Consider the following 131,831-nt stretch of genomic DNA (forward strand, 5'->3'; position numbering starts at 1 on the left):
TGCTATTTTTCTGAATTGTGTGATGTGTTTGTTTTGAGTTCTTATTCTAGGCAAATACTCAGTTTCTTACCTAGTTGTGTGCTCTTTTTCTTAAAAAGGGCTCTCCAAATTGTATAAACTTCAGTTCCCACAAAATCTGGATCTAACTCTGGCTCTGCCATTTATTTTCTGTGTGATCTTGGGCAAGTTGCTTAACTTTTCTGAACTGTTGCCTCTTCTGTAAAATGTGAATGACAATTTGGACAAGTGAGGACTCAGAAGGCCTCTGGACCTTATTCCATTTCTGAAACCATTACTAGAGGAAGTAGCCCAGCCAAATGAAAATTACACCCGAATATATAGCTAGGGAAAGATGTAATATACAAGAAGTAATGGTGAGCGATGAATCCAGGAAAACTTAAATCTAAATAACTGGAAATAATGTGGTGGTTGCAAACTCTAGTGCAGTGTGTAAGAAAAGACTTTTTTTGTAATAGAAGAGACATTATGCATGAACAAATTTAATAATAAACTGTATCTGTCATTCCAGATTATTCTGCAAAACCTGGGAAACAGGAAGGAAGAAGGAATATGAATATATGAACAGCTTCATCTTGTTGGAGGAGACTTTGAAATACTTGGCATTGATAAATACAGGCTCAGATATTTGTTAAACTTTTAAAGTCATCAATGAGTGGCATAAAAATAGAAATTACAACTTCCGTCCCTCCCTCTCCTTTCACGTGGGATGGCCTCAAAGCCCTGCCCTGAGAGCTGTTTAGAAGCCAGAACCATGCGTACCCTCAGCTTCTCCCTGGCCCCCAGCACAAGGTTGGACGCAGGGGCTTGAGAGATCACTGCTGATGGCTCCCTGTCTCCTGCCGTCCAAGCAGCAAGTCCCAGCCAGGTCAGGTTATCTGGTGGCAATAGAATGGGCTGGGAGCAGATCAGGAAACTCTCTCCCTGTGCCAGGGAGATAACCAGGCCAGACTGGCCCTAAAATAAGACAAGGCCTGACAAAGACAAGGACCAGCTTGTTCAGACTCAAGCATTCCATGGACCCACTCATTCCACAGAGCTGGGCATTTGCTGTTCCCAGCATTATGGGCCTGAGTGTTAGAAAGAACCAGCTGAGGCATCAAAGAGAACCAGATATTACCCCCAAAACTTGGGTGTCACAGAACCAGATATTATCCACAGAGTCCTGGGTGACACAGGTTCAGGCACCCAGGAGGAACTGGTGAAATTAGAATGCTAGTTACATAAGTCACAGTGACTTCTGAGAACCCTGGTCAAATGTGTGACACCTTGGCAGTGCGTAGGTACCGGTGAGTGTGTGCTGTTTGTTTGGTGTTTGAAGTTAGAAAATGCCCCAGTGTGGGGCCTGGTCTCCCCACCAGAGCCTCTAAGGCAGAGACTAGGCTGCACTTAGACTGTGGATGCCTGAAGGCAATGGACGGGACTTCCTGAATCCAGAGGCTCCCCCTCAGCTACCTGCCCCTGGGGCCCTCACACCAGTTCTGAAGGCCCTGCCGGGCTTGGATGTCCTGAGCTAGAGGCCAGCTGTCTCCCCGCGGGTCTCTCCTCAGAGCTAAGGGCTCTGCCTCCAGGGGGCGCCAAATGGACACCACTTGACAGAGTGTCCTGGCCCCCCTCCAGGCTGAGGGGGCCTGGGGAGGAGACCTGAGTCCATCCTGACCACACAGATGGTCACAGCCGGAAGAGGCCCAGAAGCTGGCAAGTCTGTTCCCACCTGACAGAGATGGTGGCTAAGGCTCAGAGAGGGTGCTGCAGGTGAGTTGCAGAGCAGGGCAAGGACTTGGTGTGTGTAGGGCAGTCTGGCCTGCTATTATCCACCTCTCTATCCTAGGGCCTGGGGGAAAGATACCTGGTCCCTGCACCCAGGAAAGCCTGGTTTCAGGTCAGCCTGGCTGGCTTGGGGAGGAAGGGGGAAACCTTGTGCCAAAGGTGGCCAACAAAGAAAACCCCCAAGTAACTCCTTGGTTCAGATGAGTAAGCAAAAGCCCAGAGAGGGTCTGTGACTTGCCTGAAGTCACACAGCAAGTTAGTGGAAGAGTCAGGATTGAAAAACAGGGCTCCTGACAGTCACTCTCAGGCAAAAGGCCTATAGGAGGAACTGATGGTAGCTGCTACTCTTGGCCAGGGTGCGGCTTTGGGACGGCTCACACTCTGGATTCCTCAGGCTTCTTCTCTGTCCCTGACACCAACAGCGGCTGCTGTAGGGCAGGGGTGGGCATGGTCGCCTTGGTGGCCTCCTCTTTGTCTTGCTGCTTTAGGATGGCCAAAATCAAGGCAAAGCAGACCAGGGAGCCAGTCTTGAAGAAGAATTGGAGTCCGATAAACCTGGGAAAGATCAAGGGACTCCTGAATTCAGGACCTCCCCGTCCAGGGCTTGGATGTCCTTGGGCTGGGGCAGAGTGGGGTCAGCAGTTGTTACCCATGTGCAGTGGGAGACACTGAAGCCTTGTGGGGAAGAGAGGCCTCCAGCCCCGGGGCAGTGGACCCTCACCATGGCCTTGGCAGAGGAGCCCCTGGAGTTGACCTCCGTGGGAGCCCTTCCCTGAAAGAGGACTGTGGTTGAGGGCAGAAGGCTGGGCATCTTCCCAGATCACCCTGTGGCCTGGGCCAGCCCTGTCTCTCTCTGGGTCTCTCTGGGCTCAGGTGGCATGACAGGGACAACTTGGGATCATCCCACCTGCCACAGAAAAAGAGGATTTCCTCTGCTTTGTTTGTCTAACTCACCATGGCTCTTGTTTGTTCTTTTCCTCCTCTAGGAAGCCCCCCTGGGCATGCCCAGCCCACAGGAACTGTGTCTTCCTCAGAGCTGGAAGTGACTAGTACCCTGACCTCAGCCTTGCTAGCAAGTCCTCTCCCAACTCCAATCTGTCCCAGGGCTAGCAGCCTCTCTGCCTTCAGAGTCCTTTGGGGTCCCCACTGTACAGATGGAAAGATTGAGTCCCAGAAAAAGCAGGTCTCGTGGTGAGGGAGGCTGGGCTTGGAAACCAAGTTTCCCGTGTCCCAGATGGGGCCTTCTCCCTACCCACCCCAGCTCTCTGTCCCTCCCAGTCTGTGCTGCCTCCCCAAGTCTCTCCACACTCAGCCACTGGATATGGCTAGCAGGTAGATGAAAATGGTCCACCCTCCCCACTGGTGTCCTACCTGGGACCCCGAGAGTATTTCCGGCACCCTTCCCACAGCCCCCTGGCAGCCCCCACCCCAGGTCTCACCGGTATCGGAGCAGGTCATGGTCATAGTAGCGGCAGACAGCCCGGCGTCCACAGCTCTGGGCCCAGTGCAGACAGGTGGTGTCAATGGCACTGCCGTGGATCACAGGGCTGGGAATCCAGGCTGGAGGAGATGGTGCTCAGGGCACAACAGGGCCTGGCATTCCTGCAGGCCTTGCCCTCCCTGTGCACACAACCCCTCAGGGGCTCTGAGCCACTGGGGGCCTCTTAACCTATACGTCTTTGGCCCTCAAGCCCGCCCTTGACTCAGGTATCAGAGGCTACCACCCTGATGGGCTGTCTAGCTGCCTGCCCACCCTCCTCCAGGGTACCTGGGCTGGATCTGTTGCCCCTTGGGCCTGTGAACCCTAAGGTCAGGGACTGTGTCCCTGTGCCCCCTATGCTGGCACACAGTGGGCATTTGGACCAGTGGTCCCAAGCAGGTTCTTTACCCAAAACTCTCAGGAGCATGAACTGGATCCCCACAGCCAAAGACTTGTCTTCTTTCTTCACTCCCCTAACAAGCAAGGACACGGGCCACGTGAGGACTGACAGAGCTCCAGCTCCCAGGATACTCAGCATGCCCTCTCTCCCACCACCCAGCACCAGCCTTCCCCCAGTCTGAAGGCCCTGGGGGTGGGGGTTCAGGTTCATCATTTCCCTTCAACCTGCAGATCCTGAGCCCCCAGGAACCAGGCACTCCCATAACCACAGGGCCCTGCGTGGACTCCCTGTGTTCCTGGGCACAGACACCTCCCCTCTTCCTACCCCTTGGCCTCACCAAATTCTCCCCTTTCTCGTACACTTGGCATGGCCTGGAGCTGGGCAGCCAGACACGCTGCCTAACTTCTCCACCAGCCAGAAATACCGCAGCCAGGGATGCCCTGGCAACCACTGGCTCCTCCTCCTAAGTACTGCCAGCAGCTGGCATTTATGGGGTGCTTACTAGGGTTTAGCCATTTGGTGCTGCAACCCCACATCACCCCCATGAGGAAGGGATGTCATTAGCTCCATTTTACAGATAAGGAGACTGACTGATAGGTACTTAGGTTAAGTGACTTGGCCAAGATCCCATGGCTGGTGGGTGTTAAGAGTGAGAATTTGTGCAGCACAAACTTGTGCCTGTGTTAACTCCTCTTGGGCTGCCTGCTAGGGCAACTGATACCTCTGCTTTCACTCTTGTGGCCAGGCTGTTTTATGGATCTTTGTGTCTTTTAATATTTGTAGGGAGCTTCATCCCCTTCTAATTTTCTGGAAAACATATAGGAAATAAAATAGTCCCAATATAATGAAAAATTGGAATTACCCTGTGTGGAGGACCCCTTATTCCAGCCCCACCCCGGAAGATGCTGACTTGGCTTCAGGTGACAATGTATCAGTCCCAACAGGTGCCTCAGGGCAACGGCCAGAAATATCTTGGACCAAGAGGCAGTGCTTAGCATTGTCTGGGTCCACAGTGGGCACTTAATAAGTATCTGTTGACTTGAAGTGGCATTCATAATCATGAACCAAAGTGACAGGGTTTGGTTTTCTAGTTGCGTCTCCAGCGGCCCACCCACTGAAGAGAGGGTGAGGGTGGAGGGTCAGGTGAAACTCCTCCACCTCCTCCTCAGTGTCACTGGGAGGCTATTGGGGCAGGGGACTTAGGTGTGGCCTCACCTCCCCTGGGGCAAGTAGGGGCCTGGGCTCTGTGCCACGGCACCAGTACTGTTTTACCTAGCACTTGCTACATGACCTGGGGCTAGCTTCTGAATTTCTCCGAGCCTCAGTTTTTTTATCTGTGAGATGGGGAGAAAAATTTCATATCAGCAGGTGGCCACAAGGATGAAGACAAGACCATAAAGCCTGGTCTGTTGTGGGGCCCAGGACACCTGAATGGCCTCCTTCTTCAAACTCCGCCCTCAGGATTTCTTGTCCTGCCTGTGGTTTAGGACCTCTCGGTAGCCACTGACTTGGGCCCACCCTGCTTTCACCTTAGGATGAGCATAAAGGAGGGCGTCTGTATGATGCTGCCCACCGCCATACTCAGGCTAACCAGGAGCATGAAGGGCAGCACCAGGTGGCTGCAGGCTGAGTCACAGGAGCCTGCTGGCACAGGGCTGCCCCCCGCTGCACAGCTGCAGTTGGTGTAGAAAACCTGGGGGAGGGCAGGGGAGAAGAGCCTTCAGAAACCTCCAAGAGCAGGCAGCTGGCCAAGGGCCTGCGGTCCCAGAAGGCTTGTGAGAGACCCATGGGCACAAACCAGCTGGGGTCGAGCGGCTGGATGCTAGGATTTCTGACCCTTGGCTGAGTCAGGATGGCTTGAGCAACCAGGCTGGTACCTGGACACAGGCTATCTGCACACAAATGGGCTGAGGCTGGGCTGAGGTGGTGGGGAGAGAGGGAAGTGGAGAAGAGAAAAGGGAGAGGGGCCAAGAAAAGCATCACCCCCTCAAAACACCACACACACATAGCTCACACACTTAACACCACCACACCTACCTCACACACACCACGCACACATGTACATGCTAACACCACACACACCACATCTACCTCACACACACACACACAATCATTTTTTTCACCTGGTAATGTCAGAATGTTCCAAATTCCTTACCATCTATGCAAGAAATCAGAGGGTTTGGGGAAAGGAATTCAGGTTTTCCAACTCAGCGTGCCCCCCATCCCACTTTACTGAAGTCTTCCAGAGGACTGGATCCTAGAGTGGACTCTCAAGGAGAGATTCAGTCACAGGATGGAGAGATGCAGACAGCATAGGAGCCCTGCTTCAGCAGGTGAGGGGCAATGAAGGCTTTAGCAAAGAAGGGTATTGAGGTTGGGTCTTGAGGAATGAATAGGAGTTTGCCAAGAGGAAAATTGGAAAGAGTAGATGGAGAGTCAAATGTAAAATCACAGTGGCATGAAAGAACCCAGAAAATCTTTTCTTCTGCTTGGGACAGAGAGATCATATGAGAGAGGGCCAGGGCAGGTGCTCAATGGGGTCCTCCGTGACATTGTGAAGAGCCTTGGACTTGAAAGAGGAAATGGACTGCTGTTCCCAGAAGCATAGTGGATCAGCTTGCCTGACAGTCACCCTGCTGAGCATAACTTAAAATGCTAGATGAAGATTTGAAAACATTGTTCTGAATGCATCCATGAGCTGGCAGAAAGTAAAACAATAGCCAGGTTCAGTACTAAGTGTGGCCAGAGCCCAGAGAGGTGAGTGGAGTTCTGAAACAAGCTTTGGCCCCAAGGAGTTTGCAGAGCCTTGTACAATACAGTACACCTTTCTGAGGGGGCTACAGTGCCAGAGGGAGGACAAGTCCTGGCCCTTCTGCCAGGGTGAAAAGTCTAACATGAGACCCCCAGAAAACTGGGATCCCCCAAACACTGGCATATGAATAAAAGCTAAGCCCTTTACAAACTGCAGGGGAATGTCCCCAGGCTGGCCTGGAGGTATGTTTGGTTGCAGCCCACATTCCCACCCACTGGGTGACCTGAAAAACCTCCAGTCTAAGGCTCTTTCAGAAGTGGTCTAGACTGCTAGTGCCCTCAGAAGCTGGATGGGGGTGGAGCCAAGCCAAGAAGCTCAGGCTTTTCTTTCTTCCCTGTAGACCAGAGTTTCCCTGACCAGTGTTCCCCAGGGACCCTCAGCCTGTCCTGCGAGACAAGTGTGCAGGGATCTGTCCCATCAGCCCTCAAGGTAGCCTGGCTGGCCTGGGGCATCAGGAACCCTTTGGGCCCTGGGACCATCCTCCCTTCAAGCCCTGGCAGCCTAACCTTGCTGATGTGAAAAGGGTGGGGAAGACCTGAGGACGCCGGGAGCCTTGGGAAGAGTTTAAGCATGGGAAAGACAGGACCTGATAGTACAAAAGCTGCTCTAGCCACAGCAAGAGGCTGGACAGCATGTGGGAGGCAGATGAAGGGGACGCAGCATGGAGAAAGTGGCTAGGAGGTAGGAGGAAGGGGAATATGGATGGAGAAACGGGTTTTGATTTGAGATATTTAGGAGGTATAATTAGGGCAAGAAGAAAGAGAGAGGACACCTAGGATTCAGGGTTGGGAAACTGGGTGCCCCTTGGCTCTGGGTCCTGAGCCCCCAGCACAAGGCTTGGCACAGAGGAGGGATTCCATGAAGGTTTGTTGACTGGCTGATTGACCAACTGGACTCATTATACCAGCCTCCCTACTGGCCTTTCTGTCTCCTAGCCTGCACACCTGTCACACTATGGCCTCAAATGTGATCAAACACAGATATGACTCAGTCACTCCCCTGATTAAAACCCACCCAGGGCTCCCCACTGCTGTCCAGAAAAAAGTCCCCGTTGGTGGCTTGGCGCTCAAGGCCCTTCCTCGTCTGGGCCTTGCTTTCCCTCCATGGACCCTTTTGCTTCTGCCCCAACAAGTTCTTTGCAGTTTGTTCAAACACTGTTTACCTGAGTGTGCGTGCATGCGTTTGTGTGTGCACGTGTGTGTGTACACCATATGCACCTGTGTCTAGGCTCTGGATCTGCTGTTCTCCTTGCTAGGAAAGCCCCTCCCTAGTTTGCCTACTCACCCGTGCAGATCCAGCACAAAAGTCACACCCTGTGAAGCTTTCTAAGACCCTCCTGGTGGGATGTGTCTCCTTCCATCCTTGCCTGTACTTGTGGGACCACTGCTCTTGCTTATCACCACCCCTGAATTCCTGAGTTATTTCCTTTGCATGTCTTCTGCACAGACAGCTGAGGTCAGACACGTTCACCTCTGTGCTCTGGGCCCCAGTGCACGGCTGGGCCCAGGCTGGTGACGAAAGCTTATTGAGAGAATAATATTCTACATCTCCCAACAGAAGGAGACAGAAAGTCACACAGACAGACAGACAGACAGACCGACAGACAGAAGAGCCCGAGACTGAGAACATTCAGAGGTGGAAAGCATGGCGGGCATAGAGACAGGGAAGGGCAGAGCCCACAAGAGGCAGAAGGGGCAGCCAGTGGCCTGACCCACCTGGCTTTTGTCCAGAGCCTCCTGGGCAACCCAGCTTGTGCAGCCTGCGTGGCAGGGTGTGAGGTACTCCACACTCCTTCTGGGGTCACACACGGGGTTAAAGCCATCAGATGGGCAGGAACAGGGCTCCATGCAGTCTGGAAAAATCTCCAGCTCAGCCTGTGAGCTGGGGGGGAAAGATGCAGCAGGGTTAGCCTGGCTCTCCTTCCCTCAGGCCACAACAGCCCTGCAGCCTGGCTCTCCACCCCTGAGAGCGACAGCCAGAGATTTCTGCTCCACACAGAGGTTTCCACTGTCTGGGCTGCTCCTGGGTGGTGCAGAGGTGAGCTCCTTGCAATGGAGGTATGGAAGCAGGGAGATGGGCTGGAAGCTGTGGGAGGTCTCCCTATGGCAGAAGCAGGGAGTCTGGGAGGCCTCTGAGACCCTTCCAGCCCTGAGGTCCTACAAGTCTTTGAACTTTGCAAAATTGCTGCTCCTCAATGGACCTTCTTTAGGGAACACAAGTTCCTCCCAGAATTTAGTTTCAGATGAAAGGTACCTTTTTCTTGATGAGCTAGATTACTTCCTTTTCTTATAAAATTTGAGCTGTGTGTGAGGGGCCCAGTCAGAAGATCTGACTGGCTGTGGGTTCTCTGACCTGTTCCTGCCTCTCTCTGGGCCTCAGTTCTTCTGTCTGTCAGCCCAGCTGGGGATCCCCCCACTACCCCACCGTTCCTGCCTCTCCTGACCTCTGGGGCTCACTCACTGCACTTGTTCACTCTGTCAAGTTTTACTCCCACCTGGATCCCTCCTGAGGGCCTGCCCCCCGACCCATGCCAGAAGTGCCCCCACTGTGGCCAGCCAGGGCAAGATGGGGTAGGACAGGGCAGGAGGTCAGAAGAGAGGCTGAGTCCAAAGGGGTAGGTCACGCTGGGAGGGGCAGTGGTGGCCGCGGGGACTCAGAGTATAACCTGGTCTCACAGCTCAGGGAGGGAACGCGCCAGGGAGCCAGTGGAGAATAGGCCCGGGGCCAGGGGGGTGGTGGGGAGCTGGAAGTCCTGTGGACTTGGGGTGGATGTGAGCAGAGGTCAGGGCAGAGTGGCAGGCCTGGCCAGCTTAGTGAAATCTCAGTTCCTTGGAAGAGAGGTTTAGCAGGGCCTGGGGAGGTGGGAGGGACAGTTGTTGGAATGGCCTGAAGCCAGAGAAGGGGCACTGGAGCAGAGGTGAGCTCCACTCCCTCCCTAAGGTAGGGGCTCCGTCTGAGGGGGAGGGCGACCACTGGCCAGCACAGGTCTCTCCTCCTGGCTGCCAGGAGCACTGTGTGTCTCACACTGTCTCCCTCCCACAGGAGGGGGAACAGGCTGTCGCCGTCTGAGCTGAAGGCCCATGAGCAAACCACACCTGGGGACTCTGCTCAGGGGGACATGCGTCCCACAGTGCCCCTGCCGGGAGCCAGAAGGCTGAGCAGGTGAGAGCTGAGGCTCTGCCTCAGCCCCTTGCTCCTGTGAGGAGAACCCTGGCTTCAGGTTCTGTCCCTTCCAGCTGAACAACCCTGGGCTAGTGACTTCAGCTCTTCTGAGCCTTGCTATCCTCACCTGTGAAATGGGGGTAGTGGCAGGACCCATCTCTGAGATCCCATGAGGATTCCACAAGTCAGGATAGAGGAGAGACGGGTGGGGTGTTGGCGTGTGGGGCCCCCTCAGTCCCTGGTAGCTGTCAGTACAGTATCACTAGCTGTGCTGGACCATGAGAAATTCTCCTCAGTTTGCTTAGTTGGTCCCCAAAAGACTTCTTCAATGAATTAGAACCCAAATCTCAGTGAGTGAATTGCAAGAATACAGAGAAGAACACGGTGAGATGAGATGTTAGAGTCAAGGCGAGAGAGAAACAGAAGAAAAGGGAAATTGGATGTGTAGGGAAGGCTGACTTTTTTCCCATTTAGTCAAAAAAAATATGGTACAACATCCATTTATTTTTTACTCTGAAAACCATTTAAAGGCCCTGGCTACCTCCTCAGACCAAGGGGCTTCCTGAGGGCTTGGCTGAACCCCACCTACTGTGCCTAGAACAGGTCTCTATAGATAGGAGGCCCCACCCTGGACAGGATGGAGAAAAGGAGAGGAACAGGAAGAGGGGAGAGAGAGGGAGGTGGCGGGGAGGGGGGCGAGGGGGGCCCTGGGACAGAGGACAAGGGCTCAGCATTTTGGGCCCCGAGCCGAGGTGCCCTGCAGTCACACAGAAGGAGCCCCAGGTGCGGAAAGCAGGCACCTGGGTGGAGGCGGGAGGCGCCCAGCGAGAGGCAGGAATGGGGAAAGACGGAGAATTCTGGCTGCGTGTTGGGCCAGCCTGAGCCTGGAGCAGTTCCCAGGAAAAATGAAATCATGCTGGAGAAGAGGCAGCGAGGTAACTTCCAGCATCCAAGGCGGCTCCCGGGGGGGCGGGGTGGGGGGGTGTCCTGGTGGGAGGATGGTGGGAGGCGGGTGGGAGCGAGGCTTCAGGGCTTTCCTTCTGGAAAGTGGAAGCAGCTGTTGCCCTACAGACATGGAAAAAGAATTCTGGAAGTTTAGGGTCACAGAACAGCAGAATTTTAGCCCTCAGGCTCTAAGGACCAAGAAATCTCCCAAGGTCTCCAGGGCATCGCCTTCCCCAGGCAGAAGTCGCCTCCGCAGCATCCCCAGTGGGAACTGGCCAGCCCCCCGCTTGGCCCCTTTACGGCCCTTTCCCCTGGGATGGAGAGCATGCTCCCTCCCGGCAGGCCTTCCTCAGGCTCCGGGATGTGGCCTCCGCCCCACCTCCCCTCGGCCAGCACGGTTTGGCCACTCTGGAGATGCCAGCTCCGCTGGACTTTGTCCTGCCTCAGCTTCCACCCCTCCCGACGCCTGGCTGTCCTGTCCCTGGAGCCCTGCCCCTTCTGGTGGTGCCTGACATCCTCCCAGGGCCTTTGGGAGAGAAGTCCCACTGCTCACAACTGAGCTGAGAGGGGAGGGGAGGAGGGGAGAGATTCGAGGTAGGTGGGCACCCGGTTGGCCTGGTCTGGGCCACCCCCTGCCGCCCCCCTTCCCCATGTTTATGCTCCTGGCTCTCCCACACACTCACCCAGGTTGGTGGATGATGCCTGCAATCTGGTGGGTAGGGCAGCCCAGGAAGAAGAGGGGCAGGCTGAAAATTAGGCAGAACAGCGACACCAGCAGGCAGAGGGTGCCACAGTGAATGGGGCCCAGGTGGAGGCGCTTGACCAAGATGCCCCCCAGCAGGATGCCCACGATGGCCACCGGGATGGACAGGCAGCCTATGAGCAGGTTGGCATAGGATGCTGTGACGGAAAACTGGTGCTCCAGGAACTTGGGCAGGAAGGTGGCTATGCCTGCCACCATGGACGACATGCACACCTGGGACAGGACCACCAGCAGGAAGATGGGGTGTTGCAGGGTCCGCAGCATCACCCTGGGAAAGACTGTTGGGGTGAGTGGGAGAAGGTCAGGGTGGGCAGGCCAGCAGTCATACCATTTGTTTCTGTCCCATCCTGCCCTGTTCAGGATCCCATCTCCTTCCATTTAATTCTATTCCATTCAGTTCTACCCCATGACATCTGACTCCTTTCCATTTAATTCTGTTGCATTTTTGAAATTATGTTTCATTTTATTCTATTTACTCAATTGTGTTTCTTTCTCTTCAAAATTCAGTTCCATATAGTTCCATTCCACACCATTCTATTTGCTTCTATTTCATTTATCCCACCCTATTTCACTTCATTTCTTCTGTTCCACATACATACCTCATTTGTTTTCACTCAGCCCTTTCTATCCTGTCCTGCTATCACTCTTCAGGCCAACCTAGACCTTTGTCTTCCCTTCTGTGTCCCCAGCATGGGACAGCATCCCCTCCCCTGATCTCTCCACCTCTAGTTCAAGTTTCTCCAAAGCACTTTACCTAACATGCCGCACATTTTACTCATTTGGCCATTTTATTGTCACCTCAGCGGAATGTAAGCCTCTCTTAGAGCAGGGATTTTTGTCTGTGATGTTAATTGCTGAATCTCCAGAGCCGTCCTCAATAAATATTTATGGAATGAATGAATGGACACACAGACTAATATGTGATCAAATATCAAAATGTTGGGGTAGAACCTAAGACCTCTAGACAAAGTGAAACCTGGTGCTCTGTGCTGGGCCACCTCCTGGAGGTGGGCCAGAGGTAGGGCCTGAAGAATGGGAGGGTCCGGAGAGGTGCAGTGGGGAGGAAAGGGAATTTTAAGTGGGGCCCAACAGGGACAGAAGAGACTTTCTGACTTTGATGACCTCCCCCATGTCCTGCTAGCTCCTAACTGTGCTTTGCGTACAGAGTCCCCTCACTGCAAGCCTGCTCAACTGAAGGGCACAGAACACTGGGCAAGTCCCTTACTCTGGGCCTCAGGACCTTCATCAGCAGGGGTAGCCACTGTGGGGCCAAGAACGCCTTCTGTTCTGACATGTCTCTCTGCTAACAAGCGAGAAAGACGTGTTTCTGCTTGCAGGAAGCAAGATGGAAATCAGACATCAGGTGTAGGGGAGAGAGGAGGAAAGGTCTTTCTAAGAAGAGGCATCCGTCAGAAGGAAACTGCTCGCCAGGCTGGGCTGTTGGAGAGGGAGGACCATAGGGTGCCTCTGGGTGATCAGGAGTCGCTTCTGTTCCTGCAGCAGCAGGACAAAGGCCTCTGTCATGGGAGATTCTGTCGTTCCTCAGAGCATGGCCAGAGCCAAGGCAGATGGTTCCCCAGCCCCCTGGGCTGGACCAGGAGCTGTTTCCTTGGAAGCCAGGAAATAAAGACAAACAGTCCAGGCAGGGTGGGTGGGAGCTGGGGCTGTGGAATTCCCCCTCCTTCATGCCCCAGGCCTGCCTCCTGTGCCTAGTCCCTTGCCATACACGCAGTGCCTTCAGCCAGATTTGGTATAGGGAGGTGTGATGCCCAGCCTTCACCTCAGGCGGCTGCTCAGCTTCCCTCTCTCTGTGAGCTGGCCTGGCCAGGACTGGCCTGGGGTTGGTGCAAGCTGTATAGGTGACTTCATTGTGCAGGTGGGGCCCAGAGAGGGGCAGGGACTTGCCCCAGTTCATCCAGGGAAACTAGGGCAAAGCCTGGAGTTGCTGGGGGTTTCCTGACTCCTGGTGTAAGGGCCATTCTTGCTTCCATCCCCTAACCCCCACCCCACATCCCTGTGTCTCTCTGTCTGCCTGGCTCCCTCTCGTTTCCATCCCGTTCTCCTGTGCTAATTACTGCAGTGCCCTGGGGGCCATCTGTATCTCCTCAGCATCTGCAGCCTGTCCCTTAGGACAGATGGAAAATTCCTGGACAGCAGGGCTATGCCTTTTGCTTAGGTAGGGACACCTGAAGGGAACTCCAGGGGCCATCTCTAGCTCAGAGGCAGGTCACCGTCAGACGGGTGCTTCCCTTAGCTTAGCACAACACCTTCCCCATCAGACAAGCCAGGGCCTCTCTCCACTCCGAGAAATCTCCCTTAGCAGACCAGGGCCTCCTGCGGATCAGAGGCCAGGCATCTTCCCTCAGATAAGCCAGGATGGCTGACCTGCCACAGGGTCTGTGTCCAGCCCTGCCTCAGTCTCCTTTAGGCTCACGTAGAAGCTCAAACCATCAGAGATAGCCTAGAACACCCGCTTCCAGGATCTAGTTTCAGCAACCTGGGGCATGAAGGAGGGGGAATTCCACAGCCCCAGCTCCCACCCACCCTGCCTGGACTGTTTGTCTTTATTTCCTGGCTTCCAAGGAAACAGCTCCTGGTCCAGCCCAGGGGGCTAGGGAACCATCTGCCTTGTGTAGGGACTATGCTTTTTCCATTTGTTAGGGGCTTCCCTTAACTCAAGGATAACATCTTCCTCATTAGACAGGGCTCCCCGCCAGCACAAAAGCCAGGTCTCCTCCATTAGACAAGGTAGGTTCTCCCTCCATTCAGGGACTATGTCTCCTCCATCAGACAGGGACCACCCAGGCCCCCCCAGCATAGCGACTGTCTCGCCCATCACACAGGGCCACCTCCAGCTCAGGGACTTGTCTCCTCCATGCAACGGGGGCATTCCCAAGCTCAGGAACAGTCTTTCCCCAAGAGTTTAGCCCTCCTCCAGTGGATAGACCATGGTTCCTACTCCCTCTGGCTCCCCTGTGGTCCCAAGTGGTCAAGGCCAAACCTCAGCGTCCCACTGGTCCCACTGGAGCTCAGCAGAAAGGCCCGAAGCCAGGATGGCTGACCAGCCACAGAGTCTGTGTCCAGCCCTGCCCCAGTCTCCTTTAGGCTCACGTAGAAGCTCAAACCACCAGAGATAGCCTAGAACACCCGCTTCCAGGACCCAGTTTCAGCAACTGGCCCCAGCTTCTCTCTGGGCAGGAGCCAAAGCAGTGATTAATAAGTTCTTCCATGCAGCAGCATGCTGGGGCCTTCCAGCAGCTGGGTGACCTGAGGTTAGGCAGGCTAAGCCCCTTTTGCCTCTAGGCTCAGCTCCCTGTGGTCCAAGTCCTCCTTTCCCTGGTGATGCTGGAGAACCAGGGGCTGGGATTATGGAAAGTCTTCAGAAACTCTTCCCAAGAATTGGACCTAATTAACTTTGCGTTGCAAAAGTCCTCAGTGTGGTGCTAGGGGTAAGAGGCTGGGGGTGAAGCAAACCACCTTCCTAAGCCACAGCCAGCTCAATTCACTGTCTTAGGACATGGTCAGAAGAATAACGGTAGGGCAGGGGTGAAATTGGAATGTATTGAAATAATAATTATACCTTATATAAGTACAGTTTTTTAATAGTATACCAAGGGCCTTCCATTCATCATTCCACATGATTCTCCTAATAGTCCCTGAGAGAGGCAGAGCGAGGCCCCGAGGGTTGGAGAGCTCAGAGGAGGGAGAGCCAGGCTCACTGGGGGGAGGAGAGGAGTGGCACTTGAGCTTGACCTAAAGGGACCAGGAAGATTTTGATAGATACCAAAAAAATAAATGATGTTCCAGGCAGAAGGGATTGTATGACTTACAAAGACTTACTGGGGTGTATGGTGCTCATGAGGGGCCTGTAGGTGTGAAAGAGAATCAAGAAAGGTGGGAAGGGGCTCTGGAACCCTGAAGCCTTCTGGCCCCACCTCCCCATAGCCTGGCCTGAGCTCACTTACCTTTGATGAACTGGATGACAGTCAGGTCTGGTGCAATCTGGGCTAATCCATCCTGCTTCCCTGGGGTCTCCCCAGGGCTCTGCTCAGAGGGGGAGTCTTCACCCTGGGAAGACACACAACCAAGGGCAGTCCACTGGGTGCCAGCCATTCTGCCCAGAGATGCTTGTGGGCTGGGGATGGGAGCTCTGCAGAGAAGAGGGTGGGGGGCTGTCCCCTCCTCAGGAGCAATAGGGGCCAGCAATGTTCCATTTGTTCTTGGCCTTACAGGTTCTTAACAAGTGGTTTTGGAAAAATAGATGAAATTCCAATGATCAAACTTTGTCATCACCATCATTAACAATGCAATCATTACCACCACTACCAAGAAAATTACCACCAGTAACCACTGTCATCATCATTATTCTCATCGCCTGAAATGCCCATCGCATCACCCACACCATCATGAATGAATGACCAATATTGTTCTTACTATTACCACTGTCCCTGTCATGGACCCCCACCAGTACGATCGTTACTATTGCCCCTGTCACCTGATCCTTCAGAATCACTAACAGCATCACGACTCTCAGAATCACCAATGTCATTCCCACCGCCTCTAACACCATCATAAACCCAGCCACTTTCTTCGCCTCCCTCAGCATCACCAGCCTCCACGTGAGGTTGTCATCGCACTGCTGCTTCAGGTACAGCACTCGTGGCTGTCACTGCCACGAGAGTCACCACAGCAGGAGCCTCCCCTGAGCTGTGCTTGCCTGGGGGTGGGGCTGCTTCGGGCCTCCGGGTCCATCCTGTCCTGTACCATCCGCTGTGACAGGAAGGGAGCTGGGTCGCGGGAGGCAAGAGGCAACACTCCATCTGCAACTCTTAGATGAGTCAGGCCACACACAGAGAGGATCGCCCCCCTCTGTGACCGCACTACGAGGTGCTCGAGGTGCTCGTGGACACCCTGAGTGTGTCCCTGCACCTGCGTGAGGATGCCTACGTGCAACTCCTGAGGGAGAGGTCTTTTTCTGGGAAAGAAAAGACTTGAGGGGACACAGTCATGGTCTTCTGGTTGTCAGGAAGAAGGAAGGAAATAATGATTAAGTAATAGTTAATGATAAATGCTTACTAAGCCCTTACATGTGCCTAGCACTGGTTTAATAACTAATGCCTTAACTCATTGAAACCTCACAGCAGCCTTATATTTTTTCAAGAGATACAACTGAGGCACAGAGACATGAAGTAACCTGCGTGGTTACACAACTAGTAAGTGGTTGGCTAGGATTTAAACCCAGACAGCTTGGCTCCAGAGCCTGTGTACTTAGCCAGTTGGCCCTGGGGGAAGGGGGAGACCTCAGGTCGTGTATCTCTCTCACACACAGGCTGGCCTGGGTCAAACCTTGTTCAGTGTCTCCCTCACCTGCTGGACTTTGAGCTCTGCAAGAGCAGGGATCATGTTTTTTTTTGTTCTCTGTTGAAGCCCTGGTGTCCTGCACAGGGCCTGGAGTGAAACAGTGGGTGTCTGGTAAATATCTAAGAAAGGGGTGCAAGCAACAGCTCTGACAGGCAGTAGGTACAGCCAATGCCAGGCTCCAGGGAGAAAATGAGAATACCAGTAAGAGATGCTCTCGTGCAGCAAGCATGCCCTCAGACTGCCAATGGCTCAGAGTGGGGGCCAAGGGTCCACCCTGAGTACTGGGAGGGCTTCGTGGAACGTGTTCCAGGCACACCAGGCCACTAGCAAGTGGGCTGGTGGCCCTGCATGCCTCTGCTCCACCCTCAGTGGGACCTGCAAAGGAAGGAGACCTAAACTCCATGAACGAGCAAACAAGCTGCAAGGTTAGGTGACTTGCTCAACATTACGCAACTGAAAAACAGCAGAACTAAGATCTAGGCTCAAGCCTGCCTGAGTAGGAAACGCATGCTTTATCCACTGAGCCCTGTGAGCCAGAGGCCCTGGTGCAAGGCTGGCAGAATTAGGAGGCACCTTGGTGGTGTGATGTGAAGGGACCAGAAACCCCATCGTTGGAATCTTATTTCTCTGCGTGAGGCACTATGGGCCCATTCATGTCCCTTAGAGCTGTGCTGTCTGATGCAACAGCCAGTAGCCAGCAGCTGCAAGTGGCCACTGAGTACTGGAAATGTGGCTAGGCCAAACTGAGATGTGCCATAAAGAAAAAATACATGTTGCATTTCAAAGACTTAGTCTAAAAAAAAAATAGAAATAGCCCATTATTAATTTTTTCATATTTATGATATGCTAAAATGAGACTAGATATAGTAGGTCAAACAAAATATATAATTAAAGTTAATTTCTTTTACTTTGGAATGTGGCTACTAGAACATTCAGAATTACATATGTGGCTCAAGCATTTCTTCTGGACATGCTGCCTTAAAGAGAATTAGAGAATCTCCTTGCGCCTTTCTCAGTCCTAATGGAGCTGTGGGAGAGCAGTGTGGGAAGGTCCTGCTTACCTGAGGAGAGGAGTGCTAGGAAAGGGGTGCTGCCCCAGGAACAGAAGGAGGAGGGCAGAGGCAGGCGGCCAACTTCCCAGCAGTCTTTATTAGGGCAGGGCAGACCCGTCCTTTAGACAGGCAGAATCCTGTGAGTTCCTTGCCTGAGGTTCACTGTCCTCATGTAAACAGTAAAAACAACAGCAATGTCATCTGCTGCCCTATGAACAATCTTACGTGGTCTACACTGCACTTTCACATCCACCACGCCAGTTAGTTCCCACAGGGGGCTGGTGGAGGGGTTATTACTGCACCCATTTCACAGAAGAGGAAACTGAGGCCCCCAAAAGGAGACGTGTCATCCAGAGATAACCGGCAGAGCAGACTCTCGAACCCAGGTCCTCTAGTACCCTGGACTCCCCCCATGTCATGCTGTGAGAAGAGCATGCAGCTTGGAGACAGGAGGGGAGGGACAGACCTTTAGGGGCTGGGGGGTCAGGGAAGCATCTAGAATATGGTTTGGGATTTGGATGTGAGGGGTGATTTGAAGCAAGGGCATAGTACAGCAGAAGGGTGGTAGTGTGGTGGTGGGAAGGGGCCTGTTGTGTGAGGGAGGTAATGGAGAAACTAGCCTGACTCTGGCCAAGAGAATCTGAGCAGGAGACAAGGGGATTAGGCTGCCAGACCTGGGCTTTCCCCTGCAGTGCGGGAGGCACCTGCCTTCCCCTGCTGCTGCCTCTGTGCTTTCCACAGGTTTCTGCCTCTCTCTTTGCATCTGTTTTGAAGACTCCTGACTCATAGGGCCCCAGAAACAGGAACATTGCGCCTCTGCTCAGAGCAGGGCGTGGAGTCCCCCCGCATCTGGGTTGTGGTTTGCCCTGGTCAGCAAGCCTGGTTACCCCTTGGGGCTGTATGCTGACTGCTGCAAGCCTGCAGGACATGGGACACTGTGTGTGGTCTGGCACCCGGAAGGCCCTGCTGTCTGCTGGGCCTCCAGGGACCCAGAAGCTGTCCTCAGAGGAAGTTGCATGTGGGGCTATGACCTCAGCCCCACGGACATGTTGTGGTTATACGCACTTTACAGGTTTCAGAATCAGTATGTGGCAGAGCCAGGGTTCACCGCATGTCTAACTCCTGCTGCTGCCCTCCCTCCCGGCCACTGTGGGATGACTCTGGGCCAGATCAGCTACCGGCCACCTCTCTTCTCTAGCCTCAGTCTCCTCCTCTGTCCAATGGGGATATTGGACTAGATCAGTGTTTTAAAAACTGGTTTTAAGCAACAGAACCCTTTCCTCAATTGAAATCTCACTCAAAAGACCGTATAAAAACCCAAAAAAGTAAGACTGGTCTGGCAGAAGTGTGTGGTCGGGTGGAGGGTTGTATGTGTGTGTGTAGGGTGTAGAAGGTCCTTAGTCTGCAGGGGAGACCTTTCCCCCATCTCCCTGTGGTGATAACCTTGGGGTTCTGTGGGTGCAGAGTAAAAACAACTCAAGCAGACCACCCCAAAGGGCCCTCCAGCCCTGATGTTTTAGGAAGCTCTGATCTGCACTAGGCCACAGAGGGGGGGCCTCTCCGCCCTTTGGGGCCAAGACTGGCTTTGCACTGATTGGTGCAGGGGGAGGTGGTGCTGGCCAAGCTCTGCACAAACTTGATCCTCTCTGGGCCTCAGTCCCTCCATCTGTAAGATGGAGAGGGAACTCGACTGGATGATGACACTAGACCTGGACCTTAGAGAGCCTAGGAGGGGTGAGGGTGGGGTCACCAGCCCTGGGTTGCCAGGGGTAGGGAAGGACACAGAAGGGCTCCCAGGCCAGCTTGGGGAGAGGATGTATGGAGGCACCTCGGACCTCACAGGGGCTGCAAGGGGAACACAAAATCCCCAGAGAACAGGGGCCCTCCATCTGGCAGGCCCTAAGTCCTGGGTTTAAGGGCCATTGACCCTGCCCAGTCCAGTCCCCATACCTGGTCATTCTCCCAGAGAAGCATGTCAAGGTTAATAACTGGGAGACAATGGGGTTCATATACAGGTGGGCCAAAACTGTAGCCATCTAGAAACATGAATTTTGGGATTCACAGAGAAAAATTCTATTTGAGACATAGAATCTTAGAATAATAGAACATAAGTACTTGAGAAGCTTTAACAATGAGAAACACAGAACTTTAAAACTGTATAATCTTAGAATCCCCAAATCTGAGAGATACCCCAGAATAACAGACATAGAGACTCCTGGGAAATATGAGCCAAGGGATAGTGACCCTAAGGGAAGGTAGCAGAGGCCAGTGGTGCCCAGAGGCTGGGCAGAGACAGGGGAGCTCGATGGATGAGGCCCTTCTCAGCCCCTGCCCAACGCAAAGGACTGGTGCTCGGGAACCTGAGGGCATGGAGGGCACAGGAGGGCTGCTGGCAGAGTGGGGTCTTACCACCATGGACAAATGAGGCCAGATGACCTGCTGGGGAGCCCATAAGAGGCCATCTTTACTCCACAGGCTCTGCAGAGCCATCTGCCAGGAGTCCTGCTGATTGTACATAGGGAGACTGAGGCCTAGAGAGAGGTGAGACCTGCCCTGGCCCACTCCTAGAAGGATGTCGGGGTGGCCACCTGAGCCGTAAGGTCACAGATACACGGACAGAGCCACAGGCAGGAAAGCAGAGCTCTGGCCCCCCCAAATGCCATCTCATGGGCATCTCCCTGGGGATTCCTAGTGCTCCCCTTCCAGCTCCACGTAGAGAACTCTAAGCACCAGCCATGGGAGAAACCTGAAATGTCATTCAGTCATTCCTCACCTGTCTGTACCTGGACTTCCTTCACTACCTGAGAGCTCCTTGGGACAGGAGCTATGGAATGTCCCCCTGTCCCCCTGTCAAAATGCTCAGGTACTCCTCCAGAGACAGGGAGCCATTTAGATGAGACATCACTGAACATGTCAGAGTTGGCAGACCTTGGCCAATCTTCTGCCCATTGTATAGAGAGGGGGACTGAGGCCACAGACTTTCTCTGGGTCATACAAACTTTATGTAACATACCACCACCTCCTGGATACCACTAAACATTGTATTAACTTCTAGGAGGATATTTAGGGGGCCCTTGAGCCTGAGAGGGGATGTTGGAAGGGACTGGAGCAAAACCTTCCCTACCTTCTCCACTTCTGCCTCCTGCCTCTTCCTACTCTCTGCAGATGATACACATCACATGTCTGGGGACCTGGACTTTCTGGCAGCAGTTCTGCCTAATGGCGCTCTTCCTCCTGGCCCACCCACCTCCTCATCAGTGGCCTGAGTGGGCTGGACCAGCCTGAGTAACTGCAGACAGACCAAGGCAGCCTTGAGGGGGCGGGGGAACAATTCCTCCCACATCAATATTTATTGCCTGAGAGCGGCTGGAAGCAGATCATCATGTTCTCAGACTTTGGTTCTTTTTAAAGAACCTCTCAGCCCCTTCTTTCCCCACTACCCGTCCCCAGCTGACAGAATGAATCCAGACAGCCAGACGGTTCACTGCTGCGGAGCCAGGGTTTCAAGGCATCACAGAGACACAGCTCTTAAAATCCAAATTGCTGCATCAGAGCCTCTTTGACTCAAGAAATCGTGCCTTCTTAGAATCCAAAGTGCACAGAATATTGCTCCAGGAATCTAACTTTGGCATCTCACACAGCAAATCAGAATGGGGCAGTGACTTGACAATTGGTGTGACCGGGCCCAGCATAGACAAGTCTCATGCTTGCTTCTGCTGCCTCTTCTACCCATGGCCCAAGGGGCTGCTCTGCTCTGTTCAAATTTAGGGCCCAGCTTGGAGATTGCCCTCACCAGCAACCCAGGCTCACTCCCCTGCCCACTCCCAACTTCTAAGAACTCTTCCCCAGTTCCGGGAATTCTATCTCATTCAAATTTTAGCCTGAGCTAGCTGGAACTGGAAAGGCCCATCTGTGGTTCCACAGTGTCTTCTTCCCCTGAAACAGTACCTGCCTCCCCCTGCCTGTGAGCCCAGCACCAGCCCAGCCCTTCGCTGTCTCTGCAATGTCCCAAGGCAGAGCAGTGCCCAGATCTGTAGTCGCCCTCCTGGACAGCTCCTGGACTCATCTCCATGCCCCACCACACTGCCAATGCCCCAGTCCCCACAGCTGTTGGGCCACAGCCATAGCTGCTTCTGCATCAGTCTCCCTGATCCCAGCTGCTCTCCGCGTACTTCCCTTGTCCCCTGCAATCCTTTCTTTGCCTAGCATCTGGTAATAGAACCATGGGACCCTCGGCTTCCCCTCCTTCCAGGGCTACCTGCTGCTGAAGCAGGCAGACAAGGCCTCTCCTATTCTGGCCCCTACTGGCTGTTCCAACATCAATTTCCTTTGGTCCCCCATGTACATACCCTTTGCTCCTGCAGGGTATGGAGGGTGGGAGGTGAGGTTCATAAGGCCTCCAGGTCTGGGGTCAGACAGACTTGGGCTTAAATCCCAGGGTTTTCAAACAGACATTTTCAGCCCTTTCTCCTAGGTCTGAGCTCTCCTGCTCTGAGAAAGAGGCCCAATCTCACATTATGGCAAACATATTCAAATGCACCAACCTGCCACATTAAATAGAATTATTCTTGCTGCAAAATAGTCGACAGGATTTTTATAAATTGTCCCTTTGAAATTAGAATTACTTAGCAACAACTAACTTAATTTATGATTGTCTGTGATTTCTCAACAATTACCTGCCTATAAAATAATAAGAAATATATATTAGACTAAAACATATATTGGCTTTTGTTGTTGGTTCCTGGTAATGAGCTCCTAAAGCTCTTGTAAAGAGGTGGTAGGAGAATCTTCTGTTCTAATATTTACTTTTTGACCCCGGTTCCTGATACAGAGCTCCTGATAATTTCCTCAGTGATGGAAACATCTGACCCCAAGCTCCTAAATCCCTTGGAATTTCCTGGGTGAGAGGAAAACATCTTTTGTTCTAATGAGGTGACTCTTGGTGGCTCCTGGATGGGGGCCAGTCACCAGAGAGACTAAGCCTTCATTAGAAGCTTGGAAATTTCAGCCCCACCATCAGGAGGGTGATGCACCCCAAATCCATGGGGACAGAAGCTCCTGCACTTGGGACCCTCCCAGACCTCGCCCTATGAATCCCTTCATCTGGCTGTTCATTGCTGGCCTTTATCATATCCTTTATTATACAATTAACTGGTAAATGTAAGTAAGTGCTTTCCTGAGTTCTGTGAACTGTTTTAGTAAATAATGGAATCCAAGGTGGAGGTTGTAGGAACCTGAGATTTGTAGCCAAGTCAGGCAGTAGTTGTGGGTAACCTGGGGACCCACTACTTGTGATTGTCCTCTGAAGATGGGGGCCCTCTGGTAGGACTGAGCCCTTACCCTGTGGGATCTGACGCTATCTCCAGGTTGATAGTGTCAGAATGGAATTAATTGGAGCACATGCAGTAGGAGCCGCGGAGAATTGGCTGACTTGGGAAGAACCACACAGATCTGGCCGCAGAAGTGCTGCGTGTGTGTGAGCCAAGGAGAAACACAGGAGCCTCGCTCCTCCACACTCCCATACTTGGGATAAGAGAAACTCTAGTGCACACATTTTCAGAATGTAATGAAATGTGTTTGAACATTAAAGAAAATTAATAAATTTAACATTAATGAGATATTATTGAGCTTCTACAAAACATTACTATTTTGTCATTTTCTCTTATATTTTAGAGCCAGTTTATTGTTTTTTAGGCCTTATGTTCTCGTGAGTCCCTGGAGAAGTTGGAGGCCCTGGGCCCAAAATCATCTCTCCTGCTCAATGGCTCTTGTGGCTCTGCCCTCTCTTACCAGCAAGGTGACCTTGGGCATATCTCTGCACCTGCTGGGCCTCAATGTCCTCCCCTGAGGAAAGACCACCTGCCTCACAAGCCAAGCAAGGGGATTCAGAGAGATTCCCCTGGGAGCAGCCTACCAGTTGTTACTTATCAGTGCATCTTTGTGCTCACTGGGCTGTGCCTGTTTTAAGGGCAGAGACCAGGTACTGAGCTCCAGGGTCTGGCCTGACACCTGACCCAGAGGAGATACTTAGTACACAACTATCCCCTTAATGTCCCTGAAAAGATGAGATTCATTTCTTCAGCCAAATCCCTTGCCCAGGTGATTTCTGCAGCTAGACTGCCCTGCTCTCTCCTTGCCCTGCTTCTACTATCTTTCCAAGTCCAGCTCAAATCCCTCCTTTTCAGAGAAGTCTTTCCAGACCCTCCCCGACCCTGCACCTCCTCCTAGCTCAGCATATTGCCCTGGCACATTTAGAATTTACAAAAAACTTTAAGTGACAAGAGAGGCAGTAAGGGTAGTGGTGAGAGTGAGAGGCATGGGCTCAGACAGGCTGGGGTTCTCATCCCCGTGCTGCCCCCGCTGGCCTGCTCACCTGGGGTGGGTCACTCCCTTCTCTGGCCCCTGACCTCCTGAGCTGTGGAAGGGGCAGGGAATATTCTGAGCAGAGCTGTTGGGGATACAATGGAGCCTGGACAGGAATGGCTCTGTAAGCTGTCAAGTGCAGTGCCCAGGAGGCGTGAAGTTTACTGCTACAAAGACGTGCAAGTGGGTGGGGACGTGGAGGAGGCTTACTTTGCTGACAGGTGAGGCTCCAACTACCGAGACCCTTCGCCGGAAGTGAAACTCGTGCTTCTCTTTGGGCATCTCCCTGGGGAAGAAGAAGTAAGGGGTGGCGGCCAGGGCCACTGCACCGGCAGAGATGAGGAAGCCCAGCCACCAGGCACCCACCCATCGGGGGTCCTTCGAGGTCAGACTGATACCACCTGGAAGAGAAGACCATGGTGATATTAGGGCCAGGAGGCATTGTCATTTCTTGGCCACCACCCTGGGACTGGCCTCTGAGATATGAAGTGGCTGGGCCAGGAGTCAGGAAACCCGGGTTCCAGTTGTGGGGCTCTGTCACTTTTGTCCTGTGTGACCTTGGGCAAGTCCCTGACCCTTTCTGGGCCTCAGCCTTTTCAACTATAAAGGCAGTGCAAGGTTGGGGACCTTGGAAATGGATTGCTGGGTCCAAATTCATTACTAAAATAACCAAGGGTAAATTATTTAACCTCTTTGTGCCTCAGTTTCCTCCTCTGTGACATCCAGGCAGTCATAGAACCTATGCCTCAGGACTGTTGGGAGAGCCATGGAGCCCAGCGCACGTGAAGCACTTGTGCTGGCACATCTGATGTGCTCTGAGTGTTTGCCCTTCCTCTGCTTCCTTCTTCTGTTACTATTGTGACTATTGCTATTAGACTGGTGGTTAGGACGGTTCTTGCGGTTCTCAGACCTGCATGATGATTGAAATCACCAGGGGTGCCTGTCAAACACACCTGGCCTTACCCAAGACCAACTGACAACTACCACAGGGTGGGGTGGGCAAGTGACAGAGGCATCTGCCCTTTTAACACGCTCCCCAGGTCTGTTAGGAGTTGATGTGCTGGGGTGCTTTCTGGCTGGAGTGCCCACAGCTCCCATCAAAGCTCTTGACCCCCAGGCTGAGCCAGGTATTTTCCTCCAATCTCCACAGCATCTGCAAATGCTTTAGGTCAATGCAGGTGCACAAGGACAGCAGCCCTGGTGTGAGGCGGGCTCCCCGGTCCCTGATCCCAAGCTCCTCCTGGACAGGACCAGGTACATAGTCAGCACTAAGCAGTTGTATCCGCCCGGCTGGGGGTGGACTTGGCTTTCGCACTAACTCCCTCCCCCACTTGTTCTTCCCCCTTCTCCTGGGCCAGGCGGGTGAGTGCTCATGCAGACATCGCCCCAACTTCACTGCTTCTCCCATGCCAGGCTGTGCCTAGTGGACATGGCCCGCCCACCCTGCGGAATCCCCCAGAGAGAAAAAGGACCAGGGTGGTGGCATGTCACAGGAACATCCCATTGGCCCCGTGGAGGTGTGGCATCTGCCAGGATGACGTCAACAGAGCTAGAAAGCACACCCCTTCCCTTGAGCCGGGGTATGTCTGGGAAGGCTAGGGAAGCCACGACTCCCAGGACTTTTCCTTCAAGGGAGAGAGGACTTACAAACAGAGCTCACACTTGGCTGCCGGGCCCCACTTTCTAGTAGGAAGGGAGGTGTTTCAGGACTGTCCCTAGTGACTTGTTCAGAGCTGCCCTGACCTGTCCTGGCTGGAGGCAACCTTGGGCAAAAGCTGAAAAACAAGAAGCAGAATCTGCTCATCCATCCATCTATCCATCCATGTGTCACCTGAAGCTTCTAGGACTTGCGGGAAAATCTCCAGGTGAAGAATGGGACTTCTGAGCAGCAGGAAGCAGAGGCATAGGCGGGGGCTCAGATCGGCTTGGGGTGACAAGCAGGCAGCTTAGGTGCCACAGAGCCTTGCTCTAAAAGAAATCCTCTTCCACAAACCCCTGAGCCAGAGCTCAGGGGCCCCACACTCCTCTGTCCTGGCTGCCTTCAGACCAAGCTTCAGTTCCGGTCCTTGTCCCACTGTGACCACACCTGGATCAGAGACTGCTGTTCCCTGAATGGCGCCCACAGCACAGGTTCCCAGATTCTGAGGTCAGAGCTAGAAGGATCCTTAGAGGTCACCCAGTACATTTCCCATCTGAGACAGGCCCAAGGTAAGTGAGACCTGCTCCAAAAGTTCCCCCCAGCCTGCAGTGTCCCTCTGTTCCACCTGAGTCTTGCTCCCCCTAAAGATGGGAGCTCCCCATGGGCCAAGAGAGTATGTGCCCCCACCTGTCTCGCCGTGTACCTGAGCCCGAGGCTGGGGGGCTGGGAGAGCTCAGGGATGGAACAAGGTGAAAAGCCATAATACCAGCAGTGACACCACCACAATTCCCTATCTGACGGCACTTTACAGCTTATCTCTGCCATCTCATTGGGTTCTGATTGCAGCTTTGGGAGGTAGACAGGACACAGAGTATCTCAAAAATGAGAAAGCCGAGGCTCAGAGAGGTTAGGAAGCATGTCCAAGGTCAGTGTGATTGCTGGGATTTGAACCTGTGTCCACAGGTTCAGTATCTCCTGTGAGACCATTAGTCAGTTAGCTAATGTCTGGTTGCCCCCTGGGGACAACTGCATGCTCTTGAGGCTCACCTTCTGGCATTCGGTCAATGTCCACATAAAGGCGCAGCATGAAGCTGCCCAGCCCATAGGCCAGGCCTGGCCCCATCAAGGTCATGGCAAACAGGATCCCTGCAACACAAAGCCTGGGTTAGGCCTCTCAGTCCCAGCTTCCCTCAGTGGTCAGTGCCTGCCAGTCTCCAAGAGCAAGAGCAGCCCATCTCCCCTGGTCAGGCCCAGGAAATTCTCCAGGGCTTCTCCAGAACTTTACTGGCCACATGAGGCAGAGGTCAGGGACTCATGCAGTCCCCTGGGGGCCTCTTGTCCTCCCTAAACCTCTCCATCCCCCAGAGCCCAAGGGGTGGGACGGGTCCTCACCAAGGTAGAGGGGTGAATTGCTGTCGTGGGCAAAGTCATCGATGTAGGAGATGCCGAAGGGCTGAATGGGCACGCAACCCACACCCAGCAGGGTCTGTGCAGCAAACATTATTCCCACCAGGGACAGATGCCGGGCCTCCTCGTAGCTGGAGCAGCTGCCGTTGGAGGGAGCTGGGTTTAGGGACAGGGCCGAGGTTGTGGGTAGGCACAGGGATGCCTTGAAATCCTGTGGCATGTCTGCTGAGAGATGATAAATGAGTTATGACAATAGCTAAGAGTTTTCTATAGGATGTACCCGATACAAGGAGCTGTTCTAGGTGCCATGCATGTAAAGCATTTGACCACTCACAGCAAACCCAGATAGGCATTTCACAGATTACCCCCGTTTCACAGATGAGGAAACTGAAGCCCAGGCAGCAGCCAGAAAGGGTAGAGCCAGGACTGGAACCCAGAGAGCCTGGCTTGGAGCCCGTGCTCTTAAACCCCTCTTATGCTGCCATTCTGAGCAGAGGTATGTGAAAGCGCCATGGCAACCATGGCTTTTGGGTGGGGTGGGGCTGTCAAAGGAGGTAAGGGTTTGCCCTGGGTCAAGAAGAACAAACAAGATTTTCCAGAAACAGAGGGCAGGGAGTGGCGCTCCACGGAGAGATCACAGCATAAGCAAACCCCGGCTTGAGAAGTTCAGCCCTCTGGCTTACCGGGGCTGAAGGCGGGAGGGGTGGGGACGGACACCGGGGCTTGATGGTCGAGTGCTCTTAAGTGTCCATGGCCCTCATTTTGGGGAGGGCTCTGTGTCAGCTTGGGACACAGAGGCAGAGTGCAGTAAACGGGAATTTCTTAATTTAGTACCAGACATTTTCTCCCTGCAGCTCACCAATATTTGGTGAGCAAATTTAAGGAGACCCTCACGCTATTATTATCCCAAATGTGCATGTGAACGTGGCCTTCTTTCTGTGGCCTGCCTCGCCCTTGCTGGGAGCCAGGGCTCTGAGGAAAAGCTCTGTGAGCCAGGGTCAAGCTTCATCCGAGACTGCCTGGGCTGAAGAGTGAGACTTTGTCAGAGGCCCACACCCCTCTGAGCCTCAGTTTCCTCATTTCTCAAAAGAGTCTCCTAGAATGAAAACTCTACAGAAATACAGAATTAAGAAGCAGAATCATTCAATAGTTCAGGGCAGTGGCTCCAGGTCATAGCACGGCTAACTGTGGGCCCCGGGAAGTCCCCCATTCTCAGAGCCAGTTTCCTCACTTGTAAAATAGGATTGTGGTCACACTTGCTCACAGGGTGGTGTACATTTAGAGTATCTGTGCACAGTGCCTACTAGATAGGACAATTATTACAGGGCTCTGTCTACTTATTCCACCTCTGTGTCCCCAGTGTCTAGCAGAGGCCTAGTGCATTAATTTAATGATAAATTCATTAATTAATGCATGAATAATGAGTGGATGAAATAGCCAGGACCGTGGGAAGAGGATGGGTGCTTGGAGGTCACTGGGTCTAGTTTACTCTGTGGACAGATGTGGAGACTGAGGCTCAGACAAGAGAAGGGCTGTGCTTGGGGGCTTATGGGGAGTCTGTGAAGAAGGTGTTGTATGGCAGCGAAGATGAAGGACGTGTGTGACCCTGCAGAAAAAGCTCTGTGAAAGCAAAAATCCTAGACAGAAATGTGAGGACTATTATTTTTCTGGGATTCCAATCAGGCCTCTTGACAGCTCTCCACTCAGGCCTAGGTAACCACTCTGCATTCTTCACACACACACTATACTTTCCCACTTTCCCATCACTGCCATGAGGCTCCCTCCACCTGAAATGCCTGCTTTCTCCCTACATAGAAGTCAAATGCCACCTCCTCCAAGGACCCTAGCCTTGAGTATCCTACCCAGGGCTCTACTGGCTCCCCCTGGCTGTCTCCCAAGGTGCTGGATTTGCCAGATGCACCAGAGCTGTCCATGCTCACTCCAGCCCGCCTTCCCCTGGGCCCTTCTCAGGGCTGCTCATATCTGCCCCATCATTCCACCCCTGGTCCTGACACCCAGTGGGATCTCCAGGGTGTGAGCTGATGGGAGGGTAAAGAAGGGAGGGTGCTCTCTGACAGCCCTCTTCCCCTGGGAAGCCTTCCATGATTCCAGGCTGTGGCATGGGCTCCTTAGGTCCCTGTGCTTCCCTCCTCACACAGCTGACATACTGCCGGGTTTTCGTTTGTCTCTGTCTCCTCTCCCAAGCTGGGAGTTTGCTGGAGACATGACCTGAGCGCCCCTGAGAGGGTCTGCAGAACTGCAGTAGGCAGCACCAAATAGGCAGCACTACATATTTGCTGGTTGGACCACCAGATGGATGGATGGATGGATGGATAGACGGATGGGTGGATGGATGGGTGTCTGGGTGGTTCGATGGATGGATGGATGGGTGGGTGGATGTATGTATGGATGGATGGATAGATGGATGGATGAATGGATGGTTGGAAGGGTGAATGGATGGTTGGATAGAAGGATGGATGAATGGTTGGATGGATGGGAGGAAGGATGGGTGAGTGGGTGGGTGGATGGGTGGATGAACGGATGGATGGGTGAATGGATGGATGGATGGTGAGTGGATGGATGGACAGATAGATAGGTGAGTGGGTAGATGAATGGGTAGATGGGAAAAGGAAGGAATGAACTGAATGCTTAGGCTGCTTGGGTCATTCTCTAAGGGATAGACAGCCATCTATCAAGTAGGCCCTCAGCAAAATGTCACTGGGTTAAACAGAGACTTCACAATTCCTATCTAAAATTCTTTCATTTTTAATTTGTTCATTCACTCACTCATCCTTTCATCAATGTCTTGGCTTCTTGTGAGAATTAAATGCATTAATACATATAAGGTGCTTAGAACAGTGTCTGGTGCATAGTAAGTAGTGTATGATACTGTTATTATTATCCCACAGACATTTCCTGAGGATCTACTACCTATCAGGCCCTTAAGTAGGCTCTGTTGTGTATTCAACCCAACTCCAAAACACAGTGACACATAGCAGGCCCTCACTGGAAGAGGCCCGGAGGGTCTCACAGCTCTGTCCCAAGACTACACCCTTTCCTACCCCCCAGGACTGCCAGAGGGACCCCCCTGGGCTGGGCCTGAGGGGGACGGTGAAGGCGGGATGGGGAGGCCTAGCAAGTGTGCTGGGAAGCTGGGCCTGTCCCGACCAGTGAGGACCTAGAGATGGGCCCTGGTGCACAGTAGTGCAGCTCTTCATGTCTGTGTCCAGGCCAGTCCCTCCGGCTCTTACCAGGGCTGGTGTGGTCGTAGCGGTAAGGCTCTGAGAGGAAGTGTGGGAGAGCCATGAGCAGGCCTGCCAGGGCCACAAGGACAGCCCCACCGCCGATCAGTCGGGGTCGGTGTACCCGGCTGCCAAAATAGCTCACAAACACAATCAGGGCTGTGTTTCCCACCTGCAAAGGGATAAGCGAACCCATTAAAGTGGAGCAGAGATCAGGACCAGAGACCAGCACCACCCTTGCCCCTGTCACCCATCTCAGTGTTCCCATCTGGATAATGGACTAGCTGGTTGATAATATAAGAATCACCTGAGTCCCTCTTAAGTATACAGATTTTGGGTCCTCCTAGGAAGGGCCTCACAGCCCCATTAGAGGAGAGAAATGCAGACAGAATGGACAAGGCTTCAAGTTCATTTCATTCTGGAAAATGGGTTGGACACCATGTTTGAACATGCAGGACAGTGGACAGTCAAGGAAAGAGTTTTCAAGTTCCCAGAACATCGTGAATAACAGAAACAAATAGAGTCTAAAGCCAGAGGACTAAGGCTTAGAATTTCAAGACTTAGAATCAAAATCCTAGGATGTGGGCACTGGAGAGGGCTCAAGAGTTTGCAGGAAAGAGACAGGTCTGCTGTCAGAAGCTGGGGTGGGCACCCCAGTCCACTGCTTACTGGCTGGTCACCATGGGCAAGATATGCACCCCCTGAGCCCCAGGCTCTTTGCTTGTTGAGTAGGGTGGCTTCAGCAGAGGGGTGGTGGGAGGGCTGACCCTGGGAAGGACAGTCCTTCTCCATTTTATAGATGGGACACAGAGGTCCAGAGATGGAGAGTAACTTGCCCAAGGTTCCAGAGCCAGGTAATGACGTTCCCTTCCCACCTCTGAGATCTGGAGGTGGGGTCTGAGGAATACCTAGGGTCACTGTTAGGCCTTGGGTTGGGAGAAATGTGACACATCACCCAAGGGGGAGAGAATGCACAGAATTCTGCTGGAGTTGGGTGGGGAGAGAAAGAGTATTCTCTGGACAACAGCCTTCTCTGAGGGTGGCATAGCTGGTGGGGAGGGGCTGAGCACAGCCTGACTCTGGCCCCCAAATCCACCCAAACCGGCTGTCCTTTCTGCCTTCTTCGTTGCTTGGCTGTTGCCCCAGAGGCAGCAATGCTGGGCAACTCTGAAGATGACACTCTGTGCTGTGATATCATTCCATCCACCAACAGCCCAAGGTCCCAAGGTTCTGCCCTAGATTAATTTAAACCTCTCTCATCACTATTGAAGTGACTTCCTCTGATTCCTTCCTGGACAGGCAAAAGCCAGGAACCTGAGATGGTAAAGGAACCAAAGGGAGAGTGGTGGGCATGGAAACTGTGGCTAGCTCTAAAATACTGCACATCCCCATCAGAGAGCCCCCAAGGGCAGGAACCCAGTGCTCTGACATTACAGGGAGGGGGAGGTCTCTTCTTGGCCTTGTCCTAACACATGGTGGCCAGTTTCTGGGCCAGGACACTGTGGAAGGAGCCGTCTAGGGAGATCATGGGGACAGAGTGGTGACAGGTGCTGCCTGCAGGCCCTGGGAGGGGAAGGGTTATGTTGGGGGTAATAAGAAGTTGGGTGGGAAGGTGGGGGGCCAGTACCTCATTGAAGGCCGCTAGCAGTCCCGAGGTCTGGCTGGAGAGGCCGAAGCGTTTCTCCACTGTGGAGATGGAGCTCTTGAGGTAGCCGGAGATCATGAGCTGCGTCAGCTGCAGCAGGCTGTGGCACAGGACGAAGAACTGCCGGAGGGGCCACAGGGACAGCAGTGGGCCAGGGCCAGGGAGACAGGTGGGAGGCAGTGGGTGGGGGAGACAGGCAGTTGGGGAAGGCAGGGAGGAGTGAGGTCGAGAGAGAGAAGCAAGGAATAGAATGGGGGAACAGAGTCGGAGGAGCCAGACGTCCAGGAGAGAGTAAGGGAGGGAGCGTCACCAACAAGAGGAGAGAGAGGGAGTTATTGGAGCTGCCATGGCTTCTCACACAAGCCTAAAAATGAGAAAAGCTGTGCCCAGTACCCTGGGAGCCCTAAGGACTACCTGGGACCCACATGGCTGAGAGCAGGGTCTACATGGGCTGAGGGTGGTGGGAGCCTACTCTGACCTGCAGAGCTCCCCCGGGGCTGCCCTGGGCCTCCCTCCCCCTCCAGCATGCACTTCCTCCAGAAGGATCCCAGATCCTTCTCGGCACCACCCTCCCCTAGAGCTCCCCCAGGAGACCACCTGCCTCACCAAATCCGCTGCTGCCCCCCCACCCGCCCCACAAACATCAGGGCCTGCCTCCTGCTGAACTGACAGGATTTTTAAGAGAAGAAAACCTTGCTTCAAAGAATTAAAATATAGGGTGTTTATGCCAGAGCTTAATAACATTTATTGTGCTCTTCTGAGTCTTAGTTTCCTGATGTGTGTGATGAGGATGGCACCCCTGCCTCCTGGTGACTATGAGAACTAAATAAGGTCATGTGGGGTGGCACTTGGCACAGGCCTGGCATCTGGTGGATGCGTGGCTTGGTTTGGGGCTGCCCATGGTGGAGCCAGAGCTCCCAGGATTCATACAGATTCAGGATCCTTGGGGTCCTTGTCTTTCCCTTGAGGGAAATGACAGGCAAGGAGGCTGCTCTCGCACTGTGCACAGAGCAGCCCCTCTTTCCTCTCTGGAAGGAGAGAACAGGTGCCTGAAGCCAAGCTAAATGCCTTCATAAACTGTCCCTCTGATCCTCACAGCCACCCATTCTACAGAAGAGAAAACAGGCTCAGAGAAAGGCAGCAACTTGCTTGGCATTACGCTCCAGTAAGTGGCAGAGCCTTCTCTGCTGGGCCCCGAGAGGTACCTTAATGCTGTGGAACACGCTTGGCTGTGAATCCTGAGCATTCGGACAGGTTTTGCCTCTGGGTGTGTCTTCTGTGCCCATTATGGCTTTGGGGTCCTTCTCTGGCATCTGGGGCTCCTCATTCACGGGCCCTGTGGGACAGCCAGCCAGGGTGAGAGTGGAGTTGGCATCCCAGAGAAAGGCACTGACCCAGGTAGCCCCAGGTGACTCAGGGTTGGTGAGAATCTGAGAGTTGAAGCACCTTCACCTTCCGGAGCCGCAGGTGCTGGAAAAGCCCTTCCTAAGGGTGTGTGTTCCATGTGCCCTTGCTGCTGGGTCCTGCCTGGGACAGCTGCTTCACACCTTCATTCCATTCTTCCCATAACCCCTCCTTCCATGGCTCAGCTGCTGACCCCACCACACAGCCTTAGGCAGTGGCCCCAGCAGTAGGGACACACAGGCTTAGCCCCCCTTGGGTCTGTAGCTGCGAGGCATCCAGTGGCCTGGAGGCTGAGAATGGGTCTAGGCGTGGGTCTGTCTGGTTCATTCTAGGATGAGTGGTCTGAGGCCAGTGGAGGGTCGATACTTGGTGCATAGTCAGAGCATAAAGGCTTTTCCTCAGGGTAGTTCAGAACAGATATACCCCCGCCCTCCCCAAAGCCCCCCACCGGCACCACCCTTTATGTAATTGCAGAGCAAACCAGCCCAATCCCCAAATCATACACCAAACCATGTTGCTGGTAGGTGGAGAGAAAGGCCTCAGAGGTCATTCATTGAACCCCCCACTCCATCCTAGACAAACTGAGGACCCCACGTGTGGTGGTGGCTCAGGAGGCAGAGCTGTGGTTAGAACCTGCGTCTTTGGCACCGCTCTGCATATCTGGTTTTTTCCCGTGGTGGCCATGTTGGTGACCCACTCACAGCAGTGACAGGAAAGCTAAGCCCTTTCAGAAGCATCTCCTGGGGTCCCCTGAAGTTTTATCTCAGCAAGGAGCCCGGTGGCCTTGGGAGACTCCACCCCTCCACTTACGTGGAAAGCCATCCTCCTGGGACCTGCTTCCTGCGGAAGCCTCCTTCATTGTTTCATATGCCTCTTAACCTGGCAGGAGTTTCCCCTCATTCAACAAGCTCTTCTTGGAACCTGAAAACTGACCTGAGGACACCTCTGACCCAGGGCTGGGGGCTGGGGATGCCCACTCCACCTCCAGACCTGGGCCAACTCAGGGCGGGCCTACACCGGCCTGGACCTGCCCCAGGCAGAGGGTTCGTGTTCCTTGCACAAGGCACCTGGGAACCTGAGGAACTGTTTTTTAATAGAGATACAATTCACATACCTTATAATCCGTCCTTTTAAAGTATATAATTCAGTGGGTTTTAGCACAGTCAAAAAGTTATACCATATCACCACTATTGAATTCCAGAATGTTTCCATCACCCCAATAAGAAAACCTGTACCCATTAGTACTTACTCCCCATTCTTCCCTGCCCCCAGCTCCTGGCAAACACTAATTTATTTTCTGGCTCTCTTGGCTTGCCTGTTCTGGATATTTCATATAAAATCACATAAATGAAATAACATAATATGTGACTTTTTAATCTGGCTTCCATCACTTAACATAATGTTTTGCAGATTCATCCATGCATCAGTACTTCATTCCTTTTTATGGCTGGATAATATTTCATTGTATGGGCATATAATTACATTTTGTTTATCCATTTATCTGTTGATTGACATTTGTTTCAGGTATTAAGAACATTCACATACAAATTTTTGTGTAGACAGATGTTCTCATTTCTCTTGGGGATATAGCCAGGAGTGGAATTCCTGGGTCACATAGTAGCTCTCCGTTTAACTTTTTAAGGAACTGCCAAACTGTCTCTAAAGTAGCTATGCCATTTTATACTCCCACCAGCAATGTATGATGGTCCCCATCTCTCCACATTCTTGCTAATACTTATTATTGTGTGTTTCTTTGATGATAACCATGTGAGTGGGTATGAAGTGATAGCTTATGTGGTTTTGACTGGCATTTCCCTGAGGACTAATGATCTTGAACATCTTTTCATATGCTTATTGGCCATTTGTATCTCTTCTTTGGAGAAATGTTTATTCAAATAGCCTGAGAAATTTGAGAAGATGGAAGTGTGTGTGGCTGGGGAGGAATCATTTTAGGGGCATAAAGACTCACAGGCAACAAGGAGATGTTGAAACAAAGTGAGACCTGAAAGGGAGGGGACGAAGGGTCGGCCTGGAGAAGGAGAGTGGGGGTGGTGACTTTGAAGGAGGAGAGGAGGTGAGGGGGTTCCAAGCAGACTCCCCCCGAGGAGATGGGTGGGACCATCTCCCAGCCCCAGTTCCCCTCACCAACAGAGATGGTCACTCTGTTCCTGCCCAACCAAACACAGCCAGGCCACCAGGAAGGCAGCAGTGCCTGCCCACCAAGGGGCCAGGCCAACCAGCAGATGAGGCGGGAGCTGAGACTGGGGAGGCAGAAGTCCCAGCTGGAGCCCCAGCTCTGAAAGAAGCTGAGGGTCTGGGTGAGGGAGGGAGACAGAAGGTCAGGGGAGCATTCAGATCCCTCCACCTTCTCACGGCCCAGTCCTCAGCCTGAGCCTCTGGACTGGTGAGGAGAGCCTGGCCCCGGCTCCCCGAGCTCTAAGAACAGCCATCGGTCAGTGCACTGGGTGGCCTGTTGGTCCCTGAACAGGGCTGTCTGGCCAGTCCCTCCAGGCCCTTCCTGTGCACTGAGGCCTTGCCGGGGCTGGCAGCAAACAGTCTGACTTTGAGAATGAGGACAGAATTCCTCTGAGAAGGAGGGTCCTGAGTCCAGGGTGTGTGTCCTCCTCATGTGATGTCTCTGGGTCCCTTTCTGTCCTATGAAGACTTTTTCAGGGGGCTAGCTGTGGGGTGAACCTTGGTTGGGCCAGGGTGGGAATGAAGGGAGAAACAGGGAGCCAGGCCCCAGGAAATAAACCCAGCTCCGTGTCTCCTAGCTGGGAAGTTGGGTTTTAGGGCCCCGAGGGTAGAGCCCACAGCCTCAGAGCTGGCAGGCAAGGGGCACAGGCACACCTCTGTCCATCAGCTGGCACATCATTGGTCCAGCTGTCTTTCAGGAGACTTGTCTGTTTGGGCTGTCAGTTGACCACCTGCCCTGCAGCTGTTCAATCCATTGGTCTGACAGTCCCCCTGAAAGTCTGTCGGCCAGACCCCTTCCGTTCAGACCCTCTGGAGGTCTGCAAGGCAGAGGGCCTGCCCCCAGCTTCCTCCTCCGTGGGCAGAGGACGGCCTTCTTCACAGCAGCCGAATCCAGGGTGATGAGGGCCACGAATCCAGAGAGCAGCCTGACCGGGAGGTGGCCTTTCTCTGCCTGTTCTTTGCTGGAAAGGCTTGGGGGCCTGCCTCGTCCAGCCACCCCCACCCGCCAGCTGCAAACAGCAAGTCCCAGGCAAACATGGGGCTGACTGTAGGTTTAAAAGTCCCCAGACCTGGCTCTGAACCCCAGCCCTGCCACAGCTGCTGTGTGAGCCAGGACACACCCCTTCTCCTCCTGAGCCTGTTTCCTCATTTGTAACATGAGGTCACAGCACTGAGCTCATGGAGGTAAGGCACCTAGGGTCCCTGGCCCAGGCCTGGCACACAGTAGGCCCCTGTGAGGACCACTGTCCTCCCCTCTCCTGATAACCTTCAGGTGCCCCAGAGGACACAAGGCCCAACTAAACCCGTTCCCTTCCAGCACATGTGGTTCCTCCACGTTAACACCTCCCTTTGACAGCACCGTTTCCAACTCTGGATTATGTCTCTCCCTCTAATCCCAACCCTAACCCACCACAAGGCCTGCAGACCCAGACCCCTGTGCTCCATGCACACTTACTAGCTCAGGAGGCAATGGCCCAGGCTTGAATCCTCCCAGCTGGGATCCCATCGTGTGGCCGTACACCAGCAGCCCTTTTGCTCCCCCATCCACACCGAGGGATGGTGACCCCTACTTGCCAGTGCAGAGAGCGCCCACCGAGAACCAGACCCCTCCACCTGACATTCAGCCTGGACACTAAGGGCCTGAAGCCATAGCTTACTGTCTACATTAACTTAACTTCTCTGCAATTCCACTGTCTTCTTTAGCATTTTTTATTCTTACTCTTCCTACACTGAGGAGCCCAAGCAAATGGCTTGATTATTCACTACAGGAACTTCCTAAAAAGCCGATCAACTCTTCAAGGGAAACCATCAACAGAGCATGTGCCTCAGAGTGTTGGAATCTCTCCCCACAAAATCCTCACCTTGCTCTTTCTACCAACAAATCCTGCACTGTCGTATCCTGATTCTTACCCAATCCTGGTCAAACCTCCGCAGCCCACCTCTTGCCCTGCACTGAAGGACTGGCCTTAAAACAAATTCCCAATTCTCAGTAAATATTGACCTTTCCTCCCCACTTGGAGACACTGCCAAAGCTTTGAGAGGTGGTGTTGTACTTCATCTCAGTAAACAATGGAATCTGTCTCATCAGCAGGTTGCATCAGTAATATGTGGGGAGCAGCATGGACACGATACATCGGTGTACACTGAATGTTGTTGTCTGCCCATCAGGCAGCCAGTCTTAGTTGTCAGCTGCCTGTCCTGCCAGAAGCACCCCACCTGACGCTATGCTTTGTAACGTCCTGCAGGACTTTGCCACCTGCTGGCAGTCTGCTGAGAATCGGGGGGATTCCAAACGCCAGGGGGCTGGCGAGGAGGGGGCTTAGAGACACAGCTCTCTGACTCATCCTCACGCCTCCAGGAAGTGGCCCTGATGGAGGAGTTTGTCCTAGGGGGCTACCGTAGACTGAGCGGCACTCTGCTGGGCTGCATAGGCTCACCCATCCCCCCGCGGCCCTTTGAGGTAGCTGCTGTGAGTCCATGATACAGGTGAGGAGACCGAGCACAGAGTGGGAGAAGTGACTTATCTGGGGTCCTTGGGTTGGAAAATGGAAAAGCCTGTACTGGAACCCAATCTGTCTGACTCCTGGGCACACAACAGCAACCACAAAATAGTGTCTCCAGTAATGGCCTTAGAACAAATGAAAAAAAAAAAAATCCCCACATAGCCATTTCCTATTCCAGCCTGGCTCCCCTTCCAGGTGTTTGTATGGGGACAGTCGGCCATTCTACCAGCTGATTCTTTAGCTGTACAGTTCTTTGGTCAGTCAACACTCTCTTTTGATATGGCCTTAGAGAGAGTGCTGTCAGGGCAAGGCTGGGAAGTTAATGTGGCCAGAAGGACATGTGGCCCCCAATCTAGAAGACCCGCATATGCTGGAGTTCAGGACTCAACACCAAGGCCCAGATTTAACTTCTGGAGGGAGATGCTGAGAAATACTGAGAGAGCCTGGGAGAGTTCTCATATCCTGAGGATGGAGGAGGAGGTCTTAGACCAAGGAGGGAGGGGCAATGACTGTCTCTCCAGCACATCCCAGCCTGTTCCACAGCAGAGAGAGCAAGATCTAGGACCCCTTAGACGCAGTGTGGCTTGGGCCAGCAATTAGACCTCTCTGAGCCTATGGTCAGATAAATAGTAATAAAATAACAGTAAAATAGGAGTAATAAGCCTTGCCTCTCACGCTTGCATGAAGGTCACATGGGATGATGTCCTTTGTCAACCCCAAGATCCCTCTCAAGTGTCAGTTTACTCAGCCTTTTCCCCAAACTCAGCTGTGAGTACATTTTCAGGTCTGGCCACCAGGCCTCAGAATAACTTACTTTCCTTCATGGGGGAGATTCAGCCCCAGCATTACTCTCTCACCTCTTCCTGAGGTGGCACAGAACCTTCTGGATGCCTCCCTCTTGTTCTTCCTCCCCACCCTATTCTCGCCAGCTGCATTCCAAGGCCTTCTTGCCTTTTTCTAATAATTTCCCTTTTTCTAATGATTTCTAGTAAGGAAAGGCCTCTCTTCTCCCGCCATCCTCTGGAGCTGTGCAGTGCATGGCAGTCCTGCCTGGGGCACATCTGACTCTAAGACATTTTTGGGGCTTGTGTAATGCTGTCTTGCTGAGTGTTTTTAAGTTAGTTGCCAACACTTAGGTATCAAGAAACTTCACATAAAACTCCAGATTTTTGCTTTTCCTTGAAAGATGAGCAGATCTGGCCACGCTGGGCCTATGTCCCCATATGGTGACACTCGCTGTCTAAGATGCTGGGCCCGCGCTGCTGGAGTCTCTTTGAGGGTGCCCACTTCATGACCCTCTTCACCCGCCTGGGGGGTTCCCTGTCTGCAAGCCCAACAACACCCGGCCTGGAGAATTCACTGGACAGGAGGCCAGGGCTGGGTCAGCCCTCTGAGGGGTGAGGAAACAGGGCCAGAGAGGACCACGATTTGACCAGGTGGGACAGAGCTGGTCTTTGCTGGTTCTAGGAATGAGAATGAAGATTCATGTCACACACACTGACAGCTGCCTGAGGCAAGCTGCTGGGGACCCAGAGACCAGCAAGCCCAGTCCCTGCCCTCAGGGAGCTCCCAGAGAATGTATGTGGAAGGCAGCGGGGAGCAGATATCTAACACAGAATCACAATGACACATGCTTACTAGGAAACAATGTTTCAGGACTATAGAAACACAGCAGAGAGGCCCCTGCCTAGACTGGAAGGTTCTGGAAGGCTTCCTGAAAGAAGAAACATCAGAGAAAAGGGGAGTGGGGATGGAGAGTAATGGGGCAATGTAATGAGTGGGGAGGTGGGATGGTCAAGACTTGGTGGAAAATCAGCTGTGGGAGTGCAGGGGGATGGGGAGAGGTGCAGCTCTCCATCGGATGTCCCGCCATTGAGGGGTGGAACTGTAGGGCGGTGGGGGTCCAGCCTTGGATGTGGTGAGTTAGCGGCAGCAGGGGGTGCCAACGGGGTGATGCCTAGGAGGCTGTGGGGAGCCCATCAGAATACAGGGGCTGGAACCAGGCTTCTGGCTCTTAGACTGGGAGGCACGAGTGGAGAGAGTTAATAGAAGCCACAAGTGGGCAAGTGGCCCGGCAAGAGTGAGAAGCCCCCAGCATGCGCCCCAACTCAAGAGAACAGCGTGAAAAAGAGGAACATACCCTGCAACTGCGTTGAGGTGCCAAGGTTGGGGGAGGGGGCCAGAGTCACGAAGGACCCAAGATGTTTCTGGAAAACTTCCTGCCTCCAGCACTAACACACGCACAGCCAGAGCTTGGAAGGGAACTATTCCCAGAAGCAGATATTGGGCAATCCATCCCTCATAACAATGGCACCTCTCTTCAGAGGTGTTGGGGTGGGAGGAAGGCCGCTTCATAATGGCCAACCCCGGCCTCGTGCCCTCCCTACCTGCTAGAGTGTCCTGGCTTCCCCCAGCCTGCTGGTCACCTTGCCCAGCCCATGCCAGCTGTCTTTCCCTCCATAAAACGGCCCTCTCGAGCCAGTTCTCTCAGTCCTTTCCCTGGGAAAAGGCTGGTCACTCTCCTGCATTATCTGCCTCATGAGGCCCTGAACTCCCCTGGGCAGAGGCTGTCCTGTCCTGTGTCCTGATGGACTATGTCAGGTCCTTGCTGAAACTCTCTGGGTCAGAAGACCTTGGATTCAAATATTTGTTTTGCCACATTGTAGCTGTGTGATCTTGGCAGCTTACTTGGCCTCTCTAAGCCTCAGTTTCCTTCTCTGGGAGAGAGAGCAGAGTGCGCGGCTCACGGTATATTTGGTGGGAGCACCGCTGGTCCCCTGTAGTCCCCAGCAGGCCAGCCCCTGCTCCCGCCCCACCCCCTCGCGCCAGTGAGTACAGTTGCTTCAGCCTCACCTGCAGGGCCTCTGGAACCGCTCCTGCCTCATCTACCCACCCCTAGTGGGCATTATTCTCTGGCCCCAGTAGATGCCTGCCGTGGTTCCCCAATTCATCCTGTTGTCTTTCACCTCTGGGCGTTGCACACGCTGCCCTCAGCCTGGAGTACCCCTCCTCCCTGCTAAGCCACTTCTCCTCTCTCAAGGCCTGGCCCAGCTTAAAGACAGGACTGCTGAACTGAGCTGACTGAATGAAGGAGAAGAGAAGGCGGAGCTTGGGGACCTGGGGGGCTTCTGGGGTGGGGGAAGGACGGCCCTGAGTGCTCCAGTTCCCGCTGTGGCCTGGTGAGGTTTCTGGAGCAGGAAGAGGCAAAGACACAAAGAGGAGTCCCTGGGGCCCTGCGCTTGGCTGCTGTCTTTGGGAAATTCCTCCCAGCAGGACCTTGGGGTGGTCTGTGGGGAGGGCAGTGGCGTGCCTGAGGTCCAGCTAGGGCAGGCCTCCCAGCTGTTGCTCCTTGAGGGAGAGCTGCGCAGGGTGGGGGGAGGGCCAAGCACTGCCTGGTGATTTCCAAGCTGGGGCAGGGACCCTGTGTGGGGACTTTCTGTTCCCGGTTCTGGGCCTGACTACCCCATCAAGACCCAAGATGACCCTAAAAATAGTGAGGAGGGCCTGGGGGAGGGGAGCCCTGAGCCCAAAGGGTATCCGGGCCAGTCTCCTTAGGCCAAAAACACAAAGCCTGAGGCTCAGAGACAGGCAGCCTGTGGCCCAGGCCACACAGTCTCCCCAGCCACTAGTCCCAGCTCCTCCTGTGCTTACATTTGCTCCCTAACGGTCAGCTGTACCCAACCTCGCTCCATATCATAGGCTTCCAGTCATTGATTAGAGTAGGCTTTCAGAATAGGCTGGAGGGAAGGGAGGAGTGTCATGGGGGTGCATGGAGAGGAGGCAGGACAGCTTATATACTGAGCCTTTCCCAGCACCCGTCTCTGCCCAGCATGTGCTGAGATCTGGGGTCTCAGGAATGGATGAAATCAGGCCCCACCCACAGGGAGCTCCCAGGGCAGGGAGGTGGGCATTGTTCACCATTTCATGCATTAATTCTTAAGGCTCTGGGCTGCATGCAGTCCATGAGCGGCTGGCAGGGACCAAGCCTACTTCTCACCCCCAAGGGCTAAGACCCAGGCTGGCACCCTGGAGATAGCCAATACACCCCAACACTGATGGGGAGACCCCACCCTTTCCCTGCAGAGAGGCCTCTGTTCCATTACTCCCTCCAGAGATGGAAGTCTCAGCTTCTCAGCTCAGGAAGGGACCAAGTGACCACCTGCATATACTGCACAGGTGGAGAAAGTAAGTCCCAGAAAGGGAGAGAAGCAGACTGGGCATTGAATGCCTGGCACCTGGTTGTGGGATCTAGGCAAGCTCGTCATCTGGTTCACAGCTGCCCAAGATCTGCCCCAGCAGGTGAGGCCCAGCCTGCAAGGAAATAACTCCCCCTAACCCTGTGCACTCCCCAGTTGCTAGCACTCCAGGGCCAGCTTGCTTTATCTGCGGCCGGCAGAGAAGTGCCCAAGGTAGGTGAAGACTCGCTAGTGGGGGGCCTGGCAGGCAGGAGGAAGCCCCCCAGCAATGGCTTGGAGAGGAAAGAGCTTTGGCATCGGGCAGACCTGGGTTCTGGCCCCCCCGTGGCTGCTTGCTTGCTGGGTGACCCTGGTGAGTCGCTTGCCCTCTCTGAGCATTTGTTTCCTCACCTAGTAAAAAGGATGAGAACTTGTCACTGCCTTCTCATAAAGCCAGTGATGGAGAGCTAAAATTTGAATCTAGGGCTGCTAAACCTTGTCCCACTGTCTGTCAGGATCAGCTCACATTTGAATCCAGCAGGGCTGGGGAGAGCAACAGAAACAACACTAGGGAGAAGGAGGGATGAACAGCAAAGAGGGGGTCAAACAGCATATCAGAGGGAAGTTACTACCCGCTGGGAGAGTCAGTTGGGAAGCCTGCCCCCCCCACCCCCCGGAGGAGCTGGAAAACAGGACATATTTCACAGAAGGGGATGTGGGCAGGTGCCTTTCTGGTGGAAGAGGTAAAGCTGAACAAAGGTGCAGAGGTGGGAAAGCCGCTGAACCACAGAATGGGACTGGCTTCTGTGGACTGGCCTTGGTACGTCGTTTTCCTCCCCCACAGACAGGGAAGCTCTGCCTGCTGCCTAAGGGCACGTGGTGGGTTGGTTGTGGGGCTGGGCTAAGAACCACATCTGACCCTGACTCCCCTCCCTGGTGTCTGCCTCTGGCCGTGACAGCCAGCCCCTCTCCCTAGAGGCTCTGTATCCTGCCCCAGCTGCATCCCTACATCCCTCCCAGTGCCCTCGGACCAGAAAGGGAGCACGGGGGAAGCCTGGCCGTGGCTCAGACTGGGGCTCAGGAAGCAAGGCCAGAAGTGGCTTCTGGGGGCCCAGTGGACAGAAGCTGGGGTCAGCTAGAGAATATTCTGAGACCTGAAGGGGCCAGAATAACAGTCGGGGCACGAAGTGGCTGGGGTGTTCTGGAGGCAGGTGCGGTACAGCCAGAGTCTCTAGGTTTCTCCCATACCTGTAGGATCACCAACCCTCCCATCCTGTAGCTAGCCAGGGCTGATAGGAAATTTGGATTTTAAGTGGCCCATCGCCAGGCCAACCTACCCAAATCTCATCTCATTGTCATCTCTCCTGTGAGGCCCCCAGAGGAAGCATTCACCTCCACCCTTCCTGCCATGCCACGGTTTCCAAGCCAAGACAGCAACACAGCTGCCTCTGCTACTGGGAAGCCCTCACCGCGGTGCTCCAGGGAGCAAGTTCAGCCTCGCCTGTGTGGGGCCAAAACAGCCAGGGGAGGACAGACAGCTGGAGGGAGGCCAAAGGTGACCGCTGCAGGGCGTCCAGCCCGAGGGCCACTCTGTCTGAAGACCTGTGTTTTTCCACCTCCCTCTGCCTACCCAAGAAATGCTCCATCCCCACAACCACACCCTCTCCACATGAAGCTTCCTGTCAGGCTCCAGGCCTTGCTTCTCAAGGCTTCAGGGCACTTCCCCTCCGGCCTCTTCCCTCCCCCACCACCAACACCTGCACAGGGTCTTTACAAGACTCTGAATTCCCTTCCCTTCTGTGCCAGTCTTCCTGCTTCTGCCTAACAGGCCTGTCCGCCTGTCTCTCTCCTGTACCTGTTTCTCTCTGGTCTTGCTCTCTCTTGCTCTCTCACTGTCTCTGCTTCTCTGTTTCTCTGGATCTCTCCTGCAGCCCTCCCTCTGGGCTTCCTTCCCTTTCTCCGCCTGCTCCTGTGGGCACCTGTTGATCTTAATCTTCTGCCTGTCTCCACCCTTCTGTCTCAGCTTTTGTCTGACTCTGCATTTCTCTGGGCTCATTTTGTCTTTTCTTCTTTGCTTTGTCTGTCTCTATCTTTGCCCACTTTAGAGAGGGGAGTTGGGGGGAGCTCAGGCCTGACTTTCCATTACCCTCTTGGTCTCTCTGCCTCCTAAGCAGGTTAGGTGGGGTTCCCTGCCTCCTCCTGACTAAGCAGCATTCCTTCCTGTCCCTCTGGTCATTCACTCATTCATTCAACACACCCTCACTAGGTCCAGCTGTATGCCTGGCTCCTGTAGGAAACTGCAAGTCTCCTCCCCACCCCATCACGGCACACCCATTTTGCCTCTGCAGCCTCACCCTGTGCACTGGCAATATGGCCCCTGGGCTCCCCCCAATGCCCCTTCCTTACTTCATCCAGACTTACCTATCCTGGGTCCCATGATTGCTGAGATGCACTGAGTTCCAGCCCCTATTTCAATTTCAAGACTGGAACTTAGCAGGAGAGAGGGAGTGAGAACTTAGGGGCTCTCGAGCCACAGCTGGAGAAGGGATTCCTGGCAGGAGCCACCTCTAACAGGTATGGATCAGGAAGTCCTGCTAAACTTGACCCCACTCTCCAGGTGCCTGTCTCCCTCGGTCACTTGCTCCTTCTGACCGTCTGTCTCTCTCTCTGAAATCCTCTGCTCCCTGGCTGGGGCAGCCCAGAGCCAGAGCTGTGTAGGAGGCTGGGTTTGCTTAGATCCAGCCCCCCTGATGGGAGGAGGCTGCTGTTTTGCCTTCCCTCAGCTTGTTCCTTCCAGGCTGCTTACCTCGGCATTGGCATTTCCCTTGAATATTTTCTCCTACTCTGTTGGCAGTGGAGAGGCAGGGGGCAGAGGGAATGTCATGGGTTCCCAAGCCCTGGGGTCATTCAGGCCTGATTCTCCAGTCTCCTCTCTGCACTTCCCTTCTGCCTGAGGCTCTTCCCCCACCAAACTCGTCCCTCTCACAAAACTTTTGTCACCCTCCATGAGCCCCAAAGAGAGCCCCTGTTACCCCATTGTCCTCCTTCACTAAATCCTGTCCCCCTCAAGCTCTCATCCCCTCTCACTGAACCCCCATCTCCTCTCTGAGCTCCAGGGATCTAGAGCAAGGGGGAACTCTGTCCACCGGGAATCACAATGGCCAGCCTGCCTGGGAGAAGTCATGGCGGCAGCTCCATAGGTCTGGCCCTTTCAGTGGAGGGATTGTGGGGAGCAGAAGCGCAGATAAGAAATTCCCAGAGTTTTCTGGACTGAAGACTGAGGATTGAGGCACTGGGGCCAGACAGACGTGGTGCTCTCTCACTGCTGTCATTCCCTGGTCAAGTAGCCATAGGCAGATTTCTACACCTCTTTGAGTGTCAGTTCCCTCACCTATAAAGAAGGGAGAGTATTCCTCATTTGCAGGGCTTCTGTCAAAGTTCAGTAAGAGGGAAAGAAAGAAGCCAAGCCTGAAGGCCTGGAGCTCAGAGAAGGGAGTGGCAGAGACAGGGCTCAGAACCGGGTCAGGAGAGAAAACACACCCACCTGCTTGGCCTAGTCCATCTTGCTCAGCACTTTCACACATAGGGTCCCACTGGGCCCCCCACTGATCTCGTAGGCCAGGTATTTTCCCTCATTTTACAAATGAGGCATTGGGTGTCAGTAACTGCCCAGAAGTCATCCAGCTAATGGGCAGTGGGGCCATGCCTTGAACCTCTGGTGCTAGAACCAGGCTGTTTTCTTCACCCAGGCTGTACTTTCTGAGGAAGACCTCTGGGTTTCCCCAAATCCAGATACAGAAGTGAACCTAATTCAGTTCCAGGAATAGGGTCTTTGCATGAAATGGAGATGTGAGTTTGGAGCCTAACTTTTGGGGAGCAATGATAGAGAAATACATATCTATATCATTTGGCTCCTAATGGTTGTATGAGGGTGGTAGTAGGAAGTGGGAAATATTTGAAATAATCTCAGATTAGCCTGGCACATAGCAGGCACTCAATATATACTTGCTGCATGATGGAGTCTGAAAAAACAGAAATGTGAATGTGTGACCACTGTACTGAGAAAGGCAAATAGCTGGCTTGGATTGATGGAAAGACCAGACCCTGATCCTGCTTGAGGAAACCAAATTGGGTCTATCTAAACCTTTCAGACCCAAGTCAGCACTGAGTCCTTGCAGAGATGTAGCCTTCCAGACTCCCAACTGCAGATGTGTGGTTGAGAGAGGGGAGGTCTCTATAAACTTTCTGGAAGCTCAGTTTTCCCCATCTCAGCCCCAGTGGCTGAAGACATGCTGCTTGAATTGGCCTAGGTACTTGCTGGGACCAGCTTGGTGATTAAGTTCATCTCATCGATCTTTGAAACAATGCACAACACCCCTCTGGGCGTGGGACCTACCGTTACCTCGGGCCTGGGCAGTCTTCTTTTATCACCACAGCCTCCTCAGGCTGACGCAGCCAGTCCTGGAATATTCCTGAACCCAGTTGTGGAACTGGAGCAAGTTGTCAGGTACCCGGGGCCTCTGGGTGTTAGGCAGACAGGCCTTCAGACATGCAGTGAGGTCCCACTGTGGCCCAGGTTTCACGTTTGACCAACTGGCTTTGCACCCTGGCCTTGTCACTTGCCAGCATGGTGTTTGCTGAGCCCTGTGCATTTCATAAAACTCCACAAAGTGTGTGGATGCAACACCATCTGTGGAGTCCCACAGTTTGCAAAACTTGATGCCTTATTTAGAGTCCTGTGCTGTTGGCAAAGCCTGGCCCAGTGTGAAGAGCTCTGCAGCTTCCAGGTTCCCATGATGTTGCTCAGTCCTGGGTTGTGTGCCGAGTCGATGATATTTGTAAAATCCCAGGCTGTTTGCAGATACTAAGCCCTTGCCCTGTTTAAGTCAACCCCCATAAGGAAATGCCGTTTTTGCAAACTAGGCAAAACAGGAGACTCTTCATTTTACACTACTAGCTGAGTTTGAGTGTCAGGGAAGAGTCCTGGCCTCCAGATTAGAGACCTCAGTTCTGGTCCCAGCTCTGTCACTAACTCTGCTGCAGGATTTTGAGCAAGCCCTTTCTCCTCTCTGGGTCTTGATCTTCTCATCCAGTAGATGGAGAACATGACGTCAAACCTGCCACCTTTAGGACTGTTATGAGGATCACTGTGAGGATGCCCAGAAGATAGGGGACCAGGCTGGGAAGGGGAAGAGTGGCAGAGGCTCCTTCCTGAAAAGGGCTCCAAACTGCCACCTCAGCACCTTAGCTCCCACTTCCCCTCTGGCCTGGCAGCCGGGGAATGGATGTCTATAAATGAGCCCTTGGCCAGGCACACAAGTGAGGGCCTCTGTCAGAACCTCAGCTGTCCCCACCCCCGGCTACTGCCTGGCAGTCAAGCCCCAAGTTGCGTAGGCCTGGTCCCATGCATGGCTCATTCAATCTGCCCAAGGAAGGCAGTGTCATACTTATTTCACCAATGAGGACTCTGACACTCAGAAAGGCCATGTGACCTTACCCAGAGCTACACATCATGTCTATATCAGGGGCTGGGATCTGAACCAAGGACAGCAAGGATGGATGCACAGTACTCAGGTCAGAGTAGGAAGAAACTTGGAGCTTATTTAATTCAACCCTTCCCTTTTTCAGATTGGGAGACTGAGGCCCAGAGAGGGGCAGGCTCCACTGTGTAGGGACCATGGGGAAGTCACTGTCTCTCGCTGGGCATGAGAAACAGACCCCACCCGGCCAAGGGTTTAGGCAAAGCTTCTGGATCAGAACACACCAAACTTCCCAACGGTGTGAGCAGATGCACAGGCCTGCAGGCGGGTGGGTGTTGGGCCTGGCCACTTAGCACCACCCACCCTGGCTCAGCCCAGCCACTGGCTCCCCCAGCTCAGCCCACCTTGCACAGCCCATGCTGCTCTCTCTCTACAGCTTAACCCTGCACATGGAGGTTCCTGCTCAGGAAGCTCTTCTGCCCCAACAGAAGCCTTCCCTTGGGTCCAATGGCCTCCCCCTCCCACCAGCCTCCCCTCCTGCCCATAGAGAATTCATACAATACTAGAAACTGCATCCCTCCCTGAAAGTGACATCCCTGTGCCCTAAAAACAGCCTGGGCCTGGGCATCAGACAGTTCAGTCCTGAGCCAGCAGGATCTCTGAGACTCAGTTTCCACATCTGTGAAATTGAGATGATAGGAAGCCTCCCAGCAGGGCTGCACTAAATCCCATCATCTCACCCTGTCATCAGCTCAGGATGTGCCTAGCCTCCCTCTCCCCAGAGGCCTAGCTGGTTGACCTGCAGCTGGTCACTTGCCCTCTGATTCACAGTGCCCTTGTCTTTAAAATACCTTCCCAAGGCTGTCATGAGGCTCAGATGAGCTGATGGATGGAGTAGTGCTTGCTAAGTTCTGAGAGCTGAGCAGACATGAGCCATTATTAATATGGTGATGATGGTAATGGTGATGACGCTTGTAATTCTGGAAGCAGAGGATGAAGAAGAAGTAAATCATGGCAGGTGCATGCCAGCTCAGTCTGACCTGATGACAACCCATTGGAATAAATCACTGGGCAGGCCCCCCTGAGCAGGGAGAGGGCTCAAGGGTAAAACTCAGGCTCAGCAGGCAGATTGGGTGGTCCCTGTGAGCACTGCTGTTCTGTGAGCACTATAGGGCTGTGGCTTCTCACGGGGTCTAGACTGGGCACTGGCTGGCCCAAGGTCCCCAGCCCTGCACCTGCCACCAACACCCTGACATTGGTCAGGTCCCTTTTCCTGTCTGGTCCTCAGTTTCTCTGTTATGAAATGGTGGCGGGGGATAAGAGGAATGGTCTCATTCTGCTCTACGTCTGTCTTTGAGGAAGCACCACGTAAGTTGCTGGATGTAACCCTGCTTTTGTAAAGTGTCAAGTGTGAGACCTGAGAGATTGCAGTTATTAATAATTGGGCCCCTGGGAGAGAGGTCACGGGGGTGGTGCAGTGATGGCTGGAAGGGAGGCAGAGGGTAACAGGGGTCTGCCTGCCGCTGCCTGCAGTTTGGGGCAAGGGTCCCAACTCCCTGAGGATTTTGCAACACCTCTCCCTGGAGGCCAGAGAGGTGGTCTGGGCCCCAGGCTTTTCCTCCAAGACGCCAGGCAGGAAAGGGGGCCGCTGCAAGGACCACTGTCAGAGGAGGCCGGAAAGGGCATTCCAGAAGGAGCCTGGTGAAAGCAGTTGCTGCCTGCCTCCCGCCCCACACCAGCCTCTTCCCCTGTCTATTCCACTTCTCAGGCCTCTCAGACTGGCTTAGTTCTTCCCATCCCGCTCTCACTGCCTTGGTCTAGGCCACCAGCCCCACCACCAGTCACCCTCCCACTCACCTTCCTGTGAGACAGAGGGAACTTTCCAACCTTTAAATCTGACCCAGCCCCTCCCTGCTTAAAGGCCTGACCCCACCAGGCCCCCGTTGCCCTCACGATAAACCCATCTTCCTCAGCCTGATTTCGAGTATTTCGAGTACCTGTCTCCCTGTCTTCTGCCAGATCAGTGTCCCCACTTGCAAGTGAATGAAATGGTGCCCGGTCAAGAACAAGGCTTTGGGGCAGGACTGCATGGCTGTGCGTTGGGGCTTCTCTGCTTGGCAGCTGTGTTACTTAATTCTTTGCTCATTTGTAAGTTTGTTTGCTTGTGGTAATAAAATATTCCTAACACAAAACTTACCATCTTAATCATTTTAAGTGTACAGCTCAGGGGCATGAAGTACACTGACATTGTTGGGCAACCACTCACCTCCAGAATTTTTTCATCTTCCCAAACTGAAACTCCATCCCTACGTGCTACTTAATTCTTTGAGCCTCTGGTTTCCCATCTGTAGGAGGGGGCTAATAAATGGAAGTGCTTTGCACAGCGCCGGGTAGGTAGGTAATAGGTACTCAACGCATAGTTCTATTGTTTTATTCTCTGGAGGAGGCTGCTCTGGAAAGTAAGTGAAACCACGTGCCAACGGCCCAATCTGTCTGGGATTCACATCTGGGGCAGAGATTATGACAGTTGCTGGGGAAGCATGCAGTTTGCTTCATCTAAGAAGATGAGTCACTTCCTCTCCTGATGGGTTGTGAGCCTGGGGAGGGGAAGGCAGGAAGCAGAGCGAGAACAGGCAGCTGCTTCTCGGCCAGGCTGGCCCTGCGCAGATGCTCTGGGGAGCCGTGTTGGGACTAGGAGAACAGTTGTGAGGCCTTGTCCAGGGCAGGGGGCGACACCCAGTTTGACTCTGCTCTAACTCTTTTAGCTGGGGCTGCCGCAGGCTGACTTGTTTTAATCGGAGCTGTGTGTTTCATTTGGAGCATTGTTAGTTTGCATTGTGCTTGATCCTTTCCTCACTTTCAGGTAAACACACCTGCCCCCTGCACTCCCCGTTCACTCCTCCCAGATGCACTCACTCCAACTGTTCCTGGCACTCATGTCTAAAATCCTCTCACCAAAGTGTGCCATCCTTATTTACATGCCTGTCTTTTTTTTTTTTTTTTTTTTTTGGTCCTCTGGGTGAAACACAGATGTGTCTTCCTGCAGGAGGGCAGAAACCAGGCCTGAGGCATCCCCAAAAGGAGCAGGCCTGTCTCTGGCAAGGGCAGATCTTTCCGGCAAACAGACTGAATGGTGGTATTAGAATCAGAGCTGGGTCCAGACAGGGAACCTAGAGGGCCACTTATCTTCCTAAGGATCCATTGGTTGAGGACTCCCATTCTCTTGAGTTAAACACATCAACCATATTCCAGAAATAACCACAGGGAAGGCAGTTCAGCATAAGTGCACCAGTCCAGTTTTTGGAGTCACTTTGGCCTGAGCTCTGCCAGCAACTCACTGTGTGGCACTCAGCAGTTACCTCATTTTTCTAAGCCTCAGTTTTTTCAATTATAAGATGGGAACTATAATTATCATTACATGTCAAGCAGTATTCTAAGTTCTTTTCTTGTATTAACTCAGTGTTCCCAACTAACCTTAATAATCCCCAGTTTGCAGATCAGGAAGCTGAGGCACAGAGAGGTTAGGAGATTGCCCAAAGTCACACAGCTGGTAGGAGGCAGAACCAGGATTTAACCTAGACAGTCTGGCCCTAGAATTCATGTTCTGAACCGTGGCAGTTAACTGTCTCAGAGGGATAGTTTGAGGAGTCAATCGTCTGTCCACCAGTCCCAAAATCATGCGGTTGAATACAGAGTGGAGTACTGAGCTAAGCACCTTTGACTGGGTTCCTGGCCTATTCTACTGAGTGACCTTGGTGTGTCACTTTCCTCCTCAAATCCCAGCTTACCTTTCCAGCCAGCTGGTGACTTCTAGATTCTGCTCCAGCCCAAACTCCCTCCTGATGTCCCCCTGTTCCTGGCCCCAGGCGTCTCTGGCTCAGTAAGAAACTTATCATTGGCCCATGAACCTGCCCCCACAGCTCCCTGCTCTGAGCTCCAGTCTCACTGGAGCCAAACCCATCCCTGACTCCCACCGCACTGCCTGTGTGCATCTCTCGGTGCTTCACATTCCTTGTCTCTTCTTCCCCCTTCCCCTTAAATCAGAGTCCACCCCCCATTTCTCCTGGACCATAGTCCCCTTACCCTTCTGTGACTCCAGTTTCCCTATTCTAATCCATCTCCCACGTTCTCCTGGAGTGATCTTTCCAAACCCCAATCTTACGGCACCCAGCCCTGCTCCTCAGAGCAAAGCTTATTTCTTAGCCTCATATGCTCAACATAATGTAACTGTAACCTGCCTTACCAGCCTCCCCCGCCAGCCCTGGCCCCCCACGCAGAACATGTTTCTGTACCTGTGTATGTGCGGTTCCCCCTGGTCAGATGTCCTTCCTCCCTTTGTCATAGGATTCACACTTGCCCTTCAAGGACCACCTCTAACCCACCCACCTCCTCCAAGTGTTTCCTGACTCCTCCAGAAAGAAAATGGAGGTCCTCAGGACTGTATTCTAGTTCTCTACATGACCTTGGTCAATGAGTGTTGAAAAAGCTGGCTGTACCTTCAGGGAACTTTCCATTAGCCCATATCTTCCTCTAACCTTCCAGGGTGAAAAACCTGGGGAAGGTAGAGGGGACGCCCTTTCTGTGGCTACCATGGTAGTGATGGCAATAGAAACTTCTTCACAGCACTTCACAGTTTGCGAAGTACTCTCACTTAGAGCATCTCACTAAACCGTCACTCCAGCCAATATTGCTGGTGCTGTTAGCCCAGTGCACAAAGGGAAGACAGAAGCAGAGAGAAGTGAAGTGACTTGCCCAAGTGGAGCTAGTAAGTGACTGAATTAAGATTTGAACCCAAGCGCACTTGGGCCCCAAAGCTGATGACACTCTGCCTCCTGGTGGCAGGAAGGATGGCACCGGTGATGAGCACGCTGGAAGACCCGGCAGTGGGCCCTGATTCTGGACTCTCCTCCCCAGAGCTCCAGGGGCCGCCTGCCCACAGCTGGGGAGGCAGCCTAGGCTCTCCCTGGATGTATTTATAACTTCCCTTTCCTCCTTGGCACTTTCCTTTTCCAGCCTCTCACGTCTGTCGGAGCCTGGCGCCGATGAGCGTGAAGAACACCAGGGGCCAGACAGAGAGACAGAGCACCGCTGACTTTCCAGGGCAGAGCAGTGAAGGCAGCTGGTCTCCGCTCCGCTCCGGTGGGAACTTCAGAGGGCCAAGTTCTTCTCTGTTCTGGGCTCAGAAATGTTCCTGAGACACACAGACCCCTCCTGGGGACATTTCTGGCACTCTCCACTTCCTAAGGACGGGGAGGCCTGGACTCTGAGTGTTATGGACCCCCCAACGGTCCCAGGACAGAGGGACAGGGCTTGGGCCATCTGCACGGGAAATGCGTGTGACATGGCTGACGCCCCTCACCTCTTCTCAGCCTGCCCCACGCTAGCACAGAGCTTGCGTTCAAGCTGCACCTCTTCCATAAACAAATCCCATTTTACGGAAGAGGAAATAGAGTGTCAAGAGCTAAATGCCAGGCTCGAATCCCAGTCGGCCTGGCACCACGATCTGAGCATGTGTCCACTCTATGGCCTCCCAGTCCCATCGGGTGGACAAAAAAACTCTTCATAATCTCAGGATCTTCACAAAAGTTGCCCACCACTCTTGTCTGGACTTACCCCCACCTGCGCCACTAAACCTTCACACTTGCTGTATCCTGCCTTTTTTTTCCCTCTTCCTTCTCTCCCATGGACTCACCAGGAGTCCAGACCCTGGGCTCAGCAGCCCTTCCCCTCCTCCTCTGTTGACTGTCCCTTCCTCTCCCATCCCTTCCTCCTCTCCCTCTCCACCGACTGATTCCTACCAGCAAACGGTGGGAAATCTGCTCAAATTGCTCCAATGTTAAAACACATCAAAATTCTCCCTCACCCCTCACTGTCCTCCAGCCATCCACTTATCTTCACAGCCAAACATCTTGAAAGTGTTGTCTCCTGTCCCTGCACTTACACACCTCCAGAGCTCCCCACCCACTGCTCCACTGGGCCTGCACAGCCCGAGGTCACCAGTGGCCCCTTCCTCACTGGCTCCTCTGGGTGCTCTTACTTCCCATCCTTCCGGCCCCATCGGCAGCTTTCCTGCTGCTGGCCACCCATGCCTGTTGGCGCTCCTCTGTGACACCACACCCTCCTGGCCCTGCTTCACTCTCTCCTACCATCTTTGGCTGACCCTCTTGTTCTGCCTCAGTCTCATGCTCGTTTCCCCCACGGTTCTGTCCTTCTCACTCTACGCCCTTCCCCCAGCTCCATAAAGCAGAGACCTCGCAAGTATTTGTAGGCAACGCAGCCCTGCCTCCTGAGCTGCAGGCTTAAACCATCAAATATCTGCTGGACACCCCCATTTGGATGTCCCACAGGCTTCTCCACATGTCTAAACCAAACTCACTGTCCTCCTCCAATACCTTCTTCCCACCTGTTCCACCCACTGCTCACTGACATGTTCTTCATCTCAGTCAATGCCACGGCCATCTCCTTGTCGCCCGAGCCAGAATGCTGAGCATCACCTTGGACTCTTTCTTTTTTTATTTATTTATTAAGGTATCATTGATATACACCCTTATGAAGGTTTCACATGAAAAACAATGTGGTTACTACATTCACCCATATTACTGAGTCTCCCCACCCCATTGCAGTCACTGTCCATCAGTGTAATAAGCTGCCACAGAGTCACTATTTGTCTTCCCCATGACCCCCCCCCACACACCATGCGCACTAATCATAATACCCCTCAATCCCCATCTCCTTCCCTCTCGACACACCCTCCCACACCCCTCCCCTTCCGTAACTGCTAGTCCCTTCTTGGAATCTGTGAGTCTGCTGCTGTTTTCTTCCTTCAGTTTTGCTTCGTTGTTATACTCTGCAAATAAGCAAAATCATTTAGTACTTGTCCTTCTCTGCCTGGTTTATTTCACTGAGCATAATACCCTCCAGCTCCATCCATATTGTTGCAAATGGTAGGATTTGTTTCTTATGGCTGAATAGTATTCCATTGTGTATATGTACCACATCTTCTTTATCCATTCATCTACTGTGGACACTTAGGTTGCTTCCATACCTTGGCTATTGTAAATAGTGCTGCGATAAACATAGGGGTGCATATGTCTTTTTGAATCTGTGAAGTTGTTTTTTTTTGGGTAAATTCCTAGGAGCGAAATTCCTGGGTCAAATGGTATTTCTATTTTTAGTTTTTTGAGGAACCTCCATACTGCTTTCCACAATGGCTGAGCTAGCTTACATGCCCACCAGCAGTGTAGGAGGGTTCCCTTGTACTCTTTCATATGCAGTTATCAGATTCTGACTACTCTGCCTCTTGGATATTTCTTTTATCCTTGAGAGTTATGAGGTGTGGGATTCTAAGAGCAACTCACTGTTGGCCCAGAGGAAAGATCAAAACAGGCTTGGTTACTTAACCTCTGTAAGCTTCTTTCTTTGCTATAAAGCAAGGGTAAAAAAAACCACTACTTAGATGAACTGAAATGAAGTATGTGACTACCCGGGCACAGTCCTTTGCCTGAATAAGCATTCAGCAAACGGCAACGGCTTCCATCATCACGATCATTGTTATTTATACCTATTCTCCTGCCATGAGGCTCCCTGGCTAGCCTCCCTGCCTCTAGACTCTCCCTCTGGAATTTGTTCTCCGAATGGCAGTGGGTATGATCTTTCTGAAACATGTATCTGACTGTTGGTCCTCTGCCTGAAAGCTGGCCCTGGCTCCCCAATGTCCTCCTACCGTGTTCTATTCCATGACCTGGAATTCAAAACCCTTCTCGCACTGGCCCCTGCCAACCTCTTTAGCTTCATCTTCTGAAACTTCCCTTCTCTCCCTCTATACTACATCCCAAACACTCTTCTATTTGCACACACCTCTAACACACTCCTGCTTTCTCACCCCTGCCTGACTTCATCTCTGCCTTATTGGCCTGGAGAGCAATTTGTCATCTGCTTATAATTCGTAAACCACCTGAAAGGTGTCTTCCATGATTCAAGCCTGCTTTGTTCCCTTCACTGAGCCCTTTAACCCTACAGTAGCACAGATCACACTGGATAGGACTGGTGGTCAGTTTTTCACTGGCTACCCCACTAGACTATGCCAATTCACTGTGATCAGGCACCCAGCACACAGCTAGCTTCACTCAATATGGAATGAATGATGAGCCTTAGTTTTCCTAATCTTTAAAATGGGCAGCATAGGCAGCCAGGCCTGGTTAGTCCAGAGGACAGTAAGTACACTGGAGGCTGGAGGAAGATGAAGTCAGGAAGGCTCCCTGGAGGACTTAGACTTATAAGGCATCTAAGAAAGAGTGAGAGTGAACAAGAGAGGACAAATGAGACAGAGAATGAAGATTTGGGAAACTTAGTGGATCTCTGTTCTGTCTCACTGTTCCTCTAGCTTCAAAACACTCAGGGGACACCCCCATCCCAGCCCCCAGCCCCACCATCTTCCTCTGGACGATAGTACAGCACTTTACATTTACACAGAGAGTTTTTACAAGCTTCTTCTCATTTGTGTGTTGGTTGGCTCAGAGGCTAGACTGAGAGTTGGTAAACCTGACCCCTCATATCCTGCCTGTCCTTGGCTTCCTGTGTGCCTGGGGCAATCCCTTCCACCTCTGAGCTCCGTTTCCTCAAGTGTCATGTGAAGATACCATTGTTGCTCAATATGTGGAAAACCTCCATAGACCACAGAGTTCTGTGCCCCAGTGAGGACTATTAATCTTGTGGTTCTAGTATCAGCAAAGCCCAGTGCTAGCTGCTAATCAGCCACTTGGGAGTCCCCAGAATGACGTTACTCGGGGCCCTAGCAGAAAGGGACCTCAGGGGGCAGGCCCTCAGCAGGCTGGCGAGCGGCAGGGCCTTGGGGTTTAATGTGACCAGGCCCAGCCCCAACCCGGTTCTCCCCATTGAGGCAGTATTGGCTTGGGGAGAGAAGAACTGCAGTGGCCTGGTCGCAGGTGAGCTGGGCCAGCTGGCAGAGGCCTCCGGCGTGAAGGCTGCACAGGAAGTGCCCACAGCTGGTCAGAACCCAAGGGTCTGGGAGGACAGGGTTCAGCAGCACAGGCATTAGGGACCCTTACTGCACTATGAGAGGGGCTCTAGGGAAGGGTAGATGGGCTAAAATCTTCACCCCACTACACAGCCTTCCGGGCTGGCCGGCTCTGATGCAGATTTGCTGACTATGTGGCTTTGGCCAGGTCATAGCCCATCTTGGGCATCCCCCTCCCTATCAGCAACAATAAGGGAGCAGGACCAGAAGTTCTTCATAGAGGCAAGTGTTGTCTGACTCTGCAGGAAGGCCAGAGAGAAAGTCCTGAGGTTGTCAGGACAGCTACGCTCCAGTCTCTGCCCGAGGAAACACGGAGAAGCAAGAGGTGCTGGGCTCACTGAGATGCTGCTTAGGTAGGAGAGGAATCAGAACAAATCTCCAGCCCCAAGGAACTCCCAGGCAGGTGCAGGAAACATGGATGACAACACTCAGAATGATCTAGACCTCCAGACAAGGAAGCTCCAGTGCCTCCCTGGGGAACCAACCCCAGGCAGGGAGCCAGGAGTCTGGTGCAGCTCTGACCCCAGCTCCCTGTGTGACCTGGAGCAAGTCACCCCTTCTCTGAGCTTTCTTTATTTGGAAAATGGGGATGTGGACTACATTGCTTGCTTTTAAGGACCCATCTGGCTCTGATGTTCTGTGATTGTCCAGCAAACCTTGCACAACTAGCTTACATGGGCCAGTCAGTGGAAGGAACAGCTTCTCAGAATTGTAGCAACTTTCAGGGAATTGCAGTTTGTATCACTTTAGGTCCTAAAATAAAAGAAAATGAAAATCCCTGCTGATAAATCTGTTATGGGAAAAACCTCAATTTAACTCAGGTTAACTCTTTCATTAATTAATCCACTTATTAAAAAATATTTGTTGAGGCCTTATTGTAAACTGGCACCAGGTACATGTATCAGCTCAGGATGTGGGGCCTGGCTGTCTGGATCTTTTTCCATAAGGATGTACCCAGTCCAGCTCTTCCTTAAGTCATTTCTTGAAAACAGCATTTTTCTAGCCATGTAGAGGCTCTATTTAAGAACCTGTCCTCTGAAACTGTTTAAAAATACCCTTAGAACAAAATAGAAATTTATAGTTGTCTCTGACATCAGCCTACAAAACAGAGAGAAGAAAATGAAACTTTGGTTAAATTTTGGCCCCCATGGAAACAAGAGCTTCCGAGTTTTCCCAGTAGCCTGGCTTGGTGGCAAGCCTAAGACCAGAGCCAGGAGTTCTGGTTTCCAGGCCCAGTTCTGATGCTGACCTGCTCTTGGCCTGGGGCTGTTTTCCATTGCCTTCCTGGCCTGATTCTCCAGTTGTCAAGAAAGGATCAGGGACTCGGTCACCTGCAGGGCCATTTCCACTCTTACATATCAGTGACATGAGAAGAGTTTGGTTAGAAGAGGGAGAAGCTGGCAGTAGTTTTGGAAAACCTTGTGGAACTGCTCAAGGGGCCACTGGGCAGAGAGGCAGTGATCTGAATGTCACCACAGCCTGGCCCTGGGTCGCTTAGTCAAGGTAAAGAGTGAGTCAACACTTCCTCCCTTCGGCTCAGTTCCGTGGGTTGGAAAGTCTCACTCTGGGGTCTTGGGCTGCCATGGATGTGCATTTACCTTCTTCAACAGCCTGTGGGGAGTGATGTTACCTTCTGCAGAGCACTTGGTCTTCTCTCCTGACACTGAGTCTGAGACTTCAGCTCCCCGTGGTGCCCTATGTAGTGGGGCCAAGGAGGGAAAGTTCCAGGGCAGAGAGCGAGAAGCGGCTAAGCGGTACCACCTGCCGAGCTGCAGCAGCAAGGAGGAGGGAGATGAGTGGAGGGACCCCACCAGTACCCTGGAGTCTGGATTTCCCCAACAGGAAAGAATCCATCTTCAATTCCATTCAGGAAACGTCTCCTTCCGAAGGCATGCTCCCTGTCTCTACTATCATCTGGGTTTGTTAGGGACAGGGATTTCCCGGCATGGGACCTTCAGTGCTAAAACCAGTCAATTCTGGGCAAAGCAGGTTGGTTAGTCCTGAAAATTAAAAGGAGATAGAATACAAAGCCAGGCCACAGGGCACCAGGTTAGACTGAAACAGACAGAGAACCCCAGCAGAAGCTATACAGAAAGGGAAGCCATTCTTGGGTTAAGCAGACAGTACTCTGTAGTGCTCCTTGGCGGAAGCAGCTCCCCCTATCCATGCTGGGAGAAGATTCCACAGAAGGCGAATCCTCAAATGAATGGAGATGTAGAAACAAAGAACACTGATTTAAAGGAACACCAAGTCCCAGCCCAGATGGAGTGAGATGAGACTGGAGAGGGGCTTGGAGGAGGAATTGAATCCAGAGCTGTACAGAAATAGTTCCAACAACCATCCCTGAAGCAGGGTTCCCACCAGTTCCTTTCCGCTCGTGAGCTGGAAGTCTTTTTCAGAAGTCACTGACAATCCTCAAGGCTCAGAGGTACACAAGAAGAGCCAAGGGAACCTTAGAGCAAAGTCTGTTGGGCTGTCACTCCAAGGTTCAGCTTCATCACTCTCAACCAATGATCCTGTTGTCTTCACAAGGTTTTAGGTTAAAGAACTAACCCGTTAGTTCAGGAACTGCTGTGTAGAGATCTCTGGACTCGATGGGCTTGTGCCAAATAACCATATTCAAGACTCTAGTGCTGACAGTGGGCGAATCTCGTAAGTCGCTCATTACCATACCCAGAATGTTCCTTCACCTATGGTTGCAGCAGCTAGGCTTTCACAGCAGACAGCCTTAAAGGGGCTACTTGAACTAATAAAGAAGACACTTGATTTTTAATTGATATTTGAACATAAATGGACACTTCTCAAGACTTTTCCCTAAGATGGAATAAATTTGCCTCCAAGCCCTACAATCTCACTGATGTGGCTCATTTATATACTTTATTATTTTTTTTATAACCAGTGGACCTAGGATTCAAGGATTTTTAATCTAGCTCCTATGCAAATATTAAACCTCCTCTGTAGCATTTCAGTCCCAAACACCCATACTTTCACACCTCTCTTGTTGTATGGAAACAAGCCAGTCTTTTGCCTCTTGGGATAGTTCTAATTGTAAGAAACTTGTTGCCTATGTGGGATTGAACTGTGGGCTCCTGGAGCTGCTAATACTGGCCCTGGTGTCTTGTACGTGTTGCTGTAGTTTATAGCCCTTCAGGTATTTGTGTATACCTCTCTTTCCCACCAGACAGAACCAATTCTTTCAACCATTGCTCACTGGACACCTAACCATCATGGGCAACTTAGCTGTGCAATGAAATTCCAGGTACAAAGAAACTGCTAGGATTGAGATTTATGCTGCAAAAAAGGAAGGATGTGTGTTTTAGTTAATGTTTCCCTGATTATTCTTGTTTCCAGATATGTGCTGATATTCCCAGTGTCTGTCTGCAGATGCCCAGCCCTGACCCACTATGGAAGCTACCTGTAATGAATCAGAGGACTCCTCACCTATCTTCTGCCTGGTGGGCATCCCCTCTCTGCCTGAATCCCTCTTTTCCCTTGTATTCTTAGTTTTCCTCTTCATCTACCTACTCATCCTGGCGGGGAACACCCTGATCCTGGTGGCTGTAGTGGCAGAGCCCAGCCTCCACAAGCCCATGTACTTCTTCCTGGTCAACCTCTCAGTCTTGGACATCCTCTCCACTACAACCACTATCCCCAACATGCTGTCCCTACTCTTATTTGGAGACTGCTTTCTCAGTTTCCCTGCCTGCTTCCTACAGATGTACCTTTTCCATGGCCTCAGTTGCTCTGAAGCCTTCATCCTGGTGGTCATGGCCTATGACCGCTATGTGGCTATCTGCCGCCCGCTGCACTACCCTGTGCACATGACCCCCTGGACCAATGCTGTGCTGGCCGCCGGTGCCTGGATCACTGCCCTCCTCCTGCCCATCCCGGCTGTGGTGAAGACCTCCCACATGGCTTTTAACCACACTGTTCATATATATAACTGCTTCTGTGACCATCTGGCCGTGGTTCAGGCCTCCTGCTCTGACACCACACCCCAGACCTTCTTGGGCTTCTGCATCGCCATGGTGGTGTCCTTCCTCCCCCTTCTCCTAGTGCTTATTTCCTATGCCCACATCCTGGCCACTGTGCTTCACATCAGCTCCCGAGAAGGACGCTCAAAGGCCTTCTCCACCTGCAGCTCCCACCTCCTGGTGGTTGGGACCTACTACTCATCCATCGCCATTGCCTATGTGGCCTACAGGGCTGACCTGCCTCTCGACTTCCACATCATGGGCAATGTGGTGTTTGCCATTCTTACTCCTGTCCTCAACCCTCTCATCTACACTCTGAGGAATAAGGATGTCAAAGCAGCCATCAGCAAAATGACATGTCCCCAGGTCTCAGGGCATTCTGGGGCTCTTGACCCTTAAATGCAACTAATTCAGTTCCCTGGACACCAATGACAACATGTAACCCAGAACAGAAACACAATGATATTTTTAAGTGAATCACAGCACCTAAGTTGGCTTTATTCATTTGCCTTTTGGGATAGTTCTAATTGTAAAAAAGTTATTCTGTATGTGGGACTGAACTCTATGACAAATGGAAAAAACCTGGTCCTCAGAAGGATCAAGAAGTCTTCTCACTGGTGCTATAGAATAATTATACTTTTCACAATTTGCATCAATCATGAATATGATGAATAAAATTTGATCATCCAATCATTCTTAAAAATCTTTACTAGGTACTAGATTCAGAAATGAACCAAACACAGCTGTGCCAGCAAGGTATCCATATTCTAGTGGCAGAGTCAGACCCAGAGAAATAATATAAGGTGAAAGAACAGAGAGAAGCAAAGGGGGTTGTGGGAGCCAAGGGGCTAGCTCTTAATTCAATGTAAAAATTCTCTCCTGTAAGTTCTTATATTTTTGGAATCAGTATCATTTGTTAGCAAATACTGGTGGATCAGCAAAATAGTCTAGGGTGGTTGGGAGGCTTGAAATTATTGCAGAAGACCTTTTCCATGCACATCTCTAGCTGCTCAAATTAGGGAGTGGCAATGGGGTCCGTGTTCTTGCCCAGTGGGAATGATCTGCTTTCGGCTTGGATGCCCATTAAAAGGTGATGCTTCCTGCCAAGAGCCAGTGGGTAGAAGTTAGTGTGGCCCCACTCGCCACTACCCACAGTGACCCATTTGGGGGAATTTGTGTTTCCAATCCTGACGATCATAGCCTCTGTGGATTAAGCAGTCCTGATTCCACAAGAGACAAAGAAAGTCTGACTAAATCTAAAGCTACAGCTGTTGCCTGGTCATTTTAAGCCAAGTGTGCAGGTGGACCAGGGTAATTGACCCTGCTCTTTGGGAGGAAGTTAGACTGCTCTTCCGTAACAGGGGCTGAGGAGACTTCATTTCTCTCATGACCAACATTAACTGCAAATGGGTGAATCGAGCATATGCCTGATAAGGCATAATAACCAGGGGCTCAGAACTGGCTAGAAGGGAATCCATCTAGACAACTGAAGTGATTGAATGTGAAGGGAAAGACAAGGGGGTCTAGAATAGATGGTAGAAGAGAGAGATGGTGAGTATCACTTACTGCCTTGGGATTAACTAATCCTTCTCTTAGAAATTGCAACTAATGAGAATCCTGGAAACCCTATATCCAATGGAGTGAACTTCTTGTGATAAGTGAATACATTATAGAGTTTTAAGGGATAGGCTGTGGTAGACACAGTTGGCGACCTGCCCTCTGGCTGCTGAGTGCTGACTGCCAACATACCACTCACATACATACTCAGATGTAGATGTAATGGCCCTGACCCGTAATGCTTTCCTTTGGGTGGGGAAGGGAGCAAGGGAGTAGTTTTATAAGCAGAACAAATGAGCTACTAGATACTAAGCAGTTTAACCTTAGATGCCGGCTATTGACTATTCTTGGTAAACTATCAATTCAGCATCTAGAGACCCTGAGAGCCCATGAAAGTTGCATCTTTTGCAGGAAATGGACACCACCAGTCCCCTGGGGAATTGACTTGATGCAAGCAATTTCTCCCCTGGCTGTTGCCAGGCAATGCAAGCAAAGCTCCTGGAGTTATTTTCAAACAATCATATTTCACTCCAAGTACACTGTATCCCTTATCTCATTCAATCTTCTCAAAAACTCTATGAGAAAGGTAATATTGTTATGTTCCATTTTATAGATGGAGAAACTCAGACTCAGAGAGTTTAAGTAACTTGCCTCAGGTGACACAGCTAAACGATATTAGAACTGATATTCAACCCGGAACTTTCTCACATTAGACCCTATGACTTTATCCGGGAAGGAATACTGCAGACCAAAGGCCTGGGGATGAAGCCTGGCTCTGCCGCAGCTCTGATACTCAGCATCAGCATAAGCATCAGTGAGTGATTTCACTTCTCTGGACCTTATTTGCCTCCTCATGGGCTGCCTATCTCCCCTGGCTGTTCTGAAAACCAGATGGAATGATGTCAGTAAAGCTGCCCCATTGGTTGTAAAGTTCTGGGACCCATGAGGGCTATTAACAATGTTGTTGTCTCTATCAGAAAATCCCAGAGGCAAGCCCCTTCCCAACACATGCCGTAGGAGGGGCTGAAAAGCTGATCCTGGGTGGCCATGGGCACAGTGATCAAAGGAACCCTGTCTTGAGGGAGAGGGCCCCAGCAGGCTTGGCTGCAAGGAGAGGTAGGGGGGTTCAGCGGGCCACAGCTGAACAGCTGCCTGGTGCTTCCCTGCCAGGCCAGGCTGGAAGATAGAAAGGGGATGCCATGGGAGACACCAGTGTGGACAGGGCTTGGCAGGTGAGTGGGCTGGGGGTAAAATGCTACAGGTCAGCGAAGCCCAGAGTGAGGAGATAGTGGCAAGGATGTGAGGGGGATGTAGATCTGGGGCCAGGGACCCGGAGGGCTGACTGGGTGTGACAAGGGGCAGGCACCCAGGAGCCAGGTTGGCTGTGCATTCGTGGGCTGTGGGGCTTTTGGGCCATGCCTCCTGGCAGGTCCAGGCAAGGGGGTGCACTCAGGGGTGGGACTCAAATCACTGGCCAAGGCCTTCCCCCAGGAGAGTGAGGAAGCGCTGGGAGCACCAGCAGACTTGGAGCTGTCCCGCGTGCCAGGCTCTCGGGTGCATGTGGGCAGCCATCTCTCTGTGAGCACCCACAACAACCCCAGGAGGCTGTGAAAGAGGGAAATGCCTCAGGGAGGGGAAAGGGACTTGCCCAAGGTCACACTGCTGGAGGAAGGAGTTGAGAGGGGAATCCAGTCCTTCCTGACCCACAGGTGCACACACCTGCCTGCTCAGGTCTGCCCGCCAGGACAAAGGTAAAGAAATGGCTGGCAGCAGGTGCCCCCGAGGTGGGAGAGCTCTCACCACCTCACTCTGGGGCACGGACCTGTGACACTCACTCAGCCAAACACAGAGGGGACACTCAGAAAATGGGTCCCTGACTTGAAAGCCCTAAGAGATCTTCTCCTCCAAACCCCTCACTGCACAGGTGAGAGAACCAAGGCTCAGGGCCCCAAAGTCGCAGTGAGTGAGTGAGTGGCAGGGCTGGTCGGGGGCCAGGACTCTCGGTGCCAGGCGGGGCTCAGTGCTCCGCACAGGCTGGCTCCAGAACTTCCTGGGCTCTCCCCTCCCCAGCCGCGGCCTCGGACCGCCCTTCGGTGTCTCATCTGTGCAGGTGCATAACCGCTCCCCACAGGGTTAGATGATATGTGACGTGTGGCATCGGGTTGGACACTCAGGTGACTGGTTTTCCTGTCCTTCTCCGTCCCTCACCTGCACTGTGACTGGCTCAGAGAATCCCGGCTGGGAGAACCTGCTCTGGGGCAAGTTCTGTGCCCTGGGAAATGGCACCCTTTTGGGCCTAAGCAGAGGTTAGCATGGCTCAGATGTAATAAGTAATTCAAAATAAAACAAAAGCCCCAGCTTAGACAAAATACGACCAAGGAAGTCCAGCTAAATTCTGATCATCCTTATGATGGGCTAGTTGAATGGCTGCTTTGAAATATCCATGTGAAATTCTTTCTCTAAGTATTTTTGGCACCTGTTCCTAGTGACCCAGTGTGTGCCTGGTCTGCCTGGTAGTCCTGCGCCACCTGACCATGAAAAGCCATGTGCCACCTCTCCACCAGGGTCTCAGCGTCTCTAACTCCACCTGCAAGGCAGTGGGACAGAGAAGGGGAGAGAGGGGCAGCTCGCCTTGATGGGCTCTCAGGGCCCCTCTGGCCTTGGCCTTTTGTGTTTCTGCCCCTCAGACCTCCTGCCCTGCCTCTCGCGGGTCTGTCGGCTGCAGCTGCTTCTCTGCGGGCAGGAATGTCCCAGGCAGGGCAGCTTGCATCCCTCCGGGTGTGAGAAAAATCCAGCTAACTGAGAGCTAACTCTTAAAAAGGGAACCAACCAGGTTCCCCTTCTTTGCCAGGTCATGGGAGTGAGTTCTGAGGTTCTTTTTCAAGGGGCACACACACTGGGCAGTTGTGTCTCCCAGGCTCCTTCTAGACAGAGCATTTGCCGGGCACCACTTCCAGATCTAGAAGCCAGGCTGCACAATCCAAACCAACCACAGAGCTGGTTGTGTTTAAAAGGTGCTTGGGAAGGAAATTTGTTTAGAATTGAAGGTTTGAAAACACCCTTTCCCAGGCTGACATTCTAGGATTCTAGGACATGAGAGGTGTTTTTAGTTAGTTTTGCACTTGTTTTAGAAAAGAAAGCAGGGAGGAGCAGTTCCAGGAAATTAAAAGGGAGACTGCTAGTGGAGTCGCTGCGGTTCCAGCAGCAGTGATGCGGATTCAACCAGGAAGCTGCCTGGACCACTCATCAGGGGCTCTGCCTGAAACAAGGCTGAGCCAGTACTGCCTCCGCCCAAGTCTGGCAGTCCTGGCATTGACCTCAGCACACGTTTAGTGAACAAACTCCGAGACAGGGTTTTCTGGCTCCGGGCAGGTACAGTTTCCAGTTCCCTGGCTTGTTCCTAGCAACAACGGTTCTCATGACAGCTCCTTGTGGCTTCTTCTGAGTTGGTATTAGAGGAGCCAATGGCAGAGTGGGCATAAAAGAACTAAACAGAATGCCAACTGGGTTGCAGCAGCCAAGAGGAAGGAAGATAATAGACACCAGATAAGCCCTGAGCTTGGGCTCCATCAGGAAGAGCGTTGTCCCACAGAAGCCATTTGTCTCTCCCATCCCTGAAACATGAACGGGAGGGCACCCCGGGAACTCACTAGAGAGAGAAGCAGGCAGAGCTGCGGCCCCCGGGCACCGAGAGAGGAGCCAAGCCCTGGGTGATGTGTGAGCAGGCAGCATGTAACAGAAAATCTGCAGGAAAAATCAATCCTTCCTAGTGATGTGGTAATAGTGATGTCATTTAGTAGAATTTTTAGCAAGAGCAAAAGAAAATACAGAAATCTAGCCACCTAAGATCCGATGCCCAAAAGATAGGGTAGGACATAGAGCAGACAAGGAACAGAAGCTCTTATCACAGTTGTAACTAGATAATTAACTGCATGATTGGCTTTTGAACATACTACCCCTCTACTAGAATTTAATAGAAATTTAGAATTTCTAAGTTCTAAAAATAGAATTTAATAAAAAGTAATATAATTTAATTTAAGCTCTGTGAAGGCAGGGATCTTCAGCACCTTGATCTCCTCACAGCTTTGTAGATTGTAGGTACATGCTAAATACTTGATGGAAGAAGGAAGGGGCGAATCGTGGGTTAAGCTGGAAGAATCAGTATTGGGTGGTACCACCAGTCCTCTAAACTTGGACTGCAATAATTGTACCTTGAACTGTACAGAATTCTCATTACAAACTTCTGGTTTTACTGGTCTCCAGATGCTCTGGCTGCCTGTCACCCTGGAGTGAAGCTCTGTCCCACCATGGATGCCACAGCCTGTAATGGATCAAAGGACTCTTCACCCATCTTCTATCTCGTGGACATCCCCTCTCTGCAGGAGTTCCTCTTCCTCCCTGTCTTCTTTCTCTTCCTCTTCTTCTGCCTGCTCATCCTGGTGGGTAACACTCTGATCCTCGTGGCTGTGGTGATAGAACCTAGACTCCACAAGCCTATGTACTTTTTCCTGATCAACCTCTCAGCCCTGGACATCCTTTTCACCACATCCACTGTCCCAAAGATGCTCTCCCTCCTTTTACTAGGAGACCACTTCCTCAGTTTCCCTGCCTGCTTCCTGCAGATGTACCTCTTTCACAGCTTCTCCTGCTCTGAAGCCTTCATCCTGGTGGTCATGGCCTATGACCGCTATGTGGCTATCTGCCGCCCGCTGCACTACCCTGTGCACATGACCCCCTGGACCAATGCTGCGCTGGCCGCCGGTGCCTGGCTCACTGCCCTCCTCCTGCCCATCCCGGCTGTGGTGCAGACCTCTCACATGGCTTTTAACCACACTGTTCATATATATAACTGCTTCTGTGACCATCTGGCCGTGGTTCAGGCCTCCTGCTCTGACACCACACCCCAGACCTTCTTGGGCTTCTGCATCGCCATGGTGGTGTCCTTCCTCCCCCTTCTCCTAGTGCTTATTTCCTATGCCCACATCCTGGCCACGGTGCTTCACATCAGCTCCCGAGAAGGACGCTCAAAGGCCTTCTCCACCTGCAGCTCCCACCTCCTGGTGGTTGGGACCTACTACTCATCCATCGCCATTGCCTATGTGGCCTACAGGGCTGACCTGCCTCTCGACTTCCACATCATGGGCAATGTGGTGTTTGCCATTCTTACTCCTGTCCTCAACCCTCTCATCTACACTCTGAGGAATAAGGATGTCAAAGCAGCCATCAGCAAAATGACATGTCCCCAGGTCTCAGGGCATTCTGGGGACCTTTAATCCCCAGATGTCATTAATTCTGCTCCCAGTATATCCATCTGCTAAGAAGAGAGAACACTGTCAAAAGGTCTTTTGAAGGAAAAAAGGATGCTTACAGCAGAGCCAAAAATATACTCTTGAGACTTCCATTTCCATTAATGATAGTCTAAATGACCAAATCAACCCTTTAGTGGAATGAAATAAAGTATGTAAAATATAAAATGTATCTTCTTAAAAGTATCAATAAATACTTAAAAGTATCAAATAGATTTTTCAATTCAATAAGGCTAAAATAGTAATAAATAACACAAAGAGGTTAGTTATCAAGACATGGATAGACTATGGATCAATGAAACAGAATAGAGAGTCCAGAAAAATACCTTTAAATGTATGACAACTGATACATGAAGGAAATGACACTGCAGATCAATGTAGAAAATGGACATACAATATTTAAAAAAAATTTTTATTGAAGTATAGTTGATATACAATATTATATTGGTTTCAGCTATACAATACAACACAGTGATTCAACAGTTACATACATTATTAAATCCTCATCCCAACTGGTGCAATTATTATCTGTCAACATAGAAAGATGTTACAGAACCATTTACTATATCCTCCATGCTGCACTTCCATCCCTGTGACCAATTTATATTATGACTGAGATTTTGTGCCTCTTTATCCCCCTCAAATACCACCCCCATTCATCCGAACCCCTCCCCATGGTAATCACCAGTCACTTAATGTCTATGAGTTGACTACTGTTTTATTCATTTTGTTATGTTTTGCTTTCAGATTCCAGATATAAGTGAAATCAAATGGTATTTGTTTTTCTCCACTTGTTTATTTCACTTAGCATAATACCCTCTAGGTCTATCCATTTTGTCACAAGTGGCAGGATTTCTTTCTTTTTATGGCTAAATCATATTCTATTGTGTATATATGTACCACTTCTTTATCCATTTATCTATTGATAGTCACTTAGGTTGCTTACATATCTTGGCTATTGTAAATAATGTGGCAATAAACATAGGGGTGCATGTATCTTTTTGGATCAGAGATTTTGTTTTCTTTGGGTAAATTCCTAGGAGCGGAGTTACTGGGTCATATGGTATTTCTATTTTTGTTTTTTTGAGGAACTTCCATACTGCTTTTCACAGTGGCTGCACCAATTTACATTCCCAAAAACAGTGTAGGAGGGTTCCCTTTTCTCCACATCCTTGCCAATACTTGTTTCTTGTCTTTTGAATAGTGGCTATTCTGACTGGTGTGAGGTGATATTTCATTGTAGTTTTGATTTGCATTTTCCTGATGATTAGCAATGTGGAGCATCTTTCCATGTGTTTGTTGGCCATCTGTATTTCTTCTTTGGAAAAATGTCTTTTCAGGTCCTCCATTTTTTAAACAGGTTACTTGTTTTTTGGTGTTGAGGTGTATGAGTTTTTTATATATTTTGGTTGTTAACCCCTTTTCAGATAAATTGTTAATGAATATATTCTCTCATACTGGAGGCTGCCTTTTTGTTCGGCTGATGGTGTCCTTTGCTGTTCTTTTGCCAGTAACATACTGTTTTGATTACTGTAGTTCTGTAGGATAGCTTGCAGTCAGGGAGTGTAACACTCCCTAGCTTTGTTCTTCTTTCTTAAGATTGCTTTGCCTATTCATGGTCTTTAGTGGTTCCATATGAATTTTAGGATTATTTGCTCTTGTTCATTGATCAATGTCATTGGTATTTTGATAGGGATTGTATTGAATCTGTAAATTGTTTTGGGCAAGATGGCCGTTTTGACAATATTAATTCTTCATATCCATAGATTTCCATTTATTGATGTCTTCTTTAATTTCTTTCATCAGTGTCTTATAGTTTTCAGAGTACAAGTCTTTTACCCCTTTGGTTAGGTTTATTCCTGGGTATTTTATTCTTTTTGATGCAATTATAAATGGAATTGTTTTCCTGATTTCTCTCCTAGTTTGTTGTGAGTATACAGGAATGCAACAGATCTCTGTATATTTATTTTGTATCCTGCAACTTCGTTGAATCCAGTTATTCTAATAGTTTCTTGGTGGCATCTTTAGGGTTTTCTATATATAGTATCATGTTGTCAGCAAACAGTGACAGTTTTACATCTTCCTTACTAATCTAGATGTCTTATATCCCTTTTTCTTGTCAGATTGCCATGATTAGGACCTCAAGTACTATGTTGAATAAAAGTGGTGCAGCCTTGACTCATTCTTGATCTTAAAGGAAAAGCTGTCAGCTTTTCACCCATTGAGTCTGGTATTAGCTGTGGGTTTGTTTGTATGGCCTTTATTACATTGAGGTTTGTTCCCTTTATACCCATTTTGTTGAGAGTTTTTATCATGAATCAGTGTTGAATTTTATCAAATACTTTTTAAGTATCTATTGAGATTATCATATGGCTTTTATCATTCCTTTTGTTAATATGGTGTATGACATTGATTGATTTGTGAATATTGTACTATCCTTGCATCCTTGGAATAAATCCCACTTGGTTTTGATAGATGATCCTTTTGATCTATTTTTCAATTTAGTTTGCTAATATATTGTGAGGATTTTTGCATCTTTGTTCATCAGGGATATTGGTCTATAATTTGCTTTTTTGTAGTGTCTTTTGGTGTTGGTATTATAGTGATGCTGGTCTCATAGCATGAGCTTAGAAGTCTTACCTCCTTTTCTATTTTTTTTTTAATACTTTAAGAAGGATGGGTATTAGCTCTTCTTTAAATGTTTGTAGAATTCAGCTGTGAGGCCATTTGGTCCTGGACTTTTGTTTGTTGGAAGTTTTTTGAAATTGGTCTGTTCAGATTTTCTGTTTCTTCCTGGGTTAGTCTTGGAAGGTTGTACTTTTCTAGGAATTTGTCCATTTCTTCTAAGTTGTCTGATTTATTGGCATATAATTTTTTGTAGAATACTCCAATAATTCTTGGTATTTCTGTGGTGTCAGTTGTAACTTCTTTTTCATTTCTGACTTTATTTATTTGTGCCCTCTTTTTTTCTTGTTAAGTCTGGCTAGGACTTGTCTATTTTGTTTATCTTCTAGAAGAACCAGTTCTTGGTTTCACTGATTTTTTTCTATTGTTGTATTGTTGTCAATTTTATTTATTTATGCTCTGGTCTTTGTTATGTCTCTCCTACAAACTTTGGGTTTCATTTATTCTTCTTTTACTAGTTTCTTTAGTTGTGAGTTTAGACTATTACTTTGGGATTGTTCTTGTTTCTTGAGGTAGGCTTGCATTGCTGTGTACCACTCTTTAAACTGCTTTTGTAGCATCCCACATATCTGAACTGTTTGCCTTTAACTTCAGATCTTCTCCCCCAGAAACACCTTTTACCTTTATGGTACTGAAGCGAAGATCTACATATACAAATTTATCCCAAACCAAAATTCCTCTCTTTGATTAGAAGGAGCAGATCTGCAGAGGAGAAGATGGCACATATAGTTCTTGTTTGTTATTTAAAAAAACTTCCAAAATTGTTGTCAGCTCCATCATGAAGTTCACTAGATCAGGAGGGGCTTCAAACTCTGCTGTACCAATTTTTTAGTTTCCACATCTTGCATCCTGTGATTGTAAATCTTTGGTCAGTAAAGATCTATTATGGAAGTCTGTTTGGTGGGCTGAAATGAAACACCTACACATGGTTTTCTCCTGGTTCTGGGCAACAGCATCAGACACTGGTGACAGGGTCATTACTCAATGCTGTGGTTCAGTGTTCTCAAAACCTGTAGATTCGAAGCTGGGATGGTCCTTGTATGTGCACACCTTATTCCATTAAAAAAATGTGCTTGCTCCATGGCCCAGAAGTTCTACTTCTAAGGATCTATCTCAGAGAAATATTCAGGCATATATACCCCAAAATGCATGTTAAAAGGACATTAATTAAGGTGGAGCCAAGATGGTGGCATGAGTAGAGCAGCGGGAATCTCCTCCCAAAACTATATATATTTTTGAAAATACAACAAATACAACTATTCCTGAAAGAGAGACCAGAAGACACAGGAAAACAGCCAGACTACATCTACACCTGCGAGAACCCAGCGTCTCACGAAAGGGGTAAGATACAAGCTGCGGCCGGGTGGGACCGGGCGCCCCTCCCCCCAGCTCCCGGCGGGAGAAGAGCAGGCAGAGCGGGAGGGAGACGGAGCCCAGGGCTGCCGAACGCCCAGCCCCAGCCATCCGGGCCAGAGCGCAGACACAGTGCATGGGGTGCTGGGTACTAGGGGAACGGGACAGTAAAAAAAAAAAAAACATATTGAGAGTATATGTTAAATATGTACAGTGTTTATATGTCAATCGCACCTCAATAAAGTAGTTTTGAAAAAAAAGGAAAGATAATTATGTGATGTGATAGAGGCATTAGCTAATGCTATGTTGGTGAACATACTGCAATATAGAAATTATCGAATCAACATTTGTATACCTTAAATCTGTATGATGTTATATGTCAAGTACATCTCAATAAAGAAAAATAAATAAATGATGGATAAAAAAAGGACATTAATTATAATATTGTTCATAACAGCAATAATTGTATATAACCTAAATGTTCATTGGCAGAGATGTTATTAGACAATGTATGTCATATCCATGCTGTGAAAAACCAAATATCAGATAAAAAGAATGAGGTAGATCAGATATATAAAGATTCCAAGACTTAGTAAGTTAGGATATAAGTGATGGAGTAAGTACAAAATTATTCAATTTATGTCAAAAGAAAAACAACAACACACGCGTGCGCACACACACACACATTAACACGCACAAATGCTTAGAAAAGGTCTGGAAGAAACACACCAAATCAGGAAGTGATTACCTCTGGGAAGGAGAGGAAATGCAAGGAAGGGCTGGCATGAAGAAAACATTCATTTTTTACTCAAAAAAGCTCAATAGAGATTAAAATATTTTATAATAGAATTTATTACTTGTGAATTTTAAAATATTATTTAGATTTTGTACATATTAGTGAAAGAGTGACAGAGTCAGAAATAGAGTACTATGGAACTAAAGGAGAGAATCAGAAAGACGGAGGCAGGAGGGGTCCGTGACATGGCCTTGGCCCTGCCTGGGGTTGGACACAGACTCCACCTCACATTCATTCCACAGGACTCTTGCAAGTTCCTCATGGCACAGCAGCAGTAGTATATCCCAATCATGTGACAGGGTTTGCAATTGAGGTTTATTAAAATAGTAGCTCTCACTTATTGACTGTTTACCTGTGGTAGGCACTGGCTAAACACCTGAACCTTCCTGGGAGCTGAGAGAGGCAGTGTCCATTTGCCCTCTTACTGATAAGGAAATGAAGGCTCCATGAAGCTAAGAGATTTGTACAAGGTGACATAACTGGAAAGAACTCAGGTCTTAGGCATGACGTTCAGCCATTAGCTGAACTGTTGAACTGGAATTGGAGCCTTGGGTCTAAATCTCACCTCTGCTACCACCCACTCCTTTGACCTTGGACAAGTCACTTCATTTGTTTGTCTAGATCTGTTTTCTCAAATGTCAAGTAGTAGAAACAATCCTGGCTCTCCCTGTCTTCCCAGCTGTTTAGAGGCCAAATGGGAAAACAAGAATAAAACTACTCCATTGGTGATAAAGTTCTGGGACCCTTGAGTGTCGTTAACGATGCTGTTTTCATCATCCACAAAGCCCAGAGCCAAGTCCCCCACTCCACTCTCGGAAGTTGTTCCCAGCTGGTGGGTATGGGGCCCCACAGGAGAACCAACTTTTGGGAGATGGTCCCAGTAGGCTCTGGATCCGTGTTTAATGGGCTGTGGTTCAGCTCCTCCCTGGCTGTTCCTCCAGGGCCAAGTGTGGTGACTCCACAGAAGACCCCAAGGTGGATCAGTCTTGACAGGTGAGCTTCACTTCGGGACGGAGTGCCCAGAAGCAGCCGTAGGCTGGGGTGGGCAGACAGCTCAGGGAGGCTGGGGGCATGTAGGGCATGGTGAGGGGCCTGGGGGCACATACCTGGTAAGTGAATGTCAGGGTTCCAGTGTGCACACAGGGTCTGTGTGACCCTGAGTCAGACACTGTGAGAGGATAGGCAGGGACGAGCAGTCATAAGCAAGAAGCTAATGATCATGTAAGACAGCTTCTCACAAGGATGCAAGGCCGATGATAATAAAAGAAACAGGACTATTTAATGTGGTGTCTGTTAGTGCTATGAGTCACAGATGAGGAAGTTGCAGTTCAGAGAGGGAAAGTGGAATGTTGTGGAGCCAGAATGGAACCCAGGTGTTCCTAACTTCAGCTAATGAACACAAACTCTATAATTTACACATGTGTGCTCTTTTTCTGTGGGAACAGCACAGGAGAGTAAAAAAATTATGAGAGGATGGCATGGATTTCTGAGTTGTAGGGAAGTATAATGACACAATGGCTGTAAGGAATCAAGCATACAATAGGGGCTTAATAAATAGGGGCTCTTGCCGCTTAGAAGCTTGGGTCATGAGATATCCATCTCTGACCCCTCGCTGGCCAAACACAGGGAACACTCAAAATGTTTGTTGAGCTGGAAGAGAAATGTTTTCCAAAGCCAGGCAGCTGCATCTGGGGTGGTCTCTCCCACACTAGGCAAAACCTCAGCCCATACAGGGGAGGACTCTTAACTCTGATCGGGAAATAATTCCTGATCAGGTCAAACAAGTGCCAGGAAGGAATGAATTCATTAAAGCAAGGGGAATCCATAATTTCCCTGAAGTTTTCTCTTAAGAATAGAATGACAGCAGCTGTGCAGGCAGTAGAACGCAGGAAGAGCAGAGAGAAGAAAGGAAAGTTCATTGAACTTCTGCTCGGCATATGGCAGATTCCTTGCCAACTCCTAAAGTCATGGTCACCTGGTGTCCAGTGTCAACTTGATGTGTGTGGCACAGGAATTAGATCCCTATCACCTCAGAATTGGAGGGAGCCGTGGAGCAGAATTGGATGGAGTGAGTTGATGTTCTGAGAACTTCCACTTCCCTGATGGTCTGAAATAAAACAGGGAGAGAGAAAAGGACTGTGTTAAGACTAGAAAGCTGAATGAAAGAGCAAAGTGACAGAGAGGTCAGCAAGTTCTTGTTTTTATTGTGGAAAAGAGTTCAGAGACAAGTGCAATAGGCGGGATATTTGATAAGGTAGTAGACACTCAGATGGAGTGCAGGCAGTCTCAGAGAGGAGGCACACTGAAGGGAGAGTATTTGGGGTTTTATGGGACCTTTTGGGTAAAGGTTGGAATAAGGCATGATATACACAGGTGATCCATAATTCCCCTGAAGTTTTCTCTTAAGAATAGGGCTATTTAGGTGACTGTGTTGATCTGGATCTTGGCATTCTTTGCCCATGTAGATTCATTACACTGGGGAGGTCTATCTCTTGTCCTGAATACAAAATTACTTAATTGATGAAGGGGCTCGAAGAAGAGGAAGAATAAAATATAGATTAACTTAAAGAATAAGCTGGGCCCCTTTTCACAGGCTAAGAAGATTTTACAAAGGCATGACCCTTGTCCTATTCCCTCCTCTATCTCAGTTTTACAGATGGGAAAACTGAGGCTGAGGGACCCAAAGTCGCAGTGAGTGAGAAGTGGAGCTGGTCCAGGAGCCAGGACTCTTGGTTGCCAGGCAGGGCCCAGCCCTTTACCCCAGGCTGGCTCCAGAACAACCTCTGTTCTCACCCCTCACCAGCTGTGGTCTCAAGCTGACCTTCTCTGTCCTCCTGTGTCTCATTTGTTCAAGGGCATAACCACTCCCTGGCAAGGGTGGGTGATCAGAGATGATGTCTCACACATCAAGTGTGGTGAGGCTGCCCATTCTCAGGTGATGGACTTTTCTGCCCTTCTCTGTCCCCTGCCATCAGTGTAACTGGCTGGTGGATAATCCCCACCAAGGAAATGTCCCTTAGCAATACCTTTAGTGTCCTTAAGCACTGAAGACATCCCTATAATACATATTCAAATAAGGTCTTTAATTTAAACCATAAAATAAATGTAAGGAAGCCCAGAAAGTTTCTGCTTTAACCACAATGCTACATCAGTGCTTTTTAAAAATATAAAATAATTATTTCAAAAACATTTTTTGGTGCTCCTATCTAGATGACACCCTTAGCACATGCTTTGTTTGCCTGTTGCACAGGCCTACTCTGCCAAAACTGAAGTTTAGAGAAGGGAAGTGCCTTGGTGCATTTGGGGTGACCACATACACCTCAACTGGTCGGTCTGTCCTGTGAGTAGGTGGGGCAGCTTGGGCTCATCGCTGAGTTACCCCAGGTTCAAGGTGATAATACAGCCCTGCTGATGGTCTGGTTCTGGTTGTCACCCATTTACTGTGTGACCTTGGACAAATCACAGCCCTTCCTGAGCCCTCCCTTTGTGTCCCCTATCTGTATAAGAAAGGAGTTAGACTAAAACTAAGTGCTAGTGACACTTTCATTCAGATTTTATGATTCAGCAGCAAAGACCCATTGGGAAAGCTGCATTCTGGCTCAAGTATCTGGAGCACTGAGCTGCTGGGAAGGTGGTGGTGTATCATTACATAGAAACAATCTGGCCATATTACAGCTCTGCAAGTGCTCCCAGTCTCGTGGAGTCATAGCCACATAAATAGAGAGGGACAACCCAGTATGATCACAGTGATGACAAAGGAAAGCATAGGAACTGTGAGAGCCCAGAAAAGAAGCCAAGCCAAGATCAGTGAAGGCCTCTTGGAGTGGGGAACATTTGGGCTAAATCTGGCAAACAAGGCAAGAGTAAGAAGTTGCCATTTGACTAGAGTGAGGAGAAATAAGGCTGCAAGGGAAAGGGCTCTGACTGGCAGGCTACACAATCATCTGCACATGAAAAATCCTTGTGAACCCTGGGTGGGAGCCAGCATACCGGGCTCAAGACCCACCTCTGCCATGAACTTGTGGCTGACCTTGAGAAGACACTGCTTCTGGACTTCAGGCCCTAACACTGGCCTCCCCACTGTCTGATACAAGTGGGGCACAGGAGCGGGGAGGAGAGGGGCGATCAGCCCCAAAGGCTCTGCATTTCTGCCCCTCGAACTGCATTAGCTTAACTCAGTGACAATCCATCCAAAATCAACTTCTCTGAGCTCTAACAACATGCAGGAAAATGTACTTTGCATCAGTGTGGGTATGAGGAAAACAGGTGCTGGCTCAGGCAGGTTGGGGCTGGTTATCTCCGGGTTGTTAGCTCTTTTAAGTTGAGATGCAGCAGTTTTCTTTCCCTTCCTGGGCAATGGGGGGCTGACCTCTAGAACACTTTTTTTTTCTTTCAAGGAAGCATTCACAGTGGAGCAGTCTGTTTCATGTGTCTTTTAGAAAGACATTTTACCAGTCTTTTCTCCCCAGTGGGGAACCAGGGCACCTGCCATACTTATGAGACTAAAGAAGACATTGAAATTTATGGTTGTTGCTGACAGTATCAGCTTAGAAATGGAAGAGGAAAGAAAAAACCTTTGCCCCAATCTCTCCCCACATGAAAATTTAAACTCCTGGGCTCTCCAGGAAACTGGATATAGAGACAGAGCCCTAGCCTTGGAGTCAGAGGCCTGAGCTGTGGTCCTAGCTCTGTGGCCAACTGGCCATGCAATCTCAGGCAGGCTCTTGCCCTTTTTTTTTCTTATTAAGGTATCACTGATATACACTCTTATGAAGGTTTCACATGAGCAATGATGCATTTCACCATTCACCCATATTATCAATTCCCCCCATACCCCATTGCAGTCACTGTCCATCAGTGTAGTAGGATGCCACAGAATCACTACTGTCTTCTCTGTGCTACGCTGTCTTCCCCATGACCCCATGTGTACTAATCATAATATGCCTCAATCCCCTTCTCCCTCCCTCCCCCACCCCTCCCCTTGGATGACTGCTAGTCCCTTCTTGGAGTCTGTGAGTCTGCTGCTCTTTTGTTCCATAGTTTTGCTTTGTTGTTATACTCCAAACATGAGTGAAATCATTTAGTACTTGTCCTTCTCCACCTGGCTTATTTCATTGAGCATAATACCTTCTAGCTCCATCTATGTTGTTACAAATGGAAGGAATTGTTTTCTTCTTATGGCTGAATAGTATTCCATTGTGTATATGTACCACCTCTTCTTTATCCATTCATCTACTGATGGACACTTAGGTTGCTTCCATTTCTTGGCTATTGTAAAAAGTGCTGCAATAAACATACAGGTGCATATGTCTTTTTGAATCTGAGATCTCCCTTTCTTGGGCAAATTCCTAGGAGTGGACTTCCTAGGTCAAATGGTATTTCTATTTTTAGATTTTTGAGGAACATTCATATTGTTTTCCACAATGGTTGAACTAGTTTACATTCCCACCAGCAGTGTAGGAGGGTTCCCCTTTCTCCACATCCTCACCAGCATTTTTTTTATTAAGGTATGATTGATATACACTCTTATGAAGGTTTCACAAGGAAAATAATGTGATTATTACATTCACCCTTATTATTGAGTTCCCCTCCATATCCCATTGCAGTCACTGTCCATCAGTGTTGTAAGATGTCACAGAGTCCCTATTTATCTTCTCTGAGCTACACTGTCTTCCCCATGACCCCACACACACCATGTGCACCAATCATGATACCCCACAATCCCTTCTCTCTCCCTCCCCACCCTCCTCACCCCTCCCCTTTGGTAACCACTAGTCTGGGAGTCTGGGAGTCTGCTACTATTTTGTTCCTTCAGTATTGCTTATACTCCACAAATGAGGGAAATCATTTGGTATTTGTCTTTCTCTGCCTGACTTATTTCACTGAGCATAATACCCTCTAGCTCTATCCTGTTGTTGCAAATGGTAGGACTGGTTTCTTTCTTATGGCTGAATAATATTTCATTGTGTATATGTACCACATCTTCTTTATCCATTCATCTATGGATAGACACTTAGGTTGCTTCCATATCTTGGCTATTGTAAATAATGCTGCAATAAACATAGGGGTGCGTATGTCTTTTTGAATCTGAGAAATTATATTCTTTAGGTAAATTCCTAGGAGTGGAATTCCTGGGTCAAATGGTATTTCTATTTTTAGTTCTTTGAGGAACCTCCATATTGCTTTCCACAATGGTTGAACTAGGTTACATTCCCACCAGCAGTGTAGGAGGGTTCCCCTTTCCCCACATCCTTACCAGTATTTGTTGTTACTAGTCTTTTGGATGTTGGCCATCCTAACTGGTGTGAGGTGATATCTCATTGTGGTTTTAATTTGCATTTCCCTGATAATTAGTGATGAGGAGCATCTTTTCATGTGCCTGAAAGCCATCTGAATTTCTTCTTTGGAAAAGTGTCTGTTCATGTCCTCCGCCCATTTTTTAATAGGGTTATTTGCTTTTTGGATGTTGAGGCATGTGAGTTCTTTATATATTTTGGATGGTAACCCCTTGTTGGATATGACGTTTACAAATACATTCTCCCATACTGTAGGGTGTCTTTTTGTTCTACTGATGGTGTCCTTTGCTGTACAGAAGCTTTTCAGCTTGATGTAGTCCCATTTGTTCATTTTTGCTTTTGTTTCCCTTGTCCAAGGCCCTTGCCTTTTTTTGTCCATAAAATAAAAAGCTGGCTCAACATTTCCAGGATGGGTATTTTATTTTTATTTTGGTATCATTAATGTACAATTACATCAGCAACATTATGGTTACTAGACTCCTCCTATTATTAAGTCCCCACCACATACCCCATCACAGTCACTGTCCATCAGTGTAGTAAGATGCTATAGAATCACTACTTGACTTCTCTGTGCTATACTGCCTTCCCCTTGCCCCCCACTATATTATGTGTGCTAATCATAATGCCCCTTTTTCCCCCTTACCCCTCCCTTCCCACCCATCCTCCCCAGTCCCTTTCCCTTTGGTAACTGTTAGTCCATTCTTGGGTTCTGTGAGTCTGCTGCTGTTTTCTTCCTTCAGTTTTTTCTTTGTTCTTATACGCCACAGATGAGTGAAATCATTTGATACTTGTCTTTCTCCACCTGGCTTATTTCACTGAGCATAATGCCCCCCAGCTCCATCCATGTTGTTGCAAATGGTAGGATTTGTTTTCTTCTTAAGGCTGAATAATATTCCATTGTGTTTATGTACAACATCTTCTTTATCCATTCATCTACTGATGGACACTTAGGTTGCTCCCATTTCTTGGCTATTGTAAATAGTGCTGTGATAAACATAGGGGTGCATCTGTCTTTTTCAAACTGGGCTGCTGCATTCTTAGGGTAAATTCCTAGGAGTGGAATTCCTGGGTCAAATGGTATTTCTATTTTGAGCTTTTTGAGGAACCTCCATACTGCTTTCCACAATGGTTGAACTAATTTACTTTCCTGCCAGCAGTGTAGTAGGGTGCCCCTTTCTCCACATCCTCGCCAATGTTTGTTGCTGTTTGTCTTTTGAATGTTGGCCATCCTAACTGGTGTGAGGTGATATCTCATTGTGGTTTTAATTTGCATTTCTCTGATGATTATCAATGTGGGATATCTTTTCAGCTGCCTGATGGCTATCTGAGTTTCTTCTTTGGAGAAGTGTCTGTTCAGATCATCTGCCCATTTATTAATTGGATTATTTGCTTTTTGTTTGTTGAGGTGCTTAAGCTCTTTATATATTTTGGATGTCAACCCCTTATTGGATATGTCACTTATGAATATATTCTTCCATACTGTAGGATGCCTTTTTGTTCTACTGATGGTGTCCTTTGCTGTACAGAAGCTTTTTAGTTTGATATAGTCCCACTTGTTCTTTTTTGCTTTTGTTTCCCTTGCCCAGGGAGATACGTTCATGAAGAAGTTGCTCATATTTATGTCCAAGAGATTTTTGCCTGTATTTTTTTTCTAAGAGTTTTATGGTTTCATGACTTATGTTCAGGTCTTTGAGCCATTTTGAGTTTACATTTTGAGTGTATGGGGTTAGACAATAATCCAGTTTCATTCTCTCACATGTAGCTATCTAGTTTTGCCAACACTAGTTGTTGAAGAGGCTGTCATTTCCCACTGCATATCCATGGCTCCTTTATCATAAAGTAATTGACCATATATGCTTGGGTTAATATCTGGACTCTCTATTCTATTCCACTGGTCTGTGGGTCTGTTCCTGTGCCAGTACCAAATTGTCTTGATTACTGTGGCTTTGTAGTAGAGCTTAAAGTTGGGAAACGAGATCCCTCAGCTTTATTCTTCCTTCTCAGGATTGCTTGGCTATTTGGGGTCTTCTGTGGTTCCATATGAATTTTAGAACTATTTGTTCCAGTTCATTGAAGAATGCTGTTGGTATTTTGATAGGGATTGCATTGAATCTGTAGATTGCTTTAGGCAGGATGGCCATTTTGACAATATTAATTCTTCCTATCCAAAAGCATAGGATGAATTTCCATTTATTAGTGTCCTCTTTAATTTCTCTTAAGAGTGTCTTGTGTTTTCAGGGAATAGGTCTTTCACTTCCTTGGTTAGGTTTATTCCTAAGTATTTTATTCTTTTTGATGCAATTGTGAATGGGATTGTTTTCCTGATTTCTCTTTCTGCTAGTTCATCATTAGTGTATAGGAATGCAACAGATTTCTGTGTATTAATTTTGTATTCTGCAACTTTGCTGAATTCAGATATTAGTTCTAATAGTTTTGGAGTAGATTCTTTAGGGTTTTTAATGTACAATATCATGTCATCTGCAAACAGTGACAGCTTGGCTTCTTCCTTACCAATCTGGATGCCTTTTATTTCATCATGTTGTCTGATTGCCATGGCTAGGACCTCCACTACGATGCTGAATAAAAGTGGGGAGAGTGGGCATCCTTGTCTTGTTACTGATCTTAGGGGTAAAGCTTTCAGCTTCTTAATGTTAAGTATGATGTTGGCTGTGGGTTTGTCATATATGGCCTTTATTATGTTGAGGTACTTGCCCTCTACACCCATTTTGTTGAGAGTTTTTATCATGAATGGGTGTTGAATTTTGTCGAATGCTTTTTCAGCATCTATGGACATAATCAGGTGGTTTTTGTCATTCTTTTTGGTTGATGTGGTGGATTAGGTTGATGGATTTTCAAATGTTGTACCATCCTTGCATCCCTGGGATGAATCCCACTTGGTCATGGTGTATGATCCTCCTGATGTATTTTTGAATTCGATTTGCGAATATTTTGTTGAGTATTTTTCCATCTATGTTTATCAGGGATATTGGTCTGTAGTTTTCTTTTTTTGTGGTGTCTTTCCTGGTTTTGCTATTAGAGCGATGCTGGCTTCATAGAATGAGTTTGGAAGTATTCCCTCCTCTTCTGTTTTTTGGAAAACTTTAAGGAGAATGGGTATTAGGTCTTCTCTAAATGTCTGATAAAATTCAGCAGTGAATCTGTCTGGTCTGGGAGTTTTGTTCTGTGTAGTTTTTTTATTTCCGATTCAATTTTATTGCTGGTAATTTGTCTATTTAGATTTTCTGTTTCTTCCTTGGTCAGTCTTGGAAGGTTGTATTTTTCTAGAAAGTTGTTCATTTCTTCTAGGTTTTACAGCTTGTTGACATATAGGTTTTCATAGTATTCTCTAATAATTCTTTGTATTTCTGTGGTGTCCATAGTGATTTTTCCTTTCTCATTTCTGATTCTGTTTATGTGTGTAGATTCTCTTTTTCTCTTAATAAGTCTGGCTAGGGTTTCTCAAAGAACTAGCTCTTGGTTTCATTAATTTTTTGTATTGTTTTATTATTCTCGATTTTATTTATTTCTTCTCTGATCTTTATTATGTCCCTCCTTCTGCTGACTTTGGGCCTCATTTGTTCTTCTTTTTCCAGTTCCAATAATTGTGAATTTAGACTGTTCATTTGGATTGTTCTTACTTCTTTAAATAGGCCTGGATTTCTATATACTTTCCTCTTTGAACTGCCTTTGCTGCATCCCACAGAAGTTGGGGCTTTGTGCTGTAGTTGTCATTTGTCTCCATATATTGCTTGATAACTGTTTTAATTTGGTCATTGGTCCAGTGATTATTTAGGAGCATGTTGATAAGCCTCCGTGTGTTTGTGAGCCTTTTCGTTTTCTTTGTACAGTTTATTTCTAGTTTTATGCCTTTGTGATCTGAGAAGGTGGTTGGTAGAATTTCAATCTTTTTTAATTTACTGAGGCTTTTTTTGTGGCCTAGTATGTGGTCTATTCTGGAAAATGTTCCATGTGCACTTGAGAAGAATGTATACTGCTGCTTTTGGTGGAGAGTTCTGTAGATGTCTGTTAGTTCCATCTGTTCTAATGTGTTGTTCAGTGCCTTTGTCTCCTTACTTATTTTCTGTCTGGTGGATCTGTCCTCTGGAGTGAGTGGTGTGTTGAAGTCTCCTAAAATGAATGCATTACATTCAATTTCCTCCTTTAATTCTCTTAGTATTTGTTTCACATAAATAGGTGCTCCTGTGTTGGGTGCATAGATATTTATAATGGTTATATCCTCTTGTTGGACTGACCCCTTATAATTATTAACGTCCTTCTTTGTCTCTTGTTACTTTCTTTGTTTTGAAGTCTATTTTGTCTGATACAAGTACTGCAACACCTGATTTTTTCTCCCTATTAGTTGCATGAAATATCTTTTTCCATCCCTTCACTTTTTTTTTAAAGAGGTTTGTAAGTGCTTTTAATAATTTCACATGGTTGCATGAAAAGAAATGCTAAAATTCAGTCTTGGACATGTATAGATACCTTTGATTTTTTATGTGAAGATTTCCAAAACCCAGTGTTTATTTGGTTCATTTAGAATCATTAGAAATAGAAGAAAAGAAGTTGAGGGAAGAGAGAATATTAGTGATGAGAGAAGCAGAAGTGAAACAAATCTGGTTCTTGGAATCATACTTACAGCTTACAGTCTTTAGCTTGGGCTGTAGGTAGTGACACATAAGGTCTTTAAGCTTATGGCATCTAACAGTACAAAGCACTTTTCTTATAACGAGCTTCCCTGATGATTTTTGCTGAACAGCCCCTCCACCTATTTTGTCAGCTAATGATATGTCATTTCTCTGAGACAACACTGAGCCCTACAGCCCACCAAGGCCTTCTGGCTGGGACCCACTGTGGGCCTTCTGGGTCTCAGTTTGTTCATCCTCAAAATGGAGCTAGATTAAAACATCAGTATTATATTATGAAAGCCTAGGTACACTTGCTGTTTTCTTGAATACATTGTATGTTCAAATTTGTAAGTTGCTTAAGCATTGCAAGGATTGGTAGAACCTAATTTTGTTAAAAAGTTTAGTCTAACTGCCAAAAATTCGGAAAACAATGATATATCCACACTGCGGACCACAGACATAATAGTCTTCACTGAGACCTATTCTAAGGCCCAGAGACCAATTTGGTCATATGTTCTTTAGCTGTAACTCTTTTTATTTTTATTTTATTTTTTTTTTGAGAGGGCATCTCTCATATTTATTGATCAAATGGTTGTTAACAACAATAAAATTCTGTATAGGGGACTCAATGCACAATCATTGATCAACCCCAAGCCTAATTCTCAACAGTCTCCAATCTTCTGAAGCATAATGAACAAGTTCTTACATGGTGAACCAGTTCTTACATAGTGAATAAGTTCTTACATGGTGAACAGTGCAAGGGCAGTCATCACAGAAACTTTCGGTTTTGATCACGCATTATGAACTATAAACAATCAGGTCAAATATGAATATTCGTTTGATTTTTATACTTGATTTGTATGTGAATCCCACATTTCTCCCTTATTATTATTATTATTTTTTTTAATAAAATGCTGAAGTGGTAGGTAGATGCAAGATAAAGGTAGAAAACATAGTTTAGTGCTGTAAGAGGGCAAATGTAGATGATCAGGTGTGTGCCTATAGACTAAGTATTAATCCAAGCTAGACAAGGGCAACAAAACATCCATGGATGCAGAAGATTTCTCTCAGAACAGGGGGGGTGAGGTTCTAAGCCTCACCTCTGTTGATCCCCAATTTCTCACCTGATGGCCCCCCTGCGACTGTGCCTGTCTTAGGTTGTTCCTCCCTTGAGGAATCTTACCCGTCTCTGGCTAACCAGTCATCTTCCGGGGCCATACAGGGAAATGTAAAGTTGGTAAGTGAGAGAGAAGCAATATTGTTTGAAAAGGTTAGCTTTTTACTTTTTTGCGGATTTATGCCCTGTGGCTTCTATGCCCAGCATTTGTCTTGAGGTATCTTTACCACTTGGAAGAATTATGATACTCGGTAATTTCAATATGAGGCATGAATTCTACTAAAGGGTTGTAATTAGGAAGGAAGAAGAAAAGCTATAGAAGTAGCAGGCGGAAGAAAACATGGGAAGATTGATTATTTCTTTGACATATCTTCTTGTAGAGTAACATAAGCATGGATAGGTTTTAAACTACTAATTAAATTGCGTACACACATTAACATAATAGGAATACAGCTACATAACAAAAGCAGACCTAGAATTACCAGCCATCTCCAGTGAAACCAAGAAAACCAGTTAGGTACACTAGGCATTTGTGAAAACTTATCAATGATATGATGGATATTGTCTAATTGAATTTGAATAGTTTGAGAAAAATCAGACAAATTAAAACAACACATTCCTGGGAACTGTTCACATCCCATATGTTCTTTTAACAGTAGATAGTCTATAGTCACACGATTTTGGAGCACTGCAACTTGCACTTCTCCTAATTCTTGGTTGAGTTCCGACAGTATAGATCCAGTCAAATTTGTTGTTTTACTGTATGCACAGGCCAGCTTAGATATCTCCTTCTTCATTCCAATGGCAAGTCCAGGAACCGGTGGGATGAATGCAGCTACAACTGCAACAGTGCCAGGATCTTTGTTGAAGTGTTTTGATGGTCATCTTCTGGAATGACTCTTCCAGAGGATGTTGATGTTGGAAGTTCTTCTTCATATAGTATCTTAATTCATTTTCTGGGTAGCCAAATTAGGCTTTGATCCTCTGTATAAACACAAACAAACCCTTTGCCCACACTTTGATATGACGTTTATACCATTGTGAAGAACCTATTGGAGACCACCACACAGGAACTGCTTTTTTTTTTTAAGAGAAAGGAATATTATCAGAAAAATGTACTTCCATAGCTGATCATCTGAAACCCTTTAAAAGATCAAAATTAAGGATATGTAAAGCATATATTAATCGTTGATTTGCAGTTATTTTTATCCTATCAAGGAGCAATCCCCCTTTTCTTTCTCTTTTTTTTTGTTATCATTAATCTACAATTATATGAAGAATATTATGTTTACTAGGCTCTCCCCATACCAAGTCCCCCCAACAAATCCCATTACAGTCACTGTCCGTCAGCATAGCAAAATGTTGTAGAATCACTACTTGTCTTCTCTGTGTTGCACAGCCCTCCCCTTTCTCCCACTCCCCCATTATGCATGCTAGTCATAATACCCCTTTCTTCTCCCCCCCCCACTTATCCCTCTCTACCCACCCATCCTCCCCAGTCCCTTTCCCTTTGGTAACTGTTAGTCCATTCTTGGGTTCTGTGATTCTGCTGCTGTTTTGTTCCTTCAGTTTTTCCTTTGTTCTTATACTCCACAGATGAGTGAAATCATTTGGTATTTCTCCTTCTCCGCTTGGTTTATTTCACTGAGCATAATACTCTCTAGTTCCATCTATGTTGTTGCAAATGGTAGGATTTGTTTTCTTCTTATGGCTGAATAATATTTCATTGTGTATATGTACCACATCTTCTTTATCTATTCATCTACTGATGGACACTTAGGTTGCTTCCAATTCTTGGCTATTGTAAATAGTGCTGCGATAAACATAGGGGTGCATCTGTCTTTCTCAAACTGGAGTGCTGCATTCTTAGGGTAAATTCTTAGGAGTGGAATTCCTGGGTCAAATGGTATTTCTATTTTTAGTTCTTTGAGGAACCTCCATACTGCTTTCCACAATGGTTGAACTAATTTACATTCCCACCAGCAGTGTAGGAGGGTTCCCCTTTCTCCACAGCCTCCCCAACATTTGTTGTTGTTTGTCTTTTGGATGGTAGCCATCCTTACTGGTGTGAGGTGATATCTCATTGTGGTTTTAATTTGCATTTCTCTGATAATTAGCGATGTGGAGCATCTTTTCATGTGTCTGTTGGCCATCTGAATTTCTTTTTTGGAGAACTATCTGTTCACTTCCTCTGCCCATTTTTTAATTGGATTATTTGTGTTTTGTTTGTTGAGGTGGGTGAGCTCTTTATATATTTTGGATGTCAAGCCTTTATCGGATCTGTCATTTACAAATATATTCTTCCATACTGTAGGGTACCTTTTTGTTCTATTGATGGTGTCTTTTGCTGTACAGAAGCTTTTCAGCTTAGTATAGTCCCACTTGTTCATTTTTGCTTTTGTTTTCCTTGCCCAGGGAGATATGTTCAAGAAGAGGTCACTCATGTTTATGTCTAAGACATTTTTGCCTATGTTTTTCTCTAAGAGTTTTATGGTTTCATGACTTACATTCAGATCTTTGATCCATTTTGAATTTACTTTTGTGTATGGGGTTAGACAATGGTCCAGTTTCATTCTCCTACATGTAGCTGTCCAGTTTTGCCAGCACCATCTGTTGAAGAGACTGTCATTTCCCCATTGTATGTCCATGGCTCCTTTATCAAATATTAATTGACCATATATGTTTGGGTTAATGTCTGGAGTCTCTAATCTGTTCCACTGGTCTGTGGCTCTGTTCTTGTGCCAGTACCAAATTGTCTTGATTACTTTGGCTTTGTAGTAGAGCTTGAAGTTGGGGAGTGAGATCCCCCCCACTTTATTCTTCTTTCTCAGGATTGCTTTGGCTATTCGGGGTCTTTGGTGTTTCCATATGAATTTTTGAACTATTTGTTCCAGTTCATTGAAGAATGTTGCTGGTAATTTGATAGGGATTGCATCAAATCTGTATATTGCTTTGGGCAGGATGGCCATTTTGATGATATTAATTCTTCCTAGCCATGAGCATGGGATGAGTTTCCATTTGTTAGTGTCCCCTTTAATTTCTCTTAAGAGTGACTTGTAGTTTTCAGGGTATAGGTCTTTCACTTATTTGGTTAGGTTTATTCCCAGGTATTTTATTCTTTTTGATGCAATTGTGAATGGAGTTGTTTTCCTGATTTCTCTTTCTATTGGTTCATTGTTAGTGTACAGGAAAGCCACAGATTTCTGTGTGTTAATTTTGTATCCTGCAACTTTGCTGTATTCCGATATCAGTTCTAGTAGTTTTGGGGTGGAGTCTTTAGGGTTTTTTATGTACAATATCATGTCATCTGCAAATAGTGACAGTTTAACTTCTTATTTACCAATCTGGATTCCTTGTATTTCTTTGTTTTGTCTGATTGCCGTGGCTAGGACCTCCAGTACTATGTTAAATAGCAGTGGGGAGAGTGGGCATCCCTGTCTAGTTCCTGATCTCAGAGGAAAAGCTTTCAGCTTCTCGCTGTTCAGCATAATGTTGGCTGTGGGTTTATCATAGATGGCCTTTATTATGTTGAGGTAGTTGCCCTCTATTCCCATTTTGCTGAGAGTTTTTATCATGAATGGATGTTGAATTTTGTCAAATGCTTTTTCAGCATCTATGGAGATGATCATGTGGTTTTTGTCTTTCTTTTTGTTGATGTGGTGGATGATGTTGATGGATTTTCGAATGTTGTACCATCCTTGCATCCCTGGGATGAATCCCACTTGGTCATGGTGTATGATCCTTCTGATATACTTTTGTATTCGGTTTGCTAATATTTTATTAAGTATTTTTGCATCTACATTCATCAGGGATATTGGTCTGTAATTTTCTTTCTTGGCAGGGTCTTTGCCTGGTTTTGGTATTAGAGTGATGTTGGCTTCATAGAATGAGTTTGGGAGTATTCCGTCCTCTTCTATTTTTTGGAAAACTTTAAGGAGAATGGGTATTATGTCTTCTCTGTGTGTCTGATAAAATTCTGAGGTAAATCCATCCAGCCCGGGTGTTTTGTTCTTGGGTATTTTTTTTATTACCGTTTCAGTTTCTTTGCTCATAATTGGTTTGTTTAACTTTTGTGTTTCTTCCTTGGTCAGTCTTGGAAGGTTGTATTTTTCTAGGAAGTTGTCCATTTCTTCTAGGTTTTCCAGCTTGTTAGCATATAGGTTTCATAGTAGTCTTTAATAATTCTTTGTATTTCTGTGGAGTCTGTCGTGATTTTTCCATTCTCATTTCTGATTCTGTTGATTTGTGTTGATTCTCTTTTTCTCTTAATAAGTCTGGCTAGAGGCTTTATCTATTTTGTTTATTTTCTCAAAGAACCAGCTCTTGGTTTCATTGATTTTTTCTATTGTTTTATTCTTCTCAATTTTATTTATTTCTTCTCTGATCTTTATTATGTCCCTCCTTCTGCTGACTTTAGGCCTCATTTGCTCTTCTTTTTCTAGTTTCGATAATTGTGATATTAGACTATTCATTTGGGATTGTTCTTCCTTCTTAAGTATGCCTGGATCACTATATACTTTCCTCTTAAGACTGCTTTCACTGCATCCCACAGAAGTTGGTGCTTTGTGTTATTGTTGTCATTTGTTTCCATATATTCCTTGATCTCTATTTTAATTTGTTCATTGATCCATTGATTATTTAGGAGCATGTTGTTAAGCCTCCATGTGTTTGTGAGCCTTTTCGTTTTCTTTGTAGAATTTATTTCTAGTTTTATACCTTTGTGGTCTGAAAAGTTGGTTGGTAGAATTTCAATCTTTTTGAATTTACTGAGGCTCTTTTTGTGAGCTAGTATGTGGTCTATTCTGGAGAATGTTCCATGTGCACTTGAGAAGAATGTGTATCCTGTTGCTTTTGGATGTAGAGTTCTATAGATATCTATTAGGTCCATCCGCTCTACTGTGTTGTTCAGTGCCTCCGTGTCCTTACTTATTTTCTGCCTGGTGGATCTATCCTTTGGGGTGAGTGGCGTGTTTAAGTCTCCTAAAATGAATGCATTGCATTCTATTTCCCCCTTTAGTTCTGTTAGTATTTGTTTCACATATGCTGGTGCTCCTGTATTGGGTGCATATATATTTAGAATGGTTTTATCCTCTTGTAGGACTGAGCCCTTTATCATTATGTAATTTCCTTCTTTATCTTTTGTTACTTTCTTTGTTTTGAAGTCTATTTTGTCTGATACTAGTACTGCAACCCTTGCTTTCTTCTCTCTGTTGTTTGCCTGAAATATGTTTTTCCATCCCTTGACTTTTAGTCTGTGCATGTCTTTGGGTTTGAGGTGAGTTTCTTGTAAGCAGCATATAGATGGGTCTTGCTTTTTTATCCATTCTATTACTCTGTGTCTTTTGATTGGTGCATTCAGTCCATTTACATTTAGGGTGACTATTGAAAGATATGTACTTATTGCCATTGCAGGCTTTAGATTCGTGGTTACCAAAGGCTCAAGGTTAGCCTCTTTAGTATCTTACTGCCTAACTTAGCTCACTTATTGAGCTGTTATATACACTGTCTGGAGATTCTTTTCTTCTCTCCCTTCTTATTCCTCCTTCTCCATTCTTTATATGTTGGTTGTTTTATTCTGTGCTCTTTCATGTTTCCTTTAACTGCTTTTAGTGGGTAGTTTATTTTATTTTTTGCCTTTAGTTAGTATTTGGTTGGTCTGCTTTCTTTGCTGTGATTTTATTTTCTCTGGTGACATCTGTTTAGTCTTAGGAGTGCTCCCGTCTAGAACAGTCCCTCTAAAATACCCTGTAGAGGTGGTTTGTGGGAGGCAAATTCCCTCAACTTTTGCTTGTCTGGGAATTGTTTAATCCCTCCTTCATATTTAAATGATAATCCTGCTGGATACAGTATCCTTGGTTCAAGGCCCTTCTGTTTCATTGCATTAAATATATCATGCCATTCTCTTCTGGCCTGTAAGGTTTCTGTTGAGAAGTCTGATGATAGCCTGATGGGTTTTCCTTTATAGGTGACCTTTTTCTCTCTAGCTGCCTTTAAAACTCTTTCCTTGTCCTTGATCTTTGCCATTTTAATTATTATGTGTCTTGGTGTTGTCCTCCTTGGGTCCTTTCTGTTGAGAGTTCTGTGTATTTCCATGGCCTGTTTGATTATTTCCTCCCCCAGTTTGGGGAACTTTTCAGCAATTATTTCTTCAAAGACAGTTTCTATCCCTTTTCTCTCTCTTCTTCTTCTGGTACTCCTATAATACGGGTATCGTTCCTTTTGGATTGGTCACACAGTTCTCTTAATATTGTTTCATTCCTGGAGATCCTTTTATCTCTCTCTATGTCAGCTTCTATGCGTTCCTGTTCTCTGGTTTCTATTCCATCAATGGTCTCTTGCATCTTATCCATTCTGCTTATAAATCCTTCCAGAGCTGGTTTCACTTCTGTAATCTCCTTCCAGACGTCTGTAATCTCCCTCTGGACTTCATCCCCTAGCTCTTGTATATTTCTCTGCATCTCTGTCAGCATGTTTATGATTTTTATTTTGAATTCTTTCTCAGGAAGACTGGTTAGGTCTGTCTCCTTCTCAGGTGTTGTCTCTGTTATCTTGGTCTGCCTGAAAATTTGCCTTTTCATGGTGATAGAGATAGTTTGCAGAGCTGGCATGAGTGACGGCTGGAAGAACTTTCCTCCTTGTTTGTTTGTGGCCTTCCTGTCCTGGAAGGACAGCGACCTCTATTGGTTTGTGCTGGGCAGCTGCGCACAGACAGGGTTTCTGATTCCTGCCCAGCTGCTATGGAGTTTATCTCTACTGTTGCTGTGGGCGTGGCCTGCCTTGGGCTGCTGCTCCGATATGGTGGAGCTGCATTGGAGGGGGAATGGCTGGGAGGCTATTTATCTCCGTGAGGGGCCTCGTGCTCCCTGCTGCCGAGGGGGTTAGAGTGCCCAGAGTTCCCCAGATTCCCTGCTGCTGGACTAAGTGTCCTGGGACGCTTCCATCTGGCGGTGGGGTCCCTGTCCCTTTAAGACTTCCAAAAAGCACTCGCTTTTCTTTGTCCCCAGGGAGCCGGCTGTGGGGACCCACTCACAGGTCTTACTGTCCTGTTTCCCTAGTATCCAGCACCCCATGCATGCACTGTGTCTGCGCTCTGGTGCGAATGGCTAGGGATGGCTATTTAGCAGTCTTGGGATCCCTCTCCTTCCCCGCTCTGACTCCTCTCCTCCTGCCGGAGCTGGGGTGTGGGGTGCTCAGGTCCCGCCGGGCTGCGGCTTGTATCTTACCCCTCTTCGTGAGGCGCTGGGTTCTCGCAGGTGTGGATGTGGTCTGGATGTTGTCCTGTGTTTTCTGGTCTCTCTTTTAGGAAGAGTTGTCTTTGTTGTATTTTCAAAAATATATGTGGTTTTGGGAGGAGATTTCCACTGCTCTACTCATGCCGCCATCTTGGCTCCCCCCACCATCCCTTCACTTTTAGTCTGTGTATGTCTTTGGGTTTGAACTGAGTCTCTCGTAGGCAACATATAGATGGGTCTTGCTTTTTTATCCATTCTATTACTCTGTGTCTTTTGATTGGTGCATTCAGTCCGTTTACATTTCGGTGATTATAGATAGATATGTGCTTATTGCCATTGCAGGCTTTGGATTCGTGTTTACCAAAGGTTCAAGGATAGCTTCTTTACTATCTAACTGTCTAACTTAACTCACTTATTACACTATTATAAACTCAGTCTGATGATTCTTTATTTATCTTCCTTCTTTTTCTTCCTCCACTCTTCATATGTTAGGTGTTTTATTCTGTACTCCTTTGTGTTTCCCTTGGCTGATTTTGTGCATAGCTGATTTTATATTTTGCCTTTAGTTAGTATTTGTTTGGTTACTTTCTTTGCTGTGTTTTTATTTTCTCTGGTGGCATCTATTTAGCCTTTGGAGCACTTCCATCTAGAGCAAGCCCTTTAAAATACACTGTAGAGATGGTTTGTAGGAGGTAAATTCCCTCAAGTTTTGCTTATCTTGGAATTGTTTAATCCCTCCTTCAAATTTAAATGATAATCTTGCTGGATACAGTATTATTGGTTCAAGGCCCTTCTGTTTCATTGCATTGAATATATCATGCCATTCCCTTCTGGCCTGTAAGGTTTCTGCTGAGAAGTCTGATGATAGCCTGATGGGTTTTCCTTTGTAGGTGATCTTTTTTCTCTCTCTGGCTGCTTTTAATACTCTGTCCTTGTCTTCGTTCTTTGCCATTTTAATTATTATATGTCTTGGTGTTGTCCTCTTTGGGTCCCTTGTATTGGGAGATCTGTAGACTTCCATGGTCTGAGAGACTATTTCCTTCCCCAGATTAGGGAAGTTTTCAGCAATTATTCCTTCAAAGACACTTTCTATTCATTTTTCTCTCTTCTTCTTCTTCTGGTACCCCTATAATGAGAATATTGTTCCATTTGGATTGCTCACACAGTTCTCTTAATATTCTTTCATTCCTAGAGATCCTTTTATCTCTCTCTGACTCAGCTTCTCTGTATTCCTGTTCTCTGAATTCTATTCCATTAACAGTCTCTTCTACCTGTTCCAGTCTGCTGTTAAATCCTTCCATTGTTTGTTTCATTTCTGTTATCTCCCTCTGGAATTCATCCCTTAGCTCTTGCATATTTCTCTGTAGATCCATCAGCATGTTTATGACTTTTATTTTGAATTCTTTTTCAGGAATATTGGTGATTTAGGTCTCACCAGGCCCTCTCTTTGGTGTTTGAGGGATTTTGGACTGAACAAGGTTCTTCTGCCTTTTCATGGCAATGGAAATGGTCGCTGGCAAGTGGCACATGTGTCAGCTGGGATAACAAAGTCCCTTCTTGCATGCTGGTCACCTTGCCCATCTCTGCTGCCTGTGCCAGTCCACCACATACAGGGAGCAGCCTCTGGGTTGACCCCCTGAGCTGCCATGGGTGGAGTGGCCCTTGGGATGGCCTAGGGCACTAGCAGTGGTTGCAGGCGAGCAGCTGCTATGTGCTTCCTGGACTCTGCACTGGTTTCCTCTGTCTGTGCAGGTCAACCTGGTGCAGGGTGCAGCCTCTGGGTTAATACCCTGAGCTGCCATGTGAGGGGTGGCCCTCTGGATGGCATATGGGACTGGCAGGGGGTTGCAGGCAAACCCTATGTGTTCACCATGAGAATAAAGCCCCTTTGTGCCCTCTGGACTCTGCACCAGTCTCTGCTGTCTGTGCCGGTCAACTGTGGGCAGGCGGCAGCCTCTGGGTCTGGCGTGGTTAGCTGCACTGGGATAAGCCTTTGTGTGGTTGCTGTGGGTGGGGCTGCTCCCCAGCTGTTCTGCAGCAATGGCGGGTCAGCCTCTTTGCTTGCAGTGTGAGTAGGGGGAATGAATGGCAGGCTGCTTATCACCATGAGGGGCTTCAGAGCTGTGTTGCCACCCAGGGGTTTAAGGCTCCTGAAGTTCCTTAAAGTTCCCAGCCTGCTGGGCTGAGTGTGCCAGGACGATTTTTTCCACCTGTTAAACCCTTGTCCCTTTAAGACTTTTAAAGCACCCGCATTTCGTTTGTCCCAGGGCAGCCAGCTGTGGGAACCTGTCCACAGTCTTAGTCTCGGATTTTGCTTTTCCTTTCCTCTGATATCTAGTACACCATGCAATGCATGTCTGTGCTCCCTGCACAGATTACTAGGGCTGGTTATTTAGCAGTCCTGTGCTTCCATTCCCTCCCCACTCTGATTCTTTTCCTCCCGCTGGTGAGCTGGGGTTGGGGGAGTACTCAGGTCCCACCATGTCATGGCTTTGTATCTTACCCTCTTCCGTGAGATGTTGAGTTCCCACAGATGTAGATGTAGCCTGGCTGGTGTACTGTATATTCTGGTCACTCTTTTAGGAATAGTTACATTTGCCTGTTCTGTGAGGTTTATTCTTTTCTCCAGGTATATGCAGTCTGGTGCAGCCCTCTTTCCTGTTGCTCTTCCAGGATTAGTTTTATTAATTATATTTCATATTAGATGTGATTTTAGGAGGAAAACTCCGTCTCACCTCTCACACCACCATCTTTCTCTAGGTTAGGTATTTTTATGATTCAGTGGCATGAGAAGTAAGAAAAATAAGACAGTTCTGGAAAAATCAGATATTAGGAAAATATCTAGTAGAAAATTAAAAAATATTAGAAACATCAGGTTGAAGAGGCAATGATAAGTGTGACCAAGGACTTGCTCCTGGATTGTTTATTCAGAGGGACATCCTCAGTGTGGTAGAAATGTCATCATCCTCTCAGGTGAAGACCTCTACTTTGGTGGGTGGTCAGAAGCACACACACCCCTTTCTTGACAGGAGAAAGCAACCTACAGGGGAGGGGCTTTTACCTTTGGCACATGTCACAAGAAGGTTATGTTCCTTTCTAGCATCAGTGGCTCTTAAGTTCCCAGATTAGTGTAGAAGGAACCTTCTTAGCTGGGGCTAGGGCAGTCTTCATGAAGTGGTCCATCAGGGACACCCACTGAGCAGCAGTAGCAGCTGGGAGTGAGGAGGAAACTCATACTAGTACACAGAGATGCCCTCCACTCTCTGTTTCTGCCACTGGGCAGAACATACCTTTAACTTCAGCTCTTATCATAAAGTGACTCCCCCCACAAAAAAGATTCTGTGCCTTTCCTTTCATTGTGATATGACAAAAAGCCATATACACAGAAGCAAGACTTAAGATATTCAGTTCTGTTTGCTCGCCTTTTTGTCTAACTAAGGTATAACTCAGGTATAATAAAGCCCACAAATATTAGGTACAGCCACACATACACATATAGAGATGGAGATCAGCTAAAGATATAACACATTTCCAGCAGCCCAGAAGGCTCCCTTGTACCCAGTCAATCCCCCCAACCTCTACAACCATAGATTAATCTATTCTATGTTTGTTCTTTAGATGAAATCATACAGTATGTAGTCTTTTGGAAATGACTTCTCTCATTTAAGATTGTGACTGAGCTTCATGTATCTTGTTGCATGTAACAGTAGTTCATCATTTTCACTGATCTGTGGTACATATGAAGAAATTGCAATTTGTCCATTCTACTGGTAATAGATATTTGGGTTGTTTCCATTTACGGACTATAAATAAAAGCTATTATAAACATTTATTTTATTTAAATAAAATTCAGCTAACATAAAAGTCACAATATTAGCCATTTAAAAGTGTATAATTTAATGGAGTTTCATACATTTACAATGTTTTGCAATTATTACCACTAATTCCAATACATTTACATCATTCCCCACTTGGATAAACCCCATACCCATTAAGCAGTTACCCCCCATTCCCTTCTCCCCTAGTCTTTTCCCTGGCAATCACTAATCTTTCTGATTCTGTAGATTTGCTTATTCTGGACATTTCATATACATGAAATCATATGATACGTGACTTTTTTATCTGGCTTCTTTCACTTAACGTAATGTTTTCAAGTTTCACCAATGTTGTAGCATGTATCAGTACTTCATTCATTTTTATGGCTGAATAAATTCCATTGTATGGATATACTACATTTTGTTTATACATTCATCAGATGATGGACATCTAGATTGTTCCACTTTTTGACTATTATAAATAATTCTGCTATGAATATCTATGGCCAAGTTTTTGTGATATGTTTTTATTTTTATTTATTTATTTTTTTTTTTAAGAGAGCATCTCTCATATTTATTGATCATATGGTTGTTAACAACAATAAAATTCTGTATAGGGGACTCAATGCACAATCATTAATCAACCCCAAGCCTAATTCTCAACAGTCTCCAATCTTCTGAAGCATAACGAACAAGTTTTTACATGGTGAACAAGTTCTTACATGGTGAACAGTGCAAGGGCAGTCATCACAGAAACTTTCGGTTTTGATCACGCATCATGAACTATAAGCAATCAGGTCAATTATGATTATTCGTTTGATTTTTATACTTGATTTATATGTGAATCCCACATTTCTCCCTTATTATTATTATTATTATTATTTTAAATAAAATGCTGAAGTGGTAGGTAGATGCAAGATAAAGGTAGAAAACATAGTTTAGTGTTGTAAGAGGGCAAATGTAGATGATCCGGTGTGTGCCTATAGACTAAGTATTAATCCAAGCTAGACAAGGGCAACAAAACATCCATGGATGCAGAAGATTTCTCTCAAAACAGGGGGGGTGAGGTTCTAAGCCTCACCTCTGTTGGTCCCCAATTTCTCACCTGATGGCCCCCCTGCGACTGTGCCTGTCGTAGGTTGTTCCTCCCTTGAGGAATCTTACCCGTCTCTGGCTAACCAGTCATCTTCCAGGGCCATACAGGGAAATGTAAAGTTGGTAAGTGAAAGAGAAGCAATATTGTTTGAAAAGGTTAGCTTTTTACTTCTTTGCATATTTATGTCCTGTGGCTTCTATGCCCAGCATTTGTCTTGAGGTATCTTTACCACTTGGAAGAATTATGATACTCGGTAATTTTGATATGAGGCACGAATTCTACTTAAGGGTTGTAATTAGGAAGGAAGAAGAAAAGCTATAGAAGTAGCAGGTGGAAGAAAAGATGGGAAGATTGATTATTTCTTTGACATATCTTCTTGTAGTGTGATATGTTTTTAGTTTTCTTGAATATACACCTAGGGCAATGAACACTTTTGTACATGTCTTTTGGTGGACACAAGCACTCCTCTCTCTTAGTTATGTGTCCACATGTGGAATTGCTGGATCATAAATTTTAGGATGTTTTGCCAAACAGTTACCTAAAGTGGTTGTACCATTTTACATATTCATAACAATATATGAGAGTACCAGTTACTCCATAACTCACCAACACTTAGCAGTTTTTTTTCATTGTGGCTAGGTGAGTATATAGAGGTATCATTTTGTTTTAATTTACATTTTCATGATGACAAATGATGTTGAGCACTTTTTCACATGCTTATTGGTCATTTGTCATTTGGATGTTCTCATGTGAGGAGCATATTCAAGTCTTTTGCTCATTTGTGGAAGGTTTTTATATATGCTGGATACATGCCCTTTGAATTGATATTTGTATTGAAAATATGGAAATATTTTCTCCAAATCTGTCCTGCCTTCTGATCTCCACATGTTCTGTTTTTTAAATGGGAGTAAAATTTACATGGAAGATAATACATAGATCTTAAGTATATAATTAAATGAGTTTTCATGAATATGAAAGTCCATGAAAACACCACTCCACTCAATATATAGAACATTTCCATCAACCCAGGAAGCATACTTTTGCCAATTTCTTGTCAATCCTCACATCTGTAGGCAACCACTGTTTTTATTTTGATCTAAAACACCATAGATTAGTTTTGCCTGTCAGTGAATTTAATATAAATTAAGTCATGTAGAATATACTTAAAAAAAAAAATCTCTTTCTGGGCTTTACTTTAGATATTTTCTATTGATCTATTTTCCAGGTCTCTAATCCTGTCCTGTTTTGTGCCGGCTTACTGTTATACCTATCCAGTGAGTTCTTAATTTCAAATATTAGATATGTCAGTTCTAAAATGTTCATTTGGTTCAATAGATTCCATTTTTTTTCACTGAATTTCTGTAGTTTAGAATCCATTTTGTTAACATTCTTCTCTGTTTTCTTTAACATACAAAATATAGTTATAATAAATTCTGCTAACCGAAATATCTGGATCATCAGTTAGGTCTACTTGTATTGTATATTTTTCCTCTTGATTGTTGGTCACATATTTCTGCCTTTTTTCATATCTAATAGTTTTTATTGTGAGTTGAGCATGATTTATAATAGAGTCATAGAGTTTCTAAGATGATATCTCTCACCTGGTAGGTATCTTCCTTTCCTCTGTTAGAAGTAGGGTAAGAACTGATCACATTGAGCCTGTAAAGACATGAATTAGGTAAGGGCAGAGTCTCAATTTTAAGAAGATTTGGTCAGACTTTGGTTTGTTCTTAAGGTACTGCCCTCCTGGGCCTTGGGTTGGTAGCCCTGCTGATCTCTGTCTCCTCAGCTCTGAAAGATTGTGGGAGATTTGCTTCTAATCTTTGGACGTTTTGAGCTTATGTCTTTAACAACCTCTCTGACTTGCCCCCCAACCACAACACAACACACACACACACACACACACACACACACACACACAACATAGTTCCAAAATTTTTGAAAACATTTTGAAGTTAAGACCAGTGTGTGTTTGAGGCAGGCCCTCTTGATCTAATCTCTTAAGCACCAGGGCTTCTGTCATTTAGAAGCCTTTTACAAACCTTCTTTTATTCTGTCTTTTAGAAGACTTCAGCCTAGTTTCTGTATCTCCTTTGCATAGTCCCAAAATTCAGAAGATATCCCATGGGGAAAATTTATTATGTATTTGGAGTGCCTTAAGTATGTTTTACAAGCCATTTTGACTGCCAAAAGTATTGCTGATTTTTCCTCTCTCATCTGTGTCCCTCTGCCTGGGCCAGGTCTAAGCCACACAATGGTCCTAAAATAAAATATTCCCAGAGAAGAAAAGAGCTGGTGACTGTCAGTTCACTTTGAAGGGTCTCCCTGGAGTTCCAATTCATCTCATCCTTAGCACCCATGTTTTTCCAATTTGTTAAAAAATGTGATTTGTGTAATTTATCCAGGTTTCCTAGTTATTGCAGTGGAAATGTTGTGCTATCATGACCTATTATGTCCTACACGAGAGCAGAAATCCAGACATCTAGCTTAAGTGGAGTCAGGAAGAACCTCTACTCAAGACATACAAGAGAAATAGGATTAATAAGTCTGTGAGCAGCAGCATGTTGCAAAGAACAATGGAGAAAGCAGCCCTTCCAAAGGAACATGGCGGAACTCTGAGTGAGAGCAAAAGTTACATGAGTTTAAGGACTTGATTTAAAATATCAGACATCCCAATCCAGATAATATCCTAAAATCAAGACTAGCGATAATCTTTCCAAAACCCTTTCACAATCATAATTCAAGAATTAACTGTTTAGATCTGGTTTTCCCAGTAAAATGTAAATTCTGAGATGATAGGAACTTTGCCTGCCTTCTTAACTTTCATCACAGTATCACCTGAATGCAGCATAATGACTTCCATTTGGTAGATTATTAGTTAATTAATAATTAATATTTGACCAATGAAGAAAGTTAGGAATTTTGAGTTCACATGGTACAAGGCAATACCACAGCTCACCATCAGTCCTCTAGGGTTGGTTATACATAATTGTGGTTATATTAACTACAGAGTAACTTACAGGATCTCACTGCAAAATCCTTTCTTTCTATGGTTTCCAGATAGTTCCAGTGTCCAGATGTCCTAGCTGCTTATCTCCCAGAAATCCAGCTCTGTTTCACTATGGAGACCTTGACCTGTAATGGATCGTTGGATGGCTCAACGATCTTCTACCTGGTGGGCATTCCCTCTCTGCCAGAGCCCTTCTTCCTTCCTGTGTTTTTTATTTTCCTTTTCTTCTATCTTCTCATCCTTATGGGGAATGCCCTGATCCTGGTGGCTGTAGTGGCAGAGCCCAGCCTCCACAAGCCCATGTACTTCTTTCTAATCAACCTCTCTGCTCTGGACATCCTCTTCACCACAACCACTGTGCCAAAGATGTTGTCCCTTTTCCTACTTGGGGACCACTTCCTCAGCTTCCCTGCCTGCTTACTGCAGATGTACCTCTTCCAAAGTTTCACATGCTCTGAAGCCTTCATCCTGGTGGTCATGGCCTATGACCGCTACGTGGCTATCTGCCGCCCGCTGCACTACCCTGTGCACATGACCCCCCGGACCAATGCTGCGCTGGCCGCCGGTGCCTGGATCACTGCCCTCTTCCTACCTATCCCAGCAGTAGTGAAAACCTCCCACATGACATATAATAACATTACTCACATCTACCACTGCTTCTGTGATCATCTGGCTCTGGTTCAGGCCTCTTGCTCTGACACCACACCCCAGACTCTCATGGGCTTCTGCATTGCCATGGTGGTGTCCTTCCTGCCCCTTCTCCTGGTGCTTATTTCCTACACCCACATCCTGGCCTCGGTGCTTCATATCAGCTCCCGAGAAGGACGCTCAAAGGCCTTCTCCACCTGCAGCTCCCACCTCTTGGTGGTTGGGACCTACTACTCATCCATCGCCATTGCCTATGTGGCCTACAGGGCTGACCTGCCCCTTGACTTCCACATCATGGGCAATGTGGTATATGCTATTCTCACACCAATCCTCAACCCCCTCATCTATACTCTGAGAAACAAGGATGTCAAAGCAACTATTACCAAAATCACAAGTCTCAAGAGCCACTCTGGGATAGGAACCCTTGACATTTAGGTGAAGTTAGTTCTGCTCTCAGGATTCCAAACAACAGTTCCCAGCACAGATTAGGAACTCAGTAAGTATTGTTGAATGAATAAATTCATGAATATAGAAAGGTAAAAAAATATTCAGTTGAGAAGACAGCTCCAACAGTGGGTCTCATACTTTGGTCCAGGGCTTTTCCCCTTGTGCAATGGAATAATATTAATCTTTATAGGAAATCTTAAGTTGTTGTATAAGGAAATCACTACTCAGTAATTCAAGTAACCCTTTCTAAAACAAAAAAATATTTGCATGGTATAAAATCTTTGTAAGCTAAGTCAAAAAACAAAAGACTCATATCACAGGGAAAGGGCAAATATCCATAAGATGTACAGAGTTCCTAAAAATTCAAAAGAAAAAGTTCAACATTCCAACGTAAAAAGGACAAAATATGTAAGGAGACAGATTACAAAAAAAATGCAATGGCCTTTAAATAATGAAAAATATTCAGTGTACTGTATAAAAAGTACAAAAACTCAAATGACATTGAAATGTCATTTTCCACCCAATGAGATCAGCAAAAGATCCAGTTTTTTTTACTGTATACATGTGGAAAATCAGCACTCTTATAACTTTACAGGAAATCTTAAGATGAGAATGCAAATTGGTACAGCACTACTGCAGTACCTCCCAGAGGCGCATATGCATTTGCCCTTTGACCCAGAAATCTCATTTCTAGGAATCTATCCCAAAGATACACTGGCAATAATTCATCAGGCTACTTATTCATCAGAACTATAAATACATACAGTACAGCTCTAAAAAGGAAGTGGGAAAGTTCTCTATATACTGATATGGTGTCATCTCTAGGATATGCTGTTGACTGAGAAAAGCAAGCTGCAAAACAGTAAGAAAGGAGGTAACTTATCTAAAATTTCAGAAACAAATAGAACTAATTAAAGATGTTTACCTATAAGGAGAGGGAGGGAAACAGGGGGAGGGGATGGAAATAAAGCAAGATGGACTTAAATGTACAGTCTGATTTCAATGTATGTACAGTTTTTACATAATTAAAAGAAATAAGAAAAAGAAAAAAACCAATTACCCCATATTTAAAATAAACAGAAACACTTGGCCCTGGTTGTCTATCAAATTAATGGCATGACCATGCAGAAAATTACAAGTGATTTTAAAACAGTACTTTGACTATATATCCCAGTAGGGTGATAATAAAAGAACAAGAAAAATCATAACAACATCTTTAACTGCATTGATGTGTCTTTTAAAAAATATATTACAGTTTTACTTCCTTAAAGTAGATTGGATTAAATTGTATATTTCTATAACTAGAGCCATTTTTAACATTTTTTTTTGAAATGATTTTATATTTACAGAGAGCTGCAAAGATAGTAAAAAAGAGTTTCCATTTACCCTTCATCCAGTTTCCTCTAATGTTAACATCTTATACAACCATTGTACATTTATTAAAACTAAGAAATTAACACTGGTAAATACTATTAACTAAATTTTACTTTATTCAAGTTTCTCCAGTGTTTCTGTTACTGTCCTTTTTCTATTCTAAGATCCAGTCCAGGATACCACATTGCATTTAAATACCATGTCTCCTTTAGATGACTGACAGTTTCTTGGTCTTTCCTTATCTTTCATGACCTTGATGCTTTTGAAGAGTAATAGTAAACTTAAACTCATCTTATTAAGTGAAAGAAGCCACTCAGGAAAGGCCACATACTGTGTGGTTTCAATTACATGACATTCTGGAAAAGGCAAAACTATGGAGAGAGTAAAAAGATGAGTGGTTGCCAGGGATTAGGGCAATAGGGCAAGCGAGGGATGAATAAGTACAGAGTACAGAGGATTTTTTAGGGCAGTGAACCAATTCTGACACTATAGTAATGAATACATGTCATTATACATTTGTGCAAACCCATAGAATGCTCAACACTAAGAGTGAACCTTAATGTAAGCCATGGCCTTCAGGTGATAATGATGTGTCATGAAGGTTCATGGATTATAAGAATGTACCACTGTGGTACAGGATGCTGATAATGGGATAAATTGTGTATGTATGTGGGGACAGGGACTATATGGGAATTGCCACTCAGTTTTGCTGTGAACCTAAATCTGCTCTACAAATAAAGTTTTCAAAAGGTCAAAGGGACCAAGGAGGATTGGCTTAAAGATGGCAGCATGAGAGGTGAGACAGAAACCTCCCAAAACCACGTATAATATAAAAATATAGCAAATACAACTAATCCTGAAAGAGCAACAGGAAAGAAGGCTGTGGCAGGCTGCCTACACCTGGGGAAAACAACAGACCTCAAGGAAAAGGTTAAAGTACCAAAGCTGTGATCCAGCGGGACCCAAGCCCTTACCCCACCCCAGCTCACTGGCAGGAGGAAGAGAAAGGAGAGAGGAGGGGGTGGAGACCTAAGACTGCTGAACACCCAGCCCTGGAGATCTGCTCTGGGTGTACAAACCGACATTACATGGTGCTCTGGAGATTAGAGGGATTGGAAAGCTAAGACAGGCACAATACTTGGAGAGCCGAGATTCCAGCCACTTGTGGAGAACAGGTACCGACAACTGGCCATTCTGGGACAAAAGAAAGGCAGGCAATCTGAGAGACTTCCTAACAGTGAGAGGGTGGCTAAAGGGGAAAGGATTGCACAGAGCTTGCTGCTCAGGAGAATGGACAGGTGGACAAAATTGTCCCAGCACACTCAGCCCAGCAGGTTGAGAACTTTCAGGAGCTTCAGGTGCTCCATTGCCCTGGCTGACAATGCAGCTATGAGGCCCCTCACTCTGATACACAGGCTGCCACTCCTTCCTTCTGGCTGGCATCAGCCAGCAAACTGGCTGCCCCTGTCATTGCACCAGGCCAGCCAGAGGGCAGCCCCATCTACAGCAGCTACAAGTGCATAGCATAGAGGCTCCTCCCTGCATGCCCACCCACTGGCCCTGGCAGTGGAGGCAGGCACTGCAGTTGGGAAGCAGGAAAGAGCTCTTTCCTTCCAACAGGCACCAGTGCCACTTGCCTGTGACCCTTGCCATCACTCCAGGGGCTGAGCAGCTCCAGAAAGTAGAGCTTCTGGGCACTAGAGGGTGCCACATACAAATATGAAACATCAAAGGAACCTGGCTCAAACCAAAATCCCACAAACACCAGAAAGAGGGCTCAGAGAAACTGAACTCACCAATCTTCCTGAAAGAGATTTCAAAATAAAAATCATAAACATGCTTGCAGAACTACAGAAAAATATTAAAGAACTCAGGGAGGAATTCAGGAATAAGATACAAATGTTGAAGAATACAGTATCTGAAATGAAACACAATGGAGGGATTTAAAAGCAGATTAGATGAAGTAGAGGCAACAGTAAATGAAAGTGAAATAAGAGAACAGGAAAACAAAGAAGCTGAGGCACAGAGAGAAAAAAGGATCTCTAGGAAAGAAAGAATATTGAGAGAACTGTGTGACCAATCCAAATGGAACAATATTTGAATTTTACAGGTACCAGAAAAAGAAGAGAGAGAAAAAGGGATGGAAAGTGTCTTTGAAGAGGTACTTGTTGAAAATTTCCCCAATCTGGGGAAGAAGATAGTCTCTCAGACCATGGAGGTGCACAGATTTCCCAACACAAGGCACCCAAGAAAGACAAGACAAGACATATAATAATTAAAATAGCAAAGATCAAGTATAAGGCCAGAGTATTAAAAGCAGCCAGAGAGAGAAAAATGATCACACACAAAGGAAAACCCATTAGGCTATCATCAGACTTCTCAACAGAAACCTTACAGGCCAGAAGGGAGTGGCATGATGTATTTAATGGAATGAAACAGAAGGGCCTCAAACCAAGAATACTCTACCCATAAAGATTATCATTTAAATTTGAAGGAGAGATTAAACAATTTCCAGATAAGCAAAAGCTGAGAGAATTTACCTCCCACAAACCATCTCTACAGTGTATTTTGAAGGGACTGCTATAGATGGAAGTGTTCTTAAGGCTAAATAGCTGTCACCAGAGAAAATAAAACCACAGTAAAGAAAGTAGACCAATTAATTACTAAGCAAATACAAAATTAAATCAACTACCCTAAAAGTCAGTCAAGGGATAGACAAAGAGTACCAAATATGATACCTAATACGTAAAGAATGGACGAGGAAGAAAAAGGAGGACAAAAAAAAAGAATCTTTAGATTGTGTTTGTAACATCATGCTAAATGAGTTAAGTTAGATTGTTATATAGTAAAGAAGTTACCCTTGAACCCTTGGTAACTAGGAATCTAAAGCGTGCAATGGCAATAAGTACATATCTATCATTAATCACCCTAAATGTAAATGGTTTGAATGCACCAATCAAAAGGCATAGAGTCACTGAATGGATAAAAAAATAAGACCCATCTATATGCTGCCTACAAGAGACTCACTTCAAACCCAGAGACATACACAGACTAAAAGTGAAGTGAAGGGATGGAAAAAGATATTTCATACAATTAATAGGGAGAAAAAAAAAGGAGTTGCAGTAGTTGCATCAGACAAAATAGACTTCAAAACAAAGAAAGTAACAAAATATAAAGAAGGACATTACATAATGATAAAGGGGTCAATCCAACAAGAGGATATAACCATTATAAATATCTATATACCCAACATAGGAGCACTTACTTTTGTGAAACAAATACTAAGAATTAAAAGGGGAAATAGAATGCAATGCATTCATTTTAGGAGACTTCAACACACCACTCACTCCAAAGGACAGATCCACCAGACAGAAAATAAGTAAGAAGACAGAGGCACTGAACAACATATTAGAACAGATGGACCTACCAGACATCTACAGAACTCTACATCCAGAAGCAACAGGATAGACATTCTTCTCAAGTGCACATGGAAAAATTTCAAGAATAGATGATATACTAGGCCACAAAAAGAGCCTCAGTAAATTCAAAAGGGTAAAGGTATTTTGTAGAATATTCCTCGATTTGGAATGTGTGACATTTTATCATGAATGGACTAACGCTATGGATTTCGGTTTGATTGGGGTAATGTGCCCTTCTTGCCACATCACATCAGTGGGCAAATGATGTCAGTATAACTTATTAACCTAGAACTGGTGCATTCCCGCTGACAATGAACAAGAGTCCCTGTTGTTCCGCATTTTTGTCAGCAACTAGTATTATTCTGTCATATTTTCATTGTGGTTGTAATTTAACTACAATTCCCTATGACTAATGATGTTGACCTATTTCGTGTGCCCTTTTACCATCTTTGGTGAGGTTTATTCAGATCTTTGTCCATTTTTAATTGGATAGTTTTCCCACTGTTGACTTTTAAGAGTTCTTTATATATTCTAGGTACAAGTCCTTTATCAGATATGTTATATGTAAATAGTCTTTCCCAGTCAGTGGCTGGTCTTTCTATTCTCTTAACAGTGTCTTTTGCAGAGCAGAAGTTTTAAATTTTGATAATGTCTGAATTGTAAATTTTTTTTTATAGATTACATTGCTTGATATCATATCTAAATACTCATGACCATGCAGATTTTGTCCTGTGGGAGACAGCAAGTTCCTAGAAGTTTATAATTTTATATTTTTCATTTCAGTCTATGAACAACTTCTAGTTAATTTTTGGATAAAGCATGAGGTTTACGTTGAGATCCATTTTTTGGCATATATACATCCACTTGTTCCAGCACCATTTGTTATAAAGCCTATTCTTTTTCTATTAAATTGTCTTTGCCCTTGTCAAATGTCAGTTGCCTGTATTTGTGTCTATTTCTGGGCTCCCTATTCTGTTTCATTTGTGTTTATGTATATATCCTTTTACCAATACCACACTGTTTTGATTATTATAACTTTATAGTTAGTATTAAAATTGGGTAGTGTAAATCCTCCAATTTTGTTATTTGTTAGAATTGTGTCAGTTACTCTAGTTCCTTTGCCTTTTGATACAAGTTTTGGAACCCACTTGCTAGGGTTTTGGTTGGTATTGTGTTGAAACTACATATCAACTTTTGGACAATTGATGTGTTAATAACACTGAGTCTCCCAATCCATCAACATAGCATATTGCTCCATTTATTTAGAACTTGGATTTTATTCTTTACTGTTTTATGTTTAGTTTTAGCTTACCAAATATTCTTGTACATATTTTGTTAGATTTATACTTAAATTCATTTTTCTTTTAGTTTGTTAATATGTGGGTTTTTAACTGATTGATTTTTGAACTTTGAACAAATTTTGCATTCCTGGGGTGAGCTCCACTTGGTTGTGATGTATTATCCTCTTTAAATATTGTTCAGTTTGATTTGTGAATATCTTGTTAGTGTTTCTTCACTGGTGTTCATGAGGGATATTGGTCTGTAGTTTTCTTGCAATTTCTTTGTCTTCTTTGGTATTATATTAAGCTGGTGTTATAATATGAGTTGAGAAGTTTTCCTTCCTATATTCTGGAAAACATTGTGTAGAATTGGCATTATTTTGTCCTTAAATACTTGGTAAAATTTTGTGAAACCACCGGTGCCTGGAATTTTCTCTTAGGAAAAATTTTAACTACAAAACCAATTTCTTTAATAGTTTTCCCATTATCTATTTATTCTTGAAAGAGTTTTGGTAGTTTGTGCATCTCAAGGAATTTGTCCATATCATCCAAATTATAGGATTTATGAGCATGGAATTGCTTATAGTATTCCCTTATTATCCTAATGTCTGCAATGTCCTCTCTTTCATTCCTTATTTAGCAATTTGTGTCTCTTACTTTTTCTTGGTCAATCTGGCTGTAGGTTTATGAATTTTATTGATTTTTCAAAGAATCTGCATTTCATTACATTGCTTCTCAGTTGTTTTCCTATTTTCAATTTTATTGATTCCTGCTCTAATATTTATAATTTTATTACATTTACATGCTTTGGGTTTAACTTAATCTTCTTTTTCTAGTTTCTTAATGTGGGAGACTAAATTGTTGATATAAGACTTTTCTGCTTTTGCAATATAAGTATTTAATTTTAGATATCCTTGTAGCTGTTGCTTCAGCAAACTTCTACAAATTTTGATATGATGCATTTTTATTTTCATTACACTCAATGTATGTTTTTAATTTCCCTTGAAACTCCCCAATTCATCCATTGGTTAAGGTGTTTCATTTATTTTCAAAATATTTGAAGGCTTTCCCCAACATCTTCCTGTTACTGTTTTCTAGTTCAATTCCATTATGGTCTGAGAATATACTTTGTATGATTTCTATTCTGTTAAAATTTTTGAGATTCATTTATGGCCCAGAACATGGTCTATCTTAGTGAATGTTCCATATGCACTTGGAAGTGTATTATGCTATTGTTGTGTGAAGTATTCTATAAATGTCAGTTAGGTCTAGTTTGATGGTGCTGTTCAGGTCTTCTATATCTGAACTGACTTTCTGCCTACTTGTTCTGTCAATTGCTGAGAGGGGGATAACAAAGTCTGTGACTAGAATTGTAGATTTGTCTCTTTCAGTTTCCCTGGGTTTTGCCTCATGTACTTTGAAGCTTGGTTGTTAGGAGCAGATATTCTTAGAATTGTTGTCTTCTTAGGTAATTGAACCTTTTATGATTCTCTCATGTTCCTCTTTGTCTCTGATAATTTCCTTTGTTCTGAAATGTGCTTTTCTGATATTAATATAACTATTCCAGCTTCTTTGGTTAGTGTTTGCATGGTATATATTTCTCCATCCTTTTACTTTTAACCTATCTATGCCTTTAAATTAAAGGATTTCTTGGAGACAGCATACAGTTGGGTCTTGCTTTTTTATCCAGTCTAATATTCTCTTGTCTTCTAACTAGTGTGTTTGGACCATTCACATTTAACGTGATTATTGATATGGTTCTATTAAAGTCTATCATCTTGCTGGCTGTTTTATTTTGTTCCATCTGCTCCATTTCTTTTTCCCTCCTTTCTAGCTTCTCTTCTGATAATTGAGCATTTTGGGGTTTGTGTATTTGTTTTTCACTCCACATTATATCCTCTTTTGTCTTACTGTTTTTTAGTGGTTGCCCTAGGGTTTACAATACACCTTGCTAATTACTAGAGCCCACTTTTGTAGTCTAAGGACCTTGAAACAGTGTATCCCTCCTCCATGTTTTGTGCCATTGTTGCCATACTTTCACTTCTATACATATTATAGATATACAGTATGTTGCTACTGCTTTTGCCTTAAACAATTATCTTCTGAAACCATTTTTTAATTTAAAAAGTGAATTAAACTTTAATTTATTCCATGTGCAACATTCATTTCTTGATCATTCTAACAAAAAACAGTTGTAAAACTGCCAGATAAATACAAATATAAACTGTTTGTTATGAATTCTAGTAAGGTATAATTTATAAGCAAGATAAAATACATCTATTTTAAGAGTATGGTTCAGAGAATTGTGACAAATGCAAACTGTGTAACCACCACCCCAATCAAGATACAGCATATTCCATCACCCCCAAAAGGCCCATTGCATTCCTTTTTAGCCAGTCCTCCACATTCCTGTCCTTAGACAAATACTGATATGGTTTTCAGCACTATAGATTGGTTTTACTTTTTCTAGATTTTCATATAAATGAAAGCTGGCTTTTGTCTTTCACCATGATTTTGACACTTACCTTTTATTGCACATGCTCATGATTTGTTCCTTTCTACTGCTAAGGAATATTTTTTCCTTCATTGTTTTACCTCTTCCTTTCCAAACCGTATGCCCTTAATTGTGTGTGTGTGTGTGTGTGTGTGTGTGTGTGTGTGTGTGTGTGTGCAGGTGTTATTGCACTGGCTAAAATTCCCAGTACAATATTGTAGAAGTAGTGAAAGCAGACATCCTTGCATTGTTCCTGATCTTAAAAGGATTCTCTCTCTCACCATTAAGTATTATGCTACCTGAAGGTTTTTCATACAACTGGGAATCAAAAGTTAAACATACCACTTATCATAACAACCCAAACAGGAAGTACTTAGGTATAAATTTAACAAAATATGTGCAAGACCTGTATGCTAAAACTACAAAACACAGTTTAAAGGAATTAAACAAAACTTGTACTACCCAATTTCAAAACTTACTATAAATCTGCAGTAATCAAGCACAAAAAGCCTGCTTATGTTTGATGATTCCGTAGAACAATTTGGTCATATTTGACATCTAAATGATGTTGAATTGTCCCATCCATAATGAAGGGTTAGCTCTCCATTTATTTAGTTCTTTGGTTTTTCTCAGGAGTGCTTTATAGTTTGAATATAGGTCTTGCATATATTTTGTTAAATTTGTACTCAGGTATTTTATGTTTTTTGAAGTCACTATGAATGGCATTTCAAATTTTAATTTCCAATTGTTTATTGTTTGCATGTAGCAATAAAATAGATATTTTTGTATAGTGGTTTTGTATATTGTTATCTTGCTAAACTCACTTATTGATTCTAGGAGCTATTTTAGATTCCTCAGGATTTTCAACATGTATGACCACATAATTTATGAATAGTGACTTTTGTGTATTCATTTCCAGTATACATGCCTCTTATTTATTTTTCTTGCATTTTTGCACTGGCTAGGCCCCCCAGCTCAAGGTTGAATGAAAGTGGTGAGAGAAGATGTGCTGTCTAGTCCCTGACCTTAGGATAAAGATGTTCAGTGTTGTACCATTAAATATTATGGTAGCTATGGTTTTCATAATGCCCTTTATCAGGTAGAGGTTGTTATCTTCTATCTTATATTTTGCTGAGAGACTTTATTATGAATCCTATTTTTATAGGGTATTTCAGTGAGTATAGAACTCTAGGTTAGGAGGTTTCTCTCTTTTGATCCTGTAAAGATGTCATTCCATAGTCTGTTGGCCTCCATAGTTTCTATTGAAAAGACAGCCCTCAGTCCAAGTGCTGCTAAGTAAAAGAAAAAGTATCACACTTTCTCTGGCTACTTTTAGTTTTTCCCTTTAACTTTGATCTTCAGCAGTTTGACTATGATGTGATGTGGTTCCACATTATTTTTTTGGTGGAGGTCAGTGCTTGGGATTTGCTGAGCTTAAATTTGTGGGTTGATTTCTTTTTTTTTTTTTTACCAGTTTTGGAAATTTCCCCAACATTATCTCTGTACAAATTGTTTCTGCATCATTCTCTTCCCCTCCTGCACCTGGGACTTGAATTGCGTGCACAGTAGGCCTCACGACCAGGTCCAACACGATTTGTGCTCTTTTTTATTTTCAATTATTTTTTTCTCTGTCATTCACTTTGGAGAGTTTCTATTTAACTGTATGCACTCGTTCCTCCTTTCCTATTTATACCCCCCCACCCCCACCCAAAGGTTCTTCAGTTCACATGCTCTGTTTTTCAGTTCTGGAATGTTCATTCATTCTTTTTTATAGAGAGATTCCAAATCTCTCTCAAAATTCTCCCTTTCTTTTTTGTCTATCTTTTCCTCTATTTTTTAGAATAATTTAATCATAGTCAATTGAAGGTCCCTACCTGACAACTATGGTATCTAGTTTCTGTTTCTACTCTCTTTTTTCTCCTCATTTGACCTTTTTGTTTTAACCTTGCTTCATACTTTTTGATTGGGTATTAGGCATTAAAGACGAAAAAATCTTAAAAGCCCTAGATGGCTTCTCTTCCTCCAAGAGTGTTGTATTCATCTCATAAGCAAAGTACCAATGGATCATCTTTGGTGTAGTTGGTTGTAAGCTATGTTATGCCTCATCTATTCCAATTTGGCTCTTACTTTTAGGGTTTAGCCCTTCCTCCCAGGGCCTGCTATTTCCAGGCGATCACTGGAAATCCTGGAGTTCATACTTAAACACATCCACTTGGATAGGACTTGAATTCCAACTTCATTCTCCAAAGTCATATGGCTGCTAAAATCTTCCTGCAGCTCCATAGCCTCCCAGGTGTTATATACTTCTGAGTTTCCCAAGTCTTCCCCAAGCACATCTTACAAGTTGGTCAATGACTTCAAGGGAATTTGTGCACAGATTTTGATGGCGTTCTCTGCACTATCCCCCTCTCCAGTTTTTGCCCCGTAAGTTCTAGGCACTTTGGTAGAGAGGTTCCAACCAGTATCTCCTCAGCCTAGTAGGACTTCTGCTTTCTTGTTGGGCTCTGTTATCCCATCCTGCAAATTGGGAAATGCCCTCAGGTAAAAAGCTAGGCTCTTACTGACCTCGCCTCTGAGCCTCCCTTTTCTTAACCATCACTGTCCTTCAAGGCCTGTGTTTGGTTCCTTTCTGAAGACTTCACACAATTGTTTCACATACTTTGCCCAGTTTTTACAGCTGTTTTTGGCAGGACGACTAGTCCCAAACAAGCTACTTTGCTGCAGCTAAAACTTAAAAACCTTCATTACTATTGATAGGGAATCACAGTGCAGCCCCTAGGATTTTAGAGTGAATATGTGCTTTTTTGTGTGTGGATAACTATTGTCTTTTTGAGACATAGTTCCTGGTCCTGGTACAGACAGAATGCGTGACCAGGGAACACTGAACGACTATGGGTCCTAAACTGACCCTCATGAATTGAGCATTAACTTGAACAAACAAAATATAAAATTGGATATGTGCAGAAACATCCCACTGAGAAGTGGAAGTGAGATTAACTCAAGCAGGTCCTGAAAGCACAAGCGAGTTGCATGAGCAGGCGGCTCGGATTCCCAGGACACTCGGTCCTGCTGCACTGGCACCTTTCCATCAACTTGGACACACACCTCATGGGAAATTCCCATTAATCAACACCCTCAAGAAGAAAAAAACTTAGGCTTGATTTACAAATAGTTTTTCTAAATACACCGGGACCACCCAGAAGTGGACTGCTGCTGCATTATAGCCCCGTTCAGGAGAGTCCTGGGGGTCAACAGGAAGGTCGGTCCTTTTGGTGGGAAGAAACTTTGGCAGTCTGTCTGGGTTTTGGCTGGTAGGTCAGTCACACCTGGAAGGTGAGATAATAGGACTGGTGAAGAGGCGGTCTGGAGAAGAGTTAAGGTGATAGACCCTGCAGAATGGGCACAAATTGTGAAGATATTTGTGTCCCATGTAACAGTTCACCACAGGATATCCATGGTAGAAAAAGCTCTCCAAAATCAGCAAGAGTAGGCAAAATCAGGTAGACAAGGTAATTCATCCCATGCATATCAGTCAGACTCACAATGGGACTGAAGCCTGCATGACTAACATAGAGAGACGAGCCCTTGAGGGCTGCTAATGATGCTCTTCTCATTATCAGCAAGGTCTAGGGACAGTCCTCTGGCCCTGCCCCCACCACACATGCTCTGGCTGATGCCAGGGAGTTATTCTCCAAGGTCTAGTGGATGCAGGGCCCCATGAGGCACCATCCTGAGGGGAAGCACCCAGGAGGCCTGCCAGAAAGGAGGGACCCGAGGGTGTAATAGGCTGTGTGCAGCCTCCAACAAGGCCTGGCTTGGAGACACCACAGGTGACACCAGTGTGGTCCAAGCCCAGCAGGTAAACAGGGCTAGGGATGGAGTGTGCAGACATAGGCAGACAAGCCTGGGTGGGGAAACAGAGGCAGGGAGGCCAGAGCCAATAAACCAGGGCCAGGAACCCAGAGGGCTGACTGGGTGTGACAAGGGGAAGGCACCCAGGAGCCAGGTTGGCTGTGCATTCATGGGCTGTGGAGCTTTTGGGCCATGCCTCCTGGCAGGTCCAGGCAAGGGGGTGCACTCACAGGTGTGACTCAAATCACTGGCCAAGGCCTTCCCCCAGGAGAGCAAGGAAGCGCTGGGAGCACCAGCAGACTTGGAGCCATCCCACGTGCCAGGCTCTCGGGTGCGTGTCGGGCAGCCATCTCTCTGTGAGCACCCACAACAACCTCAGGAGGCTGTGAAAGAGAGAAATGCCTCAGGGAGGGGAAAGGGACTTGCCCAAGGTCACACCGCTGGAGGAAGGAGTTGGGAAGGGAATCCAGTCCTTCCGGACTCACAGATGCACACACCTGCCTGTTCAGGTCTGCCCGCCAGGGACAAAAGTAAAGAAATGGCTGGCAGCAGGTGCCCCCAAGGTGGTAGAGCCCTCACCACCTCGCTCTGGGGCACGGACCTGTGACACTCGCTCAGCCAAACACAGAGGGGACACTCAGAAAATGGGTCCCTGACTTGGAAGCCCTCAGAGATCTTCTCCTCCAAACCCCTCACTGCACAGGTGAGAGAACCAAGGCTCAGGGCCCCAAAGTCGCAGTGAGTGAGTGAGTGGCAGGGCTGGTCGGGGGCCAGGACTCTCGGTGCCAGGCGGCGCTCAGTGCTCCGCACAGGCTGGCTCCAGAACTTCCTGGGCTCTTCCCTCCCCAGCCGCGGCCTCGGACCGCCCTTCGGTGTCTCATCTGTGCAGGTGCATAACCGCTCCCCACAGGGTTAGATGATATGTGACGTGTGGCATCGGGTTGGACACTCAGGTGACTGGTTTTCCTGTCCTTCTCCGTCCCTCACCTGCACTGTGACTGGCTCAGAGAATCCCGGCTGGGAGAACCTGCTCTGGGGCAAGTTCTGTGCCCTGGGAAATGGCACCCTTTTGGGCCTAAGCACAGGGCAGCATGGCTCAGATGTAATAAGTAATTGAAAGTAAAACAAGAACTCCAACTTGAACAAAGTAAGACCAAGAAAGTCCATCCAAATTCAGATCATCTCTATGATGGGCTAGTTAAATGGCTGCTTTGAAATATCCATGTGAAATTCTTTCTCTAAGTATTTTTGGCACCTGTTCCTGGTGACCCAGTGTGTGCCTGGTCTTCCTGGTAGTCCTGCGCCACCTGACCATGAAAAGCCATGTGCCACCTCTCCACCAGGGTCTCAGCATCTCTAACTCCACCTGCAAGGCAGTGGGACAGAGGAGGGGAGAGAGGGGCAGCTCTCCTTGATGGGCTCTCAGGGCCCCTCTGGCCTTGGCCTTCTGTGTTTCTGCCCCTCAGACCTCCTGCCCTGCCTCTCCTGGGACTGTTGGCTGTGGCTGCTTCTCTGCGGGCAGGAATGTCCCAGGCAAGGCAGCTTGCATCCCTCCGGGTGTGAGAATAACCCAGTGACTGAATTTGTCAGAATGGGGTTCAGTTGTTAAGAGATAACTATCTCAATTTAGGACAAAGCAGGGTCCCTCTCTGTTAGGTCCTGGGGGCTGACTTCTGGAACTTCATTTCAAAGGAGAATCTGCATTGCCAGATACCAGGTCTTGATTTAGCACTCACCATAGAGGGACTCAGATAAAAATCGGAAATATATATTCACTGATGTCATCAATGAAGAAACGAATAGAGGAATAGAAAATCTCATTCCTAATATTTTCTCCCCTGGAAACTTGAGCTTCTGGATCCTCTAGGAAACATAGTATAGGAGAAGAGTACTGTCCTGGGAATCAAACACAGGCGCTCCACGGTGGCTCTGCAGCCAGTACCGATGGCACCTAGGAAAGCCCCTGCCCTCTCTGTGTGCAGTGTCTGGACCTCAGGGAGGAAAATTGGTTAGACTTAAAAATAAAGAAGTTTTCCCAGTTATTACATTGGTGGTTTTGTGCATTAGAGGTATTGTGGGATGAAAGAAAGATTAGAGGTGCCTGTAGGAAAATCATAGGGATACCACTCCTGGAATCAGGATCCACGGGGCACTAATACCAGTGTCAACATGGACTTGCCTGGGGGTGCTTAGTCCAAGTGACAAATTCGAAGTGGAGGATGACTCAGTAGTTCCCTCAGCTCAGCCCCTCAAGATCTGTGGGTTGACAACCTTCCCTTGTGACTCCTCTGCCTGTGAGCAGTTACTGCAAGCCCATCTCCAGCTCCTCTCTATCAGCAGTGCCCCCCAAGCCTTTCCAGGTGACATGACAACCTCCAGCCAGGGATGCGGGAGCCTGCTGGGCAGGGCCACCCAGTGATTAAACAGGAGTTCCTGCTGAACTGTAAGTGCCAGAAGTGGGGCAAGTTCAATGCAGTCACACAGAGACTGTTATGGACTCTCTGCTGCTACCAATCCATTATCAGCTCAGACTCCAGTCAGGAAGGAGTCTTCCCACCAAGAGCTTTTTCAGTGTCACTCACTGCACAGTAACGTAACAAAGACCCCCACACCCAGAGACAGGATGCAAGTGCTCAGCTCAGATGCGACAGGCAGAGCCAGGGCACGGAGCAAGCAGGAGAGAGGAACCGTTCCCTGCTTAATGATCACGGGTGGGGGAGGCATGCTGCTGTGGACTTGGAAGAAACCAGCCTTCCCTGGCACCTTGGCATAGATGTCACTGTTCAAAAACTGAAAGCAAATGCCCAAAGAGAAAGGAGCTTACGGGCCTGCTTTAAGAGATCCGATATCCCCAAAAGGATTATATGGGACATGGAAAAGAGGACCAGAAGTTCTTCCGTAACACTTCACACGATTGCAATTCAATCATTATGTGATGCATTCCTTAATACCTTTCTCTGCCACTAGATTTCAGCTCCACACAGTCAGAAATTTCTGTCTTGTTCAACTTGTCTACTGTATACAACCATATAATATATGGTTGTATATAGTGTAGATGCTTTTCCCATTAAAGGAAAAGTGACTGAAAAAGGAAAGGAAGGATTCTGGCACAGGATGAAGCGAGAGCCCATCATCTGACTTCTCGAGCTGGTTACATTAATTACATAATAATCATTATGTGGTTATCATTCCAGAATCACTGATTGGATTCCAGATGTGTCTGGTTCCCAAATCTTTCCACTACCCACTTCCTGGGCATCCAGTTTGACCCACCATGGAGTCTATAGCCTGTAACAGATCAGAGGACTCTTCAACCATCTTCTACCTTATGGGCATCCCCTCTCTGCCAAAACCCCTCTTCCTCCCTGTGTTTTTCGTTTTTGTCCTTCTCTACCTGCTCATCCTGGCGGGGAACACCCTGATCCTGGTGGCTGTAGTGGCAGAGCCCAGCCTCCACAAGCCCATGTACTTCTTCCTGGTCAACCTCTCAGCCCTGGACATCCTTTTCACCACAACCACTATCCCCAAGATGCTGTCCCTACTCTTATTTGGGGACCGCTTCCTCAGTTTCCCCACCTGCTTCCTGCAGATGTACCTCTTTCACAGCTTCTCCTGCTCTGAAGCCTTCATCCTGGTGGTCATGGCCTATGACCGCTACGTGGCTATCTGCCGCCCGCTGCACTACCCTGTGCACATGACCCCCTGGACCAATGCTGCGCTGGCCGCCGGTGCCTGGATCACTGCCCTCCTCCTGCCCATCCCGGCTGTGGTGCAGACCTCCCACATGGCTTTTGACAATATTGCTCACATCTATCACTGCTTCTGTGACCATCTGGCTGTGGTCCAGGCCTCCTGCTCTGACACCACACCCCAGACCTTCTTGGGCTTCTGCATCGCCATGGTGGTGTCCTTCCTGCCCCTTCTCCTGGTGCTTATTTCCTACGCCCACATCCTGGCCGCGGTGCTTTGCATCAGCTCCCGAGAAGGACGCTCAAAGGCCTTCTCCACCTGCAGCTCCCACCTCCTGGTGGTTGGGACCTACTACTCATCCATCGCCATTGCCTATGTGGCCTACAGGGCTGACCTGCCTCTCGACTTCCACATCATGGGCAATGTGGTATATGCTATTCTCACACCTGTCCTCAACCCTCTAATCTACACACTGAGAAATAAGGATGTCAAAGCAGCTATTACCAAAATAGCATGTCCCCAGGACTCAAAGATGGCTGGGAAACATTGATTTATGGGTGTATCATGATCTACTCACAAACACTAAAAACAGTAGAAGGAAAAGTGGACAGTTCACATAGCCAGATAGTTCAAACAATAATTCTCAAAAGACAGTCCTATGTAGTCCCCCTCCATTATAATAAAATAAAGATTTTCTTTTCTTAAATCATAGACAAAATGGACGGGATTTTCTATTCAGCATTTAAGCTATGAACCCCACATTTCACAAGACTATGAAAACAATTTCAGGCACACTTCCATTCAATCAATTTTGATTTTCAGAGACTCCAAGTATTTGGCTAACTAGAAATTCTGTCTTTTTCCTTGCATCTCTTCTTCCATTTATCTTGAAGCATCTTCAGGATTGCTGACACACAGATGTGACTCAGCCTTGCCCCTGTTGCTGGGGTAGCAACTTAGAAATGCCCTTCAAGGAAAAAGTCTGAAAATGCAACCATCTCAGTCCTCATTGCCTGAAAATGTTCTGCCACTACAAATACGTCAACACCAGTCACACAGGAAGTTCACTTCTGGCGTCTTGAACCACCCGTACAAGCAGAGCATGCCCTTCCTCTGGCTTATGCTTAGGTGGTGGTGTCCCTTCCAAAACCTGTGTGGACACAGAAGCATTACAGTGCTTTTCATTTTCAGCCCCACCACAGCGTTGCCGTCCATGACAGTGGGGAGCCAGGTAGAGAAGTTTCCCTTATCCGTAGTATGCTGGGTCAGGACCTCCACCCTTTCTCAAAATACAGCCATGGTTGTTCCTCTTTCTGGCCGTCCCAGCCAGCCCAGGCCCCTGTGCCCTTCTCCAATGCGGAATGTCCTCCTGAAGACCTGTTGGGTCTGTCCAGCCAGGGGCATGCAGAGCACATCGTGCACAGTGGCTGGGGGGACCAGGTGACAGATATCCTCATCTCAGGCTCCTCACAGATACTCTCATTCCAGTTTCCAGGGTTCAAGATTTTGCCATTCAAGGCACTAACTTTAACCATTTTCTTGTTGCATAAAACCCAATGTAGATGGAAATTCAACTGATGATGCAATTCAAGGAAGGATTGATTTGTTCCTGGACTCAGCTTTCAGCAGTCTCAGAGATCCTGCCATAGTTATCATTTGTGTTACTTTGTAACAGCCACTTAAAATCTTTTTTCAAGTTGTTATACTAGAAACAGAAGACTGGTTTCTAGCCAGCTAGAGGTTCCCAGACATAGCCCTCATCACACGGAATTATAATGCCTTGTTATTACTTGTGTGTGTTCTTCATTAGACTCCAAGCCCTCTGAGAGCAGGCACTGGGCCTGCCTTCCTCATCTCTGCATGCCCAGTCCCTCTCGGAGGACCTGGCACATAGTAGAAATTAATAAATAGTTCAGCCCTCGGCACGTGGTGTCATTCAGCATTAGCTCCCTCCTCCTCTCTGAACAGTCATCTCATCAGATCCACATTGTATAGACGGATATATTCATGTTCAAAGAGAGAGAAGATGTGTTTCCCAAGGACTCAGTAAATTCAAAAAAAACCTAGTGCCACAGCCCAGGTCACCTGGCTGAGATACGCTTCACTTCCAGCTGTCTGCTCATTCAGTGCCCCTCTCTTAGGTTCCCAGGAGGAACAGATGGCAGATTCTTACTCAATGAGCACATCAGAGCCAAAGGTCGATATTCCTCAAGCAGGTCAAGGACCTGAAGAGCGAGTCCTCACAAGGCAGAATCCCAAGCTACCCTCCTCTTGCTCTCCGTCCTCTACACCAGTGATCCTCAAACTTCCGGGTGCGTGCCAAAATCACCCCAAGAGCTTGTTAAAACACATGCTTCTGGGCCCCCTTCTCAGAAGTTTTGTTTCAGATGATCTTGGGTGAGGCCCAAGAATGGCATTTCTAACACAAGTCAGCACTTGGGAAGCGTTCAGTAGGCTTTGGTGTTGATGTTATCATGCAGAACCAGGTTGAATACAGTGTCCATTATATAATTCAGCACAGTCCTATCACCTTCCCCTTAAATCCAGAGAGAGAAAAAAAAGTTACATCAAAAGCGATTTTCCTTTCTTTTACTGAGTAGTGAAGTCCTTTGTTCCTGGCGTGTAGTCTTGTTTGCTCTGGCTGACAGGAGCTCAGAGCCTCTTACTCATCTTTTGTGTCTCTTGTTCAAGTGCCTGAAAATGTCTATTGCTATTCTCCCTCCAATTATTTTCTATGTTTTCTCCTATTTCGCATTGTCTTCAGTTTCAAAAGCTGTCTCAAATCCTTCTTATACACAGAATATAAGCACAACTTATTACATATAAACTCATAGATATAATAATTAAGACATCTGTGCTTAAAACAGAATAATGACCACCAGAAAAAGTTAAGGACTAGCTACTATGTTGTGTCACATTTTATTCTCAGTAGGTTGTCTTTCTTGCATAATCTCTGGTTTCAGGGGAGTTTCCTATCCCTAGACTGCTTAATTAATGCTAAACTTGGAGAGGTGGCAATCGGACACCTGAATAATATGAAGGAAATATTGGGTAATACTGAACTTCAGGCCTTAGACACCAATTGCTCTTAAGGCATGTCGCAAGAGCCTGGTGAGGTTTCACTGGTATTTCTGTGTCTTACTGGAAGCCTCCATCAGGGCTGGAATCCCCTCCATTCTAGTTGCCAGTGGGCCAATATTCAGAGAAGGCATTATTGCCTCCAGAAGGCTCAGAGGACCCCTGGGACAAGGCAGTGGAAGGGGCCTGTTGTCCTCTCTTCACGGCCCATCTGGCCAGCTATTGGATCCCGTTCACGTGAGTAGTTGCCAGGAAGGCATGGCCCCCTGGCCCCCTCAGATAGGGGGTGGCATGGACTTGGGTATTATGGATCCACGTTCTAGGCTCTGGGGGAGAGTGTGAGGCTACTAGGCAAGGGGTGCTTAGGTTCAGGATGAGATACCCAGAACAAAACCTATATGCTGGGACCCTAAATTCACGGCCTACTCCAGTGCCTCCTTATAAAGGTCCAAGGTGCCAGACAGGGTTCTTTCCTGACTTTAGGTCCCTGACAACTCAGAGATCCCAGTAGTCTGAACCCAAGCTTCTATGATTTTGAAGACTCACATCTCTAAAGCCAAGATTCAGAGAGTAAGTTTCAAATATCCTAATACCCTATTATTTTAGACCATTCTTAGAGTATAAGATTCCTCAGATTCAGGGTCTATGGTTTAAGACAGTAAAATTTTAAAATTTAGAAACAAAGTTTCCAGGGAAAATGGAGTAAAAATCTGAAATTCCATGATTCATAGAATCTAAATGCTAAAGTCTTTAGAATCTAAGTTTCAATGACTCCAAATTCTTAAAATTTTAAGTTGAAGAGTCTAGAAATCTGGGATGCTTAGTTCTATGACTTTATACCTAATCACTAGTGGTTCCTGAACAAGTGAGCTTCCCAGCCTACCTGCCAGGAAGTGTGCCGCGTGCCTTCCAAGACGGTGCTCACAGCAAAGCTACGTGAACATCATAGCTGCCAACTTGCTCAGTCATTTTCTGGTAAGGCCAGATCGTTTATGATGGTGAACCTCTTCTCTACCTTCAGCTGCTGGTGCGGACACCTGTCACTTTCCTGTGTGCCCAGCACCTCTTCTTTTCAGGAACTGCAGGCCTCCACTCCACGGTGGGGTAGTCAGCCACCTTCCCCACCTCAAGGGTGGGCACATGACATGACCCAGTCTGGCTAGAAAATTCCCACTCCCTGAACACAGTGACCCTTCCACAGGTAAGCAGGTGGACTTTTCAAGCAATAACATAAATCAAAGGGAGAAAGAGCATTGCGTGATCTCATTACCTGGGATTATGAGCACACTGTGAGTCAAGATTTGCTCCTGGCCAACTTTCCCCTGAGGTGGAGAGAGCCAGGGCTGGCAGACCCATGGGCACAGTAGGCGCAGGGCTGAAGGCCCACCAGGCTTTTAGGAGCCCACAAAAACATTTTCATTTCTCTTAAAAAGAAGAAAAGGAAACAATCCACCTGGCTTATATTCCTCTTTGTACCAATACACTTACAAAATACAGTTTTTAATATTTTGTATGGAGGAAGGAACCCAAAAGGCAAAAATGCTGAGAGTCCATGGAAGTTATAATGTGACTCCAGAAAGAACCTGTCTGAGAATGAAACCAACGTGGGGACAATATCTTTGAGAGATGGAGCAAGAGGAGCAAAGTCACCCCCCCAAATCTCTAGTCAGCCCTTTCAGAAACCAAGCCATCGCTTTGGTCTTACCAGGAAATGAACAAATAAATTCTGTGTTTTACTCAAGCTGGTGTGTTGGACATTTGCTGTTTGCTGGCTGCCCAGAAGCTTCCTATGTTTGGGGAGTTTCTCACCTTCCCCCTTAAGAAGCCTTTACTTGCTTTTCTTCTGCCCTTGCAAGCAGAGCCCAGGCTTGTGACCTCAATTCTCTAGCCGGATAGAGGTTTTGCGAGCTACCTCATATCCTTTAGCAAAATTCTTTACCCATGAAGGCAGCCAGGGTTGATTTCTATTTGAAAGCAAGACTCTGACAAGTACTGCTTGAGTTGGGCTACTGTCACTTCAGACCTGAAGTGTTTTGACTAATACACAGCACAGCCCTCTTCTGCCCTGCTCCTCCTCCAGGGGACAGAGCAAATCAGTGCTATGTCTTCCCAGTAGCCAAGCTCATTTGTCCCTGGAGGGAGAATGGGTCAGGCTGAGTTCTTTCCAGGGGAGGATTTCAGGGAACAGGAGTGCTGTACGTGCTGCTGGGAAGTCAGCGTGGCTTCAGGACTCCTCAGTACCGTTTCCCTTTCCTGTCTGACTCCTGCCTCTCTTTTACCCAGAACCTTCTCTCTGACACCATTTTTTAGGAGGTGGGGTGCAAGGACAATCACTTTGGTACTCTCTTCCATCCACAAACCCCACAAACAGTCTCCCACAGAGAAGCATAAGAGAGATCACTTTCCCTCTCCCTGATAACGCCTAACCAGAGGGAAGATAAATAGGAAAGGAAAATGTTTATCATAAGGCTCTTTGGTACCTGGAAGTAGAGAACCCTTTTGTCCTGTGACAGGAGTATTCCAAGATAAGTAGCTGGGAAGTTCCAGGAAATAAAGAACTAATTCTGCAGCACTAAAAGGTGCAGCATATGTCAAGGAAACTTGGTGCAGGAGATCGATACCTATACATATTTTAATTGAGTTACCAACTGCAAGGATAAAGAAAAACATTTCAAGTACTTAAGGGGAGAAAATAATTCTTACATTTCTCTTTAGCATTATTAATGTCACAACATAGTGGAACAATATCACTGAAGTCATCCAAGCCTAAAGGCAACAGGTAAATATCCTGAAACATATTTCAGGATATTTGGGATGTATAGCATTTAAGAGCTCTCGATAACAAACGTATTTCATGAAGAAATCCAGACAGCTGAGATAACGAGTCAAAATAACGAATTCTGGAGTAGAGAAGCAGAGAGAAAGGATAACGATGAGCAGTAAGTAATCCATTTAAATATAGAACAAAGATTAAAGACCTCTAGGGATTATAACTACAGAGTAGAAATTAATGTTATAAACCATGACAGGGTAAAAGTTAATTATGAACATTTTTTGAGGATCAAAAGGAAGTGAGAACAAATGTACAAAGTTAATAACTTCTAAAATCGAAACAAGAAATTTAAAAATGACTCCCATCTCTTAATGTTTTTTCATAACCTTTTTACTCTTTATAATTTTGTTTCTTTTAGGAATTAATATTTCCTGAGTTGAATATACATTTACAAGATGTTCATTGGTTTCTTCAATTTCACTTCATTTGTTTTATCTTCTATTAAATTTCAGTAAAATAAAAGTTAACTATTTATATTTTTAATGGTACTTGCTTATATAATAATGAAAAAATAAGAAACTTCATTCTGAAGATAAATTAGGACGTTCTGACCCAGTCATTAAACTGACAAAATTTCTGGCTTCCTCCCACAGTTTCAACCTCAAGGAACCCCAGAAGGAAAATGCCAGGATGCCGAGAAACTGTAAAAAATCCCTGGTGTGAGAGGGTTTTTTTAGACCTGGTGACTGGAGGATGGAAGTACTGGTTCAGGGCAGGAGGCAGCTTCGAGGTTGCAGGAGAAAACAAACAGCGAGTTATTGGAGTTCTGCTGTGACTTCTTTCCCTCCGTTGTCTTGGGACAAAGTTGCCTGTCCCCGACACCAGCTCTTCTCCAAGCAACTTCAGCAAAACCAGGGTAGTACAGAAGTACTTCTGCGGAACTGAGAAACAGAGGTGTAGATAACTGACTCAGGCATTGGCCAGTGTACTGTTCCCCTCCAAAATGGAGTCATAAAAGATAATGTAATAATATTTTTAAAGTGATGATAGAAAATAATTGTCAACCCCAAATTCTAAAACCAGTGAGAGTATCCTTTTAAAAGGAAAGACAGATAGAGTTATTTTCTGACAAACAAAAGCTGAAAGAATTCACTCATCATCAAAATCATCATCATCATCAAACCACATCGAAAGATGTTTCTGGCAAAAGAAAACTAAATCCTGCCAATAGATGGGCAGAAAAAGGCAGGGTGAGATTACACACACACACACACACACACGATCTTCCTTAGCAACAACTGACTCCGTGGGCCTTAGAATGACCATTTCCCCTGTACTCTCAAATGCTGGTGATATTTAAAAAGCCCATGATGATTTAATATCCCATCACAATTCACTATATGTGGAAGGTCTTTGCATAGGAAACTACAATACATTATTGAGAAAAACAGACCTAAATAAATAGAAGGTTAGACATACCATGCTCATATGTTGGAAGACTCAATGTGGTAAAAATGTCAATTTCCTACAAATCAATATGTACATACAATGAATTTCCAATTGAAATCCAAGCAAAGTTTGTGCAGGTATGTGGAAATTGACAAGGTGATTCTAAAATCTAATGGAAATGCAGAACCAAGAATCAATAAGATAATCTTGAGCAGAAGGAGAAAAGGAGGATGAGGAGGAGAAATGGGGAAGAGAAGAATCAGAAGCAAGAGGACCAGGAGGGTGAGGAGAGAGGAGGAGGAGGCGCAGCAGGGGTGGGAGACTCGAGGGGAGTGAAGGTTGGAAGCAGCAAACGGTGCAACGGAGAATGGGTGTATGAGCAACAATAAGATCTCTGGGTGACGCTGAAGACCCAGTTAAGAAGGGGAGGATTTAGGTTAAGGGGGCTGAAGTCTCCAGCATTACCAAGTTTTTGGAAGGATTCTTCAGCCATGTCGCTTCATCTGATCCTCACAGCATGCCTGTGTGGGAGAGACTGTTCTTCCCATCGTATAAATGAACCAGGGGTGGGGCAGGGGGATGAGTAGCCCGCATCACACTATGGGGGATGGGGGACACCTAATCCTACAGCCATGGCAGAGCTGGGGGCAAAGGGAAGAGGTCCAGAATCTGTTCACCTGGGCCTCCTCCACAGGACTAGGCAGCAGAGTCAGCGTGTGGAGCTCGCTTGTGTGATCCTGAGCAAGTCCCTGACCTCAACAGCTCCATCTGCACAGATGGAGGACAGGACCAGTCTTCTGTCCATCCCCTTTCCATACCCCTGGGAAGGTAGCACTGAGGTCTGCTCAGCTCCGGGAAAGGAGAGGACCCCTGGGGGGAGGGACTTCCAGACACAGAGAACACAGGAAGCAGCCTGGCATGTTGGCTGGGAAGCGCTCCCAGCGGAAGCCTGTCCTGGGCCTTTCTTCTCACATTCCTGAGGTAAACTACCTGCCCTCTGAGGGAGGAGAATGAGCCGAAGAGGGGCAGCAGGAGACTAGGGCACCTATTAAACTGTGTGCCAGGCAGCCTTGCTGCGTCCCTCACCCAGTCCTTACTCATCTCTGAGCCTCAGGTCTCACTCTGCAAGATGAGGGGCTTAGACCAAAATGTCTTTAGGGGACCTTCTGAATCTGACTCTATAGGATGCTTAAAAAGGGCGGCCTTCAGGGGACAGTCTGAATTAACTACTCCCCACTGCCTTTTCCTTTGAATCAAATTGGTAACATTCATTCATTCAGCAAACATCTACAAAGAAAAAAGTATGAACTAAACAAAGGAAATAGAGAGGTGGATAAGACAAAACTGCCATCCTCACGGAGGCTACATTCAAGTGAGAGCACAGACAACAGTAAAAAAAAAAACAGGATAATTATAATTTATGTGGTGCTATTAATGAAAAAAACATCAATCAGTAAATAATCAAACCACCAGATACACCTACTGGTGGCAGACCTAGCTAACAAGTCCGACTTCAAGTAAGTCACTTTCTCATTATGCGCCACATTTCTTTCTCCAGAGGGAGGAGAATCATCCCAGGACCAGGGGTTGCTGGGGGTTGCGTGTGAGCAGAGGGCAATCTTCCAGCTGTTGGGGGTGAGCACAGCCCTGATCCGGAGGAGAAGGGCAGACTCCCACCCAGCACACAGTGGGACAGGAGGCTGGATGGGGAAGTGAGGAGGGAAAGACAGAGAACACACAACCAGTATTACCAAGCACTTGCTCTGGGCCATGCACTGTGTCAGGGCATGTAGGTCATTGTTTCTAAGTCTCACAGCAAACCACTCAGGTAGACATTGCTGTTCCCATTTTAAAGAGGAGGAAACAGGTTCTGAGAGGTGATGTGACTTTATATAAAGTGGTAGAAAGAAGATTCAAGATCAGGTTTCTCTGCCTCCAAATCTCATGCTGATTCAGATAGCAGGAAGCTTTTAATGAGATACAAATAAGCAGTAATGCTGAGACTTTGCATTCGGTGGGTAGTGGGGGTGAAGAGATGTGGGAGGGCCTGAAAGGTTAGGAAAAACCTTCCAGCAGCAGGTGGGCTGTCCACAGGGCTTTTGAGTGTTGAGTGGGGTTGAGACAAAGAAGAAAGAAGCAGACAGCCTGGGGCAGCTTGTCAAGTGAGGGGTACGTAAAGGTGGTCCAGGCAGGATGAGGCTGAAATGTGGACTGGCCTGATGAAGACCCTGGGCTGCCTGACTGAGGAGTGCTGTCTTGGTTCCTGGGCTGTCAGGGGCTGTAGGAGGTGTGCACACAGGGGAGGGACATAGCCCAAGAGAGGAGATTGGGAGTCAAAAGACCTAAGGTGGAGTCATGTTTCTCCCACATTTTAGCTGTGTGACCTTAGACAGCTTACTTCATTTCTCTGAACCTCAAATACCTCATCTACAACATCTGACCTAGAGTTGTGTTCATCACTGTACACACCCGCTCTGTCACATAGTAGGTGTTTAACAGATGTTTATTAAATGAAATAAGATTAAAAACCATTTATCCCAAAGGCCTACGCATAAAAGTATAAGTATAAAACTCCTAGAATAAAATACAGAGGATAAGCTTCATGACATGGAACTTGGAAATTTTTTTGGATATGACAGCAAGAGCCTAGGCACAAAAGGAAAAACAGAGAAGTTGGGCTTCCCCAAAATGAAAATCTTTTCTTCATATGATCAAGGGAGTGAAAAGGCAACCCACAGAATGGGAAGAATACTGGCTAATCACATATCTGATAAGAGATTAACATCCAGAATATATAAAGAACTCCTACAACTTAACAACAACAAAACCAAACAACCCACTTTAAAACTAAGCAAAAGACTTGAACAGACATTTCTCCAAAGAAGATATCCAAATGGCCAATAAGTCATGAAAGGATGCCCAAGAACATTAATTATTAGGGAAATGCAAATCAAAACCACAATAAAATAGCACTTCACACCCACTAGGATGGCTATATTATTATTAATAATAAAACACAGAAAACAACAAGTGTGGGTAAAGATGTGGAAAAATTGGAACCCTCGTGCGTTGCTGGTGAGTCACCAGTGCAAAGGCCTAGACTAGGGCCTGGCCCCCAGTGACTGCCTGGGACAAGACAGGAATACGAGGTGAGGGTGATTTCTGTGCTGATGAAAATGCACTTCATACAGTGTAACACTAAAGTCCTGTTCTCAGATGATGAAAACAGCTCTGTGATTATCTTTGCACTTGTACTTTTCCTGTAAGTGGACAGAATGCCCCTGAGGTCTACCCTCCCCGCAGAGGGACCCAGCTCAGCAGAGGACCGATGGGCCTGCTCCAAGCACATAACACACATACCTAACTCCTCTCTCCCCACCTCCCAAGCTTCTAGATGCCCTAATTGGCTCCCAGAAGGGAAAGAGATCTCATTGAAGGGCCCTAATTAATCCCTAGGAATCTGTGTCCCCACATTCTCCTCTCTCTCCACTCCAACTCCCTAGTCATTTGTCCCAGACAAGAAAGGAACTTTGCAGACTCCCCAAGGAAAGAGAGGCCTTGGGAGGGGATCACATGCACGGTCTGTGCTGACTATGGTAATGAGGCTCCAGGAGACCCTTCCTCATGGAGGTAGGCCCAGAACTTGGAAAGTGAATACTAAGGACCCTTCCCAGCACCCCTGCTGGCTGCATGCCTGCGTCCACCATTGTCCCATGTGCTCTCACCTGGCCTTTGTGTTCTCGCCTGGCGTGTGTATTCTCCCCTGGCTTTCCCATGAGTATCCAATCTGCGCATCTCTGTTCATACAGCTCTTGCTGTCCCCTGGCTCTGGAGATGGGGTCTGTGCCCAGGCAGAATGTCACCACTGGAGGTCCTGCCCTTACAGAGCTATTTCCACTGCATACTTCTGGTCATCCTTCAAAGCCCAGAGCAGACACTCCTCTGTGAAGTCTTAGCTGAGCACCAAACAGGCCACGTCACTCTCCCTGGGGCACCCACAGTGTGTGGCTCCTGGCAGAGCTCTCCGCACTGCAGGCAGTGTGTGTCACTCTTGCTGGCCAGACCCCAGATGCGCAGGCAGGGAGCAGTGGGCCCGAGGCAGAGGAGGCCTCAGTCTCAGTTCTACTCTATCATCTTTACTCCAAAGTGCGCATTTTGCATTCGGTTCATAGCTGTTATTTAAAAGTGGGTTCTGTGGTCAAATAAAATTAAAAAACAAGACATAAAGGCTTTATTAGTGCAGGACTCCTCAGGGCCTTTACTATGTTCATGTCCATTGTGAATCTCTAAGGAGATCATGGGGATACAACAGTTCCTAAACTTTTTGACTACAGATCTTTTTGACTCCTGACCATTTTATTCTATAGAACCACTCTGGAAAATTCTGACCTAGATCATAATTCACATATACCCAGTCTGATAGGGAGCAAAATCATTTCTAAAGCTTCACTTTATACCATATGCCCGGATAAACCACAGGTGAATTAAAGGATGAAATGAAACTATAAAAACTAAAGGAAAACGTAGGTATGGATAGTGGATTCCCAGAGCCTGGCACTGAGACTAGCCTGCCGTGCTCTGTCATTACTTGCAGAATGAACACTGGGTTATGAGGTCACTGACAGACAGGCTGTGTAGGTGACATTCAATATTGCATCTTGGATAAGCTGCTTCAGCTGCTAGACTAATGAGGTTCGATTTTGGCCACATTCCTCCTGTGAAATTATATCTAGGAAACTAATGACCTCACACTTGGAAAAGCTCCCTAATGGTGCCATTTATGAACATCACATTGGGCCTGCATAAAATAGCCTTTCTTCCTAAACAGTGACTTCAGCCCTGCACCAATGTTCCCTGGAAGGTAGAGAGGGACCTGGAGAGAATGTCCCCACCTTTCTCCTGGGAGGAGCCAGTCTTTCTGACCAGGACTTACTCCCTTGAAGGGCCCTGTGGGCCTGGGCCCAGAAACATCTCAGCAGGGCAAGTACATCCTGCCCACTCTCACCCCTGGACACCACACATCCTCTTGCCAGTTCTGCCTCTCTGGCATGTTCCCTTCCTCTCCACCCATCACAGCAATGGTTTAGCTTCATCTTCCTTCTCCTTAAGGGTTCCTGTTTCCCATCTCCAGGCCTGTGAGCTGCATGGGTAAGGACCAAGTATCCCTGGCACCCAGCAGAGGAGCTCGTGTTTCTGAATGGCTGGCTACACCTAGTAGGGACAAGTCCTAACCAGAACTGGAATCAGGTTGGGGCACCTGGGAAAGAAGGCTTAGCCCCTCCCATGCCCAGGGACCCACCAGTATCGTGAAGCTGTCAACACCTAAGACTTGTAACTTTAATACTGATCTCCAGGCAGGATGGAGACTCTCTCCACAGCCCCAAGACCTTGTGACTAATAACTTTCTAAGAAATGCCAGGCAGTCGCACCCAATATATTCCCCATGGGTGGAGTCTAGCAACAAGAGGTGCTGTTAGGGTGGCTGTATGAGGGGGCAGGCCTGCCTCTCCAGGTCCACAGGAGTAGGGCTCATCACTGCTCATCTTCTGAGTCTCCAACATGTAGAGGCTTGGCAGAGGAGGCAGCCTTGGTGAGTGTTAGATGGACGGGTGGGTGGATGGGTGAATGGAATAGGAGGTAAACAGAGAAGTAAGGAGGCTTAAGGCTGAGCTCAGAGCACCCTGCTATGAGGAAGCCTGCTTTCTAGGATTCTCCTGCCATTGCTTCAGCCCCCAGGTCAAACCTAAGCCATACCTTTAGCTCCTCTTTCCTCACCCCCCACCTGCTCTTCACCTTGGGCTGGACACAAAAGGTCTATCAAATCCATCATCTTCTCTCCATCCCAAGGCCTCTTCTCTCCATCCCAAGGCCTCTTCCCACCCTGAGCCTCACGGTCCCTCTCTGGCTTCCTCCCAAACTTCCTGTCTTCTGTGGGTCCCCCCAATCCACTTTTGTGGCTACACATCAGTGACCTTTCTAGAATACAAGTGTGACCATGCCATTTCCTTCTTGAAAACTTCATCACACGCCCATCTCCTGGGATAAAGTCTGAACTCTTAGGCTGGGCACTCAGGGCCCTGTCTAGCCTGACCCCAAACTAGTAACCTACAGGCATTTGCATAGCCCAGGCCACTGCTAGCTGACCCCACAGCCTTTATGCAATCTCCTCATGGTAGGTGGATTACACAGAAGCCCTCTTTCTGGTGAGTGAATCCAAAATGGTGTCCACCAAGGGCAGATGCAGTTAGATTTACGCACAGACACAGGGAGAGGGAGAGGGATAGGGAGAGGGGAGGACTTGCCAAGTGGAGCAAGGGCTGGAGGTGCCCATGTGCAGTGCACACCTTTGCTGTGGCCCAGGTGGAACATGCACCCTGTATGGGGAGGGACTAGGCAGTGTCCCTGGCCTGTGACCCTCTCTCTGGACTCTGAGCTCCTGCACAGCAGACTGTGCCCAACCTTCTTCACTGAGCACAAGCCCTACGGGGCAGTTGCCCCTCCATCTTTGCAAAACCTCTGAGCAAGTCCCTCGCTCACCACCCCATGCCAGGGTGGAAATGTGGTATGCTGGGTTGGCTCCTGGCCTAACAGTCTGGGGCAACTGGGCAAATCCCACCCTACCCTGTGCCTCAGTCAGGTAAAGCGCAGAGCCCTACAGCCCCTCACGTCTCCAATGGGACAGAACCAGAACCAGCAAGGGGCCCAGTAAGGATGGGACTCAGTCAGCAAAAGCTTCTCCCCCTCCCTGGGTCCCCCCTGCTAAGCTCTCTCACCCTGACCATTGAGGGGGTGATGCCCCCTCCTGCCCCTGGAGCAGTCAGTCTCCCTGCTGTCCTACTCCAGTCCTCCCCATGCGCCTGCACCAGACAGCAGGCACAGGATGAGCCCCAGTCCTGGCTGTCACTGACTTGCTATGTGGCCACTGCCCCCTTTGGGCCTCAGTCCCTCCATCTGTACAAGGAGGGATTGCAGGAGGTGCCTCTGATCAGCAGCAGCAGGAGGGAGAGCAATCAGCGTCCCCCACACCTGCAGCTATGGGGACCACACAGAACAGACCCCCCGTAGGGCCTGAACTCCAGAAGCTTCTGGAGAGGCCGGATCAAGGGCCTAGGCACAATGCTGATCACACCAGTGCCGTCTTCAGGGCCCCAGGGCCTCCTAGTGGCCAGGTTGGGAGCTGAAGAGAGGCGGGGGAGGGCCTGGGAGAAGAGCTAGAGCAGAGGCCTGGAGGAGGGAAGTGAGGAGCCCAGCCTGAAGGGCCACAGCTTGAGGGCAGGAGGACAAGACAGGGCCAGGCCGTGCAGAGCCTTAAATGCCAAACTAAGGAGCTCAACTGAGGGCAGCAGGGAGCTGAGAAAGGGTTTTGCACAGGGGATGGCCAGGCATGGTCAGGTATGTGCTTAGAAGGATCACTCTGGCTAGGAGAGGCGGGGAGGCCAGAGGCTGGGAGGCCAGCAAGAGGCTTCTGCACTGGATGAGTACCGAGGTGAAGCCGTGGCCATAACTAGGGAGCAGGGATGGATTTGGGGACACTCAGAGGGAGAGATAACAGAACTAAGCCACTGACTGGCTCTGGGCTAGAAATCTTACAGATGGAGACACAGGCC

General features: G+C 47.3%; 4 protein-coding genes and 1 pseudogene across 7 annotated transcripts; 4 read left to right on the plus strand and 1 right to left on the minus strand.

Moving 5' to 3' along the window:
• Window positions 1–499: 499 nt before the first annotated feature.
• Window positions 500–45,040, minus strand: SLCO2B1 (solute carrier organic anion transporter family member 2B1). Of its 4 annotated transcripts, none has more exons than XM_057507216.1 (14): window positions 44,760–45,039; window positions 33,265–33,395; window positions 32,042–32,179; window positions 30,424–30,586; window positions 27,158–27,397; window positions 26,813–26,911; window positions 24,337–24,527; window positions 15,316–15,418; window positions 11,271–11,628; window positions 8,196–8,361; window positions 5,198–5,361; window positions 3,677–3,741; window positions 3,228–3,348; window positions 500–2,343 (listed from the first exon to the last, which is right to left on the minus strand). In XM_057507216.1, exons 1-14 carry the CDS (start codon window positions 44,773–44,775, stop codon window positions 2,163–2,165), a joined length of 2,136 nt encoding a protein of 711 aa, XP_057363199.1. In that variant the 5' UTR covers window positions 44,776–45,039; the 3' UTR covers window positions 500–2,162. The 4 variants fall into 4 exon arrangements, 3 of the variants coding, with proteins under 3 accessions (XP_057363199.1, XP_036785672.2, XP_057363200.1); XM_036929777.2 differs by having other exon boundaries at window positions 27,158–27,394; window positions 44,760–45,038; XM_057507217.1 differs by lacking the exon at window positions 44,760–45,039 and adding an exon at window positions 43,731–43,757.
• A 15,184-nt stretch (window positions 45,041–60,224) lies between these two features.
• On the plus strand, window positions 60,225–61,238 carry LOC118934322 (olfactory receptor 2AT4-like; annotated as a pseudogene).
• A 5,431-nt stretch (window positions 61,239–66,669) lies between these two features.
• On the plus strand, window positions 66,670–67,754 carry LOC118934325 (olfactory receptor 2AT4-like). Its single transcript, XM_036929738.2, has one exon. It carries the CDS (start codon window positions 66,694–66,696, stop codon window positions 67,657–67,659), a length of 966 nt encoding a protein of 321 aa, XP_036785633.2. The 5' UTR covers window positions 66,670–66,693; the 3' UTR covers window positions 67,660–67,754.
• A 31,484-nt stretch (window positions 67,755–99,238) lies between these two features.
• LOC118934326 (olfactory receptor 2AT4) lies at window positions 99,239–100,803 on the plus strand. The gene has a single exon (XM_036929739.2). The coding sequence runs from the start codon at window positions 99,832–99,834 to the stop codon at window positions 100,801–100,803; it is 972 nt and encodes a 323-aa protein (XP_036785634.1). The 5' UTR covers window positions 99,239–99,831.
• A 15,533-nt stretch (window positions 100,804–116,336) lies between these two features.
• Window positions 116,337–117,513, plus strand: LOC118934327 (olfactory receptor 2AT4-like). The gene has a single exon (XM_036929740.2). It carries the CDS (start codon window positions 116,509–116,511, stop codon window positions 117,472–117,474), a length of 966 nt encoding a protein of 321 aa, XP_036785635.2. The 5' UTR covers window positions 116,337–116,508; the 3' UTR covers window positions 117,475–117,513.
• Window positions 117,514–131,831: the final 14,318 nt, after the last annotated feature.

This window comes from Manis pentadactyla, chromosome 9 (assembly GCF_030020395.1).
Source record: "Manis pentadactyla isolate mManPen7 chromosome 9, mManPen7.hap1, whole genome shotgun sequence".
Taxonomy (NCBI): domain Eukaryota; kingdom Metazoa; phylum Chordata; class Mammalia; order Pholidota; family Manidae; genus Manis; species Manis pentadactyla.

Coding starts and splice junctions, on each gene's coding strand:
- SLCO2B1 (XM_057507216.1), bottom strand. Junction 24,528..26,812: donor CATTGACCGAATGCCAGAAG/GTGAGCCTCAAG, acceptor CTTCTCTTCCAG/GTGGTATCAGTCTGACCTCG. Junction 3,742..5,197: donor TCCTTTATGCTCATCCTAAG/GTGAAAGCAGGG, acceptor CTTGCTTGTTAG/GGGAGTGAAGAAAGAAGACA.
- LOC118934325 (XM_036929738.2), top strand. CDS start 66,694: ATGGATGCCACAGCCTGTAATGGATCAAAGGACTCTTCACCCATCTTC.
- LOC118934326 (XM_036929739.2), top strand. CDS start 99,832: ATGGAGACCTTGACCTGTAATGGATCGTTGGATGGCTCAACGATCTTC.
- LOC118934327 (XM_036929740.2), top strand. CDS start 116,509: ATGGAGTCTATAGCCTGTAACAGATCAGAGGACTCTTCAACCATCTTC.